This window comes from Perognathus longimembris, chromosome 23 (genome assembly GCF_023159225.1).
Source record: "Perognathus longimembris pacificus isolate PPM17 chromosome 23, ASM2315922v1, whole genome shotgun sequence".
Taxonomy (NCBI): Eukaryota; Metazoa; Chordata; class Mammalia; order Rodentia; family Heteromyidae; genus Perognathus; species Perognathus longimembris.
Window position 1 is genome coordinate 32,774,651 of NC_063183.1, and position 136,342 is coordinate 32,910,992.

General features: G+C 56.8%; 6 protein-coding genes and 2 pseudogenes across 8 annotated transcripts; 3 read left to right on the plus strand and 5 right to left on the minus strand.

Moving 5' to 3' along the window:
* Positions 1-402: 402 nt before the first annotated feature.
* On the minus strand, positions 403-1,112 carry Inafm2 (InaF motif containing 2). Its single transcript, XM_048332765.1, has 2 exons — positions 1,067-1,112; positions 403-1,033 (listed from the first exon to the last, which is right to left on the minus strand). The coding sequence occupies exon 2, from the start codon at positions 934-936 to the stop codon at positions 460-462; it is 477 nt and encodes a 158-aa protein (XP_048188722.1). The 5' UTR covers positions 937-1,033; positions 1,067-1,112; the 3' UTR covers positions 403-459.
* Positions 1,113-8,634: 7,522 nt separating this feature from the next.
* Plcb2 (phospholipase C beta 2) lies at positions 8,635-23,717 on the plus strand. 2 transcript variants are annotated; one of them, XM_048332587.1, is made up of 31 exons: positions 8,635-8,868; positions 11,391-11,468; positions 11,964-12,032; positions 12,673-12,809; positions 12,921-13,004; positions 13,109-13,162; positions 13,309-13,384; positions 15,723-15,823; positions 16,006-16,172; positions 16,255-16,401; positions 16,515-16,672; positions 16,856-16,938; positions 17,219-17,303; positions 17,650-17,800; positions 17,890-17,993; positions 18,112-18,208; positions 18,924-19,008; positions 19,138-19,262; positions 19,456-19,610; positions 20,074-20,238; positions 20,589-20,688; positions 21,077-21,181; positions 21,319-21,413; positions 21,673-21,748; positions 21,992-22,202; positions 22,285-22,435; positions 22,553-22,629; positions 22,713-22,808; positions 22,960-23,017; positions 23,199-23,285; positions 23,452-23,717. In XM_048332587.1, the coding sequence occupies exons 1-31, from the start codon at positions 8,785-8,787 to the stop codon at positions 23,641-23,643; spliced, it is 3,453 nt and encodes a 1,150-aa protein (XP_048188544.1). In that variant the 5' UTR covers positions 8,635-8,784; the 3' UTR covers positions 23,644-23,717. The 2 variants fall into 2 exon arrangements, with proteins under 2 accessions (XP_048188544.1, XP_048188545.1); XM_048332588.1 differs by lacking the exons at positions 17,890-17,993; positions 18,112-18,208; positions 18,924-19,008; ... (12 more) ...; positions 23,199-23,285; positions 23,452-23,717 and having other exon boundaries at positions 8,659-8,868; positions 16,006-16,140; positions 17,650-17,790.
* A 4,035-nt stretch (positions 23,718-27,752) lies between these two features.
* On the plus strand, positions 27,753-28,895 carry Ankrd63 (ankyrin repeat domain 63). The gene has a single exon (XM_048332063.1). The coding sequence runs from the start codon at positions 27,753-27,755 to the stop codon at positions 28,893-28,895; it is 1,143 nt and encodes a 380-aa protein (XP_048188020.1).
* A 3,580-nt stretch (positions 28,896-32,475) lies between these two features.
* Pak6 (p21 (RAC1) activated kinase 6) lies at positions 32,476-45,894 on the minus strand. The gene is made up of 9 exons (XM_048332589.1): positions 45,813-45,894; positions 37,542-37,750; positions 36,708-37,238; positions 35,616-36,116; positions 35,367-35,500; positions 35,002-35,128; positions 34,760-34,885; positions 33,927-34,061; positions 32,476-32,824 (listed from the first exon to the last, which is right to left on the minus strand). The coding sequence occupies exons 2-9, from the start codon at positions 37,743-37,745 to the stop codon at positions 32,657-32,659; spliced, it is 1,926 nt and encodes a 641-aa protein (XP_048188546.1). The 5' UTR covers positions 37,746-37,750; positions 45,813-45,894; the 3' UTR covers positions 32,476-32,656.
* A 16,012-nt stretch (positions 45,895-61,906) lies between these two features.
* LOC125340715 lies at positions 61,907-62,770 on the minus strand (annotated as a pseudogene).
* A 5,934-nt stretch (positions 62,771-68,704) lies between these two features.
* On the minus strand, positions 68,705-103,716 carry Bub1b (BUB1 mitotic checkpoint serine/threonine kinase B). Its single transcript, XM_048332774.1, has 23 exons — positions 103,677-103,716; positions 100,390-100,536; positions 96,526-96,585; positions 95,839-95,983; positions 94,849-95,045; positions 90,707-90,876; positions 88,350-88,564; positions 88,150-88,241; positions 87,582-87,811; positions 84,916-85,028; positions 84,220-84,335; positions 82,997-83,046; positions 81,360-81,420; positions 81,098-81,203; positions 79,762-80,036; positions 78,094-78,227; positions 77,714-77,854; positions 77,508-77,608; positions 75,923-76,072; positions 73,990-74,132; positions 72,366-72,537; positions 71,092-71,198; positions 68,705-69,216 (listed from the first exon to the last, which is right to left on the minus strand). Exons 1-23 carry the CDS (start codon positions 103,709-103,711, stop codon positions 69,000-69,002), a joined length of 3,177 nt encoding a protein of 1,058 aa, XP_048188731.1. The 5' UTR covers positions 103,712-103,716; the 3' UTR covers positions 68,705-68,999.
* LOC125340886 lies at positions 97,235-98,297 on the minus strand (annotated as a pseudogene).
* Positions 103,717-114,329: 10,613 nt separating the features above from the next.
* On the plus strand, positions 114,330-130,297 carry Bmf (Bcl2 modifying factor). 2 transcript variants are annotated; one of them, XM_048332816.1, is made up of 5 exons: positions 114,330-114,507; positions 116,553-116,849; positions 118,518-118,696; positions 128,653-128,747; positions 128,923-130,297. In XM_048332816.1, exons 2-5 carry the CDS (start codon positions 116,558-116,560, stop codon positions 129,035-129,037), a joined length of 681 nt encoding a protein of 226 aa, XP_048188773.1. In that variant the 5' UTR covers positions 114,330-114,507; positions 116,553-116,557; the 3' UTR covers positions 129,038-130,297. The 2 variants fall into 2 exon arrangements, with proteins under 2 accessions (XP_048188773.1, XP_048188774.1); XM_048332817.1 differs by lacking the exon at positions 114,330-114,507 and adding an exon at positions 115,517-115,746.
* The last annotated feature ends 6,045 nt before the right edge of the window (positions 130,298-136,342 follow it).

Genomic DNA, 136,342 nt, shown 5'->3' on the forward strand with positions numbered 1-136,342 from the left:
TTGGGTGCCCTCTAACCTTCCGAGAGCTTCAGCTTATTTAAAAATTAAAATTAAAAAAAAAAGAGCTCCTACAGCTCCCTCCTTCCCCTGAGTCTTGGGGGGAAAGCCCAAGTCACCCCCTTTGCATGTCGGATACACCAGAGAGCGCGGCGCACGGCCATCCTCCCCCCCACCCCCTTCCCCTATGGCTCCGGGCCCTGGCGCAGCACGGCCCTGGGGGGACCGAGCCCGAGTCCCCGGCGCGAAGCCTCGCGGCGGTCCCGAGGCTGACGGTCGGGCTGCAGGCTCCCGGGTCCCGGGGCCGGCGCGGGAGAGAGTGCGTGTGTCCCGCGGAGCCGCGTTCGCCGCCGCGGGGGTCGCCGCTCCCGCGGGCTCCCCGCCCCGTCGGGCCGCCGGGTCCCGCCGCGGGGCTCGGGGAGGACGGTGCCCGGCCGCCCCACCCTCCCGGCGCGGAGACCTTCACCGGCTCCGGGGCGCCTCGTCGTCCTCGTCGTCCTCGTCGTCGTCCTCGCCCGGCCCCCGAGGCCGCTCCAGCGGCCCGGCCAGCGGGCCGTCCGCGGGGGCCTCCGGGGCCGCGGGCCGGGCCGCCTGCAGCGGAGGGGGGGCGCGCGGCGCCTCGCGGCGGGACGGCCGGGTGGCGTTGGGCCCCGCGGCCGCCGCCGCCGCCCCCGAAGTCCCCGACGGGCCGGTGGCGTTGGCGCCGGCGGGGGGCGGGCCGGCGGCGCCCCCCGAGGTCCCGGCGCCCACCGGCTGCCAGATGAGGCTGTAGTAGACGGCCAGCACGATGGCGGCCAGCGACACGGACAGCACGTAGGCGAAGACGGTGGCGAGCCGGACCCACTTCTTGTTGGTCTTGGCCGCCATCTTCGCCTTCTTGTCCCCGGTGTAGGTGGCCGGCTTGCCCCGCTCGGCCGGGCCCGCGTCGCGCTCCTTCATCGGGGGGCCCCGGCCTTTGCCCCGGTGCTCCACGGCCCCGGCTGGAGGGGGGCCTGGCGGCCCGCGCGCCCTGGGCAGGGGCCGGCCCGGCGCCCCGGGCTCCCGGCGGCTCCGCGCTCCGCCGCCGCCGCCGCGCTCCGCTCCTCGCGCCGCTCGCCCGCGGCCCGCCCGCCGCCACCGCGTCGCCGCCGCCGCCGCCGCCGCTCGCCGGGGCCTGGGCCCGTCACCGCCGCCAGCGCCGCCGCCGCCGCCGGCCCGCCAGCTGCTTCCCCGCCGCCGCCGCCACAGCCGCCGCCGCCGCAGCCACCGCAGCCGCCCGGCTCCGCGTCCCCATCCGCCGCCGCCGCCGCCTGCCCCGGCCGCTCGGTCTCCAGTGGCCGCGGACCGCGCGCTCCGCTCCAGCCCGGCTCCCCCGCCTCGCGCGCGCCGGCCTGGGGGCGGGGGCCGCGCGCGGGGGCGGGGCCGCGCGCGGGGGCGGGGCCGAGCGCGGGGGCGGGGCCGCGCTCGGCGGGGGCGGGGCCCTCTTAAAGCCGCCACGCCGCGGCCCGCCCCCGCCGCGCGCGAGGAGCCGGCGGCGGTCGGGGGGGGGGGGGGGGCCCGGCGGCATCGCCCGCTTAAGACGGCGTGCGGGGCGCCGGGCTCTTAAAGGGGCGACGCCGCCTCGGCCCCCCGCGCGCGGGCGGGCGCGGCCAGGGCCCGAGCCCCGAGCGCTTCTTTAAAAGGGACCGGGCCCGGCGCGAGGCGGGGCGGCGAGCTGACAGCGGGGCGGAGCCGGGAGGCGGGCCGGGGGCGGGGCCGGGCCGGAGGGGCGGGGCCGGGGGCGGGGCGCTGTCCGCTCGCTCGGCCCCCCGCGGGCTCCGCCCGGGGCTCCCCAGTGCCGGGCGCGCTGGCCTCCCCGGGCGCCCGCGCCTCGCCGGGCCATCCCTCCGGAGTCGGGGCCCCGCCTCCCGCTCCGCGGACCCCTGTGGAGACCGTCCCGGGCCCCCGGGCCCCGCGTCCGCGGTGGGCAGCCAGGGAGCCCGGCGCCCGCGGAGGCCACCGCTGGCGGCCCGCCCTCCGCAGGTCCCGCCGGGCCGGGCCGGACTCGTCCCCCGTCCCGGCCCTTCGCAGCCCGGGTCCCGCTGCCCGAGCCCCCGGGGCCTCGCCCGGGAGTGCTCCGGGCTCGGCCTCCACCCCCGTCCGCAGGCGCACAGCAGGTCTGCGCCCCCCCCCCGCCCGGGTCCCGGTGACTGGCGGGGTGGCCTCGGTGTGCGCCCTGGGGCCTCCGAGCTGACTCCCCTGGGGCCAGCAGGCCGCCCCCTTCCGGGGGGGGGGGCGGGGGATCGAGTCCTCCCTGGCTCCAGGCCGGGGGTCCGGACCCCAGGGTGCTGGGGCCCGCGCTGGCCACCTTTCCTGTCACCCCCTCCTTTGCTTTCCCTGCTTTGTTTCCCTCCCCGCTCCTTCTCGAGGAGCCTTTCCAGAATCTCACCCTCCCTCCTCCTGGAATCTTCCTGGCTGCGTTCGTTCGCAGAGCCGGCTGCGGGGGCCGCGGGGGAGGGGGGTCTGGATGGGGGAAGGGCCCTCGGTGGGGGAGGGGACTGGGGTCCTGGGGGAGGCTGGGAGCGCGGGGGGGGGGTGTGCCCTCCCTGTAGCCTGACCCGGGTTCTGAGCCTGTGGGGCAGGGCCCCTTCCACCCGTCCCACCTCCCCTCCTTCTCCAGGACCTCTGACTTCGGACACTCCCCTTCCCATGAAGCCCCCCTCCTCCCACCCCACAACTGCCCCACTGCCCGGCCAGCCCAGATCTGGGACCACAGGCGCCCACCCCAACCCCCTCCTCAGACCGATGGGCGCTCAGGGGTGGCTCTGCCAGTCCAAGGAGAAGCCTGGCTGACTCTGTCTCTGTCTCTCTGTCTCTGTCTCTGTCTCCCTCAACTTTCTGAGAAATTTCAAGTATATTGGAGTTTGTTTATTGCCTTCTATAGGCCAGTAGGGAATAATAATAACAACAATAAATCACTCCTTCCTCACCCTGCTCTCAGCTGGTCTCCAAGGCAGCCTGCGGAGTTAAAATCCCCGCATTGTCTCTGAAAGTTGCCTTCTCTTCTCTCCCTTGCTCTGTGGCCTTCCTGCCAGTACCGATCATACAGCTACCCCAAGGTGAATTATTCTTAAAGAGTTGATAGAAGGCCAAAGATTCCTTTGGTCCCTTTTCTGGAATTTGCGCCATATTGTTTCTCCATATCTTTGTTGCAAATTAGCCTACTCTTTTTGTGCTTGCTTTCCAGCCTTGTAGGGAAACGGCATGTCACTCGTCTCTACTAAAAAAGACTATGTACGACACTGAGGCTGTTAATCGATGCCTCCTGCTCTATTCTTTTCCGGTGCCAGATTCTTTAACCTGTCATCAATAAGCCCTATTTATTATCTGGATTTACATAGTGTCTTTTATCCCTGCAACTCAAAATGCTTTCAGATATAATTGAGACTGGTCTCCCTGGTGCCTGAGCCATTAAGAAACCATTAGTGAATTCCTGTTATAGGCTACTAAATGGCCCCCTAGTGGCCTGAAGGTGAAAATGCTTCTCTAAGTGCCTCCCCCCGCCCCCCCCCCTCCGCCCCAAGGGTGGGCAGGCACCATAGAATCAAGGCAGCTTGGTGACAGAATGAACTCAAAAAGCCATCTCTTGTGTCTACCCCCCTGGGCCCTAGAGCCTCCTCCACAACATCTCCATGAAGCGAAATGCCGTGCCTGATTGTCTTCTCCCCGAGGAAGCCCTTTCAACGTTTGGAAAGTTTTAAGGAATTATAACCACAGCAAGAAACACACCCTTTAGTACGCGCTAGGCACTATGTCAAGACCCACGTTCCTTTGTCTTGTCTTAAAGCAGTGTATCAGGTAGTTACCATTTATCATCCCTTTGTAGAAGATATTGCTTCAAAGTTAAGGAACTCACCTAAGCCCAAGTCTTTCTGACTTTGGAGCATTGAGCTCCAGATCCCTGTTCCACTCAAAAGACACAACCAAACCTCCTCTCCGTAGTAGATATTGTGCGGTTCTACCCAGGCCTCCCTCTCACAAAGGTGGGGTCTGTGGCTCATGCCTGTAATCCTGACTACTCAGGAGGTTGAGGTTTGAGAATCAGTGTTAGACAGGGCAGGAAAGTCCATGAGACTGTTTTCTCCTGAAAACCAGAACAAGGCTAGAAGTGGAGCTGTGGTTCAAGTGGTAAAACTCTAGCCTTGAGCAAAACAGCTCACTGTTACCTATGCATGCTTTGGTGTTGCCCTAGTTATTTGCAAAATATTGGTTCACTGGATTATACAGATATTCCAGATATTTAATATATCTTATGTCAAAAAGTTTAGGAATCTGGAAAGCTCAAAATAGGGCATGTGAGTTTTCTCAAATTCGAATCTTTACTTGAAAGTTTGTGTTTTTACCACTGCCAGCAAACATTACCTGTTGTTTACCTCCAAGCTACTCAGGAGGCTGAGATCTGAGGATCGTGGTTGGAAGCCAGCCCGGGCAGGAAAGTCTGTGAGACTCTCATCTCCAGTTAATCACAGAAAAAAAAGCCAGAAGTGGCGCTTCAAGTGGTGGAGTGCTAGCCTTGAGCAAAAGGAGCTTAGAGACAGCACCCAGGCCCAGAGTTCAAGCCCCAGGACTGGAAAAAAAAAGTCACACAGGCCCTTGGTTCAAGTGAGAAAAACACTCGCCAACTAGGCAAGTGGGCATCACCCTAGCTAATATCAGCTTTTCTTTCTTTTTTCTTTTTTTTTTGGCCAGTCCTGGGCCTTGAACTCAGGGCCTGAGCACTGTCCCTGGCTTCTTTTTGCTCAAGGCTAGCACTCTGCCACTTGAACCACAGCACCACTTCTGGCTTTTTCTGAGGAATCGAACCCAGGGCTTCATGCATGCTAGGCAAGCACTCTACCACTACACCACATTCCCTCCCCCCCCATGATATCAGCTTTTCTTGCAAGTCACACCCGTGCTCCCAGGAGAGCCCAGATCCTTCCGTGCACAAAGGAGCACTTCCCAGTTAATCACGAGGAATGGTAAAAATAGACCCATTCAAGGGTCAGGAGTTAATAGAACTTAACATTTGTTGCTTTTTGAAGCATATTCTGTAATGGAACTGACTTTTCTTCCTGCTTCTTTCCTTCCTCTTCCTTCCTTCCTTCTTTCTTTCCTTCCTTCCTTCCTTCCTTCCTTCCTTCCTTCCTTCCTTCCTTCCTTCCTTCCTCCTCTTCTTCCTTCTTTTCTTCCCCTTCCTCCTCCTCCTTCTCTTTCTTTTCCTCCTCCTGGTCACCCACATTTCTTTAAAATGTTAAGGAGACAAAGAGGCCTAGAGACATGGCTCATGTGGTAGAGTTCCAGCCCTGAGTTCAAAAGCTCTAGTGCTGCCCCCACCCCCCCCCCAAAAAAAAGCTTAAAAAGGAAAATAATGTCTTCGTGTTATTCTGAAGATACTGCTGACCTCGTGTAGCCCTGCCGCCGCCTGCAGAGTGCACGCTGAGAGCTGTTGAGCTCTGAGCAATTAAATCAAGGGTGGAAGTCGGGAGGCTGAGGGCCTCTGCTGAAGAAGTCTGTTCCGATCCGGACCCCAATCCTGGGGGCAGGTCCCTAGGAGAAGAAGGCTCCCGCAGCCCTGGGGCTATGAGGTAACCCTCTGGTCTCGCTTTCCCAAACATGCCCAGGCCATTTACTTGGATAACTACCATGGGAACTTAGACTTGAAGAAGACATTGGAGCTCACGCCTGAAATCCTAGCTATCCAGCAGACTGAGATCTAAGGATCTGGGTTTCTTTTGTTTTGTTTTGTTTTGCCAGTCCTGGGCCTTGGACTCAGGGCCTGAGCACTGTCCCTGGCTTCTTTTTGCTCAAGGCTAGCACTCTGCCACTTGAGCCACAGCGCCACTTCTGGCTTTTTCTATATCGGTGGTGCTGAGGAATCGAACCCAGGGCCTCATGTATTCGAGACAAGCACTTTACCACTAGGCCATATTCCCAGCCCCCTAAGGATCTGGGTTTGAAGCCAGCCTAGTCAGAAAAGCCCATGAGATTCTTATCTCCGATTAACTACCCCCAAAAAGCAGGAAGTAGAGCTGCGTTTCAAGTGGTAGAACACTAGCCTTGAGCAAAAAAAAAAAAAAAAAAAAAAGGCCCAGAGACGGCACCCAGGTCCTGCGTTCAAAACCCGAGGACCTGCACACGCCCCTCCCCCCATCCACATATACTAATAATAATGATAAAACGAAAAGAAGACATGGGTGCCTGGCCTAGCCTGGGCCCCATTACCACGGCCTTTGAGTACAAGGTAAACATAGGCACGGGCTCGCGCGCTGTGGCGGGGGCCGGGGAAGAGCCGGAACAGGAAGAGCCGGGGAAGGAGACAGGTATTCTGTACGGTCCTGGGCGCTCGCCACCTCGGGACGGCCACCCCTCTCCCAGGCAGCCAGCAGGGGGCATCCTTGCCCTTCCACTGTCCACCCTGGGGGGCTGCGGGGGCTGGTGGCCTTGGGGTGTCCTCACTGGTTCAGCCTGCAGCCTCAGGCTGCCTTCCCTCCCTGGGAAACGTGACTTTCCCCGGGTCGACTCCTTCCACTCCCATTGGCAAACTCGTTCTCTGTGTCAGCTTTCCCCATGATTTGTGTTTCTGAGGCAGAAGCTGTCTGTGGTCTCCGGTCTGGCCTCTACCCCCTAGGCCTGAGGCATCCTCCTACTTCTGGCTCCTGAAAAGCTGAGACTCTGAGGATACACTACCATGCCGGGCAACCTAAGTAACACCTTTGATTAAAAGAAAAAAAATCCCTGGCTGGCTCTCCTTGCTGTCTGGGTTTCCTGAATTCTTGGGCTGGCGTGGGGACCCGGCGCACCGCAGGGCACAGGTGCAGGGCCTGTGGGAAGGGATTTCCCTTGCAAAATCCATTCAAACACAGGGGAACCTGATCAAGGGGAGCCAGCCAGACAGCAGGGGCTGGCCAGAGGGGCCCCCAGGAGCACCCGCGGCTGGAGGGGTCACAGAGGAAGTGTGGGAGGATGGGTTAGGACCCCTGTCACCTGCAGCAGTTCCTGTGTCCAAGAGGACAGTTGGGCTTTGCCTGTCTCCAGCACTCTGCTCTTAGAATTTGCTTTGTTTCTTTTTCTTTTCCTTCCTTCCTTCCTTCCTTCCTTCCTTCCTTCCTTCTTCCTTCCTTCCTTCCTTTCCTTCTTTCTTTCCCTCCCTCCCTTCCTCCCTCCCTCCCTTCCTCCTTCCCCCCCTTCCTTCCTTCCTTCCTTCCCCCCTTCCTTCCTTCCACCCTTCCTTCCTTCCCTCCTTCCTTCCTTCCTTCCTTCCTTCCTTCCTTCCTTCCTTCCTTCCTTCCTTCCTGCCTGCCTGCCTTTCTTTTTTGAGGGAGGGCAATACTGCTGCCTCATGTCTACAATCCTAGCTACACAGGAGGCTGAGATCTGAAAGTCAAGGTTCAAAGCCAGCCCAGGCAGTGAAGTCCATGAGACTCTTATCTCCAAATAACCACCAAAAAAGAAAAAAACACCAAAAAGCAGGAATGGAACTGGGGCTCAAGTGGTAGCGTGTTACCCGTGAGCAGAAAAACGGAGAGGCCCTGAGTTCAAGCCTTAGTACTGGCGTGTGCACGTGCACACACACACATGCACATACACACACACACACTGCTTTTGGGGGGATCACTTCTGTGCTAGGAATCCCTCCAGCCTTAGCCTCCACCAAGCCGTTTACTACTTCTTAATTCTTCTAAAATGGTCACACACACACCCCACCTCGTACCCCTACACTGCCCCTGACCCGTGACACGGTTCCAGAAGGCTAAGGGTCTTACCAATGCCTGGGTAGCGCGGAGCACCTAGTGGGAACCGAGGGCTGTCTAACCAGGCCCTGAGAGGGGAAGGAAATCGTGGGGAGTGCTCCCAGCCTCCCCAGTTGGGCTGACGGGGGCGATAAGAGGAGTAGGTTAAGCAAGAGGAAGTTGGCTGGGGTTGGAGTCCTGGGACGGCTGTAGCTGGGGGTCACATACCCTCCCTGGGGTTCAGACCCAGGGTGCCCTGCCCTGGTATCTGGAGGTATGTCTGGGACAAGCTGAGCCCTGGCTGGTCAGCGAAGGATCCAGAACTAGGCCAGGCCCAGGGGCCCCAGAGAAGTGAGTCAGTCGGGGGGGTGGGGGGGTGAAGGCCCCATCTGCCCCTCATTTCCATGGGGAGGAAGCATCGAGAAAGACGAGTCCGGTGAGCAGCTAACTTTGCTTATTCAAAACATTCTCCCAGCCGCATCTAATCCTCATTTCCCAGCTCCCCGGCTCTTCTCTAGGGGAGCCCCACATTGTGGGGGACGGACCCCCTGCTCCGGACCTCACCCCCGTGGAGGTCCTTCCCCCCAAGAGCTCTTGGTATCCTCCCCACCTCCAAGCCAGGGCCATGGTACCCCCTGCTGGCCTGCGGGGCTTGGGTCAGGGATGGGCCCCCCAGACTGAGATGAGACACCCTGGCTCTCAGGCCCCCATCACGTGACCTGCCTCTCAGGGCTGAGCAGTACAGGGAAGGAAGCCCCAGCAGGAAGTACAAAGGCACAGGGTGTGGGGTGGGGACTTCCAGGAGGGGAGCCTGCCCCCCCCCCTTAGGCAGGGGCAGTGACCACAGCCCCCCATTCGGAGCAGGTGGGGAGGAGGCTCATTTACAAGGCAGATAGACCGGCCTCTGCCTGGAGCTGTGACCCGGGGCAGCTATAAGAGCACCCAGACTTCCGGACCCACTCTGGGCGGGTGCCACGTGAGGCTCGGCCCGGCTCCCCCTCCGGCGGGCCCTCCTCTTCCCTCCTCCCACCTGCCGCGCTCAGGGGCGCCCGGCACCATGTCTCTGCTCAGCCCGGCCCTGCAGCCCCCGCAGGTGAAGGCCTATCTGAGCCAGGGGGAGCGCTTCATCAAGTGGGACGACGTGAGTCCTTCTGGATCCTTCCAGACCTGGGTGCGGGGGTCCGGGGAGGCTGGGGAGGGGGGCCTTTCCTGGGCAGAGGGCTGGGTGATGTCTCTCAGAACACAGGCGCGGGTGCGGCTTGGCCGGGCGGCTGGCACCCTAGCCCGGGTGAACAAGGCTGGGCGAGGGTGCGTGTCCTCTGCGTCTGTCTGAACAGGGGTTCACGGGAGGTGATTTCTTGGGGTCTGGATTTGTGGTCTCCCCTAACCCACACACAGGGAGTGCTGCTCCTGCCTTCTGCATTGGTGGGGGGGAGAGTGTACCCCAGAGCCGAGAGAGGCCCAGAAAGAGGGGATCCAGACCCCTAGCCTGACTGACCCCCTCCCCGGGATTCCCTGAGGCCCCTCGGGCCTGTCCCAAGGGGAGTTCTCCTGAGCTGCAGCCTGGCAGCCCCCCCCCAAACGCCCCTGCCCCAACCCAAGCGAAAACTCCCCGTTGATTTCTGCTTCCTCTTCCTGGGCTCGGCCCCCCCGGCCCCCCCCCAACCTCTCTTCAAGGGAAGGGAAGGGAGGGAGGTTCTTCTTGTGGCCGCATCTTCTCCTTCCTACACTGGGCCCCGCTTCCCGGCCTCTGGTCCCCTGCCCTTGCTGGAGGACGCGCGTGGCTCAGGGGGAGAGCGATGCGGCACTGGAGTGGCCTGTCCCAGAATCCCGGGGGGTGAGGGAGGTGACCCCGGGAATGAAGGGTGGGGCGGCCCCGCGGGATCCTCAGGGCTCGGTAGCCGCAGACACGGGGTCACCAGGGGGAGGGACGGGCTATGGGGCTTTCTCCCTGACCTGGGTACCCGCGGGGCCCCTTTGTCCCCGTCCACTGGGACACCGTGTACCCTCTAGACCCTGGCTGGGCGGAGCGGCGTGGCCCAAGCTGGGTGCTGCCCTCGGGTGATGCAGCCCACGAACCCCAGCCTCGCGTCAGAAATGAGTTCGAATCCACACTCCCACCTGGCTTGGATGCTGTGTGCGCTGCCTTCCTCCTTGCGGGGCTGGCTTCCCCGGGGGGGTAGCTGGACCCCCTAGAAAGGGCCAGAAGTGGGAGCCTCGCTCCCAAGTCCCCTCTCAGCTCACGGTGGGGCCAGGGAGGGAGGTCAAGGATACCGTCATTAGAAGCGGCCGGGCCTCCGGAGCCTGTCCGCAGCTTAGAGCGTGGCGTTGTTTCTGATAGACGTGGAAGGTTTCCCCCGCTAAGCCGGGGCTCTCTCGCTTAAGCTCCCTGACGTTCCTGCCTCAGGGTCAGTCTCTCGTGACCACCCCCATCCTCCTGTGATGCGGGGCCCACAGGAAGTGGTCCCCGAGTCCACCCCAGACCCCAGGGAAGACTCGGACATGAGCTGCCCCATCGTCTTCCGGGGCGCAGGCTCCTTTGCTCCCCGCCAACGTCTAGGCGCTGTGCCTCACGGGGCCAGAGCGTCTGTCCCCTGCTGGGCCACCGGAGCAGGAGGCCGGTCCCCACCGTCCACGCGCCACGCCCGGCCTGCCGGAGAGCCAGGCTTAAGACTGGGGACCGGGCGCCCCAGCTCTCCTTTGGGGCCGGAAGGGAGGGTAGCTCAATACACAGCTCTGCTACGTTGACTTCTCTCTCCCTCTCGTGTAACCACGCCTGATCTGAGAGCTGTTCCGTGATCGTTTCCCTGGGAGATTCCGCGTTGGCCTGGCGGGATGGAAGAGTCCAACTGTAATACCTGGTTTTACATACACGTATACATTTATGCAAAGACTATTAAAATAATAGGTAGTCTACATGTCCTGTCGGCGAAACAGACATTGAGAAGGACAGTTCCCTCATGCCTTCGTGCATTCGTTCACTTGTTCGGCAAACTCCAAGGTCAAGCACGACGCAAGCATCGAGTCCGTGGCTTAGCTCAAGCTTCTTTTTCAGTCCTGGAGGCCATGAGCTCCCGGGGATTTCCTGGTGTGTTCCTAGGACAGACAACCAACCAGCCCCCCACCATGCACCCCAAATGTTACGGGGCGTTACAGGGAATGCTTTTGAAGGGGTGAGGCGTGGAGGGTCCTTGAAGTGATTTGGGCCAAGTTGGTTTGGTGGCCAGAAGGCACTCGGTGTCTCTGAGGAACGGTGGGATGAAGGGCCAGGGGCGCTCATGGGCGGTGGGGGGGGGGTGCAGGGCACATGGCAGTCATTTTGTAGCTGGGTTGTGTAGGGCCTTGGCTATGGGTACAGGAGGCGGGCGGGGGCCCTGAGCTGTCAACGGCAGCGGCGAGCTACCGGGTGGTAGCAAGATGCGTTGAGGAGAAACATTCTACTTCTTTGCTGGAACCTGATGAGGTAGAGCTCAAGACCTTCTTTTGGGGGGGGGCTCCAAGGTGAGATTCTTCTCTTCCGGCTACCAACCCCTCCCCCTATTAGAACAAAGGGAAATGCTTTCAGATCTCTAGGAAGATGGCGGACCTTCTAAACTCCCCGCCCGGCCCAGGGAAGCGTGGCCGGAAGGCTGGCAGCGGGGACTTGACCCTCTCCCTCCGCAGGACACCGCGCTGGCCTCGCCGGTTATCCTCCGTGTGGACCCCAAGGGCTATTACTTATACTGGACGCATCAGAGCAAGGTGAGGCGGCCCATGCTACCGAGGCACGGAAGGGAGGGCAGGCGATTCGCCCCGGGAGGGGAGACGCATCTGGGGCCCAGAGGCTCCAACCCCGGCATCCTTTGGAGCGGGAAGGAGAGGACAAAGAACTTGATGTGGGAGGATGGTGCTTTGCCACTGGGTCACTTGAAGGTTCGGGGGCCCGAGGGGAGCTCAGCAGCTAGACGGCAGGAGAGGAAGGGCTGCATGCAGGCCACGGCTCCCGTGCGGGGACGGACGGACAGACGGACAGGCAGGGCAGAGCATCCCCACGGAGAGGGAGGCCTGCCCCACAGGGGACGCTGGGGTCCAGATGGCCCCAGGAAGTCTGAGTCTTCTGGAATGGGCTGTGAGCTAGGACCGGAAGGGGGTGCAAGCTCCCGCTCCCCGTTCTTCATGCTCGGCCTGGTGGTGGTGGTGGTGGCGGTTGTGTCCCGCTCTGCCTCTCTGTTCCACTGGGTGCCTTCCTTTTCCCAGGAGATGGAGCTCCTGGATATCACCAGCATCCGAGACACCCGTTTTGGAAAGTTTGCCAAGACACCCAAGGTGGGCGCAGGTGTCGGCGCCGCCAGGCCCCCGGGGCAGGGGAAGACGTTCCCGTGGGGGTGACGAGCTCGGTGCCCGGGCTGGGCAGCAAGGACCCCAGCCTGAGCCGGAGACGGCGCCCGTCTCTGGCCCTAGACCCGCCTGGGCTCTGTGCTTGGGCAAGCGCGCTGCGAGCTGCAGGGGAGGGGTGTGGCGGGGTGGGGGTGGGAATCAGTTCCCGTCCCTACAGCACCCCAGGCTGGCTGTCCGGGGTGTCTGCACCCACCTTCCTCCCCCGCCCCACCGCCAGCGTTATTTGCCTGTATTTCCCTAACGTTGGCAAGGAAATTGGAGGAAGCAGGGTTGCCCCACCGGGGCCGCAAATCGTCCATCTTCACGCAACAGCGGCCTCCTGGCCCCGCACCTCAGCTCCTCTCCTCCTCCCGGCCTGGGGTGGCCCCGGCCAGGCGTGGGGGGGGGCGGGGGGCAGGGGGGGACCAGGCCTGTGGCTTGCAGCGGGGGGCGGGGGACAGGGCTGTCCCCCAGCTGAAGTGGCCTGGCGGGGAGGGCTGGTGAGAGCCCAATGGAGCGGGGTGGGGGGGGTGAGGGGGTGAGGGGGGAGACCCCCCCCCCCCAGGCAGCTCACCGCTGGCCGCCGCAGAGCCAGAAGCTCCGCGACGTGTTCAACATGGACTTCCCCGACAACCACTTCCTGCTGAAGGCGCTCACCGTGGTGTCGGGCCCCGACATGGTGGAGCTCACCTTCCACAACTTCGTCTCTTACAAGGAGAACGTGGGCAAGGTGTGGGGGGAGCCCCTGGCCCGGGGGGGGGGGCGGGGGGGCCGTGGCCCGGGAGGCGCGGGCTTGGACGTGGGGCCGCCTGACCCCACCCCGGGCGCCGGGCTCCCGCAGGATTGGGCTGAGGACCTGCTGGCCCTGGCCAAGCACCCGCTCACCTCCAACGCGCCCCGGAGCACCTTCCTGGACAAGATGTGAGTGCCGCCCGCCCGCCAGCCACCCCCCCCCCCCCCGAGCTGGGCGTGCCCCCAGGGACCTGACGGGCTCCTTTCTGACCCCACCCCCACCCCCACCCCAGCCTGGTGAAGCTGAAGATGCAGGTGAACCCCGAGGGGAGGATCCCCGTGAAGAAGTGAGTCTCTCCACCGCTCCCCTGCCTCCAAGCTGCTCCGGAGAGCCGCCCTCCCCTCTGCCCTCCCCGGGCCAGCCTCCCCTCTGCCCTCCCCGGGCCGGCCTCCCCTCTGCCCGCCCGCCTGCTGCCTTTCTCCGCTCCTGTAGTTTTTTCCAGATGTTTCCTGCGGACCGCAAGCGAGTGGAAGCTGCCCTCAGTGCCTGCCACCTCCCCAAGGGCAAGGTGAGCCTGCCCTGCGCGGCTCTTCCCGCCCCTGGGAAGGGAGGGGGTGGGGGGCAGAGGCGTCGCGCGGAGATTTGACAGGGACGGCGTCTGTCTGCGGGGTGTCGGGGACAGGCGGGAGAGAAGCCAGGGCGGAAGCTGCCAGGACAGACCTCAGCTCGCTGCAGAGACACACTTTCCACTTCCTTCTTAATTAAGCGTTCATTTTTAATTACAAGTTGTAAGCGGGATCTCTTTATGAGCTGCCTTATGTGAATTACCAAAAAAAAAAAAAAAAAGCCACTGGGGTAGATAGGGCCCGAAGCCAAGCCAGGCTCAGGGCGGATCTCAGGCCCTGTCCACCCCGGGCAGCTCGGCCGTGCCCTTGTGGTAGGTCACACAGCCTGTTCCCCGTGAAGTAGTCTCTTCTGGTAAGATCGGTGCACACTATAAATAAATAACACAGCAGGTGGCCCCGCAGGTCACCTGTCCTGATGGATCCCAGAAGGGACTTTTCTCCCCACAACCTTAGCCTGACAGATGGTCCGTGCCCCCCCTCCACCCCCCCGCCCAGCCCCCGTGGCTTGGGGTGGGGAGGGGCTGTTCTGGCTCCTACCCCCTGCATCTCGCCCTTCTCTTCTCGCCCGCTTCCTGAGCTGGCACCTAGCTTCGGCCTCCTGATTTCCCTGCTCTAGACCTTGCGGTGTGCAAACCCAATGGATCCAACGTGTGCTGGCTGCTCTGGGGATTTGCTCACGTACGATACGCAGAGCACACTAGATCTCTCCCTCGGTTGGGGGACATTGGCTTCCGCCCGCTGTTTAACCGACGGAGATCAATGTTGTTGGTTGAACGCGTGCGCACGCAATTTTGGGGTAGCGGCGTTTGCAGAGCTCTTGGATCTAGACTCCCAAAGGGGAAACATTTTAGGGAACCGCCACGCCATTAGCTAAAGCCGCCACCGCGTCCAACAATCCCAGCCACGTTAAATGAAACGCGCGGTTTCGCCACCTCCACCAGCACTGTGGGTCTGATCGACGTGTGCCATTCCACCAGCTGGGAGAGGAGCGGTTTCCCACCGTGGCTTTCATTTGCATTTCCCCCAGGACTAACTGTGCCCAATACCTTCGCATGTGCTTGTTGGTCACCCCCTGCCCTTCTTCTAACTCGGTTGTCTTTTAAAAAAGATCTTTATTATCCTTAAGTAGTTGTACAAAGCAGTTTATGAACATACTGGGTTGGCTTTTTGTTGTGGAGTTACCGCTTAACAGATAGCTCATTTGTGAATATCTCATTCTGTTCCTTGTGCTGCCTTCCTCCCTCCTTCCCTTCCTCCCTCCCTCCTTCCCTTCCTCCCTCCCTCCTTTCTCTTTCTCCTCCCTCACTTTTTGTTTGCTATGGAACCCAGGCTGGCCTAAGCTTCTTCTCCTAGCTCAGTCTCTCATGTCTTTTCACTTTCTTACCTTCCTTCCTTCCTTCCGTGCTGGTTCATTGACTTGAACTGAGGGCCTGGTGCTGTCTCTGAGCTTTTCTATTCAAGGCTAGCGCTCTACCACTTGAACCACAGCTCCACTCCCTGCTTTTCTGGTAGTTAACGGGAAATAAGAGTCTCATAGCTTATGGACTTTCCTGCCTGGCTTGGCTTCAAACCACAATCCTCAGATGTCAGCTTCCTGAGTAGCCAGAATTACAAGGCATGAGCCACTGCACAACAGTTAAAAATTTTGTTTGGTTTTTTGTTGCCAGTCCTGGGCCTTGAACTCAGGGCCTGAGCACTGTCCCTGGCTTCTTTTTTGCTCAAGGCTAGCACTCTGCCACTTGAGCCACAGCGCCCCTTCAGGCCGTTTTCTGTATATGTGGTGCTGGGGAATCGAACCCAGGGCTTCATGCATGCTAGGCAAGCACTCTACCGTTGAGCTACATCCCCAGGCCCTAAATACTATTGCTGCGATTTCTATTTCTCTCTCCCATTCCGTTTTTGTTTCCTGTCTGTTAGTGCTTTGCTATTAGGTGCCCCTATGTTCACCTTACATTAAATCATATTGCAACTTTGTCCTTCAAGCAAGGAAAGGTAACCAGTGTCCTGGCAAGCAGCACCACGCACGACCCACCTCTTTTCCTCCTCACGTGGATCGCTCCTTAGTTCCGCTCCTATCCCGGCTAAAGAACTAGCCACTGTCCCGAACTAGGTTAGCGCGAGCCGAGCTCGCTCTCCAGCCGGCACACAGAGCCCGGTGCTCAGGGCTCTGCACGCTCGGCCCCCCCGCCCCCCCGGGCCCAGTCCTAGAGCTGAGCCGAGGCCGTGGCCCCTAGCTGCGAGAAGGCTGAGGTGGGGGTGACCCGGAGACTGTCCCCCCAGAACGACGCTATCAACCCCGAGGACTTCCCGGAATCCGTCTATAAGAGCTTCCTCATGAACCTCTGTCCCCGGCCGGAAATCGACGAGATCTTCACTTCCCAGTGCGTCTGGGGCTGGGCTGGACACGGGGAGGAGCTGGGGGCTCCCTGGAAACGGGGTGCGTGCGTGCGTGTGCGTGCGTGCGCGTGCGCGTGCGTGCGTGTGTGTGTGTGTGTGTGTCCGGGGGGTCCCCGCCCCCCAGGGCCACACCACATGGGGCCGGCCTCCTCTCTGTGGCCCGCAGCCATGCCAAGGCCAAACCGTACATGACCAAGGAGCACCTGGCCAAGTTCATCAACCAGAAGCAGCGGGACGCGCGGCTCAACGCGCAGCTCTTCCCGCCGGCGCGGCCCGAGCAGGCGCAGGGCCTCATCGACAAGTACGAGCCCAGCGGCATCAACGTGCAGAGGGGTGAGGCCCGGGTCCCCCCCCCCCGCCCCTCGGCCCGCCGGCCCGCGGGCCCTGCTGTGACGCCCGCCCCCCCCCACCCCAGGCCAGCTGTCCCCCGAAGGCATGGTGTGGTTCCTCTGCGGGCCCGAGAACAGCGCGCTGGCCCAGGACCCGCTCCTGCTGCACCAGGACATGACGCAGCCGCTCAACCACTACTTCATCAACTCCTCGCACAACACCTACCTCACGGGTGAGCGCCGCGCCTCCCCGCTGCGGGCCGGAGCGCCCCGGGGGGCGGGGGGGTGCCCGCCGGCCCGCCCTGAGCCGGTCCCCCCCCCGCCCCGCCCCCGCCCCCGCCCGCAGCCGGCCAGTTCTCGGGCCTCTCCTCGGCCGAGATGTACCGCCAGGTCCTGCTGGCCGGCTGCCGCTGCGTGGAGCTGGACTGCTGGAAGGGGAAGCCCCCCGACGAGGAGCCCCTCATCACCCACGGCTTCACCATGACCACCGACATCCTGTTCAAGGTGGGCCTCGCCCGCGGAGCCGCTGAGGGGCCGGGGGGGGGGGGGAACAGAGGGGACAGAAGGGGGGGACCCCAGGGGCCATCGCGTTTCGTGTGTGTTCTGCATCTGGGGTGCCACTGCGGGAGGGGGAGGAGGAGGAGAGCCAGAGTCCCGCCCTGCCCACTCTTGGCCTCGCTCCTCCAGGACGCAGTGGAAGCCATCGCGGAAAGCGCCTTCAAGACGTCCCCCTATCCCGTCATCCTGTCCTTCGAAAACCACGTGGACTCGTGCGTGCTCGGGCCCCCCAGCCTCGCTCCCACCCGGCCTCCAGCCTCCCCCCGCCTGCCTGTCGCTGCCTTCTGGCCCCGTCCCCAGCCGTCCCCATTCTCCAAGTCTCAGCACAGGGCCTGGGGTTCTCCTGTTGGTGCCCCCACACCCCACACCCCCTGTCCCCCTGTCCCCCCCCACCCCCGATCAGAGTTATCCCAGACACACAAAGATGGAGCAGGAGGCCTGGGAGCCGGCTGCTAAGCCCCCCCCCCCCCCCCCCGCTGCGACTCTCCTCAGGCCCCGCCAACAGGCGAAGATGGCCGAGTACTGCCGCGCCCTGTTTGGGGATTCGCTGCTCACGGAGCCCCTAGAAAAGTTCCCAGTGAGTGGGCTCTGCCGGGGACAGCTGGGCCGGGGAGCAGGGCGTGGGGGGGCGGGGCGGAGACACGGGTTCATGTGGCTGGATGGGGGGCGGGCGGCCAACACCTGACCTCCGAGCCTCTGCCAGGAAGTGTGCTGGACGTCAGCTGAACCCAGGGGTAGGGGCCCCCCCAAGCAGGAGAATCGCAAGCTCAGACCGCCACACGCGAGCCCTGCCTCGCCTCCCTTGAAGCGGCTGCCCTCAGGGTCCTCCCCCTCCCCCAGGAGATGGACCAGGCACCGGGGTGTTAGAAGGAGTAAACAGCACCCCGCGGGTGGGATAAGGACACCCGTGCTCCCCCCCACAGCTGAGGCCGGGAGTCCCGCTGCCCAGTCCCGAGGACCTGCGTGGCAAGATCCTCATCAAGAATAAGAAGAACCAGTGTCCCCCCAGCCAGGAGCCCGGTGGGGAGGCCGCGGGCGGCTCTCTGACCGGTGCTCCCTCTGGGGAGGACCGAGGTAAGGTGGCTGGGGGTTTGGGGAGCCGGTGGGGGCCCCCCGGCCCGGGAGAGGAGCCCGTGCTGACAAGAGCCGTGTGTGTGTGGCAGTGTGGGCTGCTGAGGAGGAGGAGGAGGAGGAGGAGGAGGAGGAGGAGGAGGAAGAGTCGGGAAGCCTGGATGAGGAGGAGATGAAGAAGATGCAGTCAGATGAGGTGTGGGGGCTGGGCCTGAGCCCCCGGGCCATCCGCCATGGTGGACCCTTCCCGGTGGGCAGGGGACCCAAGCTGGGCTCGGCCTGGTTCCCCTCTCACCTCTCCCCCGGCCCCCCAGGGCACCGCGGGCCTGGAGGTGACGGCTTATGAGGAGATGTCCAGCCTCGTCAATTACATCCAGCCCACCAAGTTCGTCTCCTTTGAGCTCTCGGCCCGTACGTGGGGGGTGGGGTGGGGGGGATGGGAGGCAGGGATGGGGGGGCGGGGAGGGGCGGCCTCGGGGAGCTCTGCCCCTCCCTGTCGGGCCCCGCGGTCAGGCGGGAGCCTGCCCCAGTGGCCGGGCAGGGACGCGGGGCTCGGAGTGACCAGCCACCTCAGCCAGGCCCGCCTGGGGCTCCCGCTGTCTCGTCCAGGTCCTGTGGCTCCTGGGCTGAACTGTTCCCCAAGGCTGGCCCAGGTCCACAGGCTCCCGCCCCGGGGAAGAGGCGTCCGGAGGGGGTGGAAGGCAGAGAAAGCCATCCGTGCCCCCTCAGTTCTCCTGTGCACTGCCCCGCCTCGGACCCCACCCCGCGCGTCCCCCGCTGCCCCGTGTGCTCAGCGACCACCACTAGCACCCCAAACTCCCTGCCAGCGTCAGAGCCGGGGCTCACACGCTGACCACACGCTGCACGCACCCCGCCATGCCCTGGCCGTGCACGGCAGGGGGTCCTTGCTGTCTGGGACCCCCCCCCCCACCCCGCGTATCCACCGCGAGGACCCACACCCTAGCACTCACTGTAACCCCATTGTCTGCAGAGCCCGGCCCCTGAATCCTCAGTCCTCCCTGGGAACACGGAGCTGGACAGAGCTGCCCCTCGGGGGACAGCAGGGCTTGGGGGGGGCACAGCCTGATGCCCGCGCCCCCCCCTACCCCTTTTCTCCCTTGTACAGAGAAGAACCGAAGTTACATCATCTCTTCCTTCACGGAGCTCAAGGCTTATGACCTGCTGTCTAAGTCCTCCGTGCAGTTTGTAGAGTATCCTTGATGCTTCACAAGCCGGGGGCCCTGGCTGGCGGGGGGGGGGGAGGGTGGGGGGAGGCGGGGAGGGGGGGTCCGTGCTCCTCCGGGGGACAGTGCTCCCGGGTCCTCCTATACTCCAGCCAGCTACAACAAGCGGCAGATGAGCCGTGTTTACCCCAAGGGCACACGCATGGACTCCTCCAACTACATGCCCCAGATGTTCTGGAATGCTGGGTGCCAGATGGTGGCCCTCAACTTCCAGACCATGGGTGAGCCCTCCCCAGGGATCAAGCTCGGGCCTAACGTGAGCACGGGGGTGGGGTGGGGTGGGGTGGGAAGACGCCCAGGGATCCCGATCTCCCCAAACCTGCCTGTCCCCCCAAGACAGCACAGGCTGAGGAGAAGATGAAGTAGGCCAGGCCTTCCTTGCGGTGACCCCTCCGCCCCCCCCCGCCCCCCCAGACCTGCCCATGCAGCAGAACATGGCGCTGTTCGAATTCAACGGGCAGAGCGGCTACCTCCTCAAGCACGAGTTCATGCGCCGGCCCGACAAGCAGTTCAACCCCTTCTCGGTGGACCGCATCGACGTGGTGGTGGCCACCACCCTGTCCGTGACGGCAAGGACCCGGGCTGACGGGAGGCCTGGGGGGCGGGGGGGGGAGGGAGAGAGGGTGGGGGGTCTAGAGGAGGAAGGCCCAGCCCCCCTCCCTAAAGACTCCAGCCCAGCCAGCTCGTGCAGTAGCAAGTTGCCTTGGAAACTGCCTCCCCCTCAGCACTCAGGCTGCTTCTTGGTCCCCATGGAAACCGAGGGGCAGGGCTGAAGCTGGGGTGGGGGAGGGGAGGCAGCCCGTGTGAGGAGGGGGGGGCACCAGAGCCCAGGCCCCCCCCCCCGCCCCAGGCCGGAGAGGGCGGGCGGTCAGGGCCGTCTGTGCTGGCTCCTCAGAGTCCCCCACGCAGCCTCGGTGGCCAGAGCCAAAGGGGGGTCCTCACAACTCCCCAGAGGGGGTGCCCGGGGCGGGGGGCGGGGCGGGGCAGGGACGGGGTGACTGACGCGGGCCCCCCCGGGTCTCCACACCCCAGGTGATCTCTGGACAGTTCTTGTCAGAACGCAGCGTGCGCACCTACGTGGAGGTGGAGCTGTTTGGCCTTCCGGGGGACCCCAAGAGGCGCTACCGCACCAAGCTGTCCCCCAACACCAACTCCATCAACCCTGTCTGGAAGGAGGAGCCCTTTGTCTTTGAGAAGGTGGGGGGAGGGCAAAGCCGGGCGAGGCTGGGGTCTCTCCCTGGTTCTTGGCCTCAGTGTCACATAGGAACCCGGGGGGCGGGGGGGGCGGTTCCCTTTGTCCCCATCGATCGCTGGTAGGTCCCGGTCTGCATTTCTTTCCCGAGACACACTCTGACATAAGCTGTGTGTGTGTGTGGGGGGGGGGGGTCTGTGTCCATGTCTGGGCCTTGGGGTGTGTCCTGCCTGTTGCCACCAAATCAGGGTTCACCTGCCGCGTTCTGAGGCTGACAGCTAAGACCTCTGCAGCCGGGGCGGGGCGGGGCGGGGCGGACCCCCGCCAGCCTGTCCCACCTCAAACTCCTCCCCAGATCCTCATGCCCGAGCTGGCCTCCCTCAGGGTGGCGGCTATGGAGGAAGGCAACAAGTTTCTGGGCCACCGCATCATCCCCATCAAGGCCTTGAACTGTGGTATGGAAAGGGGTTCTTCACTGGTCATAAAGCGGGGCGACCTCGGCCCGCCTCGCAGGGTGGGTGGGCTCAGCTCTGTGGCACCGCTGGCCCAGCGTCCTGAGCGGCTGGCTTCTGTGGGCGTAGGACCCCATTCCATAGGTAACACAGCCAGCGGGGTGCCGTGTCAGCCGGAGACGTTCGCCTCGCCAACTAAAGCCAGAAGTCTTTGTTTTGTTTTGTTTTTTGCCAGTCCTGGGGCTTGAACTCAGGGCCTGAGCACTGTCCCTGAGCCGGACCATTGGCTGGCAGCGCGGGGCAGAGGCTGGCCCCCCCCACTCACTCCCCACCCACCCCTCCGCAGGATAGGGGTCCCCCCCCACACCCATCCCCCTATCCCCCCCCCCAGGATATCACCACCTGTGCCTGCGCAGCGAGAGCAACATGGCCCTCACCATGCCCGCGCTCTTCGTCTTCCTGGAGATGAAGGACTACATCCCCGACACCTGGGCAGGTGGGAAGGAGGCCCAGGGCCCAGGGGAGGGCCGGGGTCCCCCTGCTCCTCTTTCCGGGCATTGAGCCAGACCCTAGAGCGGGACCGGGCCCTGGGGACCTTCCAGGGCTGACTCCCCCCACGCCCTGCGCCCTCAGACCTCACCGTGGCCCTCGCCAACCCCATCAAGTACTTCAGTGCTCACGACAAGAAGGCCGCGAAGCTCAAGGAGGCCCCCGGAAGCCTGCCCGAGGTCTGTGCGCCCCGCCAGGGGCCCCGGAGGGGGGAGCCGTGGCCTCAAGCGGGGGCCTCGCAGTCCACCCACGCCCTGTCCCCGAGCTTCCCTAAGGAACGTCCCTTGGCGTCAGGTCACTACCCAGAGCTCCTTGCGCCCCCCCCCCCCCGGCATGGACGCCGGGGGTAGGAGAGGAGGCCCCCGGGCCTGTCTGTGATACACTCCAGGAAGACAGGGCCGCGGGAGCCACGTTTCCAACGCGCTGTCACCTCTGCAGACACCCTTTCCGTCCGGGAGCCCCGGCGCCCGCCAGGCCAATGGGGCGTCCGCCCTGGGCAGCAATGGCTCAGCAGGTGGGTGCTTTCTGCCTCCTGGCCAGTAGAGGGGGCCCCCCTCTCCCCCCCCCCCCCGCGCCCACAGTACTCCCCTCTGGAGCTAAGCGGAGCCCGGGGCCTCGCCCACCCTGGCTGCGGCCTGCAGGGGCCACGAGAGAAGCGGCGGTTGGAGCTTCCCGGGCGGGGACGCGTGGGGGGCTCCGCGGGCCCCGGGAGGGGGGGGCGGCCCCAGGCCTGAGCCAGGTCCCCCCTCTCCCGCAGAGCCGCGGACGGCGGGCCCGGAGGAGCTGCGGGAGCTGAAGGCCATGGCGAAGCTGCGGCGGCGGCAGGAGAAGGAGCTGCGGGAGCTGGAGCGGCGCGGGGCGCGGCGCAGGGAGGAGCTGCTGGAGCGCGGGGCGGCCCAGCTGGCGGAGCTGGGGCCGCGGGGCGCGGGCTGCGGGCTGCGGCCTGGGAAGGGCTCCCGCAAGAAGAGGTGAGGCCCCCCCTCCCCGCCTGCCCCCGCGTCGGCAGCGGCCTGGAGCCCAGGGCCCGTCCCCGCGTGTCGCCCCCCGCAGGACCCTGCCGGGTGAGGAGCCCGCGGCCGCCGAGGGCCTCCAGGACCCCCGGGTGCGGGAGCTGCGGGCCCGGCTGGAGCAGGAGCTGCAGCTGCAGGGCAGGGAGCAGCACCAGTGCATCCTGAAGCGCAAGGAGCAGCACGTGGCGGAGGTGCCCGGCGGGGCCCGGGGGGGGTGAGGGGGGGGTCGCTCGGGGCACACCGCCCCCCACGCCCCGCCCGGGCACCCAGGGCCTCTCACGGACCCAGCCGTCCGTCCTCTCCTACAGCAAATCGCCAAGATGATAGAGCTCGCCAGAGAGAGGCAGGCGGCTGAGCTGAAGGCCTTCAGGGAGACCTCGGAGACGTAGGGCACGCCGCCTCCCCCCCGCAGCCCCCCAGTCCTCCTCCAGGCACTGCGGCTCCACGCCCGTCTCTCTCTCCCTGCAGGGACACCAAGGAGATGAAGAAAAAGCTGGAAGCCAGGAGGCTGGAGCGGGTCCAGGCCATGGTGAAAGTCACCCCTGATAAGATGGCCCAGGAGAGGTGAGCGCGCGCCCAGGTCGGGTTCCCCAGAGGCCCTGCCCCTGTCCTGGGCCCCCCCCCCCCCGCTGGTCCCTCCGCTGCCTCCCATCGGGTGGTGGAGGGTGCCCCTGCCTGTCCTGCAAGGCCCTTTCTGAAACCATCCCCCCCACAGGCTGAAGAGAGAGATCAACAACTCCCACATCCAGGAAGCCGTGCAGACCGTCAGGCAGGTGTGCAAGGCCGCACCCTGCCCAAACACACACTCGCTCGCTCTGAAGATGGGGGGGGGGTGGAGGTTGCCCCAGGTCCCCCTCCCCAGCTGGAGAGTGGGTTCGTGGAGACTCAGAGCCGGGTTCCGAGGCGGGTCTCCGGCCTGTGCCGGCCTGATTCCGGCCGCTCCCCTCCACGCAGATGACGGAGACCCTGGAGCAGAGCCAGGAGAAGCTGGAGGAGAAGCAGGCGGCCTGCCTGGACCAAATCCGGGCGATGGAGAAGCAGGTGACAGGACAGTCCCCAGAGGAGGTGGCCGGGCTGGGGGTCGGCGCTGGGCCCCACGGCCCTGTAGATCCGCAGAGCTGCCCTTGCGCCCTCTCCTGGGAATCTTGCTCCCCGGTCCCAGGAGGGGGTGTCCGGGGGAGCCTTCCCCAGCCAGGCGGTCCTACAGTTCCAGCAGGAGGTCCAGCGGGAGTACGAGGCCAAGGTGAAGGGCCTGGAGGTGGAAGTGAAGGACCTGGTGAGAGCCCGCCTGAAGGTCAGCTTCCCCCCGGAGGCCGAGGCCGAGCCCCAGGCCCCCGCGGAGCCGGGCCCACCGGACCCACGCGCCGACAAGGCGGACACGCAGGAGAGCCGGCTCTGACCGTCCAGGCGGCGCCACCTCCGAGCTGCTCCCGGGATCCGGGCTGGGGTCTCCGCCCTGCCCTCCTTCCTGAGGGACGCGGGAGGACACAGAACAGAACGCCCACGGTCTCGGCCGACACAGGAGCCCGTGACTTGGCGGTGCGGGGAGCCGGAGGGCCTCCGGGGTACTCGCCCGCCTGAACCCGGCTCACCCCTGCTCCTAGGCCTGCGTGCGTGAGGTGTATTTATTTTTCTCCTTCCTATTCCTACTAAAGAATCCCGATCCGATCCTGTGATTTCTGCTGGAAGCTGCTGTCTATTCAAGGGCTGGGAGATGGGGTCTGCGGGCCAGAGGCTGGCCCCTAAGCTGACGCCGCCTGGAGGGAAACAATCCCTTGGGGTCTGAACCAAGAGTCACGTCTCGTCAGGGCTGGGAAGGTGGTCTTGTGGTAGAGCCCGTGCCTAGCATGCGTGAAGCCCTGGGTTCGATCCCTCGGCACCACATACACAGCAAAAGCCAGAGGTGGCGCTGTGGCTCAAGTGGCAGAGTGCTGGCCTTGAGCAAAAAGAAGCCAGGGACAGTGCTCAGGCCCTGAGTCTAAGCCCCAGGACTGGCCAAAAAACCCAAAATCAAAACCAGAAAAAAGAGTCCTGTCTCTTGCGGAGCCCCCACACGGGCCAGCTCGGGCCTGGAGCAGGAGCTGCTACCTCTCCCGCTGGCCCGGAAGGCCAAGGGCGCCGGAAGGTGATGCCACTCATCCACCCCCGTGCAGATGTCCCTGCCTTCAAGAGCCTGCTCACCGCCTTCAAGTTACTTGGGCCACCAAAGAGAGACCCTAGAGGGGCCAGGCCCAAAGGCCCCTGAAGCAGCTGTGGGTGACACCAAACCAGCTGTAAGCAGCCATCCTGCCCAGTGCTTCTCCAGTACCACCCCGATCCCAATGGGACTGGTGCGCGTGTGTGCTGGGAAGAGGTTGTTTTTTAGACACAGCAGATGCCCTTTGCTGAGAACACCTGGGCCTTTGGAAAACAAACAGGAGCACCCTCCCCCCCCCCAGCCCTGGCAGGGCCCGACTCTTCAGGGGTCTGTCCAGTCCCTGGCTGCCGCCTGAGGCCAGGGCCTCTCAGGATGAGGGGCCTCTCGCTCCCAGGACGCAAGCCTGGCTCTGGCCAGCCAGCCCCATCCCAACCCTGACTTCAGCTCTCCAGCTGCTCAGTCCGTGGCTCCGTAGTCTCCTCTCCCAACCGAGAGGATCCCTCCCGGCTTGGAGGAACACAGCCAGGCCTAGCCGCCGCCGCCCAGAGGGCAGCGGCCCAGCGGCGGTGGGTAGCCGCTGAGGGCACGGAGGAGAAGGTGCCTTCCGCGTGCCTCCTGCGGGCTGGGCGGAGTCTGTGTCCCAGGCCGGGGCTGGGCACTCGGGCCTCCCCCTCCGGGCCTCTGCCAGCTTTCCCCTGGGACCTGCCTGGATGGATACCTACGTCCTGGCCCCTGCCCCCTGGGCAAATGCCATCCCTGGAGCGGAATTAGAACCTGGCCGCAGGGGACATGCAGAGGAAGGGTTGATGTTCACCTGTGGGCACCGGGACAGGCGAAGGCCACCTGGGCCCCAACTCTGCCGTGCGCCCGTGGGACCCCAGCCGGCCTCCCTTGCCATGCGTCATGCCTACCGAGCCTTGCTTACCAGAAGAGGGTCCCTGCCCCTTTCCCAGGCCCCTTGCTGACTCATCCCCCCCCCCGCACCCCCAAGCAGCTCTCTGGATCCCCCAGACACGTGCCATCAGGCCCAGCCCTGCCGAGCTGGTGCAACGTGACAGGGTGAGGGGGCTGGTGACACTTGAAAAGAAGCAAAGGGGGCCGGGGGGGGGGGGCGCTGCAGACAGAGTGGCAGACTCAGAGGCTGCGGTGTCTCGGGGAGGAAGCCCTTTGCCAGCCAGGGGCCGGCAGGGAAGCGGCGGGGCAGGTGGGAGGCGTGTGGAGAGGCTGCCTGCGGCTCCCTGAGCGACAGCTTCTAATTCCGGCTGCCGGTGCCTCTGTGCTCCGCAGCAAAACTCTCAGCTTCGGTTGTTTTTTTTTTTTTATTCCTTCAGCTTTGCTGTTTCTTTTCTGTGCGGGACACAGTGAGGAAGAAGTCAGAGCAAAGGTTGCGGGGCCTGAGACCCGGCCTTGCCACCTGTCCGTTTGGCTGGGGTGGGCTGGCCTAGGGCAAGGGGTCCCCCCCCCCCGCCCAGCTGGGGGAGAGGGCAGCTTCCCCCCCGCCAGGGGCCTCTGCTTCCTCAGGGCTTGCTCCGCGCACCCTGGGGAACCGCGGTGTTGGCGAAGCTGGGCTGGCTCCCGGGGGTTCAGGGACATGGCAGAGGGCCCTGCCGAGGCCGGGGCTCCTGCCGCTTCTCTCCCCCATAGAAGATGAGAATGCGCAGGCCCCGGCCGCCCTGCTGGGGGCGTCCATAACCCGCCTCAGACAGCACGGGCTCCCTAGGACATTACGAAAGGAAACTGGCCAAGAGCTTCTAAACATGCAAAAAGACAATGCCAGGGCTTCTCAGTGTATGCAAGAACCACGCATGCCCCCACCTGGGGAGCCCCAACTCCTCAGGGGGCACCCCCCCCCCAGGATGAAGGCCTTCCCAGCAAGCACCATCTGCACCCAGACCTCTCCTCAGCCGGCCTCCGCTCTGCCTAGGACCCCTTCCTGGAGAAGAGCCTGGCTTCCTCCTGCAGCGGACCAGGGCCCCCCTTCCTCCCCCCCAGCCCTCCACGCCGCCCCCTGCAGGTGTCCCGCCCGCCCGCCAGCCCCCTGCCAGCATCTCCTTCCTCCTGGGAGGACAGGCTCAACTTGCTGTCTTCAGAAGACCCGAACCTCCGAACCCCCTCCTCCTCCTCCTCCTTCCCTCCTGCCAGGGCACCGTGGAGGCCAAGCCCAGGAAGTCCCGGCCTCGCCCCTCCCCGGCCTCGCGGGCCCTTTTGGCACACATCCAGCAGAATTCGAATTAGGAGCTCCCACTCGGGAGGGGGCCTGGGACGGTGGGGGGGGACGGTGTGGGTGTGGGGGGACGGTGTGGGGGGGACGGTGTGAGTGTGGGGGTGACGGTGTGGGTGTGGGGGGACGGTGTGGGTGTGGGGGGGACGGTGTGGGGGGGGACGGTGTGGGTGGGGGGGACGGTGTGGGTGGGGGGGACGGTGTGGGTGGGGGGGACGGTGTGGGGGGGACGGTGTGGGTGTGGGGGGACGGTGTGGGGGGGAAGGTGTGGGTGTGGGGGACGGTGTGGGTGTGGGGGGACGGTGTGGGGGGGACGGTGTGGGTGTGGGGGACGGTGTGGGTGTGGGGGGACGGTGTGGGTGGGGGGGACGGTGTGGGTGTGGGGGGGACGGTGTGGGTGGGGGGGCTCTAGCCGCGCCCCTCACGGGCTCGCGCTGTGATGGCGGCGGCCCCGGGAGCGCACGGGGCCCGGGGCGGAGGCGGAGGCCGCGCGTGGCCGGGCCGTCGGGGAGGGCGCGGGCCCGCTCGGCGCGCTCCTCGGGCCCCGCGGCGCCGCCCGGTTCCCCGCCGGGGTGGAGGCGGGAGGGGGGGGGTGGGCGGCCCCGTGCGCGCCCTGGCCCCGGCCAGGCGAGCGGCCCCCGCCCCGCCCCGCCGCCGCCGCCTTCCCCGGGGAGCGCGGAGGAGGAGCCGCTGGCTCCGGGCGGCGCGCGGGGAGGCGTCGGGGCGGCCGCCCGCGCCCGCCCGCCGCCCCCGGGCCCGCATTGCCCCCCCCCGGGGCTGTACAGCCGGGCGTGCGGACGGCGGGGCCGCAGCTCGCGCGCCGCCGCCGAGCCCCCCGGGGAGGCGGCGGGCGCCCCGGCGTGGCCCGGCCCCCGCGAGGGGGCGGAGGAGCGGCGCCGGCAGCCGGGGAGCGGCGCCCCGCCAGGGCTGCGGGCGGGCGGGCGCGCGCGGCGGGCGCCGCCGTCTCAGCGGGGAGCGGGGAGCGGCAGGGACTCGCGGGGCGCCGGCCGCGCAGAGCCCGGGGGCCGAGCCGGGGCGCCCGTCGTCCGGGGGCGGCGGGCCGGGGAGGGCGCGGGAGCCGGAGCGGCGCGGAGGGAGCGGCGGCGGCGGAGCCCGGAGCAGCCCGGCGGGCGCGCTCGGAGGCCGGGCCATGCTCAAGCCCAAGGACCTGTGTCCCCGCGCGGGCACGCGCACCTTCCTGGACGCCATGCAGGCCGGCAAGGTGCACCTGGCCCGCTTCGTGCTGGACGCGCTGGACCGCAGCATCATCGACTGCCGCGCGGAGCAGGGCCGCACGCCGCTGATGGTGGCCGTGGGGCTGCCGGACCCCGCGCTGCGCGCGCGCTTCGTGCGGCTGCTGCTGGAGCAGGGCGCGGCCGTGAACCTGCGCGACGAGCGCGGCCGCACGGCGCTCAGCCTGGCGTGCGAGCGCGGCCACCTGGACGCCGTGCAGCTGCTCGTGCAGTTCAGCGGCGACCCCGAGGCGGCCGACGCGGCGGGCAACAGCCCCGTGATGTGGGCGGCCGCCTGCGGCCACGGCGCCGTGCTCGAGTTCCTCGTGCGCTCCTTCCGCCGCCTCGGCCTGCGCCTGGACCGCACCAACCGCGCCGGCCTCACCGCGCTGCAGCTCGCCGCCTCCCGCGGCCACGGCGCCTGCGTGCAGGCGCTCACCGGGCCCTGGGGCCGCGCGGCGGCCGCGGCCGCGGCCCGCGGCGCCCGCTCCGACAGCCCGCCGCCGCCCGAGCGCCCGGCCCCGCCGCCCGCGCCCAGCCCCGAGCGCCGACGGCCCAGCCCCCGCCGCCTGCCGCGCCCGCTGCTGGCGCGCTTCGCGCGGGCGCCCGCCGGCCCCGGCCCCGGCCCCGGCCCCGGCCCCGGGGGCGACGCCAAGGGCGCGGGCCGCCCCCGGGCCCCGGGCGGCGAGCGGCCCGAGCTGGGCCGGAGCCTGAGCCTGGCGCTCGGGGCCGTGACGGAGGAGGAGACGGCGCGCCTGCGGGCCGGGGCTCGGCGGGCCCGGCCGGACTCACCCCGGGCGGGGACGGGGCGGTGGCGCTCGCAGGAGGGGCTGCGGGGGGCGCCGCTCGCCCTGGCGCCCGCCGGCCTCAGCCCCCACCCCGAGGGCCCCCCGGGCTCCGGCCGCCTGGGCCTGCGCCGCCGGTCCACGGCCCCCGACATCCCCAGCCTGGTCGGGGACGCCCCCGACGCCGGCCCGGAGCCGGAGCCGGCGCCCCACGCGGTGCCCCAGCCCCGGCCGGCGGGCGCCGAGGCGGTGGGGCTCACGCCGGCCCCGCGGTAAACCGCGGCCCGGGCCGCTCGCCCTCCCCGCCGCCCCCACGACTAGAGACCCCCGCCAGCCCCCACCCCGGCCGCCCGGCGGGCGGGCGGGCGGGCGGGCTCCTCCCGGGCTCCGGGGCACTCCACGTCCGCCACCGCCCCCCTCCCTCGACGACACGCGTCGGAGCCGGGCCCCAGGCTTCCGGCCCTGCAGCCAGGTGCACACCCCCACTTCCAGCCCCAGGGCTCGGGCCTGCGGGCCTGCCCCGGCCCCCCACCCTTGGGACTCTCGCCCCGGGCGGGCGCAGCTCCAGCAGCCGACTGAGGATAGTTCCAGAAACTTCTACAGCCGCCCTTCCCCTTACTTTTGGAAGGGGAGGGACGGGGTGGGGGTGGGGTGGGGGTCTGGAGCCTGTCTGGACGGGGCGGGCTGAGGAAGGGGAGCCCGGGCGGGGCCGCCTTGGGTCTCATGGACGCCTTTTGGAGGTGGGTCACCCGTGGTCTTTCATCCAGCTTCTGCGTAGCCAGTGGCCTGTTGCATGGTGGGTGTGGGGGGGTCCCTGCTCCCCTCGCCCAAGCTCTTGGGGGACCCCTGAGCCAGCCCACCGGCGGGCCGCCCCGCGGCTGGGTTCCCTCCCCGGCCCTCCCTCCCCGGCCCTCCCCGGCCCTCCCTCCCCGGCGGCCTGTGCCGGGCGCCTCTGTGTGCGCGCGGGGCGGAAGGCAGCGGGGCTGGCGGAGGCTCGGGAACCTGACAATGTCTCCCGAAATAGCAGCTCCGCGAGGGGGATAATTGGCTGAGCGCTTGCCGCGCGCGGGAGTCGGGAGCCCACGCGAGCCGCGCGCGGGTTTAGATTACCTCCAGCCCCGGGGGGAGCCGGAGGGGCGGCCCCGCGTCCCTGCGACGCCCAGGCCCGGGCCGGGCGGAACATGGACGTGAGGGGTGGAGGCCCGGGGGCCCCGCGCCCAGCCTGGATTCCGGGGCCGGGGCCCCCTGGGCCGGGGACGGGGCCGGGGACGGAGGGGCCTCGCCGGGCCTGCTCCCCCGCGCTCCCTGGCGGCGGCTCTGCGCGCTGCGCCCGGGCCCGGAGCTCGGACGGGGACTGGGTTGGGGTCAGGGCTGCCGGCGGCGGCGTCCAACCGTGCACCCCTCCTCCGCTCCTAAGAGCTCAAATCCGGATACTTGAAGTCACCTCCCAGGAGTGAAACGAGGGCCACGGGGCAGGAACAGCTCGCCCCAGCGTGGCCAGGCCCATCCCGAGCAGGAGTCCTGACAGTGGCACCCCTTTCCGTCGGAAGTGTGTTGTCCTCCCCCCTCTTCTCTGGCTCCTCAGTGCCTGGTCCGGGGGGGTGGGGGGGTGAGACGTAGAGCAGCCTGAGGGGGTTCAGGGTGGGGTGGGAAGTAATCCACACCCCCAAGTGTGAGCCGCCTTCTTTCAGACCCTTGCTTGCTTGTGTATTCCCTTTCCAGCCGTGTTTCATTTCAATGAAGTTTTTTTAATGGTGTAAGAATACAAGAGTTTTGTCTTAAAAAGCATCTGTGGTCGGGGAGGCGCTGTCATCTCCCCGGCGGTTTTCTGAATGACCGAGGGGGTCACCTTGGGGCCTCATCGTTGTTGGGTAAACAACAGAGATGGTTCCTGTCTGTGGAACTGCCCACATCGCAGGTGCTTCCTGCACTGTGTGTCTGACTGCCTTGCCGTCTGTCCTTACAGACGCCTTACCACGGCCAGCAACCGCGTTCTTACTATTCTCCGCTCCCCTGAACCCCGCCGCCGTCAGCCTGCCTGTGGGGGCGGGCCATCGCCGCGTCTACAGGGGTAGAGACTTTGCTGAGTGTTTTCGTGTTTCCCTTCGTTGCCTTTGTCCTGGTGAGGAGTCGCCCAGGCCGCTGGAGCACCTCAGGGGTCAGCGTGTGACACTGAAGGATGTGAGCACCTCCTTTTGGACTGACACTTGTGGAGGCAGGACTATCGGAACTCCAAAGCGTAGTGAATAAACCCGGGATCATTGCACCACAAGACTGGGCCTCTCTTTGCTTTGCCTGCCACCTGCTCCTCCCTCTTGTCCCCCTTTCTCAAGCTTGGAATGGAAAGATGCTTTCTCTGGAGCTTGCTGCTCTTTGGGGCCCCCCCTCCCTGCCCTTGCCCCTGAGGTGGTCTACAGGGGCTGTGGTGGGGTACAGGGGCCTGCCCGGCCCCTTGCTTCTGGCCAGGGGGGTCCGTGACCCCTGGGCTGGGTGTCCGGAAGGGAGGCCGGAACCAGTGTCGCAGCCAGAGGGTGGAGGGTCATTTCACCACCACCTCAACCCCAGGGCAACCTGGATTTCCTGGCTTCCTGCTGCCCATCAGCTGTCGTAACTCTAGCGTCCTTCGGGTTCCGGCACCTTCCATGGGAGGGCCGGAGTATAAGGAAGAAGCGGGGAACAGGAGGCCGGAGCAGAAAGTGGTCCTCGCAGACCGTCATGCTTTCCCAGCGTCTCCCTTCTCGTGTGGCGCCGTCTCAAGGGCCCCCACTTCCTGTCCCCTCCCCTTGCAGGCGCCCACCCCACCAGGGAACCCAGGGGCTGTGCGGACTCCGGCCGTGAGCCCGCGGGTGCCCCGTCCGTCCGTCCGTCCGTCCGCCCGCCCCAGGCCAGCCTGGCTCCCATCCCACAAGCAGCGCGGAGCCCAGAGGTTGCAACATTCAGTTTAATTTAAAACAGGCACAAGTGCAAACAATTCACAAAAGTTTCTGGGGAGGATGCTTTTTTTTTAAAACTCTGACCCTTTAAAAAAACAAAAAAAAAGTCCTTACAAGTTCTTTGCCTTAAAGCCGGCCACTGGGGGGCAGAGAAGTCTAAAAATCTCATCTGGATGGGGTCCGGACACCCGGGGCTCCTCCCGGGTGTTCTCAGGACGGTGGGGGTGGGAGGGGGGCCGGAGGCAGGCGTCTGTGGAGGCGGTGGGGGGGGCAGGCCTACGCAGATGGGGGGACCCCAGGAGGTGGCCTGCCTTCTGCCCTGGGTCGGTGGGTCCCTGATGAGCCGGCCACAGAGGTGACAATGACACGACATTCGCCCCCGCGCCTCCTGCCTCTGGCTCCACAGCACCAGAGAAGCCCTGAAACCTTGAGAGCCCCTGGACGGGTGGGGACGTGGACTTGAGAGGCGGACGGCCGGGCCGGGGGGGCGGGTCCCTTCCCGGGGGGGGGGGGGGGCGCGTGGGGGGAGCGTGGGCAGCCATCCTGACTCTGGCTGTGGGGGACTGGAGGCCCCGGGATGACGTTTCCCCCTTACACACACACACGCACACGCACACGCACGCACACACACAGTTCTCTCCACCCTGTAAAGTGATACTATTTTGAACACCAACTCCACTCTTCTTCCTCCTTCCCCCTCCCCTGGCCTACGCCCAGGCAATTCACAGTTCTGCGAGGCTGTGTGGGAAGAGGCAGAGCTGGGGGGACTGGGGGCCCGAGGCAGGTAGGGTGGGGCTCTGCCTCGAGGAGGAAGGGAAGGACTCCGGCAGACCCCGAGGCTTGAAGCCAGAGCCGGGCACTGAGTACCCACGTGAAGAGGGGTGCCCTCCAGGTTTCCTAGACATCGCCCCGCCCCCAGGGCAGCCGGGACGGGGTAGGGGAGAGGCCGTGGGCGCAGGTCCGGCCTGTCCCAAGGGGAAGAGGGCAGGGGTGGGGGTTCACATCCCATCTTTGGAGAGAATACTGAGAGGCCGGGACAGGCGGTCCTGCCGGCGGGCTGCCCGCCCGGGGGGGGGGGGGGCGGGAGTGGGGGGCTCCGGGGGCTCAGCAGGTGGAGGTCTGCTTGCGGTAGAGCTGGATCAGGGGCACCAGGCACTCGGGCAGCCCCGTCTGCAGCAGGAAGGGGTGGTCCAGCAGCTCCTGGGCCGTGGCTCGCTCCTGGGGGTCCCGCACCAGCATCCGCTCCAGGAAGTCCCGCAGCACCGGGGAGACCTGCGGAGGGGGGGCGGGGGGGCTGGGGAGCACACTCCGTGGCCGCCTCCGCGGGGCCTGCCTGCCAGGACCACCCCCCTCTCTGGAGTTTACTACTCCCAGGTCAAGACAATGGGGCTCAGGGAGCTGAGGGTCCAGACAGAGCCCAAGGGCGTGGTGTGGGCCTGGCATTAGGACCCAGGCCTGTGGGGTCCGTGGGGTCTCAAGCAATCTGTGGTTTTCTCTAAGTCTCTGTTTCCTCATCTGCACAATGGGTACCGAGGAAGTATGGTGGTCAGGTCTGCCATGTATCTTCCTTGAAGATAAAAAGGTGGGGGCTGGGGGCTGGGGATATGGCCTAGTGGCAAGAGTGCTTGCTTTGTATGCATGAAGCCCTGAGTTCGATTCCCCAGCACCACCTATATAGAAAATGGCCAAAAGTGGCGCTGTAGCTCAAGTGGCAGAGTGCTAGCCTGGAGCAAGAAGAAGCCAGGGACAGTGCTCAGGCCCTGAGTCCAAGGCCCAGGACTGGCAAAAACAAAAAAAAACACAAAAAACAAAAACAAACAAAAAAGGCCGGGGACGAAATGAGCATGAACAATAGGAAGGGCAAGGCGGGCCTCGGAAGGAGGAATCCAGGCTGTATCTGGGTTCGCTCTGAGCTGGGTCAGCGGGCGAGGCTGAGTCCCGGGCTGTCAGGGCAGCGGCGGTCTCCTCTCATCTCCTCGCCCGGGAAAGCCAGGTGGGCCGCCCCGGCCCACTGTCCCGGCCTGTGGGGCGTTTGCGCGGGGCCCTGCTCCGCGCCGGCGTCATGGCTGGCAGTGCCTTCCCGCAGTCCGTGCTAAGCCGGCAGCAGGAGGCGGCTCAGGGCGGGCCTCTCCTCTCCTCTCCCCTCCCCTCCTCTCCTCTGCCTGGGGGGGGGGGTGGGTGGGCTGGGTAGGAGGGGGCTAAAGAGCACAGCGGGGACCCACGGTTCTGCTGTGGGGCCCGACGGATGAAGTCGAGGGGTTTGTGCTTCTTCCCCGGCCAGCGGGGCTCCTGGGGCTCCTTGGGGCTCTCCTGCCCGCGCGGCAGGGGTTTTGTGGGCGGCGCGGGGCCGGCCGGACGCGGCTTGCACACTGACCTTATGGGAGCTTTTCAGCTTGGGCGGGGGGCTGTCCCGGAGCCTCTTCATGGCTTGCACCGGGGAGTCGCTGAAGTAGGGGGGCTCTCCGTCCACCATCTCGATCACCATGATGCCCAGGGACCAGATGTCCACCTGCGGGAAGAGCGCGGGCCTCAGCCTGCGGCGGGCGGCGGGCCCCTGGGTGGAGGACGCGTCCTCCGTGTCCTGCCTGCCCGGCCGGCCGCCCCTCGCTCAGCTACGTCTTTGGGGGTTCGGGCGAGGGCGGCGGCAGGGCCGTCCGCTCTCGCTGAAGGGGGACTGCGGGCCGCACCCCACCGTGTCCTGGGACCGAGGGAGTGCTGCGGCCCCACGCCTGCCAGCGGCCCCGGCAGGAAGCCAGCGCTCCTCTCCGTCGTCATAGCTGCATGGGGGGCTGAGGCCGGGGGGGCTGGCTCAGGGGCAGGGGGGGCCCTGGCGGGAGACCAGGAGCTGGATGGGAGGAGGCTGACCGAGCGAGCTTGGGGGGTGGGGGGGGCGGGATGTTCATGGAAGAAGCTGGGTGTGGTGGGGTGTGTGTGTCACCTCAGCCATGATAGAATCACGATCCAGGCACAGGCTGGAATAAAAAAATGACCTTATCTGAGAATCACCAGCGCAGGGGGACGAGGCGAGAGGTTTGTCTCATTGGTACACCTGCCTAGCATTTGCCTAGCCAGGGTGGGATCCTGAGTTCAAACCGCAGGACCGCCCCAGGTAGGAGGTGAGTATTCACGAAGTGGGGGCCCCGAGAAGCGGGGCCGTGGGTGCAGCTCCGGGGGGGTGGGGGGGGCTGGAGGCGGGCTGGGGGTTACCTCAGTGGCGTACAGAGACCTGGAGATCACTTCCGGGGCCATCCAGTACGGCGTCCCCACCAGGGACTTCCTCTTGGGGACGTCCTTGCTGATCTGCGCACAGAACCCGAAGTCTGAGAGCTTCACCTGGGGCGGAAAGGGGGAGTCGGTGGAGGACCAGGAGGAAGAGGGGTGTTCAGGAGAGCGCAGAGGGGCGGCGGGGGGGGGGGGGGAAGGAGAGCACAGGAATGGAGAGAGCCTACCCTGCCGTCCAGGGTCAGCAGAATGGAGTCACTCTTGATGTCCCGGTGGATGACGCCCTGGGCGTGCAGGTAAGCCAGGGCCTGCAGCACCGCCTCGCACACCGTGGCTATCTGCTCCTCGTTCAGCCTGGACGGGAGAGGGGGGGAGGCGGGGGGAGGGGGGGCACCCGACGGAGGGGCGAGTCAGCGGCGGCAGGGCGTGGTGGAGAGTTCCCAGGCAGTGTGTCGGGCGGGCAGCCTGGGCGGGCTCTTTCCAGGGAGGGGGCTTCAAACGACCCGGCTGGCACCCCAATCCTCCGGGGCACCAGCGCTTCCTCCCCCTGGCAAGGGAACGGCGGGGCGGCCTCCCCCCCCCCTCAGCCCACCTGACTTGGGAGATGATGTCGGTGAGGGCCCCGCCCTGCAGGAACTCCATCAGCACCCACAGCTCCTCCCCCACCAGGTAGCTCTTGTACATCTCCACCACGTTGAGGTGCTGGTAGTCGCGCATGATCACCACCTGGGGGCGGCAGAGCGGCACGGCGCCGGTGAGGGGGGGGGGGCCGCGCGGGAGGCAGACCCGCTCCTCCCCCGGTGTCCCCAGGCGCGCTGCCCGCCAGCCCCCCGCCCCCCACCTCGTTAAAGAGCAGCTCCCTGCGCTGCTGCTTGCGGAGGTCCATCATCTTCACGGCCACCTGGCGGCCCGAGTGCGTCTCCCGGGCCAGGCACACGATGCCCGTGGAGCCCTCCCCGATCTTCACGTAGCTGTCCAGCAGCAGCCGGGGGTCGCCCTGGTCCACCACCATCCGGAGCGCGGCCTTGAACTGCTCGTGCGTCACCACGCCGGGCTCCTCCCCGGCCGGGCCGCCCTGGGCCGCCGCGGGGTCCTGGGGCAGGTACAGGTTGCTGGTGCTGATCTGGACGTGCCGGGTGCGGGGGGAGCCGGCCGGGGAGGAGCGGCCGGGGAGGCGGCCGGCCGCCGGGGCTGCGCGGGGGGGCTTCTGGGGGCTGCTGCTGGTGTCCGAGGCGCTCGGGGGGCTGAAGGGGCCCGCGGGCGGGTCAGAGGGCAAGGACTGGGCCTTGGCCGCCGTGCTGGGCGGAGAGTCTTTCTGGGGCGGCCGGAAAGCAGAGGTGGGCTGCGGAGACAGAGGAAGGGACGGGAAGGGAGGTGGTGTGCGAGGGGGGCGGGGGGGGGGGGGGGTGGCGCGCAGGCTCGGGTAGAGCGTGGGACCCAACTGGGGACACGGGAGCCACACAGGCTTTGAAATAAAGCAGTGGCCAGCGGCTAGGTCCTGCTCTGGGAAACAGCCCCCCGACCCCGCAGCAGCTCCCGGGGTGTCCCGGGCCCGCGCGTGTCTTCTTGGGGACCGCTTTGGGGCAGGGCCCTCCCTCCGCGCCCAGTGGCCGCACCCACCAGCAGGGGCGAGGCTCCGTCGGCCCGGGTCACCAGCGCGGCCGCGGGCCGGGAGCCGGGCCTTCGGCCGTGCCAGTGCAGCGGGTCGCTGGCCTTGGTGCCGGGGCGTCGGGCGGGTGGAGGGGGCGGGTGTCTCCCTTCTCCGTGGGGATCTGCTTCAGGCAGCGTGTGTGCGTGTGTGTGTGTGCGTGTGCGCGTGTGTGTGCGTGTGCGTGCGCGCGGTGTGTCTTAGCTCTACGGGTTCACCGTTACCTAAGGCCACCTTGGCTGTCCCCACGGAACGTGCTCGACCGCGCCCGGGCTCCCGGCCTACCTTGCTGGGCGGCGGGGGCGCTGGCTTGCCGCCGGCCGCGGGAGCCGACGGGAACATGCTCCGGAACAGCCTGTGCGTGAGGCCGCCGTCCCGGGCCCTGGGGCTGGGGCTGCCCTCCCCGCCCGGGCCCAGCAGGCAGGACCGCGGCCGGGCGTCCTCGGGGCCGGGCCGGGCGGCCGGGGGAGAAGCCTGGAGCTCGGCGGGGCCCGGGGCCGGCGCCTCGGCGGCCAGCCCGTTGGGCGGGGCCCGGGGGCTCCGGGGCTCGGGCCGGGGCGGCGGCGGGGCGCCCCCGTTGCAGCTGAGGTAGAGGCCGTGGGGGTGGCCGCGCCCCGGCCGCGGGCTCTGGAGGTACATGTCCGGGTCGGCCGCCCAGCGCTCCTCGCCCAGCAGCCCCAGGGAGCGCGCCCGGCGCCGGCTGGCGGGGCTGCGGCCGCGCAGGGTGTTGGAGCTGGTGACCGACAGCTTCCGGATGTCGCTGAGCAGCCCTGAGATGTAGCCGTCCACGGGCACGGAGCTGCCCCGCACCACCGTCTGCGGGGGGGGGGGGGAGACGCCGCGGCTGAGCGGGGGGCCCGGGGGCGGGGCACCTCCTCTCCCCCCCCTCCCCCCGCCCTGCCCCGGGATCTCCGCACGCGCGTCGGGGCTCCGGGCCAGACCAGGCCGCTCGCGGTTTCCGTGAGATTCGAAGTTAGGGGGCGCTTTGTATCTTATTGGTAAACGTGGCCACCCCACTGCCGCGCTCGGGGCCCCCAGGGAAGCGGGGACCCCAATGCCCAAGGGGCTTTTTGCCCACTGAGGTGGAGAGGCCGAGCCCCCCCCCCCTTCAGTTCTCACCTTCATGGGCTGCAGCTGTACCCGCGTAATGCGCGAGGGGTCCACCACGGGCTTCGGCCGCCGCAGAGTGTCCAGAATGTTCTGCCATTGTGGCGGGAGGCCCACAAACTTGCCCTCTTTGGGGTCAAAGGAGGTGTGGACCCGGTGCTGGAAGTTCTGTGGGGCTGAGATCTCCGGGCGTTTCTTCTTCTTCTTGCGAAACATGGTACCTGCCGGGGGCGGGGGGCAGGCTGGGCGTCAGCTCGGGGGGCGCAGGGGCCGGGGTGGGTGCCGGCCTCGCTCCCAGCCCGGGCTCCCCTCCGCCCTCGCCCCTGCTTCCGCAGGGAGATGGCCGGCTGAAGCAAGGAAGGGGCCGCCGGTGAGTCCGGTGCAAACGAGGACGCAGGGCCGCAGCTCCTGCTGAGGACCAGCCTGGCGGGGAGGCGCCGCCTGACACCCAGAGTCCATCACGCACACCGCGCCGCTGCCACAGGGACAGGGGACGAAGGCAAACAGATTCACTCTGTGCAGCCGGCTCGGCCTCCGTTCTCCACGCCCACGGGCGAGGGCAAGCCGGGAAGACGCCGGCCAACCCCACCGAGGGGGACAGTGGAGAAGACCCCAGCAAGGCCAGCAAGCCCAGCCTGGTGGCGCGTTAGGTCTTCCATTTGCTCATCACGGTCAGCTCTGGTTTGTCCCGGGACGGGATGGCTGAACTAAACACACAAAGCACCTGTGAGCGGAGCGCACAGCAGTCACACTGCTCAGGCCGAGGTGACGGGGGGAGCCTGAAGAGCCCCTCCAGGTCACGGGGCCCCCAGCCCCGGGACAGCCTGGGGTGAAGCGGAGCTCCGAGGGCACCCGCGTGGCGTGGCGGCCCTCTGGGCACCACCCACAGCGAGCAGCCCAATGGGGAACCCGGGAGGGACCGTGACTTCAGGGGAGCCCAGGGCCTGGGAGGCCAAGGCCAGCACCCCTCCAAAGGGGCTCACAGCACATGGAGAGGTCACTGCCCAATTCCTGGCTTCTTTCTGGTCCCTGGCTTCTCTTTGCTCAAGGCTGGCACTCTGCCACTTGAGCCGCAGCGCCACTTCCGGCTTTTTCTCTATATATGTGGTGCTGGGGAATCGAACCCAGGGCTTCACGTATTCGAGGCGAGCACTCTGCCGCTAGGCCACATTCCCAGCCCTTCCTGGAACTCTTGGTTTGACTCCTTGGGCGTCTCAGCCGCTTACAGATCTGGTGTGCAGGGCCGTCACCTCCTCTTGACTACATCGCTGTCTTGGTCATGTTCACACGATCGGGGCGGGGGGGGAGGGCGGGGGCAGCAGGTCCGGGAGGCAGCCGATGCCCTCTGAGAAAGGCCAGGGCTGGAGCGGCTGCCGTGGAGCAGCTGACCGCCCAGGAGGCTCACATCTGTCATCCTAGCTACTCAGGAGGCTGAGATCTGAGCCTCACAGTTCAAAGCCAGCCCAGGCAGGAAGGTGTATGAGACCCTTATCTCCAATTAACCATCCAAAAGCCGGAGGTGGAGCCGTGGCTCAGGTGGTAGAATACCAGCCTTGAGTGGAAAAACTAACAGACAGGGCTGGGAATATGGCCCAGTGGTAGAGTGCTTGCCTTGTATGCATGAAGTCCTGGGTTCGATACCTCAGCACCACATATATAGAAAAAGCCAGAAGGGGGAGCTGTGGCTCAGTGATAGAGTGCTAGCCTTGAGCAAAAAGAAGCCAGGGACAGTGCTCAGGCCCTGAGACCAAGGCCCAGGACTGGCAAACAACAACAAAAACAACAAAACTAACAGACAGCATGGAGGCCCTGAGTTCCAGCCCCATCACAGACGCGTGTGAGCACGTGCGCGTGGGCACACACACACACACACACACAAAGTGCATTGCATTTCTATATACTGCAATTGGCAAACAGAAAATGAGGTAAGAAGATACCATGTAACATTACATAATAAAAATCAAACACCTAGGAATAAATCTAACAAAAGACGTGCAAAAGTACACTGGAGACACTGAAAAGTACAAAACCATTATTATTAACGAATGTTCATGACTTGGAAGACTTAGTCCTGTGGGGATGCCAATTACTCCCAAATTAACCTAGAGATTTATTTTGGTCTCAGCATATTTCTTTTGGCAGAAATTGACACAGTGATTCTAAAATGTACAGAGAAACACAGAGAACCAGGAATAGCCTGGACAGTCTTAGAGAACGGAGCTGGAGGATTATACTAAAAATAGGCCAAAATTTATTATAAAGCGACCATAATTAATACAGCATAGCATTGGCAGAAGGATTGACAGGTAGAGCAATGGGACAGAAGAGAGACTCCAGAAATAGACGCCTAAGAGGTCACTTGACTGATGACAAAGGTGACATTGCAGTATGGTTGGAATGGATGCGCTTTTCAATAAATGTAACTGAAGCCATGGCAAACCCAGGACAGGAAAAGGAGCCTGAAAACTAACTTCGCATCGCTCCCCTGGATTACCTGGAGTTAGACGGCATACCTATGCAAAAGATAAAAGAATGAGGGCTGGGGATATAGCCTAGTGGCAAGAGTGCCTGCCTCGGATACACAAGGCCCTAGGTTCGATTCCCCAGCACCACATATACAGAAAACGGCCAGAAGCGGCGCTGTGGCTCAAGTGGCAGAGTGCTAGCCTTGAGCAAGAAGAAGCCAGGGACAGTGCTCAGGCCCTGAGTCCAAGGCCCAGGACTGGCCAAAAAAAAAAAAAAAAAAAGAATGAAGCCGGTGTCGGGCTGGGGGCTGAGACCCAAACCTGTCCACACCCCCTCCCACGGGTCTCTGAAACCAATGAAACCATTAGGGTATTTGTTGTTTGCTTCTTGCCAGGCTTGAACTCAGGACCTGGGGGGCACTGTTCCCTGAGCTTCTTTTGCTCAAGGCTAGCACTCTACGCTTGAGCCACAGCGCCCCTTCTGGCTTTTTCCGTTTAAGTGGTGCTGAGGAATCGAACCCAGGGCTTCATGCATGCTAGGCAAGCGCTCTACCGCTACGCCACCTTCGCAGCCCCCGGTTTTTTCTTTGTTCTTTTGCAAAGCAGAATTCTTGATGGTATGCATTTGATGTGGGGGACTTGCCATGACTGTGGAAAATACACTAAACAGCGAGAAGAACTACATTAGCGTTACCGCTGTGTTCGCCACAGGTGGCTTCATCCTACCTCATCTTTCTGTTCTAGGTTTTCCTTAAAGACGGTAAACTGCTTTTCCAAAGGAAAACACAGAGCCAGTGTTGGTAGCGCACGCCTGTCATCCTAGCTACTCAGGAGGCTGAAATCTGAGGACACCAGCAGTAAGGGAAGGGGGGGGGGGGGCGGGAGGGAGGGAGGGAGGCGGCTGCTCCCTCCGCCCGGCACCCCAGGCCACGCGAGTCCTCGAGTGTCAGCCGGCGTGGGGCCACCTTCGGGACACCCTGGGCTCTTCCGGGAGGAGGAAGGCTGGGACTCCCGCAGGCGCCTCCCTGGCTAGCCTCCTAGCCTAAAAGGAAGTGTGCGGGCCTCAGAGGCCAGGTAGAAACGGGCGGGGGCCGGAGGCGGGCTGGGGGCTGGCCGCCTGACCTCCCCTCACCCCGGGGAGCGGCCGGATCTCGGGCTGGGAATGCCTGCGCTTCCTGCTCCCCCGCCACGCCCAGGTCAGCCCAGGCTGCCGGGAGCGGGAGTCCTGCCCAAACCTGCTCGTGATTGAAGCTCCGTGGCCCGGGCCCGGCAGAGCGGTGGGGGGGGGGGGGGGGCTGGCCTCGCCCCAGCCCGCCACTTCCCGGCAGACGCTCCCTGGAGGAAACGCTGCCCCGCCCAGGAGGCCGGAGGGCTGAGCCGGGCGGAAGGCTCCGGACGCCCGAGGCCGCGGGGCCCTGCAGAGCGGTAGCGTGGAGGGTGGCGTCGCAGGGCGGTGGATTTTCTTGAACAGCTACTATGGCTGGGCCTTTTCTGCGACAGGCGGCTCTGAGCGGTGGGACGCACTATTACCCCCGGTCCAGAGGAGGCTGACAGAGGAGAACTAATGTGCCCCAGCCCCCGCCGGGCCCGGTGCCCACCGCGCCCTCCATGGAAGTCTTGGGAGCGAGCTCCCGGGCGGCGCCAGGCGGGTGGGCACCGCCGCTGCCTCCACCCTGCCCGCGAGCGCTCGCTCTCCTGGGCTCGAGTCTGAGTCGGAGCCCGGGAGCCCGGGAGGCCGGGAGGCCGGGGCTGCCCCTGGCCTCCATGAATATCCACAGCGCTCCTCCTCACCCTGCAGGGAGCCTCGGGCGAGCGGGGAAAGCAGAGCCACTGCGGGGGGGGGGGGGGGGCTCACAGCAACGAAGGACTGACCGCTTGGGGGTTCCAGGGGCCACGTGGCGGGGGGGGGGGGGCGGAACTCCCAGCTCAGGACGAAACCACAGAGTTGCAGGTCTGCGTGCAGCACTCGCGGTAGTGCCGGCACTCACGCGGGCCGCGCCGTCGGATGCGCACAGCGCCGTCGGGAAGCGACAGCGGTTCCGAACCCACCCGGCCACGCGCAGAGCTCCTCCGTGGGAACCGCCCCGCGTTTCATCCACAGTGGCGGTGTCCAACGCGGCCGCCACCGCGCCCCGCAGACCCCGGCTTTGAGGCGAGCGTGGCCGTTTCTTTACACAGCGAGTCGCTTTGAGGAACGGGTGCTTAGTACATGAAAGGGATCCCCAGGAAAGCACCAGAAAGAATGCCGCCCTGTCTGCTTTCCAGACTGTGGGGTGCGCGCGGTGGGAGGCTGCCGTCCACTAGAGGGGAGTCTAATGGGCATCCCCAAGCCGTCCAGACGAGGGGAAGGGAGGCGGCGGGCTCCTGGTCCCCAGAAGAGCAGACACCCCACTGACGGCTCCCGAGACCGGGGTGGGGGTACACTCGGGTAGGTGGGGGGACACAGCGGGCTTCCTCACGAGCATGCCGAAGGGCTGCTGCTCAGGTTCCGGTCCAGCCTGGCCCTGGGGGCCTGGGCCTCTCCTCCCGACGCTGACGGCAGGGGCGGCACAGCAGGGAGCGAGGAGGAACAGCGCGCTCTTGCTCAGGGAGTAACTCGGGCATTATTAATAATCAGCACTCTGAGACGCCCCCATGAGATGATGTTTAAAAGAATACAACGATTACCAGGCACCGGTGACTCACATCTGTAATCCCAGTTACTCAGGAGGAGGAGATCTGAGGATCGCGGTTCAAAGCCAGCCTAGGCAGTAAGGTCCATGAGACTCTCATGTCCAATCAACCAGCAACCATAATGGAGCTGTTGTGGCTTAAGTGGTAGAGCACAAGTCTTGAGCAAAAAAGCTAAAGAAGAATGCTCATGCCCTGAGTTCAAGTCCCAGGATGGGGACACACACACGCGCGCGCGCACACACACACGCACACACACGAATCCGACGCGGAAAGATCCTTCAGCAGTGTATGTCAACACGCGGGCTCAGCAAGAGGCTGAAGAGCCAGGCTGGCCAGCCAAGGAAGGAAGGCCAGCATCGACTCGGGTCACCCCTGGGCCCAGCTCCAGCCTGTTTGGTCAGCAACACGGTCCAGCAGTGGCACAAGCCACAATGGTCCTATGGCCTCTGTTTGTTGTCCCAACCTCTGCCCAGTGCCTTGGCAGTGGGCCTTCCCGGACACAAGCTGTCTCCAAGGGAAGACGCAAAGGATAGTTCCTCAGAGCCCTGCGAGCCAGGGACCATCCCAATCTCTCAGATCTCAACTGTCTCCGCGCAGAAGCCCAGGCCCACGACGCCAGGCCAGGAGAACCTCTACCGTCCCTAAATGCCAGGTTTGCGTGATGCTTTGCAACCCTTAGCTTTCTGCATCTCGGTTTTCTTTACCTTCTCACTTTACCACTCCACATCAAACCACAGGGAGGGGCTGCACCTGCTGTGCAGGTCTTAAAGATGACAGGTGGCCGGGGAGAGGAAGAAAGAGACACCCAAAGGCAGCAGACACCTTTGAAGTGCCGGCCACACTGTATATTGTGCTAGGTGCTATTTATAAGGGTATCTGTGGTGGTTAATCATTACAGTGAGTGGCTAAGCGTTACATGGTTAATTGTAGATATTACGAGCTGTTTTACAGAGCAAGAAATGAAGACTCAGAGGAAAGCAATTGTCGAAGAGGGCAAATGGAGTCTCTCCTGACTCTGCCCAGTGCCCAGGAAAGTCAGAGGATCTTCCACAATCATACAGCTACCTGGAACAGACACAACTCCAGGTCCCGGGTAGTGTCACACAGCAACATGCCAGCATGCTCAGGGTCACCACGAACACGTGGCGTGCCCCGTAGCGGGGGCTGCTGCTACACGAGAGCGGAATTGCTGGCCAACGTGGCCCCTGCCCTGTGCTGAACCGTCCCGGAACGCAGCCCCGGCCTTTGTTTTATGTTCCTACTGCTCTGCTCTACAACCCTCAGCTAGCACTCGGCAGCTCGCTCCGGGACGGGAGCCTTCCGGGCTGCAGGCTCCGCGGTTCTCAGACGTTTCTCATGACAGCTACTCTACACAAAGGCCTATGAGAACACCACATTCTCAGACCCAATCGACAGGTGTTAGGCAGTTCCCAGACGCCAGGCCTCCAAGTGTTGGAGGCTGAGATCAGGAGGATCACAGTTTGAAGCCAGTCCGGGCAAGAGGTTAGGAAGACTCCCAATGAATGACAGGAGAGTAAAACAGGTTCCGATGGGAGGTGGGGGGCAGGTACGATCAGGTAGAGAAGAGGGTGAATGATAATGAATATGGTTGAAATACTTCATACGTATGTATAAAAATAGAACAAAGAAGCTGGTTGAAATTATTTTAAGAAGGTGGAGGAGGGATAAGGGAGCGTGATAGCGGGAGTGAGGTTGATGAGGTACACTGTATACACGTATAAAAATATCCCAATGAAACCCTTCCTTGTATAACTAATACGTGCGAATGAAAAAAATCTTAGGGCCAGGTGTGCCGATGGTTCACACCCATGATCCTAGCTACTCGGGAGGCTGAGATCTGAGGAGCCTGGTTCAAAACCAGCCCCGGCAGGAAAGGCCTTGAGACTCCTCTCGCCAATTAACCACAGAACACGGGAGCAGGGCTGCGGCGGTGCCCAGGGGTCGAGCGCGGGGTCCGTGTCCAGGCCCAGGGGTCGAGCCCCATGACCGCCACCACCAGGAGAGATCTCACAGGGGGGATTTAGGAAGACCCCACCCCTCCACGCGGCCAAGGCTGGGTGGGAGCCGGTGACAGGCGGAAACGGCACAAGGGAAGCCCCGTCTCAAAAATAACCAAAGCAAACAGGCTGGCAGCCCGCGCAGGGCACCCGGCGGGCCCGGACCCCAGTGCCCGCCGCCCCCCCCCCCCGGCCCGGCCCCCAGTGCCCGCCCCGGCCCGGCCCCCAGTGCCCGCCCCGGCCCAGCCCTCAGTGCCCGCCGGCCCCCGAGTGCCCGCCGCCCGCCCCCGGCCCCCAGTGCCCGCCGCCCCCCCCCCCGGCCCCCGAGTGCCCGCCGCCCCCCCCCCGGCCCGGCCCCCAGTGCCCGCCGCCCCCCCCCCCCGGCCCGGTCCCCAGTGCCCGCCGCCCCCCCCCCCCGGCCCCCGAGTGCCCGCCGCCGCCCCCCCCCCGCCCGGCCCCCGAGTGCCCGCCGCCCCCCCCCCCGGCCCGGTCCCCAGTGCCCGCCGCCCCCCCCCCCCCGCCCGGCCCCCGAGTGCCCGCCGCCCCCCCCCCCCCGCCCGGCCCCCGAGTGCCCGCCGCCCCCCCCCCCCGGCCCGGCCCCCAGTGCCCGCCGCCCCCCCCCCGGCCCCCGAGTGCCCGCCGCCCCCCCCCCGCGGCCCGGCCCCCGAGTGCCCGCCGCCCCCCCCCCCGCCCGGCCCCCCAGTGCCCGCCGCCCCCCCCCCCGCCCGGCCCCCCAGTGCCCGCCGCCCCCCCCCCGCCCGGCCCCCCAGTGCCCGCCGCCCCCCCCCCCCCGCCCGGCCCCGAGTGCCCGCCGCCCCCCCCCCCGGCCCGGCCCCCGAGTGCCCGCCGCCCCCCCCCCCGGCCCGGCCCCCAGTGCCCGCCGCCCCCCCCCCGGCCCCCGAGTGCCCGCCGCCCCCCCCCGCGGCCCGGCCCCCGAGTGCCCGCCGCCCCCCCCCCCGCCCGGCCCCCCAGTGCCCGCCGCCCCCCCCCCGCCCGGCCCCCCAGTGCCCGCCGCCCCCCCCCCCGCCCGGCCCCCCAGTGCCCGCCGCCCCCCCCCCCGCCGGCCCCCGAGTGCCCGCCGCCCCCCCCCCCGGCCCGGCCCCCCCCCCCCGCGGGGCCCCGCTCACCTGCTCGGGCGGCCGCCCTCGCCCTTCGGGGGTCGTCGGCGCTCGGGGGCGCGGCGGGGCCCGGGGCGTCTCGGCGGGCGGTCCTCGCGGGCCTGGGCGGGGGGAGCAGACCGGAAGCACCGTGACCGGCGGGTTCGCGCCCCGCTGCGGCCCGGGGCGGGTGCGGGGTGCCCGCGGGACGCCGCCGCCCTGCGGGGGGAGATCGGGTGCGGTGGGGGGGGACGGAGGGGGCGGGCGGGGGCGACCGGGGGGCGCGGGGCTGGAGTGAGGGCGATCGGGGGGCGCGGGGCGGAGGGCGCGATCGGGGGGCGCAGCGCCACGTCCGGCCCCGCCCCCGCCCCCTCCCCCCCCGCGCGCCCCGCGCCGGCCAGCCCGGAACTTCGGGGCCCGCGGGCCCGGGCCGGCCCCGCACCCACCTGCCGAGCGAGCGGGCGGCCGGGAGGGGCGGCGGCGGGCGTGGCGGGCGCGCGGGGCGGGCGGGGCGCGGACAAGTCCGTGCAGCGCCCGCCGGCCGTCAGGGCGCGGCCTCCGGGGGGCGGGGGGGAGGGGGCGGGGGGGAGGGGGCGGGGGAGGGGGCGGGGGGGCCCGGCGACCCCCGCGCGCGCCCGGCTTCCTCTCCCCCCCGCGCGGAGCCCCTCGCCGCCCCGCGCCCCCGCCCGCCCCGGGGCCCGCGGCGCCCACCCCCCCCCGCCCCCGTCGCGGGCACGCCGGCCGGGCCCGGGGCTTCCGCGGGGACGGGACACCAGGCTCGCCGCGCGGCCCGGGGCTCGGGGCCGCGGGGTTCCGGGGGGCGGGGAGGCCTCGGCCCGACCCGCCGCGCCCCCCCACCCGCCCCCTCGGGGCGCCGCCGCCTGCCCGTCCCCACGGAGGGGGGGAGGCGGCCCGGGCGTGCGCGGGGCCGGCGTCGAGGGGCCGCGGCGGGGCGGGCTCGACGGGCGGTCGGGCCTCACAGTTCGGTTCCCAGCCGGGGCCGCGGCCGCCTCATCCTGGGACCCCGGATTCGAGCCCCCCTCCCCCGGGCTCGGGGACCGGGGACCGCCAGCCCCACGCCGCCCCCTGCCGCCCGGGGAGGAGGGCCGCGCACACCTGGTCTCCCCCTCCCCTCGCCCTCCTCTCACCTCTCCCCCCCTCCCTCGCCCCCTCCTCTCCCCCTCGCCCCCCCCCCCCGGCCTCCTTCTTTCCCGCCCTGTGGGGCCAGGACAGGTGAGCCGTGTGGTTTCCCCATGCGTGGTGACTCTGGGGCCTGGGCCCCCCGATGCCGGCCGCGGGAAGAAGGGGCGCTGGGTGGAGGTGGGGGGCGGCTGGCTGAACCCAGGCTAGAACGAGACGCAGGTGCACAAATCTAGGATTGACACTCAAAGGGCGTGGTGTAGACTCGCAGACGCGCGGGTGAGCGGCACCCGTGGGGTTTAGCACAGGCCTGGGCCTCAGCGCCGGGCTCCGGCAGGGTGGGGGACCGGGCGGCAGGAAAGCCGGGCTATAATGCGACCCGGACGCGCGGTGGTGCATTTCAGTTTGAATCCAGGCGTGCATGTTCCAGAATGGCCACCGGCCAAGTGCTATCCTCACTTTGTAGGGGTTCAGTCAAGGAAACCCGAAGTCCTCCCAGGTACAGTGGGGTTCGGGGCCTCGGGAGAGACGGAGTCGCCCAGTAAGACTGACCGAGGAGGTCGTGGATTCCCACTGTCACATTCCCCACGACGGGGCAGAGACGCCCTGCCACACACGACTGGACCACGGGCCCCCGGGCCGTCCCCCCCCCCGGGCTATCCCCCCCCCGGGCCGTCCCCCCCCCCGGGCCATCCCCCCCCCCGGGCCGTCCCCCCCCCCGGGCCGTCCCCCGGCCTCGTTCGGGTGCCTCCGGTACTCACGGCACAGCCGTGCTGAGCCGCGACACCGGCACAGCAGGGACAGGGGAGGCGCGCAGGGGGGACCCCGAGCGGGGACTTTAGTGTGACTCCTCCTCCTTCCCCTCCTCCCCTGATCCCTGGCCCAGCTCAGCCCTGGCCTGGAGGAGAGGAGTGCGGACAATGGGGGGGGGGCTCACCCCGTGTCCACACAACTCTCCAGCAGTGGGGGGACACCAGGCACACTCCCTTAGATGGGACAGGACATGGGGTCTACAGGATCCTGGAGGGGAGGGTTGGGGGGGGGGCGAGTGCTTCCCAGCTCTCCCTCCGCCTGTGGCTGGCAGGCCTGCTGTAACAGCGGCACCAGCAGCCAGGGCTGAGAACAGGGTTCGGCCAAGGAGGAAAGATACAGATCACCTTGTGGTTAGGAATACAAACGCATTATCCTTTCCCATACCTTTCTGCTCCCTTGCGCCTTGCCCGGCTCCTCCGCCCTCCTCCGGTAACTAATCGTGGTTGCTGGCTCCCCAGTGCTTCCTGTGGCCCTGTGCTCAGAGCGAGACTCACACGGGGGACCCCTCATTCCGCCATCACGACCACCCACAGATGTAAGCGCTTTGACAGATGAGGAAATCGAGGCAGAGCGGTTAAAGAGCTAGCTTAACAAACAACTTTCTGTTATTTCTAAGACACACAGTCACTGGGTACTGGTGGCTCACATCTGTAATTCTAGCTACACAGGGAGGCTGAGATCTGAGGATGGCGGTTCAAAGCCAGCCCGGGCAGGAAAGTTTGTGAGACTCTCCAGTGAACCACCAGAAAACCGGAAGTGGCGCTGTGGCTCAAAGTGGTAGAGTGCTAGCCTTGAGCAAAGAGTTCAGGGACAGCGCCCAGGCCCTGAGTTCAAGCCCCATGACCGACAAGAAAAAAACGAAAAGACACACAGTCTATGGTATTCTGTCTCAGTTGCCCAAATGGCCTCGAACAGTTACTTAGTAGAGCCCACGTGTCTCTGACCCCAATGCCTGCCCATTCTCTTGCTCTGGCTGCTCAGGGTCTCTGACCCTGCGGATGCCTGGCAGTTGGTGGGTAGGGAGAACACAGCTTGAACCGCAGAGTCTAGGAAGAATGGATGGTGGAGACACAGAGGGGTGGAAGATACCCCCACCCAATGTCTGAGCAAGACATGAGGAGCCCCCCCCCCGGTGAAAAGCAGACTGGTCACCGACTCCCCTGCTAGCAGTCAGGCACTCGGCTTCCCTAGTCACAGGCCAGCACCTGCTTCAAGTCCGCTTATCAGTCCGTCGCATCTTCACCGGCCCCAAAGAGGCTCAGCAACAAGGCCTCATGTGCAGAGCCTTCCGCGGCGGGAGCGGAGTTGGTCTCTACAGGAGGGAGGATTCCTGCAGGACGGAGAGCTGCCGCTTACACCGGAGCCTTCTACCAGAGTGAGGCATTCTCGGGAGATGGTTCCTGCCCCCACTCCCTTCCAGGCTGCCCCCCTGCCCGGGCCGGTGCCTTTCACCCCGACGGGAGCATCCGTCTCTTCAAGCGGGAGGTTAACCTCCGCTGGTCTGGCAGCCTGATTCGGAGCTGACTCTGCCAGGCAGGCTCATGGGATCGAGGCCCCTTTGCTGTGACCCTGCCACCTGATCTCAGCCTCACAGGCTTGACGTGAATAATGGGCCAGGCGCCCTCCGGCCTGCTCGTGGGAAGGTGCTAGAAGGAAGATCCCATGAGATCCAGGGGTCCTGAAGACGGGTGGGGTCAAGCTGGGTGACCGGAGCTGCTGAAGCCAGCGGCTAAGGCTCCCCTCCCCCAGCCCCGGGCCCGCCCCGGCCGCCACGCGAGCCACGGAGGAGCCCAGGCTGAGGTGTGCTCAGTGCAGAATTCCAGAAGACAGGGCTTGCTACCCAACCAACCCAACAGGTCGGTCCACTCCAGATCCCAGAGCGCGCACCTCAGCCCCGCCTGGGGCCAGGCAGATGTTTGGGAAAAGCTCCAGAGTCCTGCGGGTCACCGAGCTGCTGGACAGGCTCCAGATTCCGCAGAGGGAAGTGGCCACACCTGCCCCGCCAGCTCTCCCTCACGTCCTGATTACACTCGGCCTCCTCTGCCAAGGCTGGCAGGGGTATGGGGTACGACAGTCCCCAGGGGGCTGGGCAGCTGGGGGGCACCTCTCAGAACAGAGGCCCCGGTTTGCTAGGACACCCTTCCCAGGGAATGGGGAAACGGAGGGACCGGGAAGCGGAAAGAGCCACCTCCGCACAAAGGACACGCGTGCTGGAGACAAGATGGATTTGGTTAATATCCTCTCGCCACACTTGCTCTGCAGCACCCCCCCCCCCCAAGTTCCAAACCCGTGTCTCTGGCTGGCAGTTGGCTCTGTGGCCAGCGTTTCCCCAGCAGAGCTAACCGTGCAGGTCTCCCCGCCCTCGAGCCCTCCCCGCCCTCCCTCACCCACCCTCTCCCTCCCGAGCCCGCAGCGGCTGCCCAGGGCTGGGGGGGGGGGGCAGGCTTGTCCCCAGGGGTGGCCTGTGTCTGACCAGGTGAAGGCCAAGGCATGGGACGGTGTGGCTGCCCCAGCCAAATGCTTGGGCAGGAACCTGGAAGGCCCTTGAACACGTGATGGCCACTAAACCAGTGTTGAGGTGCACGGCCCCCCATCTTCTCCCCCCTCGGCAGGCCCGCGCTCGGCTGCCATCCCTTCTCTGGGTCCGTCCTTCCCCGGTCCCCTGGCTGGGAGGGCTGGGCTGCGGGACGCCCCTGCCACACCTCATGCAGAACCCTGCCCGGCGGTGGACCTCTGCCTTCCGTCCTGACCCCGCTTCCCTCCCCCACCACCCCGCCACCTCCTCCCACCCTCGGGATCCCGGGTGGGTCATCTCCCACGAGATCCCCCTCCTTCCCAGAAACGCTGCAATGGTGACTACCTGAATTCCTGCCTGGGGCTGCGATGAGGCCTAGCGGTAGAGGGCGGGCCTAGCATGCATGAAGCCCTGGGTTCGAATCCTCAGCACCACATAAACAGAAAAGCCAGAAGGGGCGCTGTGGCTCAAGTGGCAGAGTGCTAGCTTTGAGCAAAAGGAAGCCAGGGACAGTGCTCAGGCCCTGAGTTCAAGGCCCAGGACTGGCAAAAAATAAAAAAGAAAGACATTCCTGCATGGGGTCCACAGTACACACCAGTGAAGAAGCCCGCAGAGCGTGGAGGCCCCCACGCGACTCTGTCCGGACTCAGGTGTTTTTCTACCTGTGGACTCTGTTATCACTGCTCCTGCTTTGGCTTAAAACATGGGCCCACAGAACGGGGGGCAGGGGGAATCCCCGCACATCAGATCTGTGTAGCACAGGTGGGCGGAGGGGCGAGGACCTGCCCGGCCTCCAGCGTGAGCGAGGCCATCTCTCAAGCCAGCCCTTCTCCTCCGCTTCTGCACAGGGGAGGGGGCACCCCTCAGATGCAGTTGTTGTAGACAGGCACCCTCAACTGTCAGGGGGCAGGGCCTCCCATCCGCCCTCTCTGGGCCCGTTTCCTTCTGTGAAAGAGTGGGGTTGGGTGCAACACCCAAGCTTTGGCTTGAATGTGCTACAGCAGTCTGAGAGCTGACTACCTTGAAAGGGGATCCCCCCCCCCGACTCCCAGAGGGAGGAGGGCTTCTCTGCTCCTCTAGCACTTCCACCAGCAGTCTCATTGGAAGCTGGAAGAAAGAAAATGGCACTGGAGACCTCCAGGCTGAGGCCATGTAGCTCCCGAGTGGCGAGACAGGTCTGGCTTCGGCCGGCCATTCCCAGCCTGCTGGGTTCTGGGTTTGTCTTGGTGGACTTGGCGGTGTTGTTTTGTTTTTCAGATAATTAGAAATTCAGATGGCTTTTTTTCTAAATTCATAGGACGGCTAAGGTATTATGGGAGAAGTAAGAAGCCACTAGGTGCCGGTGGCTCACAACTGTAATCCTAGCTACTCAGGAGGCTGAGATCTGAGGATCGCAGTTCGAAGCCAGCCCAGGCAGGAAAGTCTGCGAGACTCTTATCTCCAATCAACCACCAGAAAACCGGAAGGCGCACTGTGGCTCCATGTGGCAGAGCGCTAGCCTTGAGCAGAAGAGCTCAGGGACAGCGCCCAGGTCTCAAGTTCAAGCACCATGACCCACGAACAAAAGTAATAAGCCATCTCCAAGTCTCTGCCAAAGTGACCCAGGAGCCCCCCACAACCTCCAGCCTGACCTCTCGGCATGCAGAACCCCAGTTTTGTGCAGCTCGTTTGCTTGAAGTCGGGTCTCCCGATGGAATCCAGACTGGCCTAGAACTCTCTGCAGGTTGGCCTTCAGTCTGTCGTCCTGCTTTAACCTCCCCCGGTGCTGGGATTACAGATGTGAGTCACCTAGCTAGTTTTGTACTTTGGATGGGGCTCACGGTTCTTCAAGGAACTGAACAAAGATTCCAGGCGCAAAGAGGAGTGGGATCAGGCCCAACTCCAGGTCCCCCCCGAAACGTGAACTCTAGGTAGGCCTGGAAGGAATGGCTAATGACCCCACGTGACTCCTCTGAGAATCTCCGCAGACGGCTATTCGGGGAGAAAGCAGACATGGTATTGCCAGGCTTCCTAGCGGTGTTAGGAAGGCTCTGTGGGCCTTCTGGGGGCGTGGACTTCTCTCAAGGAGGGGGCTCCCCCACCCCCCACCTGCAGGAAGACTCCCTGTGTCCCCCAAACAAGGTGTGGCCACTTCCTCCCGGCATTCTCTCCCGCCATCACCTTAGCAGTTCCCACAATCCTCTCAACACCCCACCAGCACTGTAATTTTCTCTGTGGCACGGGAGAGGCGTGAATTAGCGGGTCTGAGTCTCCAGGATGGGCCACGTGGCGTCACGGGCGAGATTCTCGGCCTGCGTGCTGACCACACACACTCCTGCCTCGCGAGGCCTTCGCCTTGGGTCTTCATTCTTTGTGATGACGATGCTTATCCGGCAGTACTGGGGTTTGAACTAAGGACCTTGCAGTCGCTAGGCAGGTGCTCTGCCGCTTGAGCCATGTTTCCAGCCCCCTTGGCTCTGGTTCGTTTTTGAGATAGGGTCTTACTTTTTAACCCAGGCTAGCCTAGACCGTGACCTTCCTAGTCATACTTTCCACAGAGCTGGGATAACTGGTGCGTCCCCCTGTACCCAGCGTCTCGGGGGGCTTACAGACTCCCTGCCCAGGCTGGCCTCCAAGTTGGATCTTGCTGATCGTGGCCTGCATGGCTAGGATTATAGGTGTAAGCCACCGGTGCTGGGTACAAGGGTTCGCGATCAAAGTGAGCTCAGACCTCTCTGTTCTGTCTCACTGGCTCGCCCTTCTTCCTTCTGCCACCGCGCAGCACCGCGTGAGGGCTGTCACCACGGAGGGGCCCGCAGCATCGGGCTCATGTAAATGACCCAGTGTCACGCGTGTTGTTAGAACAATACGTACCAGACTAAGCAATGGGGAGGGCAAGCCGTGCTCCAGCTTCTCCTCCCCCCCCCCCCCACTGTAGCCCTCCCTGGGCACCGAGGCCGGGCTTAGACAGAGCCCAGAGGGCTTCCCGGGGCTCCCAGTACCGGGCACCCAGCTTGCCAGGCACCTGGCTTGCCTATTCACCAAGTTAGCCCTGGCCTTACAAGTTCCCATTTGCCACGCTCTGCCCCAAGCTGCCGCGAGTCCGCTTCTACCCCCGAGACTCACACAAGTGAAGTCTCTCCTGCGAAGAGCTTGCTGCCGTTCCTCGCGGCTCGGCCGGGCCTCGCCCAGGTGGGCTGGAGGGTGCGGGCTGAGGGGGGAGCGCCTCCAGCCCAGCCCAGGCTCCGCCAGCCCGCCCCGCCTTCTGCCCCCAGGACAACCACCGAGACTCTCCGGGCCACTAGGAAAGGAATGCAGCCGTGCAGCCCGTCAACCTGCTTCCTGCCCAGCACCCAGCACCCAGCACCAGCACCCAGCACGAGCCACCCCCCCAGGCGGCCGCATCCCCCCCTCCCCCCGCGCTCTGCAAGCCCTAGGAGGCCTCTTCTGCCTCTGCCCCGTGCTGCCCCCCGGCCCCGCCAGATGCCAGGCTGCTGGCTTGCTGTGTGCCCGGGGCTCGGCCCTGTCACTGCCCACCGCTCCGCTTTGCAGCCCCTCCCGCCCGCCGTCACCTTTGGAGAGGAAGCAGGAAGCCCTCCCACCCACGGTCAGCCTGCTCAGCGTGGATCCCTGGCCCCTCCCCAGACGGGGCCATCCTGGGTCACCCACGGGGGGGGGGCAGCATGGGGTGGGCTTGGCCCTGGCTGTAGACTCCCCCCCCCTCCCTGGCCCGCCTCCTCCCTGTGCCTGGCACAGCCTGAAGGGCTGAGCGCTTGCCCAGTGTGGACAGGGCCTGGAGGGGCTGTGCGGCCCCCTCTCTCCCGTGGACACCAACACAAAGCGCGCGACGCGTGTGCCCACCGGCGGGGCCTCCCGGAGGGCTTGCTCCGGGCGCCAACTCTCTCCCGGTGCCCTCGTTACCAGAGCTCCAGGTTTGTCATCTCCAACCTGCACCGCCCCCCCCCCAAAGCCTGCTTGCAGAGGCCCCCCGGCTCTGCCAGAGCCTCAGTGCCCACGCAGCAAGCGCCCACAGGGCTGAACCCCGGTGCCCCCCCACCCCCGAGAGGCCACACCACCCTCAACTCCTGCAGCCTGGGTCCCCTCGGACCCCATGTACAAAGGCAGAAATGTGTTCTTTCTTGGGAAAGAATAAATGGAGCCTTGATGCGTGGTTTGCCCCCCCCCCAACAGGCGCGGGGTGGGGCGGAAGCCTGTGCCCTGTGGGGTGACTACACTCAGCCACATGGCGCCCTGACTCCGCCTGGTGCCGCGTCTCAGTGAGAGTGCGCGGGGTCAAGCTGGGGGGAGCGCGCGACGCCCAGCCTGGCCCCCGCCGGCGGGCGGACGCCCCATAAATACTTGTGACATGAACACCCAGGGAAGGGGAGCCCCCCGCCCCCCGCCCGCAGGCCGTCCTGCCTGGCCGCGCTGGCCTGGGCCGCGGGGGCAGGGAGGAAAAGCAGGGGCTGCGGAGACCCACGGGATCGGCCCCGGCCCGGGGCGGCCTCGAACCCCGGGAAGCCCGGCCCGGCCCGGGGAGGCGGCTGTACCTTGGCGGCGCGCTCCGGGCGGCTGCAGGCTGCTGCTCGTCTGGAATCCACAAATGGGCGCCGCTCCCTTCGGGGAGAGAAGACCGAGGAGGAAGGAAGGGGAGGCGGCCCTGAGCGCGGTGCGGGGCCTCGGGGCCCGGGGCCTCCGCGGGCGGGCAGGCGGGCGGGCGGGCTCGGCTCCCCTCCGCCGCCGCGGCCCCGCTTACTCATGTGCCCTCGGGACGGCCGGCTGCGTGGGGAGGGGGGGGAGGGGGGGCTGCACCCCTCCACCTGACGCGCGCTCCGTGGGAGGGGGGCCCCGAGGGGCCTCCCGCCGCGCCCCACCCGGGCGGAGCCCTGCGGGGAGCCCGGCGCGCGGGGTGACCCGGGGGCGCAGCGCCCGCCCGGCCCGGCTCCGGATGGGGCGCCGTGAACCCCATGTGAGTCCTGCCCCGCCCCCCGCCCCCCCCCCCCCGGCCGGGCCCGCGGCTGCCGGAGCGCGCACACGGGCGTGCGTACTCGGGCGCACACACACGGGCGTGCACACACGCGCACACGGGCGTGCGCACACGGGCGCACACAGGGCGTGCACACACGCGCACACGGGCGCGCACACACGGGCGTGCACACGCACACGCGCACACACACGCGCGCACACACACGCGCGGGAGCCCTCGCCCCGCGCACACCCACCTGCGCGGCCGGCCCGGCCCGGCTCCTCCTCCCGGGCTCCGACCTCACGAAGCCGCCGCCCCGCCCTCCCCGGGCGCCGCGGGGACCCGGGCCGCGCGGAGAGGGCGCCCTGCGGGGGGCGGGTGCGGAGCCCGCGGCGGGGCCCGGCGCCCCTTCGCTCCGGACGCCTTCGGGGCGCGCGCGGGCCGCGGGATCATCGCGTCTGCGGGGGCCCCGCGCGGGCTCCGCCGGCCCGACCCGCGCCCCCCGTGTCCCGGGGGGGCGGCGGCGGAGGCACCGCGAGCCCCATCGTCCGCGGGCCGGGGGGGAGGGGCGCGGGGGGAGGGGCGCGGGGGGAGGGGCGCCGGGCGGGAGGGGGGAGGGGCGGGGCCCTCAGCGCGGCTCCGCGGCCTCGGCGCCCCAGAGAACCCGGCGGCACAAAGGAGCCGGGCGGTCGCGGGCGCGCGCGGGGCCGGGCCGCACCTGCTGGGAGCCGGCGGGCTGGGCGGCCCCGGCGGCGCCCTCCGCGCGCTCCGCCCCGCGCGCTCCGCCCCGCGCGCTCCGCCCCGCGCCCTCCGCCCCGCGCGCTCCGCCCCGCGCGCTCCGCCCCGCGCCCGCGCTCGCCGCGGGGCCGCTCCGGGAAGCCGTCCGCCGGGCGGGGGCCGGGGGGCGCGGGGCGGAGGGCGCCGGCGTTGCCTAGCGACCCCGCTCTCGCCGCCGCCGCCGCCGCCGCCGGTTGCCATGGGGAGGCGGTGATGACGTCACCGCCGCGGAAGCCCCCCGCGCCGCCGCCGCTATTTATGGGGGGGGAGGCGGGGAGGGAGGGGGAGGGGGAGGGGGAGGGCTGCCGGCCGGGTCCCCCCCCCCCAGGTCGCGGTCCTCCGCGGGCTCCGTGGGGAGGGGAGGGGAGCGGAGGGCCAGGCCCGGGGCTGGCCGGGACCCGAAGCTGCCCCGTGGGCCGCCCCGCGCCGCCCCGCGCCGCCCCGCACGCCCGGGTGACGCGCGGGAAGCGCCCTCCCCCGCTCCCCATGGCGCAGCCACGCGTGGCGTCTGGCCACGAGCCGGGCCCCGGGTCCCCGCACCCCGCGGCGGCCGGGGAACTCACTGCACCCCACCGCGGCGCGCCCCGCGATCGGGGGGGGCTCCCCGGGCGAGGCGGCCCCCCTTCGTGACCCCCCCCCCGTCATCTCAAGCTCATCCCACCCGCCCGCAGCAGGTGACCGCTCCCCAGGTCACACCCCCCCCAGGCCTCGGGGCGCACACCGAACACCCCAGCGCACTGCAGGGTGCCGAGCAGCACAGCACCCCGTGTCCACGCTTCAGTGAGGTTCACACGAATACCCAGCCCGGCCCCCAGCCTCCTGGAGAACCCCGCTTCCCCCCCCCAGCCCGGCCCCCAGCCTCCTGGAGACCCCGCTTCCCCCCCCAGCCCGGCCCCCAGCCTCCTGGAGACCCCGCTTCCCCCCCAGCCCGGCCCCCAGCCTCCTGGAGAACCCCGCTTCCCCCCCCAGCCCGGCCCCCAGCCTCCTGGAGAACCCCGCTTCCCCCCCCAGCCCGGTCCCCGGCCCCCAGCCTCCTGGAGACCCCGCTTCCCCCCCCAGCCCGGTCCCCGGCCCCCAGCCTCCTGGAGACCCCCGCTTCCCCCCCCAGCCCGGCCCCCAGCCTCCTGGAGAACCCCGCTTCCCCCCCCAGCCCGGCCCCCAGCCTCCTGGAGACCCCGCTTCCCCCCCCCAGCCCGGCCCCCAGCCCCTCTGGAGAACCCCGCTTCCCCCCCCCCAGCCCCTCTGGAGAACCCCGCTTCCCCCCCCCAGCCCGGCCCCCAGCCTCCTGGAGACCCCGCTTCCCCCCCCAGCCCGGTCCCCGGCCCCCAGCCTCCTGGAGACCCCCGCTTCCCCCCCCAGCCCGGCCCCCAGCCTCCTGGAGACCCCGCTTCCCCCCCCAGCCCGGCCCCCAGCCTCCTGGAGACCCCGTTTCCCCCCCAGCCCGGCCCCCAGCCTCCTGGAGAACCCCGCTTCCCCCCCAGCCCGGCCCCCAGCCCCTCTGGAGACCCCGCTTCCCCCCCCCAGCCCGGTCCCCGGGCCCCAGCCTCCTGGAGACCCCGCTTCCCCCCCAGCCCGGCCCCCAGCCTCCTGGAGACCCCGCTTCCCCCCCCCCAGCCCGGCCCCCAGCCTCCTGGAGACCCCGCTTCCCCCCCCAGCCCGGCCCCCAGCCTCCTGGAGACCCCGCTTCCCCCCCCAGCCCGGCCCCCAGCCTCCTGGAGACCCCGCTTCCCCCCCCAGCCCGGCCCCCAGCCCCTCTGGAGAACCCCAACTTTCCCGCCGGGACCTGGACCTAGCACCGTGGGGACACCTAGTTCTCCAGCGAGCCACTCGGTGCCAGGACATCAAAGGCAAGGAGGGACATGCTGCCACACGGGAAACTGAGGCAGACAGGCCCCTGGTGCCATCCACTGGGAGGGCAGCTGAGCCTTGGCGTGTGAGTCAGTGATGGCGATGGGACTCGGGGCGGGGCGCTGTCCCTGAGCCCCCCACCACTGAGCCACAGCGCCCAGAACTTCTGTCTTCACGGAGGTTCATTGAAAATAAGTCTCACCAAGGTGTCCGCCTGGGCCGGCGTTGACCTCTGACCCTCAGATCTCAGCCTTCTCCCTAACCAGGATTCTAGTTGAGAGAGGGATGGGCAGGATTGGGAGGGACGCTGGTCAAGACGCATCGCATTCATAAACACATTTCAGAACCCCTTATACAGCTTCTTAAAGATAACTAAGAGGGCTGGGGATATAGCCTAGTGGCAAGAGTGCCTGCCTCAGATACACGAGGCCCTAGGTTCGATTCCCCAGCACCACATATACAGAAAACGGCCAGAAGCTGCGCTGTGGCTCAAGTGGCAGAGTGCTAGCCTTGAGCAGGAAGAAGCCAGGGACAGTGCTCAGGCCCTGAGTCCAAGGCCCAGGACTGGCCAAAAAAAAAAAAAAAAAAAAAAAAAGATAACTAAGAAACTGAAAACTAAACAAAAGTGAATGTAGGTTGGGAAAGCTGAGGTGCACAGATGAAGACGCACCGCACTCATCAATTGATGTGTTGAGCTGAGAACCCTTTGTATAAAAACGTTGAATAGTTTTGTTTTTTTAAAGCTAATATAGAAACTTAAGCTGTGGAGACTGCTTAAGCCTTATACCTTCCCCACCCCAGCCACCGCCATGTGAGTCAGCTTGGGGAGAGGGATAGTGTATTTCCTCCCTCATGACTTCCAGATTCCCAGGACATAAAACGTTACAGAGAAAGAGAAACAGGAGGCGAGCAGCAGTAGTCGATGATTTTAAAGTTGAAACAATAATTTGTGTGGATAACAATTGCTCTAAGAAATGCAACATTTCTAAGTTCCTGCCAGCTTGGGAGAAGTAGAAGAAATTCCTGAGGGAACCATCAGCAGTTACAAACCAAGAAAAGTCCTTGTCCAGATCTCTGCTACAGTACCTAGCACACAGAGCGACCAGTCCATGTATGAAAGGAGCTAGGAGCAGAGCAAGCCGGGTCCTCTAGCTCTGTCAGTCAGCCTGGAGCATCGAGTCCAGGGTGGAAGCCTGAGCAGGGCTGACGGCAGGCCCAGATTTGCACCTGGACAGTCTTCCACCTATTGCATCCCAGCGACGGGGCAGGAGGAGCCTGGTTGGACAGCTCAGGTCATGTGCCTACCTCTTGATTTCTTTGGGGGGTGGGGGGCGTATCCTGGAGACAGTGCTTCTGTAATCACACATGATGTAGAGAAGGAAACAAGCATGCTTCAAGCAAAGGACAATAGAAATGGGTGCCAGGGGCCACCCCAGTATCTTTGCCACCCTTCCTAATCATTTGCGTATGATAGATCAGCAATTATTGATTCTTTGTCTTCAGGAGTCAATGACTTCTGAACATTGATGGCCTGCAAAAACTGAGATTCATCCGTCTTCCTGTGGAACTGTGACCTTGGGCGTGTGTGCGCGAGCTTACCGCTGGTTTTCTTTCGTGGGTTGTAACCAGGGGAAGGTCCGCCAGCCGTAGGAGGAAGTTGTGCGGAGGCGGGGTTGGCCTCTGCAGAGGCTGGCCTCAGGCCCCTGGGCTCCTGGGGTAGTAGCGTGTCCAGTGCCCTCTATCCTAGCAGGGGCCTCCCCTCTGCCAGCGCCGGGACCCTGTGGGCAAGTTGGGGTGGGACAGAGTGTGGGCTTTGGTGTAGTGCAGCCGTTCACGTAAAGCACACGGGGTAAGTGGACACCTCAGGCGGTTCTGTGCTGTCGCCACGCAGACCTCCCTTCCTTGAGCTCATGGGTAACAGCTGGGATGGGAGGATCAGCCCTGTTCCCCTGACGATGCCAGCGGCAGCCCCAAAATCCAGAGACTCCGAAAAGCTGCAGAGGAAATGAGAGGCAGCCAGGCCTGGCACGCAGCCTCCCGCACAGGCTGGACGGCCCCCCCGACTTCCACGCGGGCTGCTTTAGGCGGGCAGCCCCGTGTGGTATTCCTGTAATCCCGGTGGAAGCAGCCTCCGCGATGTCCACAGACATGTCTGCCTTTGACGTTCGGCTCCCAGGGGTCAGCAGCCGTGGGAGTCATTTAGGCCTGTGTCCTTACAATTTCCTAATCAGGTCTTCTGCTCCAGTCTCTTCTGGTTTTGTGAATGAACACGTATCTGCGGACCCCAAGGCCATCCGACTTTCCCCGCACCGTTTCCGCGGGCTGGCCCAGCTCTGACCACCACTTGCTCCTGTACTGTCTCTCTGGTTTTAAAACACATGTGGGAAGGTGTTTGGAAAGACCACTGTAACAATGCAATCCTCGAGTTTTTATAAGCCATGTTTCTGAGGTTTTCTAAAAACAAAGTTTCAGGTTCTGGTTTATTAGAACAATTCCCGTTTACTGTGAAAAATGTCTACATCTTTGGGATTTTCCCCACAACTCCCCGCCCGCCTCTTTCCACAGACCTTCCTGATGGCTGGGGGGGGGGGGGGGGGCCTGTCTCCACCTGTCCATGTTAGCGCCTCAAGACTTTCCCCACCCCCTCTTGCCCAAGCCAGGACAGGCTCCAGGAGGAGTCAAGGGACCCACAAGCAGGTGTTCCCCCAGAGCCCCGCCCTCCAGAGCCGGGGGGGCTGCGGAGCCCTGGGCCTCCAGGTAGGCCGGGCCCGACACTAGGGCAGCAGCCCCTCTAATGCCCCTCTCCCTCCTTTAAGGTGATGGAAGCAAAGGATGACCGGATCAACATCCTGGCTCCTCAGGGGTAGAAGGCTCAGAGCCTTGTCAGTGGGCGTTCTAGGTCCAGGTGGGCCCTTTCCTCCTGCCCTAGTTCCCTACCACCTGTGTCAAGAGGATGGCAGACGTGAATGCGGGTAGGCCTGGTGTGGGGAGGTATATTCTTTGCGCTCAGGGCTACAGACCACACAATGTCTGCTCGAGGTCTTCTCCAGATAGGCAACAGAAGGCGGAAGATGCCAGGAGGAGGGGCTGAGATGCAGGTCCGGGAAGCCTCTGCCCAGCGGACCCGCACCCCTCCAGCCTTGATTACAAGGTGCTACTGGCTCTCTGACTGGGGAGAAATGGGAGTTTTCAAGTAGCTGGATTGGAAGTGGATCATTTCCCACAAGAGCCGGTGTGGAGAGCTGTCGAGATGTAGGGGGCAGAGGGCAAGGACCCGTCCCTGAGGGAGCTGAGGTGCTAGGCTCTTTCCACTTATTAGGGTATCGTCTCCTCACAGCTGTGTCCGAACAACTTCCCCCCAATCAGCTCACGAGTAGCAAAGGCAGGGCTCAGTGGAAGGGGAACTTACCGGGGAGCTCTGGTTTTTCTGGGTGACACTGCAAAGATGGCTCAAAGGGAGCCCCTCAGCCAGCGTGTAAGGGTTGTAAGACTCCCTGCAAGAAGACCGCCTGCATCTGGGGTTGGGCCTCTGGGGTTGGAAGGCACATGTGACTACTGGGAATAGCGCAGCGAGCAAGTCCTTGTCCAGATTTACAATGTGGGGAAGAACCACGGCCCATTGCAGAGGCGAGGTTAGCTCACTTGCTCAGCCACTAAGTGACAGGGCACGGACTTGTAGTCAGGCAGTCTGCTTCCAGAATGCTATTTTGCTACAGAACTCTTCCCTTTCCCTGCATCCCCAACACTACCCATGTCGCAGACAGGCAGTTCTTTTCTAAATCTATCTTACTCCTTTCTCAAGGATGAACTCACCTGGATGCGCACCTTCTACTATGTGTTTGGGGAGAAGTGCTGCCTTGGCTTTGGGGGTGAATCTGGATTAGTGTTAAACTAACCGTTTGCCGGGGATCGATTTAGGCCTCAAATACTTGACAGTCTGGCAAAGACACAGGGAAAGCTGGCTAGAAGAGATTGGGAGGAGTTTTTATTTTCTGTTCATTTTTTTGGGGGGGGGGAGTTTTTTGTTTTTTTGTTTTTTTTTTTTTTAACAGGCTTGATTCTCTTTATTGCTCTTGTATAAAAATCCTATGTTGTAGCCACAGCTGGAGCCTGGGTTGTCTGCACGGAGACTCTGGTGTGGGTTTTCACAAGATGGTCAGTGAATTCCTGGTAAGGAGATTTGGTGAACACGGTCTCTTTCCCGAGGTCAGGGGTCAGGTGACTGTGGGTCTTGGAGATGGCATCAAAAGTGGCCTTGGCGAAGTTGCCAAGGTAGCAGTGCAGCCCCTGGCTGAGATGTAGCAGTCAGCAACACCAGCCATCATCAACAGCTTCTTGGGGACAGGAGCTGAAACGATCCCAGTGTGTCTGGGGGCGGGGATGAGGCGCAGCAGCCCAGATCCCCAGCGGCCTGTCACCTTGCACGGGACAGTGTGGGGCTTGCCAATCTGTTCCCCCATAGCCTCTCCGCACAGGGACGATGGAGAGCTTCACCAGGGTGATGGCCCCTCGGATGGCAGTGGCAACCTCCTCGGAGCACTGAATACACAGACTGACATGCCACTGTAGTCGCCAAGGGCTACAAATGCCTTGAACCTGGCATGCTGGCCAGCTCGAGTCTGCTTCTGCACGGGCGTGATCTTCAACACACACCTCATCCTTGAGGGACGCCCCCAGGAAAAAGTCAATCATCTCAGACTCCTTGATGGGCAGGGAGAAAACATAGATTTCCTCCAAAGACCTGATCCTCATGTCCTTAACCAGGCGGCCTCGTTTGGTGACGGGGATCCATTCCTGGTCTTGGGCCCACGACCCCGGCCTCTACCACGGCCGCGACCTCGACCCCCAAGGCCACTACCGAAGCCTCCTCGGAAGCCACCATGGCCTCCCAAGCCTGGGCCCCCAGGGCCTCTGGGCCCTCCCCCTGCCCCGGCGTCATCCGCCATTTGGTGTTTTCCCGAGAAGAATGGGGGGGCGGGGGGAGTTTTTAATAGAGCTTCAACTGTTTGTCAACTGAGGGCCGTAAGAATAGCATCCTGACAGCTGGCACTGGTGGCTCATGCCTGTAGCCTAGCTACTCAGGGGATGAAATCGGAGGCAGGAGGTTCAAAGCCATCCCAGGCAGACAAATCCAAGAGACCCTTCTCTCTAATTGGCCAGCAAAAAAAGCCAGAAGTGATGTGGCTCAAATGGTAAAGCAACTAGTTATTCTCTTGACGTTTATGCTGCTAGGCTCTGCAGCTCTAACTAGATGATAAACCTCCTGAAAGGAGGAAGCACGCCCTATCATTTTTCATTTTATATCCTGTCATCAACCAGAAACCAGTACTGAAGCTTAATATTTACTGGTTAGTCCTTTCTCTAATCGCCCCGCATTGCAAGGCATCATCTGCCGCCCTGGAAGGGATCAACGAACTTGTTTCGACAAGGAGAACGGGAGTGGACCGGCTGCTGCTGGAGGCCTGAGTGTCGGGATGGGGGACATCTCGGTCAGTCAGGGCTTAGCTTGGACAACGGTGCCCGCCGCTGCAGCAGTGCTCTGGGCGGGGGGCTGCTGGGGACTTTCATGTTGTTGACCCCAGGCTAGCTCTCACAAGGACCTGGGGGTGGGCCGGGCCCTCGTTCATCGACAGAGGGAAAGCAGGGGCAGCTAGGAGCCGGCTGAGCTGGAGTTTGGGGTTCAAGGTTTCCAGTACTGCCCGTCTATCGCCTTGCCTTTTCTCCATGATGCAAAAAAATAAATAAGTAAAATAGAAATAGCTCAAAAAAGCCTAAGCTTACGTTGGAAGAGCCTCAGCAAAGGACTAAGTTCTTGTCCTTAACCCAGGCAAGCAGACCCTGATCTCTAAGCCAGAAAGCCACTCCTCCCGGGAGGAGGAGGAAGAGGAGGGGGAGAGGAGCAAGACACCCACGTGGGCAGCCAGACCCTGTCCACGGCAGCAGAACACAGCCTGAGGGACTCCTTGAGCTCTGCACGTGGCACTGCTGCAGCGCAGACGTGAGCCTGAGAGCCTCTGAACCAAATGGCCTGCAGATCAAACGCTGGGGACAGGATAGTGGAGCGTGTGCCTGGCACTGACAGGACAAAGGGCCGAGTGGGCAGGGCCAGGAAGGTGCTCTGGTTAGACCCAGGCTACTGTCCGCACTGGGGCTACAGCTGAGGGCCCGTGGCTCCCACAGAGCCTACCACCCTCCACGTTTACAGCAGTCTCCCCTGGAGCCCAGACTCCAGCTTCCTCCAGGCCGGGGAGCCAGCCTGACATGGTCCCACGAACGATCTGTGGTGGCCCTGGGCTGCTGTCAGCCACAGGAACGCTTACCCAGGGGAACTGGCTGAGCTGGGGCCCGCGCGGGAAGCAACAGGGGTCTTTTCCAATCCCCACTCTACCAGAGGCCTTGCCCATCACCCTGACAACACAGCATCCGACCCTCACTGTGCTGTGGGTCCTGGGTGCCCTCTCTGCTTTCTGTTGCACCGATCATTCTGGCAGTGTGTGCAGAGCAGACATTCACGTGTGCACCTCTTTTCTGAATCACACTACTAAGGAATTTTATTTCCTATTTTAAGCCCAGGACCAAGGACAGCGCCTGAATAAAACTATTTCCTTTTTAAACGGCTCAATTTTTTTTAAACTAGTGGAGATAAACCAAAGACCTCTACTAAAACATTCTAATAGCAAGCAGATATCAGAAGTTGAACTTCACTTTTACCTAAAACACAAATTAAGCCAGAAATTGCCAGCATTCAGAGATCAGAGATGCACTAGTGGAGGTCAGATTTAGTGGAATTTTCTAGACCAAACTATTCTGGATTTGGGGTGATTGAGATGGGAAACCATTGAAGCAGTCTGATCTGAGCAGAGTAGGTAAGGCAAACAAGCTCAAGAGAGCTTGAGATAATGCAAATGAAAGATGGAGCAGCCAGCCACGAAGGCTCATGATTTAAATCGAGATGAGAAAGAGCAAGTCTTGATACCAGCATAGGGGAAAAAAAAAAAAGAAAAAAAGAAAAAAAAGTGCCTTAAAAACAAGCCAAGCTGGGCACTGGTGCCTCACACCTACAATCCTAGTCACTTAGGAGACAGACCTGATGAGTGAGACTCTTAACTTGACTTAACCACCAAAATACCAGAACTGGAGCTGTGGTTCAAGTAGTAGAGCACTAGCCTTGAGCAAAAAAGCTCAGGGAGAGTGTCCAGGTACTGAGGTCAAGCCCCAGGACCAGCACCAAAAAAAAAAAAAGAGCTAAAGTAAAATGGTTTGAGAGTGCGGCTTAAGTGGAGTGCAAGCCTTGAGAATCAACACCTGTATTGCCAAAAAAGAACAAGATGGTAGAATGATAGAAATGTTTGTTCTAAGTATTGAGTTGGTTCTCTGTATCTGAGGGTTCTAAATCTGCAGATTCAAGTAACCCTGAGCTGAAAATACTATGTCTGGATAATCCTAATTCTAGCATTTAAGAGGCACGTGTAGGACGGCATAAAGTTGAAGGCCAAAACCTGAGCTGCATAGCATGACCTTGTGTCAAAAAGGACTGACAAGCGCCGGTGGCTCACACCTGTAATCCTAGCTATTCAGGAGTCTGAGGATGACAGTTCAAAGCCAGTCTGAGTAAGCAAAGTCCGTGAGATTATCTTCAATTAGCCACCATAAAACCAGAAGTAGTCTTGTGGCTTTAAGTGGTAGAGCACTGGACTTGAGCTGAAGAGCTCAGAGACAGCGCCCAGGCCCAGAATTCGAGCCCCACTGACCAAAAAAAAAGAAAAAAGAAAAAGGCTGAGAATGTAGCTCAGTGGTTAGCTTACACAAGACACTGGGCTTGATCATCAATGTTACACACACACAGAATTTCACTAGCCCTTTAAGTTTTTCTTTCCTTTTTTGGTACCAGGGCTGAATTTAGGGCCTTGGACTTGCTAGGCAAGCATTCTACCACTCGAGCCACTATCTCAAGGCTTTTTGCTTCCTACTCTTTCAGATAAGGTCTGTTGCTTTTTTTTTTTTGCCAGTACAGGGGCTTGAACTCAGGGCCAGGGCACTGTCCCTGTGCTTCTTTTGCTCAAGGCTAGCACTTGGCCACTTGAGCCACAGTGCCACTTCTTTTTCTGTGTATGTGGTACTGAGGAATAAAACCAAGGACTTCATGCATGCTAGGCAAGCACTCTACCACTAGCTACATTCCCAGCCTACTTTGTACTTTGTACTTTGTGTGTGTGTGTGTGTGTGTGTGTGTGTGTGTGCCAGTCCTAGGGCTTGAACTCAGGGCCTGAGCACTGTCACAAACTTCTTTTTCCTCAAGGCTAGCACTCTGCCAACTTGAGCCACAGCGCCACTTCTGGCCTATTCTATATATGTGGTGCTGAGTTATCGAGCCTAGGGCTTCATGTATAAGAGGCAAGCACTCTTGCCACTAGGCCATATCCCCAGCCCCCCTACTTTGTACTTTTTTGTTTTTTGCTTGTGGGGCTTGAACTCAGGGCCTGGACCCTGTCCTTGAGCTGTTCTGCTCAACGCTAGTATCCTACCACTTTAAGCCATAGTACCACTTTTGGTTTTTTGGTGGTTAATTGGAGATAAAAGTCTCACATATTTTCTTGCCTGGCAGGCTTACTGCAATCTTCAAATCTCAGCCTCCTGAGTAGCTAGGATTACAGGTGTGAGCCACCAGTGCCCAGCTCCTATCTACTTTAAGAGCTCAACCAAGTCTTACCGGTGCCCAGCTCCTATCTACTTTAAGAAGAGCTCAACCAAGTCTGCTACAGGGAAGCCTTGTGTGCCCAGGTTCAGGTTTGCCAATTGTTGGAGCACTCTAATTGGGAAGGAAGGTCTTTTATACAACTGTCATAGTTGGATAAAAACTCTCTAAGTGGTATAACCACTGACTGCGTACTGTGTGAAGGGTGAAACACTATATATTCCAGTCTCTTTTCAAACAAAAGTGAAAATTCTGTTTTTAGACATGTTTTCCCCTTCCTCCTCAGGGTCATCACTATTCCTGCCTAATAAGCAATAAAAGGCTTCCATCATATACATTATATCTATGTAGGTATATATATGCATATAGATATCTAGATACATATCAAATGCAAGAAAGCTGGGTATGGTAGTGCACACCTGTAATCCTAGCATTTGGGAAGCTCAAGCAGGAAAATCATAAGCTAAAAGCCAGAAAACAAACAAAACTGAAACATCTCCCTACCACAAAAGAAATGAAAAAAGGAAGGAAGGAAGGAAGGAAGGAAGGAAGGAAGGAAGGAAGGAAGGAAGGAAGGAAGGAAGGAAGGGTGGAAGGAAAGAAAAGAATCCACTTTTTTTTTTTTTTTGGCCAGTCCTGGGGCTTGGACTCAGGGCCTGAGCACTGTCCCTGGCTTCTTTTTTTGCTCAAGGCTAGCACTCTGCCACTTGAGCCACAGCGCCACTTCTGACCATTTTCTGTATATGTGGTGCTGGGGAATCGAACCCAGGGCCTCATGTGTATGAGGCAGGCCATATCCCCAGCACCAAGAATCCACTTTGTCTTTGCTGAGGCAGAGACAAATCTGAGACATCACGGGTCCTAATTAGTCAGGCACCATCTCTCTTCTCTACAAAGGGATGGGATGGGTTGGAGGGGATGGAGAATGAAGAGAGGGGTAGGGGCTGGGGATATGACCTGGTGACAAGAGTGCTTGCCTTGTATACATGAAGCTCTGGGTTTGATTCCTCAGCACCACATATATAGAAAAGGAAGTGGCGCTGTGGCTCAAGTGGTAGAGTGCTAGCCTTGAGCAAAAAGAAGCCAGGGACAGTGCTCAGGCCCTGAGTCCAAGCCCCAGGACTGGCCAAAAAATAAATAAATAAAAAGAGAGGGGTAATAAAATATTTTCTTTTTGAATCGCCTTCCTTTCCTGTGTATTTTTAAAAACAAATCTTTTGTCTATGTAGCAGACCACTAACATATATTAAGGGATCTATATTTGCTGTCCAATCTCTATGTGTCAACATACTAATCCAGGGAATGAGAAGAGCAGGTAAGTAGAGGGCTTAATTATATAAAAGATGGACAGATCTCATTTTTTATCAGCAGCATGAAAAGCACACGTGAGAAAGTTTCTAAGAATATTTTTGGTTAAGAGCAAATATTTGAGTTATCTTTCAGATCCAAGTCATTTCAGTGCTTTGACTATACACAGTATACTTAAATATTTTTAGTTGAGACATATTTAGGATGTCTGTTCCTAGCAATTCTAGTGCATTAGCAGTGACAACAGAATGAAAACAAGTATCAGGCAACAGCAAGGAGTGACACTGGGCATGAACTAGATGATGGGGTCATTCCCCTGCCCTTTCCTACCATTTGTCCCTGTGTCCCTGTGTAGTGTACATTTCCTTGGGGGTGCCCAAGGTTATCCGTGTTTCAAAGGTATCTTTTAATTCTGACATCTGCCTCCTCAAATCTCCTAAAACAAAATCTTCTCTCATGCCTTCACTGATCCTGCGTCCTTGGCTTTACTGTGTTGCAAGAGAATGGTGATCATCTGATTTCTGAAACACTGCTGAGCCCTTTCCCTTTGCAACAATAGCAGCACCACTAGAGGATGGAAGACCAAGGGTAACGAACAAGCTAGAAATACCGGAACGTAAGCCATACACGGAAAATACAATTTTACCCCTTTGAAATAGAAGAAAACTTGGCTTGTGTGCATCATTTTACCCACTTTTAGAAACTAGACCACTTACTAAAAGGTCTAAAACCCATAAAGAAATGGCTGGCTATTCTGTCTTATTATAATCCTATCATAACTGTTATAAATCTAAGATACCCAAATTTCCATGGTAAAATAATTCCTCTCTGCAAAATCAAACCATTAGCTTATAAAAAGTAGATGAAATGTTAGAAGCAAATTTAACAACTACTACTTTATTTTTTATGAAATATAAGGTTATCTGTGTACAGGGGAAAGTAGAAACACAAGAATTAAATGACAATCCAGTACTCATTCTTATGCAACCATTTAGAATAAAACGGTGAGTCAGATAAGGCTGAAAACAGGCCCAGTGCTGGGTAGAAGATGCCAGTTACTCAGAAAGCAGACCAGAGTAACTACCAGAAAGGACAAAAGTATCGGTAGTGTGCCTACAAGTACCGTCAGTTAATTACAGCATATACAGACGGAGTGCTCCACAGTCCACCCATGTGTCAGGTAGGAGTCTGCCTGTCCTGCTGAAGGAGCAAAGCCCCAGGACTAAATAACTTCCCTACATTCCACAAGGCTTTGTTCAGGTGACTGTGGAACGTGCTGTCAAAAACCTCATTCATCTCTGCTGCGAGTTCTCTCAGAACCAACTCTGTGGACTCAGCAGTGACATTCAGAATCCGCACAAAGAATTTATTCCATAATCCACCATCTTTTAGCCTAAAAATATATAAAAACCATTTCCATCAAATTAGGCATATGAAAATTACAACTCTTTTTCACTTTAGCTCAGTAGTACATTTATGAACCAAGATGATTTGAGGTAACATCTCCAATTCTAGGGTTAGGGATATTCAGATACTCCTTGAAAGCTCAGGGAGGAATTGCAATGAAGACCTACACCCTAGGAAAAGCCATGTCAGCATTCAGGCAATTCAAATTCTCATCTGAATCAACAATTTTCCTCTGTATGTTATGATGAAGCACCTTTTCTGTTTACAAGGAAAAGTGTTTCCTCTAACTTTCCTGAAGTCTAGGTCATGAAAGACTATAGCCTCCCTTTTTGCCTGAAAGTTTGTCCCCTCTACCATTCTCAGAGAATCCTACATTTGACTGAAGTAACTTCTAAAAATCTGTAATTCCTCTTTCTCTCTCTTTTTATTGTGATAAAGGGTAGGGCTGGTAGGAGCTTCAACTGTTTCTGCTGTTCTAGACCTGCCTGGGACCACAGCCAGTTGGAAATGTCTACTTATTCATTATATTTCAAGTCTTTTTTTGGTCAGTCATGGGGCTTGAACTCTGGGCCTGGGTGCTATCCCTGAGCTCTTCAGCTCAAGGCTAGCGACTATCACTTTGAGCCACAGTGGCACTTCCAGTTTCCTGGTGGTTAATTGGCGATATTGCTCGAGCTGGCTTTGAGTTGCCATCCTTAGGTCTCGCCCTCCTGAGTAGCTAGGATTACTGGTATGAGCCACCAGTGCCTGGTTTCAAGTCTATTAAAAAAAAAAGCCAGGCATTACTACTCAGGAGGCTGAGATCTGAGGGTGGAGCTCGAAGCCAGTCTGGGCAGGAAAACTATGTGAGACACTTGTCTTTAACTAAGCACCAAAAAAGCTGGAAGTAGAGCGGTTGCTCAAGTGATAAAGCACTAGACTTAAGCAAAAAAGCTCAAGGACAGCACCCAGGCCCTGAGCTTAAGCCTCGGGACTGGCACAACAACAAAGAAAAAAAAAATCACGTAAGAGACAAATGTGATTGGCTAAGTTCTGAATTAAATAAAGAAAAAATAACTCAGTGTTTTGGTAGGAAGAGTAGAGAAGGAACATTAAACACTAATTTGTTTTTGAACCCAAACTATTCTAGGAAGTTACTAGTTACGAAAGTTAAACTGGAGCCTAGATATTTAATCCATTTTATGAGCAGGCTTAAGGGAGTACTATGATTCTAAGACCAAGCAGATCTCTTATTAAAAGATCATTATTTCTTCACAAGCAGATTCAGTTCTTTGGTTTGGTTCTACCCACTCACTAAATAACCTAAAATAAGTATATAATTTAGAAATTTAACTATCTTTAAGAGGTGCTTATTAACATTATTAAAAAGGGTTTAGAAAATTATTCTTCCCAAATGTTCCTGTTAGCACATCTGAAGCAAGAAGCCTTAATGCCAGTCTCTGTGTGGCATACCTAGGTTCACAGTAGCCTCAAATCTTAATACTGACTTACTATTTTTTTATTCTGTGGGTGCTGGTCCTGGGCTTCAACTTAGGGCCTGGGTGCTGTCCTCAAGCTTTTCTGCTCAAGGTTAGAGCAGATGTTCCTGCCTGGGCTGGCTTCAAACCGATATACTCAGGTCTCAGCCTTCTGAATAGTTAGGATTACAGGTATGAGCTACTAACATCTGGCTCTGACACTTAGTTTAAACTAGTGACACCTTTATCCTACACTATGTGCTCTGCTGATACTCTACTGAGTGAAAATACCTTGGCATTTGGTTTGAGAAAACTAAGGTTTTTGGTTTTTTTAACGAAAGCAGAGAGAATATTTGAGAGAAAATTATTTGGGCAATAAAAGCCCTGAATTACCCAATACTTACTCAGAAATATTTTGGCTAAGTTTCCAGAGGGACCCATCCCAGAAGACCTGTAGGTGTTCCTTGAATAATAGTAAATGTGCTAAATCTGCTATACCAAACAGGTCTACCTGAAATCACAAAAAGCACCGTGAGCTAAAATACTTTGCTACCTCTACTGTGTTGTTAAGTTACATAAAGTTGAAAGGCCTTACAGAGCATAACTAAATTTATTATTATTATTTTTTGTTGTTGTTGTTGGTCGTGGAGCTTGAACTCAGGGTCTAGGTGCTGTCCCTGAGCTCTTCAGCTCAAGGCTAGTGCTCTACCACTTGAACCACAGGCGTGAGCCACTGGCACCGGCACTAAATTTATTTTATGACATACATTTTAAGGTACTCTGTGCCTGACCCCTAAATGAAAGGGAACAACTCCCTAAAGAAGCAATCAACAGAGCCAACTCTAGGGATTATCTTTACAAACAAAAGGCAACGAACTAACTGAACCACTAAATGAGTCTATAGACCTCCTGAATACGTATGGACTCAGCTAGGCACTGGTGGCTCACCCCTGTAATCCTGGCTAGTAAGGAGGCTGAGATCCGAGGACCATGGTTCACAGCCAGCCCAGGAAGGAAAGTCCATTGAGATTCTTATCTCCAATTAACCACCAGAAAAGCAGAAGTGGAGCTGAGGCTCAAAGTGGTACAGCACTAGCCTTGAGCAAAAGAGCTCAGGACAGGGCCAGGACCTCCGTTCAAGCTCCACAACCGACAAAAAGACAAAAACAAAAAACAAGCATGAACTCCAGCTGTGACCTAATGTGGTCCACTACTTTAGAGTCAAGCTACATATTCAGTCAGCAAATACCTCAAAGATGCTTGTAATATCATCATTATAAAATGTAAACACATTACATTTGCCCTCATGTTTTTTGCATACATTATAGTGTATTTAATCCTCATAACAATTCCAATGTACCAAGAGCACAAACTGTTATCATTTTATTAGCCTCTAAAGACTCTAAAAAATGATGTATAAAAGACCACACTGATGGACAGTAAGTAGAAATTGTACTGTCTCTTAGGTACTGAGTTAGTTCTGTTTGCATGTGTATGTGTATATTCTTCTGTGAGAGAAAAATGACACATATAACTTGAATTGGTGATACAATATTTGAAAAGTAGGTCATCTATTCTAGGAGACTTGATAGCAGTAAACACACTTTCATAGCTTGTCTGCACAGATAAGAGACTAAGAAACCCTCTCCAGGTTTATTCAGGCTTGTCTAGCACTTACCTGGTAGGGAGAAGAACAGTTAGCCAGGATCTTTTGTCCTTCCAGGATCTGTGTAGTCCGAAAGCCACTGAGAGGGAAAACATCTAGCTGTACTCTCAGGTCAACACTGTAGGAATAGTCCACTATCTTCAAAGCTTGACTGTTCTCATCAAAATCGTAGGGATCGTGGATTCTGAGCTCAGTTTAAGAGAAAGAGATAATAAAAATAGCCCATGAAAGAAGCTGCATAGCTGGTCTTTATTAAAAAAAAAAAAAAAAAAAAAAAGGTACCACATGTATGTCTCAGCTAGACCAATAGCGCCCTCCAGTGTCTAGTTTGGTAATATCAAGTAGTCTAAACCACTGTGAACTACCTTAGAATATTATGAAGTATCCACCAGACTTTTTTTTTTTCCAGTCCTGGGGCTTGGACTCAGGGCCTGAGCACTGTCCCTGGCTTCTTTTTGCTCAAGGCTAGCACTCTGCCACTTGAGCCACTGCGCCATTTCCGGCTTTTTTCTCTTTATGTGGTACTGAGGAATTGAACTCAGTCAGGGTTTCATGCATGCTAGGCAGGCACTCTACCTCTAAGCCCCATTCCCAACCCCCTGTCTTCCTTCTTAAATGTTAAGCAAAGTAATTTGAAGGAAAGGATTTCAGCTAATAGTTGCAAACTAATGACTTTGGAAAAGTTCCACAAAGCACCTTTAAAGAAAGCTGCTTTATTCACAGGGAAGACAAATACAGCAGTCAAAGAGTATACTAGTCTTTAGGTCCTTTCCAAAACCAGAAACTGTTCATGCCTCATCATTTTCTGTATTTTTCTGTCAGTACTTGGGTCCCATTTCCTATTTTGGGTTAATTCATTGAATCTGTTGGGGGTAAATGGGATTTTATCTGAACATTAAGCCCGTTCCCTGGCATAAGTTGCATCTACACTCCGGTTCTATCAACTTCTCTTGGCTGTTATTTCACTTTGAACTGACTAAGGATTGTCTTTGAAAAGCAGTACTTGTATTTTGGCAGTATCTTTACTGCACTGCACAAGCTCTACTAAAACAATTATTGGACAACTTGCTTAACATTCCTCAAAAGCATGTTACATGTCTCCTTGACAAGAACCACCACAACACTTAGTGGTTAATTCTTTTTTATTTATTTTTTTTAAATTATCACACTGAATTACAGGGAGGTTACAGTTCTTAGTGGTTAATTCTTTAATCTTTTTGTTTTGTTTTTTGTTGTTGTTTTTGTTTTGGTCAGTCCTGGGCCTTGAACTCAGGGCCTGAGCACTGTCCCTGGCTTCTTTTTGCTCAAGGCTAGCACTCTGCCACTTGAGCCACAGTGCCACTTCTGGCCAGTTTCTGTATATGTGGTGCTGGGGAATCGAATCCAGGGCTTCATGTATACGAGGCAAGCACTCTACCACTAGGCCATATTCCCAGCCCCTTCTTTAATCTTAATGTATTTCCTCAATGTGGTTTTTAAAAATTACTTGAAATTATTCTGAATGATTATTGATTTTCAGGTAGCTGGTATTCTTTTAACATAATGGCTTCATAGATAAGCTTTTGCCAAAAACATAAACCTGACAATTATCTATGTTTTCAGAGAAAGTTGACAATAAGTAGAAAAAGGGACCAACCTATTTCGTAGAATCAGACTCTTTGGACTCAGATCTCCATGAACTATTTCTGCTTTGTGTAGTTTCTCCACTAATATCAGCAGATTATAAATTATCAGTACTGTTATTTCATTGGTAATAAATTCACTGTGTTGGAGAAGATCCTGAAATAGAAGGACGGAGGACTATTTTTCAATTTGGGTCACTTGGATTATACTCAATGCCATGATACAGATACCTTCTGCTTGGTACTCTAGAATGCAGTCTGAGCATACACCCCAGTTTAACAACATGATCTTCCTTAAGATTCTCAAGATTCATGACTGGGGATGCAGATCAGTATGTTTAAGGCCCTGAGTTCAATCATAAGACCAAGAAACAACAAAAGCAAACTGTAAGGATTTTCAAGAGATAATGAATAAAGAGCATCAAGAATGAGTCTGAGGCTGGGAAGGTGGCTTAGCGTAGAGTGCTTGCCTAGCATGCATAAAGCCCTAGGTTTGATTCCTCAGCTCCACATAAACAGAAAAAGCCAGAAGCTCAAGAGGTAGAGTGCTAGCCTTGAGCATAAAGAAGCCAGGGACAGTGCTCAGGCCCTGAGTTCTTCCCCTACCCCACCCCCCAAGAAAGAATGAATCTAAAGCTAGGTGCTAGTGGCTCATGCCTATAATCCTAGCTACTCAGGAAACTGATATCTGAGGATCAAAGTTCAAAGCCAGCCCATGCAGGAAAGTCTGAAAATCTTATCTCCAATTAACCACCAGAAAACCATAAGTAGCACTCAAGTGCAGAGTGTTAGCCTTGAGAAAGAGCTCAGGGATAGCACTTGGGGCCCGGAATTCAAGCCCCACAACTGACCCCCCTCCCCACCAAAAAAAGACCGAGTCTGGCCCATTACAGCTCCATAAATGTGTTAAAATACACTTAAAATAATTTTTTTTTTGGTGACACAGTTTTGTTTTTGTTGCCAGTCCTAGGTCAGCTCAGGGCCTGAGCACTGTCCCTGGCTTCTTTTTGCTCAAGGCTAGCGCTCTGCCACTTGAGCCACTTCCAGCTTTTTCTATACATATGTGGTACTGATGAATCGAACCCAGGGCTTCATGTATACGAGGCAAGCACTTTACCACTAGGCCATATTCCCAGCCCAACAGTTTTGAACTCAGAACCTCATACTTGCTGGTCAGGTATTTTACCATTGAGCCACACTTCCAGTTCCAAAACTATCTTAAGAAGATGCCAAGCCAGGCGCTGGCACTCACGCCTGTAATCCTAGCCACTCAGGGGGCTGAGATCTGAGGATCACTATTCAAAGCCAGTCCGGGTAGGAAAGCCTATGAGGCTCTTATCTCCAATAAATGACTCAGAAAAGGCCTGAAGTGGCGTTGTGCTCAAGTGGTAGAATTCTAGCCTTGAGCAAAAGAAGCCAGGGACAGTGCTCAGGCCTAGAGTTCAAGCTCCATGACTGTAAAACAAAAACAAAAACAAAAACAAAAACAAAAAAAATCCAGTGGAGGGCAGTAGAACACGAATGTCAATTATCCTAGTCAGATGACTAGTTCATGGGAGTTCATTGTATAATTGTCTGCCCTTGCCAATAAATAAATAAATAGAAAATAAGAATAAAGCAAAAAATACCTTGATCAAAATAACTTGAGAAAATTATTTTTTTGGTTTGTTTTTTTGTGCTAGTCCCAAGGCTCTACCACTCGAGCTGCTGCTTAACTTCTGGCTTTTTGGTGGGTAAGAGTCTGCAACTGGAGGTAAGTCTTCTGTCTAGGCTGGCTTTGACCTGCGATCCTCAGATCTTAAGTCTCCTGAGTAGGTAGGATTACTGGCATGAGCCGCTGGCACCCGGTATGATCAGTGCTTTTAACTTGTAATTTCGTTGGTCTACAACTAGGCAATTCAAAATGCTCTCTCCTTGAGGACTTTAGAAGATTTAAAAACTGCAAACCTGAAGGGTAGAACAGTTTATATACTGGTACCAAACAATACAACCATCTTGGTACTGGTAACAGCTGTAAAACTGATCATACTCCTCATTCAGGCGTTCCTTTAGTTTGAGGTGGATGTATAAGTCCCATGGAACAGGTTGAGTGAATACCTGTAAGGAATATTTAAAAATAAGAGCAATTACAATGTGTGGCTGCAGTTAGCATATTGAAAACACAATCCTAGCTTTCCTGCTACTCCAACTGAAATCATAGTAAAGGGGCATTTTTGAAAGGAGGTCAAATTCAATTGCCAGTACAACAAAAGGGGAGGCGTGGAAGCAAAAATCTTTAATAAAGGATACAATAGTACCAAATTGGAAGGCTGAGGGCTGGGAATCTGGCTTAGTGGTAAAGTTCTTGCCTAGCATGCATGAAGCCCTGGGTTTGATTCCTCAGTATCACCACATACACAGAAAAAGCTGGAAGTGGTGCTGTGGCTCAAGAGGTAGATTGCTAGCCTTGAGCAAAAGCAGCCTCAAGGATAGTGCCCAGGCCCTGAGTTCAAGGCCAAGAACTGGCAAAAAATTAAAATTAAAAATGAAATTGAAAAGCTGAAAAGAGAATAAGAGCAACAATTCACTTAAAAGCACCAAAGAAAGTAGATCCTGGGGCTGGGGATATGGCCTAGTGGCAAGAGTGCTTGCCTCGTATACATGAATGAGGCCCTAGGTTCGATTCCCCAGCACCACATATACAGAAAATGGCCAGAAGTGGCGCTGTGGCTCAAGTGGCAGAGTGCTAGCCTTGAGCAAGAAGAAGCCAGGGACAGTGCTCAGGCCCTGAGTCCAAGCCCCAGGACTGGCCAAAAAAAAAAAAAAAAGAAAGAAAGTAGATCCTAGCAGGAAGAAACTGCTTCCTTAAGAAAACAACGTAAGGATATGCTCCTTGGGCTGGGGATATGGCTTCGTGGTAGAGTGCTTACCTGTATACATGAAGCCCTGGGTTCGATTTTTCAGGACCACATATATAGAAAAAGCCAAAAGTGGCGCTGTGGCTCAAGTGGTGGAGTGCTAGCTTTGAACAAGAAGAAGCCAGGGACAGTGCTCAAGCCCTGAGTTCAAGGCCCAGGACTGGCAAAAAAAAAAAAAAAAGGATATGCTCTTCCAAAATATAAACATTAAGCCAAGAAAGAAGGAATGAAGTGAGATCCAAGACATTGGGTATCTACTATATGACAAGGTATATGATCATCTAGGATGATGTTGAGTGGGAATTTCAAGATGACACCAGATGTATGTCAAGCCTAGAATATAACTTATGCAGATTGGAGCAAGTAAAAAAAAACTGCAAGACAGATTTCCTACAAAGACAAAATTGGTAGAGTATTTTTTATGTTTGGACATACTGAGAAATTAACACAATAGTTTTTCACTTCTGATATTTGACCTTGGCCTACAAGATGACTGCTTGGTGCCCACTGACTTTCCTATAAGCAATCCTGTATACTATTTAGAAAAATGTGACAGTACCAGGGGGACAGAGTTTTGTTATTGCTTAAAACTGACACTGTTTACAAGTAAGTAAAATTACTACAAATCAGCTTACCTTTATTAAAGTTAACTCTGTAGAGTTTTTTGGTGCCACCCAGAATAACTTGTAATCTTCACACATTAGGTATTCTTGTTTAATACAATAATCTTCATTATCTGTTGGGAAGGTTTGATTCCATTAAAAAACAAACATAGTGCTCAAGCAATTATAAAGATCATAACAGTATCACAGGTAAAAGGACATGAATTGGCAATACTTACCTAATTCAATTTCATTCTCTATTTCCAATTTAGGCATTGGTCTATCTTCTACAGAAAACTCTGCAGAAGCACTTAACTCTGGTAGAGATCTTAGTAGATGGATGCGATTCTGTAAACACCAGGGTGACTGCAAAGGGTTTTCTGAGGAGGAAAAAAGTTGAAAAGCCTTCATGTAAAACATCTAAATGCTTAAAATATTTTAACAGAGGAGGGGAAAAACAAACCAAGATTACAAATCAACACTGCTAATCTGAAACTATGTTTGGTTAGTATCAGTCTATTCTAGAGTTCTTTGGGGGAGGAAAGCTTAAATTTCTAAGATAAGTAAGTGTTCAATAGCTATGAAGCGGGGTGTGTGCCTGTGAGTTGCATGATCCTACCTGTAGCTTCACTGGTAAGTTCCAGTTTCTCGGGAATCTGAAGATTTTTGATGGAGGAGATGCTTGCAACTGAGGCAGAAGATCCAGAAAAGCCAGAAGAATGTGTGGCTTCACCACTGTCTTCAATGATTGGGCTGAAAGAACCACAGAGGAAGACAGTTCTCAAAGAACATTACCTACCAATTTATCTGTTAAATTTTATAAATTTACAAATTGATACGCATATCGATCATTTTTTTTCTGGTTCTTGGTGGTGGTACTGGGTTTGAACTCTGGGTCTCATGCTTGCAAGTGTTCTAACACTTGAGCCACATTCTCAGCTCTCTTGTTCTTCAGTTATTTTTTGGGTAGGGTCTCCCATTTTTGCCCAAGACCAGGTCTGGACCTCCATCCTAATCTATACCTTCTACACAGCTGAGACCATAGGATTGTGTCAAACCTGGCTTTCTGGTTGTGATGAGTTGTCATTAGCCTTTTGATAAGGATGGCCTTGAACCTCGAACCTCTGGCTGGGGTTATAAGCACATATCATCATACCTGGCCCTGACTTTTTTTAAAAAATAAAATTGATTTTTAAATAATTTAGTTTGTTAGGATTCTGTTTCATTTTAAAGTCTGTTATTCAGAAATAAATTCATAATTAAGATCTCACTGACTTCCTTTATACTGGCTGACAAACAAGTCCCACGATTACATTTCTGGACTTAAAAGACTTACTTTATTTACCTAAATTATAGTACATGCCTGTTTTACATCTACTCCATACTATTGAGAAATATTGACCAACACTGACAACTGACTTATTTTTCTTCATCTACAGCCTGGATTTTCTGGCCTTCAATAAGAAAAGTTCAAGATAGGAAAAGGGAAAAAGAAATGCAACCATTACAACATGAATACATCTTGGCACATGACTAAAAGTTTATTAGGGAAATGCAGTTTTAAAAGCATAGATTAGTTAAAGAATTAGTATTGGGGGACTGGGAATGTGGCTTAGTGGTACAGTGCTTGCCTAGCATGCATGAAGCCCTGGGCTTATTCCTCAGTACCACATAAACAAAAAAGCTGGAAAATGGCACTGTGGCTCTAGCCTTGAGCAAAAGGAAGCCAGGGACAGTGCTCAGGTCCTGAGTTCAAGCCCCAGGACTGGCAACAACAACAACAAAAGAATTAGTATTGGGGGGGCTGGGGATATGGCCTAGTGGCAAGAGAGCTCACCTCATATACATGAAGCCCTGGGTTCAATTCCCCAGCACCACATATAAAGAAAATGGCCAGAAGTGGCACTGTGGCTCAAGTGGCAGAGTGCTAGCCTTGAGCAAAAAGAAGCCAGGGACAGTGCTCAGGCCCTGAGTCCAAGCCCCAGGACTGGCCAAAAAAAAAAAAAAAGAATTAGTATTGGGGAGGTATGGTTCAAATGGTAGAGCATCTGCCTAGCAAGTATAAGACCCTGAGTTGAAATTTCAATATCTCCAAACAAAAAAGTGTAGCTATTCTCTTACATTCAAACTAATCCTTTCATCTGGGGCAGCCTTACCATCATATAAAGCACTTAGGAGTTCAGTACTTGGCAGAGGGTCAGAACTTGATAGCTAATCACTGTAATAGACAAGTATACACAGAGTAAGAGCAAACACTCTGGCTTGTAAAGTTTGCCTCTCTACTCACCTCAGCTTCTTGCTGCTGAGGGCTTGATGGTAGCTAGTGCTGCATGCGATTGGCTGGCCTTCAGAGCTCTTTGCATCTACATCCTCTTCCTGCATCAGCCTCTCAGTATCAGAAGAGAGGTCCTTCAAGGACATTATCTCATGAAAAGGAGTAGATGCAAGGCGAGCTGCTCTAACAAAGTCACAGGTGTCTTCGGGGTTAGGACCAATAGTTACATTCCTGAAACCTGTGATGATGGCATCTTCGCTCAAAGGCTCAATTCCTGTGAATTCATCCTAAAATAAAAACCAGGTAAAGTTCAGCTAAAATGTTTCACTGAACATAGGAGTGGCCTATCCGTTACACTTAGACATACATCAGATCATTGACACTAGGATTCATAAGGAGCATATCAGGATTTCTAGGTAAAGACAATTTTAAAAAGCATATGATAGCATTTGAAGAAAATAATTTTGCATCATGAACATTGACACTAATTACTTTATGAACACTACATAAGGATTTTATAGACCAACTTCACATAAGAACTAAAGCATTAATACTTTCTTTCTTCCTTTTTTTTGCAATCCTGGGGCTTGGACTCAGGGTCTGAGCACTGTCCCTGAGCTGCTTTTGCTCAAGGCTAGCACTCTGCCACTTGAGCCACAGCACCATTTTCCAGCTTTTCTGTGTATGTGGTGCTGAGGAACCGAATCCAGGGCTTCATGCACGCTAGTCAAGCACTCTACCACTAAGCCACATTTCCAACCCACTAATACTATTTTTCTTGTGACTTTTACTTACAAAATATTCAAGTAACCTGCTGTCCTCCTGGGAATCATAATCCTCCTGCTAGGATTATAGGCATGTGCCACTGGTGCCCAGGTTGGGTATAATATTGTATGAACATAAGTTTAATTCTTTTGAGTTTATAGGTATAGGAGAAATGAGGTTCTTACTATAACTGCCAGAGAGTTTTCCAAACCACCAGCAATGTATGACGGTTCTAATTTCTCTACATTCTTGCCCCAAAACACTTGTTATGGTTTATCTTTTGATGGTAGCCATTCTAGTGGATATGAAGTCCTATATTGCTGAGGTTTTGATCTGCATTCTGTAGTAATGACACTAATGATTCTGACTGTCCTTTTCATGCTCAGTTCAATTTGGTGATTATAATTTCAACCTTCAACTTTTTTTCTGATGCATGTTCTCACTGTGTAACCCAGGTTGGCTGGCCTTGCATTTGAGATCCTCCTGCTTCTACCTCCTAAGGCTCTTAACCCTAAACCTCTAAGAGACTTGAATGACACAATTCACCAGCCATTCCTATCAACTTAGTAACCCTGCTCCTTACACAAGCGTCTGGAGACACATCCTCATTTGATGTGATGCTTCCTGCAGTTTTGAGGACTGCAAGTGGTCTTCGTGGGGCTAAAATCTGTGGGGGATCTGCAGGAGGACTGAAAAAAAAAGATGTAACACTTAGAACACTTTTTTTGATTAAGGATATAACAGGTCCCTCTAATTCATCCTTTTTGAGACGCTACTATCCTCATTGAAGAACAAGTAAATATTGTCCTTATTTAATAATAACAAACTTAAGTAAAACAACAAACCTTTCATTCTTTTCTTCTGAAAGAAGAAACTCATCAAAAATGGAAAAAGGCATATCGGGACCTAGAGAAAAACAGACTAGATGTATACACTTTTAGGAATAAACATTTCACTCTTCAAGATAACTATCCATTAAGATTTATAATCTCTAAATCAAAAACAACGTATCACTTATCTGCCAATATTTTCCTGAGCACAATTCCTATATAATTAGCAATTTCCAAGTACCAAAAACTTACTCATCAGGGCTGGTAATATGGCCAGTGGCAAGAGTGCTTGCCTGGTATACATGAAGCCCTGGGCTCGATTCCTTAGCACCACATATAGAAAACGGCCAGAGTGCTAGCCTTGAGCAAAAAGAAGCCAGGGACAGTGCTCAGGCCCTGAGTCCAAGGCCCAGGACTGCCCCCCTCCCCCCAAAAAATGTATTTTACCTAATTTATGTAACCGTAATCCCTCTGTACATCACCTTTACAATAATAATTAAATTTAAAAAGAACACAAACTTATTCATCAGTACTACATTTACTTTTTGTGTATATGTGTGGTAGTCCTTGAACTCAGGGCCTGGGCACTGTACCTGAGCTTTTTGTGTTCTACAACTTGAACTACAGTTCTACTTCTGGGCACCTAGCTTACTAATTCTTCTGAAAAAATGTTTTTAAAAGTTTATTTGAAGCCAGGTGCCAATGACTTAAACCTATTATCGTAGCTAGTCAGAGGCTGAGATCTGAGGATCTTGGTTCAAAGCCAGCCTGGGTAGGAAAGTCTGTTACACTCTTATCGCCAATAAATCACTAAAAAGGCTAGAGGAGCTGTGTGGCTCAAGTAGTAGAGAGGTAGCTTTGAACAAAAGAAGCTCAAGGACAGCATACAGGCCTTCAGTTCATGCCCAAAGCCCAGCACCGAAATAAACCAAAACCCAAACCAAAACCCCCACCAACTTTGTTTGAATTAGGAATGCAGAATAAGATCCATGTACTGGATCAAATACCTCCTAAATCTCTTTTATGCTACAATGCTCTGTGTTAACTTCTTGTAGAAAAGGTTTGCCATGCAAGGCTGGATTTTGTCAGCCACATACTCCTCCCACTACCTGACACATTCCTCTATACTTCTGTCACCTCCAAACTGAGGTAAATTACATTTGGTAACAACTGATAGCTAGAATTGCTGGCCAATAGGTTTGGCAAACTGTTTATAAGTGATGTTCATGTCTGTGCCATATTTAACATGTTTCAAACAGAAAAGAGAACCCATTTGAATATGAGTTTAAAACTTTTCTTTCCTCCCCAAACCATTTCCCTTATAGTGTTGATTCCTGAACATTACCACTGAGTTTAGCTCAGTGTATGGGAACTGAAGTGGAAAATTATTTAAGACTTCGTATAAACTTAAGATTATATTTAAGCCTAGTATTTCAAAGCAGTGATGAGAATTTATGAAAATAGTCAACAATCTATCCTACCTCCAATCATGTTTATACCCAATTCTATGATTCAAAGAAAAAAAGAATATCCTATTCTTCCTTTTTACCTCTTTCCATCCCTTTGCTATAATTAAGAAAAACATTTACTATATGTAACATAATGTACTTGTTATCAACAAGCTCTTTATGAGGCTTCCAAATATAACTCACCTTTACAGTGAGGTTGTTCTTGACAAATGTTTTCTGCAAGTGAAGGCTCCCTGTGAAGAAATTGGGTTTAAAACATATGGCTTAAAAGATATATTTATTTTTTATTTATTTTTTGTCAGTGGTAGGGCTTGAACTCAGGGCCAGGTCATTGTCCCTGAGATCTTCAGCTCAAGGCTGTGTTCTGCCACTTTGAGCCACAGTACCACTTTTAGTTTTCTGGTATCTCATGGACTTTCCTGCCCAGGCTGACTTTGAACCAGGGATCCTCAGATCTCAGCCTCCTGAGTAGCTAGCATCATAGGCCTGAGTCACCAGCACCCAGCCAGAAAGACTTATTAGTTGTTTAAAGTGTAAGATGATTTTTACATTCAATATAATCTTCTTCACTCTAAGATGAGGGAACTGTCCTACCACTGTTACTCCAAATTTTATTAAAGATGGAACCTTCAGTCATTAAAAATGTTGTAAAAGGGAGCTGAGAATATGGCCTAGTGGTAGACTGTTTGCCTCAAATACATGAAGCCTGGGTTGGATTCCTCAACACCACATATATAGAAAAGGCCAGAAATGGCGCTGTGGCTCAAGTGGCAGAGTGCTAGCCTTGAGCAAAAAGAAGCCAGGGACAGTGCTCAGGCCCTGAGTCCAAGCTCCAGGACTGGCAAAATAAAATAAATAAATAAAAATGCTGTAAAAGTCTGCTCAATAAGAGCTGCTAAGTTACACTGTAAAGCAGGCTGCAGAACAGTAAGATGTAATTTTTTTTTTTTTTGGCCAGTGCTGGGCCTTGGACTCAGGGCCTGAGCATTGTCCCTGGCTTCTTTTTGCTCAAGGATAGCACTCTGCCACTTGAGCCACAGCGCCGCTTCTGGCCGTTTTCTGTATATGTGGTGCTGGGGAATCGAACCTAGGGCCTCGTGTATCGGAGGCAGGCACTCTTGCCACTAGGCTATCTCCCTAGCCCCGTAAGATGTAATTTTTATAAAACAAAAATTGAGCACAAAAGGAGACTGTTCAATGCTAATAGTAGTTCTCTTGGTAATTTGTTTACTTTTATTTTTTGTTTTAACAAGGTTTCTCATTCTGTAGCCCAGTCTAGCCTCCTGCCTCAGCCTTCTGAGTACTAAGATTACAGGTATCCACAGTACATCTGGCAGGAACATGTAGTTTTTCCTTAGTGGAAAACAGTCAGTACTTATAAGATCCCTTCCACAATGAGGTCTTACCTGGGATAAGAGTTTAGTGGATAAACACAACTGGACAGAGCCATGCTTCCTATTTTCTGAGACTCTGAAGCAATTTGCAATTTTTCTGTCTCCTGGGTAGGCATCTTCTCTTCTTGCTGTTTGTAGTAAAATAAGTAAAACCAATGTCTTATGCAGAAAATGCTATTTTCAAAGCTCACCTTCTCAGGTTCTGATCTTAGCTTTAACATAGACGTTCTCTAGATATCCACTAACCACATGAAATGTCTATGTCACTAATGATCTTCCCAATTATATTCCTAGTATAAATTGGTACTGTTACACTCAACTGAGCACATACTGAATTTCTTTAACTCATTTTAGTGAAATATGGTTGGAATGAAGGCTAAAATCAAAATTAATAAAATGCCAGTAAATTCAGTAAATTGTATCATTAATTTCACATACCATAAATCCTATTTGAAGTCACCTGTTAAATTACATTCTTGCGACTAACAACTAAAAAACTACTAAAAACTTAATGGAGGTTGGTAAAAGTTTCTACTTTATATAATAAATTTAATTTTATTTTAGGCTGAGCATGTAGCTTGAAAGTAGAATGCTTATATAACATGCGGTGAGGTCCTGGGTTTGATACCCAGCATTGGAAAACAAAGATAAACACCATTTAGTTTATTTCAACAAACACTGACTTATAGACTAAAAATTCAAAATTACCTGATTATCCGCTCTCCCTTGTTGAATAGTTTGTATTTCTTTTAGCTTCTTTTCCATCTCCTCGATCTGTTTCTGCATTTCTGCTTTCTTCTCTGCCCTTGTCAATAGCTCAGCTATAATCAGTGAAGTTGTCTGAGGCATTATTCTTCAGAAATTTACTGTCAAAAACCTGCATGTAGGGCTTACACTCTCAACATGCATGCCAATGACAATCACCAGGAAGAAAGTGAAGCAAGGTCCTCAACATCAGGTCTAAGTCTCTATGCCTTTATTTGCCCAGGCAATGAAATATACGATACCTATTATGTGCTAAGTGTAACTTGAAAATAGGTTTCAGTGATGTGTAACACCAAGTTTTTGGTCATGTGATGCTAAATATTCAAATTTGGGGGAAACATGAAGAAATAAGAAAATGTATGGTTAGATCTAAGGAGATGGAGATTAGTAGTTACTGAAGACCAATCAATGGTCAAACTCTTTTGTACAACTACTTAAAGAAAATAACAACAACAACAACAAACAATGATCATATAAGATCATTCTGAGAAAGTGACATGAGGCTGAACTTCAACAGCAAGAAGTCAGTCTTTGAAAGACCTGGACAAAGTTCCCTAATATAGAAGGAAGCCAAAAGAAAGCCAGCTTTGGTTATGGCACAGAGAAAACTATAAATAAAAAGATGGGCTTGGGCTGGGCACCAATGGCTCACACCTGTAATCCTAGCTACTCAGGAGGCTGAGATCTGAGGATCGTGGTTCCAAGCCAGGCTGGGCAGGAAAGCCCGTGAGACTTTTATCTTCAATTAACCACCAGAAAACCAGAAGTTGTGCCATGGATCAAAGTGGTAGAGTGCTAGCTTTGAGCAAATGAAGCTCAGGTACAGTACCCAGGCCCTGAGTTCAAGACCCAGGACTGGCAAATAAATACATTTTAAAAGTAGAAGTACCTATCTATAGGAGGCACAATTATTGAGTGATAATAAACTAAGGTCCCAGAAGATGTGGTCAGGGAATGGAAAAGCTATGGTATTAGATGGCATAAGAATAGAAGGAGGGGGGCTGGGAATATGGCCTAGTGGTAAAGTGCTCGTCTCATATACATGAAGCCCTGGGTTCAATTCCTCAGCACCACATATATAGAAAAAGGCCAGAAGTGGCGCTGTGGCTCAAGTGGCAGAGTGCTAGCCTTGAGCAAAAAGAAGCCAGGGACAGTGCTCAGGCCCTGAGTTCATGGCCCAGCACTGGCCAAAAAAAAAAAGAATAGAAGGAGGGCTGGGAATATGGCCTAGTGGTAAAGTGCTTGCCTCCCATACAGGAAGCCCTGGGTTCGATTCTTCAGCACCACATATATAGAAAAAGCCAGAGGTGATGCTATGGCTCAAGAGATAGAGCGCTAGCCTTGAGCAAAACGTAAGCCAGGAACAGTGCTCAGACCCTGAGTCCAAGCCCCAGGACTAGCATTAAAAAAAAAAATAAAAAAGAGAGTGAGAGAGAAAGAAACTGTGCAAAGTGCCTAGCCAGTTAAACAGGGAGGCACATTGAAACATCTGAGTTCAGACCACTGAAGAAGCAGACAAAGATCAGAAGACATCAATCTCAAAGAAGTTAGTTTCTGAAGAGGGCAAACAGATTAAAAGTAGCAATGTATAGAAAGAACATCCTTGTCTCTAGGCCTTGACTATGGCTTTCTCTTTTCTTATAACCCTCTCTTAAAGAAAGTAGGCAATCTCTGCAACCAAGTTTAAGAATTAACAAGAACTCAGTTATACATATGGGAAAGTATAAATTTATGAACTAGATTCAGAAACAAGCTTAGGAAATGAGTATTTTAAAAAACTCTCAGAGCCAGGCACAGTGGCTCACGCCTGTAATCCTAGCTACTCAGGAAGCTGATATCTGAGGATTGCAGTTCAAAACCAGCCTGGGCAGGAAACTCCTTAAGATTCTTATCTCCAATAAACTACTCAAAAAGGTCGGAGTCGGGGCTGGGAATATGGCCTAGTGGCAAGAGTGCTTGCCTCGTATATATGAAGCCCTGAGTTCTATTCCTCAGCACCACATATTTAGAAAACGGCCAGAAGTGGCGCTGTGGCTCAAGTGGCAGAGTGCTAGCCTTGAGCAAAAAGAAACCAGGGACAGTGCGCAGGCCCTGAGTTCAAGGCCCAGGACTGGCAAAAAACAAAAACAAACAAAAAAGGTCAGAGTGGTACTATGGCTCAAGCGGAAGAGGGCTTGCCTTGAGCAAAATTAGTTTATGGACAGGACCCAGGCCCAGAGTTCAAGACAGAGAACTGACAAAAAATAAAAAATAAAATAAAAACTCTGAGAATGTTGGCATAGTCCTAATAGCAGTATTTGGGAGGCTGAGGTGGGAGGATAGAGGTGAAGGACAGGCTAGGCGACATAGTGAGATCCTGTTAAAGAAGATGAATTATTCCTGGAGGCCACAGCTTCTCCTCTTTTGTGCCTGAGCATATTCAGAGCTCTCCAAGAGTTTGTGGGAAGTAGCAAAGAGAGCTCAGGTTACTTGCAGAAGGAAATAGTATAAACTTGGAAATATCATACAAAGGTACACACAAGAGGCTAACATCCCTTAGATATAATGTACTAGCTCAACCTTCCTAAAAAATCTATCTTAACAAACTTGAATTAGACCAATATACATACCTTTCCTTTGCTCATTCAGTTTCTTCCGGAAGGCTTCAGCCCGGATTTCTTCAAAGGAGAACTCCCCTACTCCTGCATAAATCTTCTCCTTACAGTACATCATCTTCTCTTTTTTCCCCTCAGACCCTTGCTGATGGCTTTGAACCCTTTGTAGGGGATCTCCTTCTTCCTTTCCAGGCTTTCTAGTACTCAAAATGTGATTTATACTAGGTTCGATCTTACATGGTGTCCTAAAGAAGCAAAATAATAATAATTATTTTACTGTAAGGTCAAAATGAGTTATTTCTTACATATTTTGATCAAACACATTTGCCAAAAGCAAGACTATATATGATCAATTTCATTCATTAAATGATGGGCTAGGATGCAGCTGAGTGAGAAAGCACTTGCCTAGTAAGTGTGGAGCCCTGGGTTCAATCCTCAAAAAATACAAACATAAAGATTACAAATAGGTTTTTCTGGATCTTTTCATTCTCACAAAGATGAAAATGTCTTTGGGAACTAGCATAGGTATTCTCTACCCACTCTTACTAATTCCCATATCAAGGTATCTGGAAACCCAACTTACATAACGGGCTGTTGTGCAGTCTCTTCCACATATGGAGTAAAACTGGGAAGAGAAGTAGATACAGCTGTGATAGAAGATGAACTGGCATGAGACTGGGAACAAAAAATAAAAAGTAAAATCACCAGTTTGCCATAAAATATGTAGTTCATGTCTAACTATTCAACAGGAATTAAGAGATCCTCAGACCTACACGTGCTCACCCTGTATTCCAAGGACCTGTCTGTGTTCCAGGGGCCTGCTTGCAGCTCATTCTCTTTGGCCCTGGGGGCAGGTGGTGCCAGCCATGGCTGGGCTGTAGGCTTAGACAACTCTGCTCTAGAAGCTTCATCAGCATTTTCATCAAAAACCGTAATTCTACAATTACTTTGCATCTGCTGCGGAACTAGATTTTGGAGTCCTCTATTTTGGCTTGGAGCTAGAAGAAAAACATTAAATTTTATGCAAAATCTTTCATCATCAACTTAGATATCATGTAAGATACACCTATTCTTCCCCCAAATAAAGGAGAATACTTCTATAATAGAATCAGAGGATTAAATTTTTTTTAAATCTCAGTGGATCAATTCAGTCTTAGTTTCTCTTTTTCACTCTGTTCCTTCACCTTCATTCTTTCATTTATCATTCCCAATAACAGAAAATCTACATCTTTCTTCAGTTATCACTATAACATTGTTTAGTCTCATCAGGAACTAGCTAAGAATTTTCAACTTCAAATTTTCAACAGAAATGCATAGACCAGAAAATACAACTATAGATTAAGGCTGATTATTTTAAGCATCATAATTTCAACCAAAAAAAATTACACACACACACACAGTATCCTATATTGTACATCGAGTTTCTCCAAATAACTGCTACCAGAAAAGGAATGAGACCAAAAATCAGTCTGTTCTATTTGCCTATCTGCTATAAATGTACTTAATAAAAGCTTGTTTCCTGTGCTTTCTAGTCGATTTTGCTATGAACCTAAATCTACTCTAAGAAAGTATTTTTTGCCAGTCCTGGCACTTGGACTATAACTCCAGGCCTGGTCTCTGTCTCTAAGCTTCTTTTGCTCAAGCCTAGTGCTCTAACCCTTGAGCCATAGCACCACTTCAGGTTTTTGTGAGTAGTTTATTGGAGATATGTGTCTCACAGACTTTCTCACAGACTTTTCTGCCCAGACTGGCTTGAACCACAATCCTCAAATCTCAGCCAACTGAGTAACTAGAATTACAGGCATGAGTCACGGCACCTGGCTTTATGAAGTCTTAATCAAGATACAAAACTAAGTCAGGTGCCAGGGACTCATGCCTATAATCCTAGCTACTCAGGAGACTGAGATCTGAGAATTTCAGTTCAAAGCCAGTCCTGGAAAAAAAAGTCTGTGAGACTCTTATCTCCAATTAAATAACAGAAAAGAAGCAGAAGAGGGGCTGGGAATATGGCCTAGTGGCAAGAGCACCTGCCTTATATACATGAAGCCCTGGGTTGGATTCCCCAGCACCACATATACAGAAAATGGCCAGAAGTGGCTCAAGTGGCAGAGTGCTAGCCTTAAGCAAAAAGAAGCCAGGGACAGTGCTCAGGCCCTGAGTCCAAGCCCCAGGACTGGCCAAAAAAAAAGAAAGAAAAAAAGCAGAAGAGGTTCTGTGGCTCTAGTGATAAGAGTGCTAACCTTAAGCAAAAGAGGTCAAGGACAACACCCAGGCCTCGAGTTCAAGCCTCAGGACTGGCAAAAATAAAATAAAAAGCTATTGTTCCTTGAGTGTCCAATACTTGGTGCTAAAGGCTGAGGATAAGATTCTTTTTTTTTTTTTTTTTTTGCCAGTCCTGGGGCTTGGACTCAGAACCTGAGTACTTTCTCTGGCTTCTTTCTGCTCAAGGCTAGCACTCTGCCACTTGAGCCACAGCGCCACTTCTGGTCATTTTCTGTATATGTGGTGCTGGGGAATTGAACCCAGGGCCTCATGTATACGAGGCAAGCACTCTTGCCACTAGGCTATATCCACAGCCTGAAGATAGGATTCTTAACCACATTAATATCATTCTAGGCTTGTGGTGTATTTAACCTAATAGTACTTTCTCTATTACTACCTATGTTCTTTCAACTAAAAACTCTTATTCAGAAAATGATGCTTCCTAAATATCAGCCTTCCTTAATTAAGACACAAAATTGCTGATACCTTTTGAGTTTTACTGCATACTGTTACATTACTCTGTTTTGGGGGACAGGAGCTTGGCCTAGTGGTAGAGTGCTTGCCTAGTATGCATGAATCCCTAGGTTCAAATCCTCGGTACCATATAAACAGAAACAGCCTGAAATGGTACCATATACACAGAAAAAGCTGAAAGTGGCCGCTGTGGCTCAAGTGGCAGAGTGCTAGTCTTGAGCAAAAAGAGCTCAAGGACAGTGCCCAAGCCCTGAGTTCAAGCCCCAGGAATGGCAAAACAAACAAACAAAATTACTTTGTTTTGTTGTTCAGGACAGTCTCCATATGTATATTTGTGCATTATCATACAATCTGCCTACTGCCAGAGACTAAAGGTTTTCCAACATAACATTTAACAAACTTACCCTTGAGAGCACCTCCCACACGGCAGATAGGAGCTCTTGCTGTCTTTTTCCCTTTACTCTTTAGTTCAGCTAGTGTGCTTCGTTGTGATTCAGAAGATTCAAATCCCTCTTCCTCCTCTTCTTTCTCAAGTGCTAACAGAGTTTGTCGAGATACACGGGCTTGGAACTGTCTAAAGGAAAGGACAATTTTATTTTTATTTTTTTGTTGAAATAACCATGGTTCACCAGACATAAAATTTCTAATTTCTAAAGGCAAATAAAGGAAACTAGCAAAGAAACTATCCCAAAGAAAGTATTCTCTCTTGCCGGGTGTTGGTGGCTCATGCCTGTAATCCTAGCTACTCAGGAGGCTGAGATCTGAGGATCCCTGATTCAAAGCCAGCCTGGGGAAGGGAGGAAAATCTGCAAGACTCTTACCTCCAGTTAACCACCAGAAAACTGGAAGTGGCACTGTGGCTCAAAGTGGCAGAGCACTAGCCTTGACCTGAAAGGCTCAGAGACAAGCACCCAGGCCCAGAGTACAAGCCTCAGTATTCTCTCTCAAGGAAAAAGGGTGAAAAAGTACAGCAGTGGAGTTCACTGGATACTGATGGAGGTGAACTATAGAACTTGTAGGTGGAGATGGGAGGGAGGGACTGAGAGAGAATGAGGGAACAGATGATACTGTATGAAAGAAAGTGTACTCATTTCCTGATTCATGTAAATGTAACCCCTCTGTACATCACCTCTATAATAAAAATAATTTTTTTAAGTATTTGCTGAGCAACATTCAGATCAGAGAAAAAATTTTAGCTAGAATGATTTTGAACCCCTTTAAGTGGCCAAGTTTAACCAGTTAAAAATACTGTAGGAGGGGCTGGGGATATGGCCTACTGGCAAGAGTGTTTACCTCATATACATGAAGCCCTGGGTTCGATTCCCCAGCACTACATATACAGAAAATGGCCAGAAGTGGCGCTGTGGCTCAAGTGGCAGAGTGCTAGCCTTGAGCAAAAAGAAGCCAGGGACAGTGCTCAGGCCCTGAGTCCAAGGCCCAGGACTGGCAGACAAACAAACAAACAAAATACTGTAGAAAGTAGTGCTGTAACTCAAAGTGGTAGAGCACTAGCTGTGAGCAAAAAACTCAGGAATGGCACCCAGGCCCTGAGTTCAAGCCCCACAGCCAAAAACAAACAAAAAACCCCACAAATTCTACAAGACATCATTAGGTTGATCTGATGATCAGACTAAGGTGATGAAGACTAAAATTTATTAAAAAATAATTTTCCTGCTGAGCTCTTGCGGCTCACACCTGCAATCCTAGCTATTCAGGCTGAGGTCTTAGGGTTGCGGTTTGATGCCAATCTGGGCAGAAAACTCCATGAGACTCTTATCTTCAACTAACCAGCAAGAAGCCAGAAGTGGAGATATGACACAAGTGGTAGAGCACTCGCCTTAAGCAAAAAAGCTAAGGGAGAATATGAAGTATGGAGTTCAAGCCCCCAAACCAGTACACACACATATCATGCGTACACATACCTACATGCACAAAATCATTTTCCTGCCAACTTTATTATAAAGCTTTTAAAAATTACCGAATAATTGAACAAGTAAACAAACATCCATATACCCTTCAACTAGATCCACTAATTGTTAACAGCCTGCCATGTTTATTTTGTCACTCTTGGTCTCTCTCCATACATACCACCTGAAGATTTTTCTGGTCCCTGAAATGAAGTGGCATACAACATGACATCTGACTTTAGTAAAGCTGGCACAAGTTTGAAAACAACTTCCTGTGCTGCTGCCACAGTTGTAATATTATTGAGAGGTAAAAATAGAGACTGGATTGCAGGTGCTAGCCAGGACATAGTAAGCCCACTATAGTACTAGTCTCTATCTTTCACACTGCCTAGAATAAAACCTCTAGACAATACACAAAAAGAGAAACTGAAGGCTGAAAAGTAAACAAAAGCAAGTGGACTGTGGAGGAGTGAAAACTTGAAGAAACAATCTGTGCAGGGTTGTTTCCTGTTTTGTTTTTTTTCCTTGTCGTGTTTTCTCTTGTGGTTTTGAACAGTTGCAAGGTTAACATGGGATGTGAAACCCCTAAAGAAACTCCATCTTGCTAGCCAGGGGAGTGGGAATAAAGGATTCTGAGGACAAAGAATGGGAGTGGTACAAAAGAGGAATAAGCTGAAGAAGGGGGTTCCTAACACTGTAGAATACTTGACACAACCTAGGCTCACTCCTGAGCTATGCAGGCACATAAACTACTGCTCAAGTCTTAGTCCTGAGCAGGACACATATGGGACAGATCAAAGTAGTTTAACAAAGAGCTTGAAAACTGAAGTGACATTGGAACCACTGACATACAGTGAGAAAGATATCTAAGCTTTGTTGCCTACGAAGACAAAAATATCAACAATCTCCTGAGATAACCAAACAGGATTCTATCTCATGAGAGTATCAGAACAAATCCTGAATACAATCCACAAAGACCTAGGAAACGTGATCAATTCGGAAAGGAAAAGATAAAAATGCCAACATTGGGAGAAAAATGAGGGAGGAGGTAACAAACAAGTTTGACAACAAATGTATTTACTACCTTACTATGTAACTGCAACCCCTCTGTACATCACCTTGACAATAAAATTAAATTTTTTTTAAATGCCAACACTGCCTGACAGTAGTGGCTCAAACCTGTAATCCTAGCTACTCAGGAGGCTAAGATCTAAGGATCATGGTTCAAAGCCAGCCTGAGTGGGGAAGTCTATGAAACTTAGCTCCCATTAACCAACAAAAAGCTGGAAATGCTAGGTGTTGGTGGTTCATACCTGTAATCCTAGCTACTCAGGAGGCTGAGATCTGAGGATCACGGTTCTGTTGGAAGCCAGCCAGGGCAGAAAAGTCCATGAGACTCTCATCTCCAATTTAACCATCGGAAATTCTGAAGTAGAGCTGTGGCTCTAAGTGGTAGAGTGCTACCCTTGAGCTTTCAAAAAGCTCAGGGACAATGTCCAGACCCTGAGTTCAAGCCCCACAACTACCAACAACAACAACAACAAAAAAGCCAGAAATGAAGTTGTGACTCAAGTGGTAGAGTGCATGCCTTGAGCACAAAAATCAAGGAGAATGCCCAGGCCCTGAGTTCAAGCCCCAGGACCAGCACAAGGAAAAACAAAAAAAAAAGCAAACATCAAGACATGAAGACAGGGCTGGGAATATGGCCTTGTGGCAAGAGTGCTTGTCTCACATACATGAAGCCCAGAGTTCGATTCCTCAGTACCACACATACAGAAAAGGCCAGAAGTAGCGCTGTGGCTCAAGTGGTAGAGTGCTAGCCTTGAGCAAAAAAGAAGCCAGGGACAGTGCTCAGGCCCTGAGTTCAAGCCCCAGGACTGGCAAAAAAAAAAAGGTCTTTAAAAACTGAACAGTATGGGCTGGGATGTAGCTCAATGGCAAAGCACTTGCCTAGCAAATCCAACATCTAGGATTTGATCCCCAGTACAAAAAAAAAAAAGACAAGACAAAAAGACAAATACAGTTTAAAGAAAAAAAAAAAAAGAACTAAACAGTAGCTAAGTAAACCTAACATGCAAACAGACCACTTATTTCTTAGTTTAAGAGTTGCCATGGGGCTGGGGATATGGCCTAGTGCAAAGAGTGCTTGTCTCGCATACATGAAACCCTGGGTTCGATTTCCCAGCACCACATATATAGAAAACGGCCAGAAGTGGCACTGTGGCTCAAGTGGCAGAGTGCTAGCCTTGAGCAAAAAGAAGCCAGGGACAGTGCTCAGGCCCTGAGTCCAAAGCCCAGGACTGGCAAAAAAAGAGTTGCCAGGTTGGAAGACTGGGTCAGGTAGTAAGAGTGCCAGCCGATAAGGAAAAGCATTCAAGTCTGTCTCGGACAAAAATAAAATATAAGAAAGAAGGGGCTAGGAATGTGTTTTAGTGCTAGTGCTTGCCTAGCACTGGGTTTGATTCCTCAGTACCACATAACAGAAAAAGCCAGAAATGGCACTATAGCTCAAGTGGAAGAGTGCTAGCCTTAAGCAAAAGAAGCTCAGTGACAGTGCCCAGGCCCTGAGTTCAAGCCCCAGGATTGGCAAAAAAGAAAAAGAAAGAAGAGTTGAGACAAGGTGCAGAAAAGCTGTTTACCGGTGCTGAGACTGCAGTCTTTCTAGTGGCTCGGCCTTCCGCTCAATCCCTTCTTGAAATACTGCATCTGCTCTCTTAAAGTTTTCTCTGGCTTCATATTCTTCAGCCCATGAGATATAGAACTGAGCAAGTGAAACTCCAATCCCTTGATTGTGTAAATAACTATACATATCCAAAGGCTCATTGCATAAACGCCCCTGTAACAAATTGAAAGTGTTGAGAATTAACCAATTCTTGACTGCTGTGTGCAAGACAATACAGACACTACATCCATTTCCCTCACTGAAGCAAACAATATAATAGGATGAAGGGGTTCATTTAGGTTTACGTTTTTGAGGGTGGGACTGGGGATTGAACCCTGTGCAAACATTCTATCACTGAGCTGTATCCTCAGCCTTAGATGTGCAAAAAGCATAATGTCATTGTTCCTTATCACTAGCACCAGGTCAATGTAAGTGAATAGAAAAATTTATTCTAATTAGTTATTACTTTTAGTAGCTCTAGTTATAATATAATCAGACTCCTGGGATAGTTGCTTTAGAGATTTACCTAGTCTAACATTTCAAACGGCAATCTTGAAGTGTCAACCTCATGAGTAGGACTACAGTTGTAAGCCACTGGTGCCTACTGAAACATCATTTAAACATCATTTTGTTTTTTTAATGGTGATGATTCTAATAAAGATTAGAAAGCTTTTCCTGACTGCCAAGTAAGCACTGGTACCAATATGACCCTTCTGGTACAGTTACATAGTCCAATTATGTTTTTTGGTGGGTTTTTTTTTTAAATAACACTCATTGAGAAATCTATACACCTTATAATCAGTTTTAAAGGACATAAAGGACATGGTATATTTAAGCCCACTGTTACATAAGAGTCAATTTAACAAAGAAGGATTTATTACATAAACTTACCATCTACTAAATGGTTCAGGTTTTACTTTAGGTTAGTATTTGAAATCTAGATAGATAGCACTCGAGAAAGACTCACCAATTTAAGCCAGAGACTGAGAAATCTAGGGTCACCATAATAGCGCTTTTCTCCTTGTAGTGCTTCTACAGCCCTTTCTAATAATGTTGACATGTTACTCTCCTTCCCTCCTTGAGGGTAATTCTGCTCTGTCCAGTTAATATATCTGAATGGGAAGAAAAGGAGAAGATATTTTGAGTTGGCTGTGTACTTTTTCTTCTGGTTCTGAGATCCATGCCACCTTTCTTTCAGCAAAAACACTACTGTAGCAAAAGCATGTTTCTTTAGAGCTCTTTAACAACATAACCTAAGTCTATGTCTCTCAGACTTCCTTACAGTTATCTAAAACCTACTTCTGGAGAGACTGGGTATAGGGATAGTAAGGTTTTGCTTAAATGCACACCATAATCTCTAAATTTCTTCAATTTTAAACACCTCAGGGAAGCTGGGGTGCAACTCGGTGGTATAGCACTTGCATAATACATGCAAGGTCCTGGCTTCTATTCTTAGCACTGTATTTAAAAAAAAAAGACTCAGGAAGACACATTACAACTATTCTGGACCTATATCCCTCCCCCACCCCACCCCCCAAGACACTATTTTCTACTCTGATACAACACTATACTCAATATTCCCTAGTCTGAAAAATAAGTCCAGTAGGAATTATTTGCTAATGTTTCTGTTGCCCTTATAAGTAAAAACACCCACCTATCCCAAACATCCAGAGGGTCATTTCCAGCATAAAATCGAATTTCAGATTCAAATGTCCTGAAATTTAAACCGCAAATGTTAGCATGTGCAACCCTGATAAAGTGAACAAGTATCCCTTCTATGTTTATTCATATGCTTAAGTATTTAACATTGTTCCAAATAACTACACTAGGGTTTGAGAGCTTGCTAAAGAGAAACAAAGATAGCTGGGTCCCCGTGAGACTTTTTTTTTTTTTTGCCAGTCCTGGGCCTTGGACTCAGGGCCTGAGACTGTCCCTGGCTTCTTCCCGCTCAAGGCTAGCACTCCGCCACTTGAGCCACAGCGCCGCTTCTGGCCGTTTTCTGTATATGTGGTGCTGGGGAATCGAACCTAGGGCCTCGTGTATCCGAGGCAGGCACTCTTGCCACTAGGCTATATCCCCAGCCCCTCCCGTGAGACTCTTATCTCCAATTAACCACTACAAAGCCAGATGTGGAGCTGTGCTCCAAGTGGTAGAGCACTAGCTTTGAGCAGATGAACAGAAGAGCTCAGGGACAGTGCCTAGTCCCTGAGTTCAAGCTCTACAACTGACCAAAAAGAGAGAAAGAGAATATAAAAAAAGAATCTGATAACAGGAGAAATAAAATATGTAGAAGTTAGAGAAACAAGTTTGTGTGTGTGTGTGTGTGTGTGTGTGTGTGTGTGTGTGTTTGAAAATAATTGTACTTCTATTTCAGTAAGCATTCTGGGAAAAAAGTGTGTTGAATATAGTTTCCTGACTTGTGATTATTTAAAATTTTTCTCATCAAGAGAGTTAAATAGCACTCAAACCAAAAGTCCAATGAATCAAACTTCCCCTTTCTCCCACTTTTCCATGCTCACTTCCAACCATCATTTCCCTGCAAAATTTCTACTTAATCTCTCAAAAATCAATGCTATGAAAGTTTTCTGAAAGGCTCAGCCGTTTCTTTTAGTCTCTGAATGATTACGGTATTCTGTAAAGCTGCTTCTCCCAGGGTGAGTGTCTCATCTAGCAATCTGAGGAAAGGAAGAGCTGTTGCCAGGGAAAACGGAGGGCTTCTTTGAGGTGCTTGGTACTTTTCAATGAAGTCTTTGATGTGGCTTACCCTATGAGAAATATTAAATTTCTGGACAATTCTTTTCCCATTGGCTAACCAGATCTGTACATTAGTAATGGGTTCTAAGTTGTTCAGCGAAACAGCACATAAAGTATTTTTACTTTCAACTTCAATAATCTTTGCTTTTGAAACAATTTTTGGTGTAGCACTTCCTAGTCTATGACCCTGTCCTGAGAAGGGCTGGAGCACAGGCTTTGTCAATATACATATTTCAGATTTTTGTCTTCAACTTTCACACCCACCTCCTCTTTATCAAAAATTTCCTGTAATTCTTCAGGTAATTCCCCCTTCTTGATGGAGTTCAAGAATTGCTGACTTGCACCATCAGAGTAAGTTCTAAGTCATTGTTGACAGTGAACCCGTTTTTCCACAATTTTATATTTATATCTACCTGTTTCTTCTGTTCAGTGGGAGACAAGGATTTGGCATCAATCTTCTGAGCTTCCTCAAAAAGGCTGTCAACTAAGTGCTCACAATTCATTTGCTGGTTATCACTAAGAGGCTGATTGTCAGATCCTGTGTCACAAACCCATTCTTCTTTTATACTTTCAAGATTATCTACTTCTTTCATTCTATGTGTTTCTGAGCCCCGTCATCTGGAGAGGGATGGTTGAGGGAGTCCCCCAGCCCCACCCCCCAACCCCTGGGCGGCCCCGAACGGGCTTAACTCCTAGAAACAAGTTTTAACACAATATTTAAAAAGCAATAATATATAGTAATTAAAAGAACTGGAATGGGCTGGGGATATGGCCTAGTGGCAAGAGTGCTTGCCTCGTATCCATGAAGCCCTGGGTTCAATTCCCCAGCACCACATATACAGAAAACGGCCAGAAGTGGTGCTGTGGCTCAAGTGGTAGAGTGCTAGCCTTGAGCAAAAGAAGACAGGGACAGTGCTCAGGCCTTGAGTCCAAGCCCCAGGACTGGCAAAAAAAAAGAACTGGAATATGATTCTATTAAAACCCAGATTTGTGGGCTGGGGATATGGCCTAGTGGCAAGAGTGCTTGCCTCGTATACATCTCGTATACATGAAGCCCTGGGTTCAATTCCCCAGCATCACATATACAGAAAATGGCCAGAGGTGGCGCTGTGGCTCAAGTGGCAGAGTGCTAGCCTTGAGCAAAAAGAAGCCAGGGACAGTGCTCAGACCCTGAGTCCAAGCCCAGGACTGGCAAAAAAAAAAAAATATAATAATAAATAAATAAATAATAAAACCCAGATTTGCAATCATTAGCTGAGGGACATGGACAGGTATTTAAACTATTTTCAGTTCCTCATCTATAAAATGGTGATTATAGTACTACTTTATTAGGGTTTTTTGATTAGTCATGGGGTTTGAAATCAGGGCTGGGTGCTATCCCTAAGCTCTTTAGTTCAAGGCTAGCACTCTACTATTTTGAAGCACAGTACCACTTCCTGATATTTGGTGATTAACTGGAGCTAAGAGTCTCATGGACTTTCTCTGGATCTCAGCCTTCTGAGTAGCTAGGATTGTACGTGTGAGCCACATTTTTGCCACATTCTCAAAAATACTGTCTCTTTCTTTCTTTTTCTTTTCTTTCTCTTTCTATCTCTCTCTTCTTCCCTTCCTCCCTTCCTCCCTCCCTCCCTCTGTTTCCATTTTTTTATTTTTGGGGGGCCAGTCCTGGGGCTTGAATTCAGGGTCTGGGCACTACCCCTGAGCTTCTTTTGCTCAAGGCTAGCTCTCTACCACTTGAGCCGCAGCGCCGCTTCCAGCTTTTTCTGTATATGTGGCATTGAGGAACCAACCCAGGGTTTCATGCATGCTAAGCAAGCACTCTACTACTAAGCCACATTCCTAGCCCTCAAAAATACTTTTCTAAGAAGTTCACAATTGAGTACACATAAGAGATAGCAGATTTGGGTGAAAGCGTTAGCTCACTGGGAGAGTGCTTGACACTCATTTTAACCCCAATAGGTGAATCCTCTACCAGGGCTGGGGAACCTGAGGCCCTCTGGCCCTGTGAAGCACTCAAAGCCATTTGGTACACATACATTTCTGTATGCTTGTTGGCCACCCATATGCCTGTAGTAATAATTTTGTATGGCCAAGCATCCAAAGAGTAAAGTCTATTTAGGGGTCCAGAATGAGATAATATTTTTGGGAGACACTGTAATACGATACTTGCTTTCCCTGTTTATCACTGTACAAATTTATTCTTATTGATAAAGAGTTTGGCTTCTCCATAACCAAACGAAAGCCTATAGTCTTTATTCTTAACCATACTTGAGGAGCTCTTCAAAAGGCTGCAGCATAGAGCTGGGAATATGGCTTAGTGGCAAGAGTGCTTGCCTCGTATACATGAAGTCCTGGGTTCGATTCCCCAGCACCAAATATGTAGAAGAAAAATAAAAGTCTGCAGCATAATGAGCACAGATTCTCATAGAGTATTCCTCTTTCTTTTTCCTTTTTGTCTTTTTTTTTGGTCCATCCTGGGGCTTCAACTCAGGGCCTGAGCACTGTCCCTGGCTTCTTTTTGCTCAAGGTTAGCACTCTGCCACATGAGCCACAGCACCACTTCTGGCTTCTGTTTATGTGGTACTAAGGAATTGAACCAAGGGTTTTGTGTATGCTAGGCAAGCTCTCTACCGCTAAGCCACATTCCCAGCCCCTCCTCATTTTCTAAGAACAGTCCTAGTCTATCTTGCATAGATCAGATCCATGTGATCTACCACAGCTGGGGATGAATGATTACAGGTAGAACCCAAACCACTATAGATACCGTTTCTGCTGCTGAAGAGTAGTGCTACAGGCAGATTCCTGCTGTGCCAAAGCTCCCTGAAGTGTGGACATGACCCGCCCCTGCCGTAAAGGTTGTACATTTTCTTTACTCAGCTCCCACTCGTCGCCTTCCAGGGTCATGGCTTCACTGTGAAGAAAGGAACAAAATAAATCTGACGCCATCATTAATTTATTACAGAATAGATTGTATCCACATTTTCATGATTGGGGGTTGCATATGGAGGATGGCACATTATCAACATCATTCTACTCCTAAGCTTCTGAGCCTATCACCTATTCTCTAAATTTATGGCTGTAGTACTGCCTGATAAAGAGAAAACTCGGCAAGAGTTAGAACTATAAGAGTTAAAGGCAGGAATAAACAAAGTCAAAGGGTTACACATTTGAAAAAGTAAATTAAAAAAGCAGAACTTCTACCCCCTTTCACTTTGCTAATGTCTTCATTGGTCATTCAAGTAGGGAAAAGTAAATGTCCTTTTAAAACTCAGACAAACTGAGTATTTCTTGTTTTGTTTTGTTTTGTTTTTGCCAGTCCTGGAGCTTGAACTCAGGGCCTGAGCATTGTTCCTGGCTTCTTTTTTGCTCAAGGATAGCACTCTACCACTTGAGTCACAGCACCACTTCCGGCTTTTTCTATATATCTGGGGTTGAGGAATCGAACCTAGGGCTTCAGGTATACAAGGTGAGCACTTTACCACCAGGCAATATTCCCAGCCCCCTGAGTATTTCTTATAACCTGTGAGGAGAAACAAATTAAAACTGATTTAATAGGGGCTGGGAAAGTTGTATATGATTTTGGAATTAGCATTCATAGTTTCTGTAACATAAAAGACTTCATATGTTTTAAATTTTATTAGCATCCTGGTTCCAACTAAATTGTTAATGTGTCAGGCTGTCATTTTATCTCTGGTAAAGAAGAGATGTTCACGCCAAGGCCTTTTCTGGAGAATAAATGATTGTAAAGTAACCACATCCCCAAAAAGGCCCAGGACCAGCAAAAAAAAAACACACACACAAAAAAAAACAGCAGTTCTGTGCCTACCACTGAATGCATCACCTACTTTAATTTAAAATTGGCAAAGTGTTACACTAATATCACTTATGACTTAAAACTAAAATTTTACATATTGTGTGTGTGTATCCTGTAACAGAAGCTTACTGGTCAAAACTAGCTCTCTGTATTCTATTAAGCCTTTATTAAAGGAAGCCTTAAAACTTTTTTAGGAGGCAATAACAATTATGGAAAATACATATTATTCTTTAGAGCTCTACAGTGGCCTCTGACTGAGATATTATCTCTGGATTTAAAACAAAAACACAAGCTGGGGGCTGGGGATATGGCCTAGTAGCAAGAGTGCTTGCCTCATATACATGAAGCCCTGGGTTCAATTCCCAGCACCACTTATACAGAAAATGGCCAGAAGGGGCGCTGTGGCACAAGTGGTAGAATGCTAGCCTTGAGCAAAAGGAAGCCAGGGACAGTGCTCAGGCCCTGAGTCCAAGGCCCAGGACTGGCAAACAAAAACAAAACAACAACAACAAAAAAAACCCAGAAGCTGGGGTGCGGATGACTCAGGCCTATTAGCTACTCAGGAGGCTGAGTTCTGAGAATCGACGGCAGCCTTGGCAGGGAAGTCCCTGAGACTCTTATCCCCAACAAAATACCAAAACAAAACAAAACAAAAACAACAACAATCTGGAAGTGGAGGTGTCGCTCAAGTGGTACAGAGCTAGCCTTTAACACAAAAGCTCGGGACATCACCCAGGCCCAGAGTTACAGTACTATATGGCTTATGCTTGTAATCCTAGCTAGACAGGAGCCTGAGACCTCAAGGATTGCCTTGCCAGCTCAAGCAGAAAAGTCTGCAAGATTCCATCTCCAATTAATTAGTGAAGAGCTGGGTTGGAGGTATGGTTCAACTATGGCTGGCAGAGCCAGTCATGGACAAAGAAAGCCTCATAAATCTGAGGTTCCTGTTCAAACATATCAGTATCAGGCAAAAAAAAAAAAAAAAAAAGGAAAAAGAAAGCAACTGTGGTCAGGCACTGGTAACTCACACCTGTAATTCTAGCTACCTACCCTAGCTATTCAAGGCCAGCTGGGCAAAATATTCAAAGACCCCATTTCAACCAACAAAACCTGGGCATGGTAGCAATATTGTATGTACCAGTCATCTCATGCTAAACGGAAAACACAGAAGGATCACAGCTCTGGATGGGCCCAACATAAATGCAAAATCCTCTTGAGAAAAATAATCTGAAGCAAAAAAAGGGATAGGGCATGACTCACATGGTATAGCACCTGTCTAAGCTCAAACTCCATACTAATAAAAAAAATTTTTTAAAAGCAGCTATGACCTGAGGATATGGTTCAGTGAAAGTGAGCCTGCCTGGCAGGCCCAGGACTCAATTCTCGGCACAGCAAACTCAAACAAGACAAATAAACATGTGACTAACAACTTGAATTGTATGAACATTTTTTGCATGTGTGTACTGGTACTGGGATTTGAACTCGGGGCCTTGGTGCTGTCCCTGAACTTTCTTAACACTACTTTCTTATGAACCCTATAAATGCAACGGGGTCATTTATCTATAGTTCTAATAAAGAATATGACACTAGTATGCAATGGAAAACACGTTTTGTCGGATTAATTTTTCTTTATAGCTTTGGTGGGTCTGTGTGCGCGCGATCCCGGGGCTTGAACTTAGGGACTGGGCGCTGCCCCTCAGCTGTTGTGTTTTGTGCTAAGGGCTTGAGCCACAGCTCCACTTGTGGCATTTTGGGGGGGGGCAGTTTACTGGAGATAAAGGAGTCTCGGGGGGCCTTTCCTACCCGGGTTGGCTTTGAACCACGATCCTCGGAGCTCGGCCTTTCTGAGCCGCCGCGCTCGGGCTGCGGGTGCTCCAGGTGCGCTCCGTGCGGAGGGCCTCGACCCGCAAGCCCTCGGTCGTCTCCATCCGTGGAGTCCTTGGGATTGGGAGATCACTTGGAAGCCTTCGCGGTTCTCCCAGAACCGGGCCCGCGGCCCCCCGCCAGGGCGCGCTCCACCCACGAGGCTCGCCGGCGCCGAGCGGCGCTCCGCCGGGCCCGGCCCGGGACGCCGGGCGACCCCCGGGAAGCCGCGTCCGCCCCGCAGGCTCGGGCGGGGCCTGCCCTCCCCACCCCCACCCCCGCCGCCCCGCGACGGCGTCCGCCCGCCGGTCCCCCTCGACGACCCCGCACCCCCCACCCCCACCCCCACCCCCACCCCCACCCCCCGGGCCTACCTCCGAGCCGCTCCTTCCCACCGCGCCGCCGCCATCCCGCAGCCGCCCCGGGCCCGCCGCGACCCCTCCGGAGGGGGCCGCCGACTGTGCGGCTTGTCCCCCGCCGCCCGCTCGTACGGGAGAAACCGGGCTGCTCCGAGGCCAACGCCGGCGCCAGGCTTCCCCGACGAGCCAGCCCGGCCCTTCACGTCGCCTTCCCCCAAACCGCCAAGTTTAAATCTTAACGGTCCCGCGCGTCCGGCGCGGCCACGCCCTCCGCCCCAGGGCATTCTGGAACTTGTAGTTTTCCCTGCGCTTCCTCCGCGCGGGCGCGGTGCATCGTGGGAGTTGGAGTTCCCAGTGAGGCGGGCGGCGGCCAGGTCTGGCGCGGGTCAGCCCCGCCCCGGGGCTCTGGGCGCCGCCGCCAGGAGCGACACCTTGCGCGCCGGGCCGAGTCTGGCCTGCTTCGCAAGGGCTGGCCCGGCTACGGTCATCTCCTGCCGTCTGCCCTAAGCCTGTCAGCTGACTGGGGTCCTTAGGCCACTCTAGCCCACCTGTTACCTTTGCAACCCTTGAATTTAAATACATATGCAATGCATTTAATATATAATGCAATTATATATATATATATAGATGCAATGCATTCCTCTCAGGTTGCCTTGCTCACCTCCAGCCTCTCAACGTTGACCACTTCCTGTAAACTATCTAGGAAGCGTTGAGTTCGTTCTTTTCGTGTCAGTCTTTCTTGTAGCCATTGCAAGTGTCCTGTATGTAAGCCCTGATACGTCGCCCGCCATGGGTAGCTTAGGCCCGTAGTCCCAGCTACTGAGGAGGCTTGGATCGGAGTTTCCTAGTTGGAAGCCGGCTGAGCCAGACAGTGCTTATCTCCTGGAATCGCTTATCGCCACCTATCCAGCAGCAAGCTGGAAGTGAAGGTATGGCTTAAGAAGTGGAGCCTGTGGGCATCAGTGGCTCACGCCTGTCATCCTAGCTACTCAGCAGGCTGAGATCTGAGGATCGCCATTTAAAGCCAGCCCAGGGAAGGAAAGTCTGTGGGACTCTCTTATCTCCCACTAACCACCAGAAAACTGGCTGCGGCTCAAAGTGGTAGAGTGTTATGTGACTTGAGCAGAAAAGATCAGAAACAGTGTCCAGTCCCTCAGTCCAAGCCCCAGGATTGGCAAACTAATAATAAATAAATAAGTCTATAAGTTGGTCGATAAGCTGTAACCCTTGGTCCATGCCTGCAGTTAGAGGAACTAAGAAGAGGATGCAGCACCTCCTCCAACTGGGCGCCGGGCTGATAGAAGGGTAGGTCAGGAAATGCTCTCTAGGGGGCTCTTCACGAAGGGGGTACTAAAAGGAGAGAAAGTAAGAGTGCACTAGGCCTCTGGTCTGGTATTGGGGTCCAGCCGCAGTCCGGGAACTCCCGCTGAGCGGCTCCTCCCACCTCGGGGAGAGGCTGAGAAGTGGGTAGAGCATAAAACGGGCACCATTCCACTTGGATGTGATCCCTTCCTCACCCCAGACACAGACCTTGGATGTCAAGTTGTTTTCATGTATTTGCTTTATCCTGACTAGGCTACTGACAAGGCTGCCCGGAGCCTTGAGGACTAGCCCAGCTGGTTGGACTGGTTGGGCTGCCCCGCGCTCCCCCTCTCCTGGAGGGCTCCTGGGTCTCCCCTGCTCGGCTGCTTGCTGTACCAGGCCGGCCAGCGAGCCGGAACGTGCCAGGCTCCTGATCCGAGCTCCTCTCCAGCCAGCACTCAGCGCTTGCCCCTGGCCACCACTATCTCCTCCTGGAGGAAGTACTGTGATGTCTTAGCTCCATCTTTCCGACCCCTGGCTGCATCTGCAAAGGTCTTAGGAGTGGAGGGACTCTCCTCATTGCATTGTCTTCTCTGCACGACAAATTAGAAGACCACACAATAGACTACCCCGCTCGAGATGACAACACGGCCCGTAGGTCCACTTTATTTCCAGGAGTGTCCGTGCTTCTCAAACTTGATTGCAGATGTGCCACCTGGGGGGAGTTTTAAACTTCACATCCTCTGGGCGCTGGTGGCTCACATCTGTAATGCTAGCTACTTGGGAGGCTGAGATCTGAGAGTCCGGGTTTGCAGCTAGGCCAGGCAGCCAGATCTGTGAGAGCCTTGTTTTTTTTTTTTTTTTTTTTTTTTTTGGCCAGTCCTGGGCCTTGGACTCAGGGCCTGAGCACTGTCCCTGGCTTCTTCCCGCTCAAGGTTAGCACTCTGCCACTTGAGCCACAGCGCCGCTTCTGGCCGTTTTTCACATATGTGGTACTGGGGAATCAAACCGAGAGTTTCATGTGTAGGAGGCGAGCACTCTTGCCACTAGGCCATATTCCCAGCCCCTGTGAGATTCTTATTTCCAGTCAACCTACAAAAATCCAGAAGTTAAGAGTGCCAACCTTGAACAAAAGAAGTTAGGCGTTAGGTACAATACCTAAGGCCCTGAATTCAAACTTCAGTTCTCTCTCTCTCTCCCCCTCTGTCTCTGTCTCTGTCTCTGTCTGTCTGTCTCTCTCTTTCTCACACACACACACACACACACACACACACACACACACACACATATCTGAGATAGATCTGCATTTTTCTCCCCAGTTTTGGGGCTTGAACTCAGAGCCTGAGCCCTGTCCCTGGCTTCTTTTGCTCAAGGCTAGCACTCACTTTTGGCTTTTTTGAGTGGTTTATTGGAGATAAGAGTCTAATAGACTTTGCTGCCGGGCTGGCTTCGAACAGTGATCCTCAGATCTCACCTCCTGAGTAGCAAGGATTACAGGCATGAGTCACCAGTGCCCAGCTAGGTCTGCATTTTTAACAAGTTTACAGGCACTGTTCAGACTGACATCTAGTGTGGACAGGGCAAGAATACTGTTACACATCTGAGGAAGAGCTAGGCATCATTGGGAGCTGGAGGCAGGAAGATTGAGTTAGAGGCCAGTCTAGGCTACATAGCAAGGCCTTGTCTCAAACAAACAAACAAACAAAAAGCCCTCTACCTCACATAACAGGATATATCCCCTTTGATACCCCAAAGTATGATGGTCAGCATGCTAAGCACTCTGAAAGGAAGGAAACTGGATGGCCTCAGATACTGCCTTAAGTCTCTCTATCCTTCCAAGGGTTCTCTTCCTCTCCCAATTTCCCTCATCTTCTTAAAGGCCAAATCCATCCAAAGGAAATACAACTGCCTGTGATCCCCTTTCCTGAATTGACTCTGTGTGTGTGTGTGTGTGTGTGTGTGTGTGTGTGTGTTTTATGGTCCTGGTGCTTGAACTCAGGACCTGGGCGCTGTCACTGAGCTTTTTTTGCTCAAGGTTAGCACTCTACCACTTTGAGCCACAGTTCCACTTCTGGCTTTTTCATGTTTTATTGGAAATAAGAGTCTTACGGACTTTGCTTCCCCAGGCTGGCTTCAAATGGAGATCCCCAGATCTCAGCCTCCCAAGTGGCTAGGATTACAAGTGTGTGAGCAGTCAGGCCCCCTGACTTATCATTGATTGGGAAGATTAAACGCATCTCGCAGAAATGCTGAGGAATGTCGCCACACCTGGGCAGGCTTTGAGCCACCAGGTATGATCGGTTTCTTAGTCCCTTCCATTTCCAAAGAGAATCATTTACAAACCACTCTCCATACTCTGGCCCAGGCACCTGTCCCATAGTCCCGTAGAGAGAGAGAAGGCATCTTCAGCCATGCCCTTCTGGGTGGGCCTTGCCAGAGCATTCACGTGGTCTGCAGAGAACTGGTCCACACTTGGACTCTGCCCTGGGCACACGAGCTGATTCACAGGCTGAAGCACTGCTGGAGAGTAGAATTCGAGGCCAGAGGTCAGGGGAGCCAGACTTCCCTTTAACCCTGCCAGGCTCCAGCCCAGCTGTGGCTACTGCCACACACTCCCCTCCCATTTCCTCCTGGCACCGCTTGGCTTCTGGGGCAGGGCTGTTGGATGCAGGGAGGTGTTTGAGGGTGGGGGGAGGGAGGGATCCAAACTTCAGAACAATCTGTCTGTCTGGGCCCTGGAGGCTGGTCAGCCATGGCCAGAGAACAAAGGACTCTGCGGACATGGGAAGAAAACAAGCCTGAAACTTTGATGGTGCACTTTAAAAGCAGGTGTAATGGATCGGGGCCAAGTCCCCCCCCTCCCCTCCCGCGACCTGCTGCCTGCCCGCCCGCCCTCTTGCTCATTCCCTCACAAAGCCCCACGCGGCCGGCAAGCTCCTGGCACGTCTGACCGGGCTGTGGCTGCCCCCCGCCAGGGCTTCTGGGTGCTTCTGGGTGGGTGGGCACTGCCCACAGCACGCACGCCGAGCAGGGCCCCTCTTCTTCCCGGGTGGAGGGAAGGGGCTCGGGCAGGGCGTCCCGGGACCTAGAGGAGGAACAAGCAGGAAGCTCCCAGCCTCCAGAACCATGGGGCCTCTGAGGTGCTGGGCCAAGTACCTGCCAGGTGCCTGCGGGGTACACCCTGTCCTGGGGCCCGGCCAGATCACAATTCTGGCATCGTTCACGATGGTCATTAGTGGGATTCCCCAATCGATCCACCCCCAGGGTTTGTGTCTAAGGCGATGCAAGTGTGTGCAAATGAGCTCATCATCAAGGACCATCCTTGGACTTCTGGTGCTGTTCCAGTCCCTGCTTAGGAACCGGGACTGTGGATATTCCAGAGGGCCCCGGAGATAGGAAGTGTGAGGTGACTTCCTTTTTAAAGTCAGCAACTTTACAGGCTCCTCATGCCTGTGTCATCCTCGCTACTCCGGAGGCTGACATCTAAGGATCACAGTTCAAAGCCAGCCCAGGCAGGAAGACCCGTGGGATCTTCAATTAACCACCAAAAGCCAGAAGTGGAGCTGTGGCTCAAGTGGCAGAGTGCCAGCCTCGAGCACCAACGCTTGGGGACAACACGCAGGCCCTGAGTTCAAGCCCCAGGACCACCAGCAACAAAAAACAAAACAAAAAAACAACAACAACTCATACCTCTCTACTTCTCTCTCTTCTTTCCAGCCCTGTCTCTTTGGAGAAATGTGCCCAGATCTAAAAGGGAGAGCCTGGAAGAAAGCCCCCCAATTATTGGGAACAGATACAGCCCATGAAACAGAGGTTGCAGACACAGAATGGTCACCTTAGTTTTGATCATATTTTAAAGTATTAAAAATTATAGGAGGGCTGGGAAGATGGCCTAGTGGTAAAGTCCTCATCTCCTGTACATGAAGCCCTGGGTTCGATTCCTCAGCACCACATATACTAGAAAAAGCCAGAAGTGGCGCTGTGGCTCAAGTGGCAGAGTGCTAGCCTTGAGCGGGAAGAAGCCAGGGACAGTGCTCAGGCCCTGAGTCCAAGGCCCAGGACTGGCCAAAAAAAAAAAAAATTATAGGAGGCCATTGTTTTTGGAATGAGCTTCTTCGCTAGGCCCGATAGACCAGACAACACCAAAATGGAGTCAGTCCTGCTAAATCCACATAATCTAACTGAAGCCTTAAGGAAGCAGACAGAGCCCCAAACAGAACAATACTTCCTGAAAACAGGAGATTCCAGTCTATCTGGATCAAGTAACCCGATGTTCACTAAGCCATTTTTTCCCCCTGTTGTATTTCCCTTACAAAACTCAGGGTTGGGGGCTGGGGATATGGCCTAGTGGCAAGAGTGCTCGCCTTGTATACATGAAGCCCTGGGTTCAATTCCCCAGCACCACATATACAGAAAATGGCCAGAAGCGGCGCTGTGGCTCAGGTGGGAGAGTGCTAGCCTTGAGCAAAAAGAAGCCAGGGACAGTGCTCAGGCCCTGAGTCCAAGCCCCAGGACTGGCCAAAAAACAAAAAACAAACAAAAAAAAAACAACACAAAAACTCAGGGTTGTGTTATGAGCTGGTGGGAGCTCTTCTTCTGTTTTGTAGAATTCATTAATCACAAATAAAAGCCAACTACATCTGCAACTATATTTGTAGTCATTTTGTCTTCTGAAAAGAATTTAAATGAGAGCTGGGTGCTGGTTGGCTCATGTGTGCAATCCTGGTTAGTCAGGAGGATGAGATCCGAGGATCGCAGTTCAAAACCTGCTCAGGTAGGAAACACTCTGAGACTTTTATCTTCTATTAACCACCAGAAAGCTAGAAGTGGAGCTGTGGCTCACAGTGGTAGAGGGCTAGCCTTGAGCAAAAGAGCTCAGGGACAGTGTCTAGGCCCTGAGTTCAAGCCCCACAACCAACAACAACAAAAAGAATTTAAATGAAGTTTATGTTCTATGTTCTGCTCTTTGACTTAGGTGTTCCAGTCAATATCTTTCTTTTTTTTTTTTTTTTTGGCCAGTCCTGGGCCTTGGACTCAGGGCCTGAGCACTGTCCCTGGCTTCTTTTTGCTCAAGGCTAGCACTCTGCCACTTGAGCCACAGCGCCACTTCTGGCCGTTTTCTGTATATGTGGTGCTGGGGAATCGAACCCAGGGCCTCATGTATATGAGGCAGGCACTCTTGCCACTAGGCCATATCTCCAGCCCCTCCAGTCAATATCTTAAGTTACACAGTGGAAATGTAAATTCTGACAATGGATTTGACCATAAATTTACTGCAGCCTGGGCTGGGAAGTGTTTAACCTGTAAATCTTATCCTGTTTTTAATTAGCAGTAGTTTAAAACAGGATAAAACACAGACCTTGAGTCACGGAGACACTGAATGGGGGTGGACAGAGCAGAGGCTGGGTGGCTGGCTAATCAGTCACAGCCCTGTCATTCCTTCCTTTCGGGGAAAAGGAAGGGAAACTAGTATTTCCTAAGCATCTACATGGCTGGCCTCATGCTGAAGACTTGTATGTTCGTTATCTTGTTTAATCCTGTTTTTCTTCTCTCTCTCTCTCTTTTTTTTTTTTTTGGCAGTACTTAGGTTTGAACTCGGGGCCTCCTGCTTGCTAGGCAGGTGCTCTACCATTGAGCCCGACCTCCAGCTTTTTGAATTGTGTGTGCACGTGTGCCAAGACTGGGGCTTGAACTCAGGGCCTTGGTGCCGTCCTTGAGCTTTTGCACTGGAGGCCAGCGCTTCTACCACTTGAACCACAGCTCCACAGCTAGCTTTTCTGTGGCTGACTGGAGCTTTTCTACCATGGCTGGCTGTGAACCGTGCACCTCAGATCTCAGCCTCCTGAATAGCTAGGATTATAGGTGTGAACCACTGGCACCTGGCACTTTTTTCCCCACTTGTGAAACCCAGGATGGGTTCTGGTATTTCGTTGTGAGCTTTTGTCTGTCTTTCTTTTTCTTTTTTTTTTTTTTTTAAGTCAGAAGGTCACAAAGCCCCAGAGATGCAAAGGAGTCCCTGAAATCTGGTTCAGCCTCGTACCTTGGTTTGACCTGGGGGAGGGGCAGATAGTCAGCTTTGTTGAGATCTTCCCGTTTCTTAAAAGTTTATTGCATCTAGAATAGGTTCAGTGACCACAAAGCTTGAAACGACTGTAATTATCCAGTTTCACACTGAATTCAACAGTTTTTAGACAAAATAAACCGGTATTGGTAAATACAAGGCTTGGCTGTCCTAAGAGAACATTGTGATCTTCATTTAAATCATGGATCCAGGTGCCCTTTAACCCTACAATGAGTGAATCAGACCAGCAAAAAACAATCAGACAGCTGGAAGAGATCCAGGCAGCAGTTACCAATCTAGTGTAGACATTTTGGGTGAAAGAGAGTGATAGTCCCATGTGTTTGTTTTGTTTGTTTTTGCCAGTCCTGGGCCTTGAACTCAAGGCCTGAGCACTGTCCCTGGCTTCTTTTTGCTCAAGGCTAGCACTCTGCCACTTGAGCTACAGCGCCCCTTCTGGCCGTTTTCTGTATATGTGGTGCTGGGGAATCGAACCCAGGGCTTCATGTATACAAGGCAAGCACTCTACCGCTAGGCCACATTCCCAGCCCCTGATAGTCCCATTTGTACTGACATTTACACTGTCCCCATCTTCAAATGGGGGTGAGGACTCTCCAGCTGGGATGACTTTGACTAAAATGTGGAATATCTTGCCAGCATGATGGCACATCCCTGGAATCCCAGACGGCTGAGGCAGGAGAGTCGTCGAGTTCCGCCTGCTGGGCACAGATCGTCTCAAGCTAATGATCTACCACTTGAGCCATAGCTCTACTTCCAGCTTTGGGCTGGTTAATTGTAGGTAAGCGCCTCAAGGTTTTGTCTGCTTGGGCTGGCTGTGAACAGCCATCCTTGTACCTCTCAGCCTTCTGAGTAGCTGGGATCACGGGCGTGAGCCAGCAGTGCCTGGCAGTATCGAGAGGTCGTGAGGCTCTTCCTAGCTCTGGTCAGGTAGATGGAGGATAATGGTGGCTGCCTGGCACTCCCTTCCCTGACTGTCTCCTGCCCTCAAGAGGATTTTCTCAGGGGGAAGCCCCTTCAGCCACTGGGCAGTATTCGGAAAAGGGAAGAGGGGGCTTCTGTTACTTCCATATAAACCCCATCCAAGTGACCGCAGGTAGTCCTGCTCAGCCATGCATATTAGCATAAACCCACAGGCCCAGGCCAGGGGCTAGAAGATAGGGCAGCATGTCTAGTGTAGGCAAGGATAGAAGCAGGAACTGAAAATGTGCCCCAGAGCTGACGCCTGGAGGCCGGGCCACTTCCTGTGGGTGATGCAATCGATCCTGCCACAGGTGGCATGGTGGCCCTGGCTGCCTGGTGAGAGTGTCTGAAACTGGCAGAGGCTGGAACGTCCCTCAGTCGGCTGCCTCTAGCTGCTTCTTCTGCATGTGGGCACAGTGAGGACAAACAGTGTTGTGGATGGGGAGAGGGTGAGAATCTCCTATTTATTTGTTTTGTGCCGGGGCTGGGCACTCTCCTTGAGCTTTTACACTCAAAGCTAGCCTTCTGCCACTTGCGCCACAACTCCACTTCCAGCCTTGAACCACAGTCCTCAGATTTCAGCCTCCTGAGCAGCTAGGGTTACAGGTGTAAGCCAATGGCACCCGGCTCCTATGTAACGTAAATCTCATCGAATCAGTGGTTGGTGTATAGTGAACTCACCGATCAAATGATTCTACTTGCTCAGTTAGTAGAAGCCAATCTGCCTGCTCAGTGTGTCCATCTGTCTGTCTCTATCTCACACACATTGCCCAGCTCAGAAGTGAGACACGTGTGTGTGTGGACAGATGGAATAGATGGCACAGAGGGATAAATTCCCAGTTAGGACAAGTTCCCAGAGGGAAGGGCCCCCAGCTTTTGAGGTGCACAGTCTTTCTTACATATGTGGTCTCTGCTGCAGGGAGTTAAGAGGTAAGCGCCGCAGGCCCTCCTCACCCAGACCCTCACCTCACCCATAAATCAGTTTCTAATCTAGCCCCTCCCTGGGGGTTGTGTTACAAACCTCAGTAACCCCAGGGCAGCCTGCCTGGTAATTCCTATTATTCAGCTGTCAGCTGGTTCTTTAAAAACCACCCTTCCCGGGGATCCAGTTACTGGAGTTTCAGAGCAACAATGGAGAGGGCTCCCACCCGCTTTCCACGGGGGGCTGGCTTTGCTCTCGATCGGGACCAGCCTCCCCTTAACTCTTTGCATCCCTTCCCGAGTCGGCCGGGGGGGGGGGGACCCCACCTCCTTCGGGGCCTCTCCGCCGAAGCTTCTCAGGGGGAGAACAAGCGGGGCCGAGGGGGCGGGAAGCGACGGCCGGGCCGTCGAGGGCGCGCGGTCGGTCCTCGGCCGGGCTTCGCGGACTCCTAGGCTGGGTTCGCCGAGCCGCAGCCCCAGCGGGCAGGTCCCGACCCCGCCGGGAGGAGAGGAGAGGCGGCGCGGGGAGGGGGGGCCCGCCGGGGCCGGGACGAGAGGCGGGGGTGAGACCCCTGACCTCCCCGGCCGCGGCGCCCCGCCACCCCCCCCCCGCCCCGGCGGGCGGGGCGCGGAGACCCCGGGGAGCAGGCCCGGCCGCCGCCGCGGGGCGTGGCCCGCTCCGGCCCGCTCCGGCCCGCTCCGGCCCGCTCGGCCTCGGGGACTCTCCGGCGTTTCCGGAGCCGGCCTCGCCGGGGAAGCGCGGTCCCGGCCGGCGCCGGCGCCCCCGCTGCGTTTCCGACGGCGGAGGGAATTTTGCTCCGGCCCCTGGACGGTTCGCACCATCGTGACGGTCCCCGGCGGCGGCCCCGCCCGGGCTCCGGCGCTCGCTCGCCATTGGCCGGCGGCCGGCGTGACGCGCGCGGGGCGGGGCCTCGTCAGCTGTTTGCGGGATGCCCCGGGCGGGCGTATTTTGGAAACAATACGGCGCGGTGCGCGGGGCGCGCTGGCCTCCTCGCCTCCCGTCCGCCCGCCCCGGCCCCGGCCCCGGCCCCGGCCCCGGCCCCGGCCCCGGCCCCGGCTCCGCCCGCCCCGGTGAGCGCGCGGGCGGCGGGGGGTCCGGGCCGGGCCGGATCGCCCCGCCTTGGGGAAGTGGGGGGCGAGGCGCGTGTCGCCGCGCGCGTGGGGGGCCCGGGCAGGGTGGGGGGCCCGCGGGCATCCGGGGAGGACCGGCGCGTGAGGAGCCGCCGGGGCGCCGGGGTGCGGGAGCCGGGGTGCGGGACGCAAGTCCGAGCGCGCCGCTCCGAGAAGAAAGTTGGGGGGCTCGCCGCGCTGGGGAACTAACCGGGAGGCGTCGGGTTCCGGGGGTCGGGCGGCCCCGGGGGCTGACTGCGGGAGCCGCGGGGTCCCCCCCGGCCCCCCGCGGCGTCTGACGCTCCTCTCCTCGGCAGCGGGGCTCCGAAGCCCCCTTCCTTCCCCGCCGAGTCCGGGCGCCAAGCCCCCCGAGCGCGCTCGTCACCCTGGACCCTGGCGCGGAGCCCTGGCATCGCGACTCGGAGGCCGAGACTCTCTCCTGGAGCCCCCCAGGTCTGGAGTGAGCGTGTGCGTGCGTGCGTGTGCGTGTGCCCCGAGACCTTCGCCCTTACCCCGCGCGGGGGGTCCGGGCGCCTTCCCGCGGAGTCAGGAGTTGCGCGCCCCGAGGCGGCACTGGGGTGGCTGCAGCGAGTGGGGGGGGGTGGGGGGGACACAAAGCATTCCTCGGCCGCAGCGATCTGGGGGAATGTCTTCCCCCCGCCGGCCTGGACATCGCCACTTCAGTTCGCGGGATAGGAAGGAAAGGGGTTCACACTCGAGCCTCACCCACCGCCCCGCGCAGGCTCCCGCGGACCCGAGAGGCACCTGCAGCTCCTTCGGAGAGTGGGAGGGGTCTCCCGGCCCTCGGGGCCACACCCTCCGGCTGCACCTCCCCCACTGTCCAGTCTGGGCCCGGGTTGAACTTTGGGGCTTTACTGGGACGGGGGGGGGAGGGGAAGTGATAGGCTTCAAAGCGAACACCCAGACAATGATTCCCGCCTGTGATTGGCCTGGAGGGGTCCCTTCTTAGGTCTGGGATTGCTGGCCTGCGGAGGAGAGGCTGGAGAGCTGGAAGGGAGGGACCCCTAGCCAGGTGACAGGGACTTGGTCCTTTCCTGGGGGGGGGAGGGGGACATGTTTTCTCTTGTGTTGTTAAGGTGGCTGTCCTCCCACACATACCCCCATTGGGAAACAGAGACATGTGTGCTTTGTAGTAGGCATGTAGTAGGCATGACTTCATTCTGCAGAGAAAGGGCAGAGACGGGACCATAGATAGGCCCGGGAGAGCAGGGGGCGGGCATTACTCTGAGAACTCGCATTGGGGAAAGGCAGGATTTCTGAATTTATCTGCCATCCCTTTAAGGACTTCACCTCTTTCAGGGCTTGTTCTTCAAAGACAAGACACTGGGGGCCAGAACTTCTGGCGGTCACTCATTGAGTCGGGGACAAACTTTTAGCCTTGCTTTAACTATGTAAGTTGGCCCAAGGCCCTGGGAGTCAGGGTGGAGGAAGCTGGGAAGAAATGTTCACCAGCCAGTAGAAGTGCTGACCTCCACGAGCCATCAGGTGGAGCAAGAGGAACTTCTTTATCACCAAGAACCCCATCAGCAACCTGCCTAGTCTAGGCACTGAGTGAGGTGCAGAGAGGGGGCCGGATTTCACTTCCTCCTGGCTGGCACGTCGAACCGATCAAGTCGAGCTGTGGCAGGAATGGGAGGCTGGAGGGACGAGGATTTGGAGTCACGGAGATTAGTGAGTCCACCGAGCTGGGAGGTGGGGGGTGGGGGGGCTTGGTCGATCCACCCTTGAGGCCAACCTGTGGTAGGCAGACAGCTCTTCTCCGCTCACAGACAGCTGAGAAGGCAGCTGCAGTGACTAATTCCAGTCTTTATTCCCTCTTCCAGGACACACTCTCCCACACCACTGAGCCTGTTTGTTGTGTTGTGCAAGGAGGGGGCGGGGACCAGTGTGGACGGGCGGGCAGGCGTAGGGCGGGGCTTAGCAGGTTTGGAGGGAACCTGGCTGTCCCAGGACTGCTAGCTTCCCCCCCCCCCATCTTCATTGCTGATCCTGGAGTTCTGCTGAGACTGAGACAAGGGCTTGAGGGTCCTTAGGGTGCTGTGTGTGTGTGTGTGTGTGTGTGTGTGTGTGTGTGTGTGTGTTGAGCAGCTTTGGTACAGCCAGTCATCGCCCTCTCCGTGGTGTCCTCGTAGCCACTTCCCAAGGTTAGCCTTTTCTTGTGTTTTCCCCGGTGGCACCTGATCCTGCCTCTGCTGTCGCTCACGACCCTCCAAGTCGAGTCTAGTAGTGCCTAGGTCGGAGGCGGTTGAGAGAAAGGTGGCCATGGTGGGCTGAGGGAAGAGCCGTGAGAGGTCCTGACTGTTGAAACCACCCACCTCGGAGAGGATGTGTTGTCAGGGCTCTAATGCCATCAGAACCGGACCTGGCTCCCTCCGCTCAGGAGGGGTGCTGGAAAGAGGAATGGGGGGGGGTGTCCTTCCAGGCACGGCCCGGGTGGGGCAGCATCCCAGATGTTTCCCTTGCTCCCTTCCTTGCAGGGGAGATGGAGCCGCCTCAGTGTGTGGAGGAGCTGGAGGATGATGTGTTCCAAGCAGAAGACGGGGAGCCGGGAACCCAGCCCGGGAGCCTGCTCTCCGCTGCCTTGTTTGCCCAGAGCCATCTCGACTGCCCCCTCAGCCGGCTTCAGCTCTTCCCCCTCACCCACTGCTGCGGCCCTGGGCTTCGACCCACCAGCCAGGAAGACAAAGCCACTCAGACGCTCAGCCCAGCCTCCCCCAGCCAGGGTGTCATGCTACCGTGTGGGGTAACTGAAGAGCCCCAGCGACTCTTTTATGGTGAGTGCTCTGAGCCCCAGGACTCCTCCCATAGAGATTGGGGGAAAAGAGGGGACTTTCCCCCCATCAACCTGCACCATATTTCCTTCCCCATATTTGAGTAGCACAGAAGGCGGGGGGAGCCATCTCATCAACCTTCCGGTTATCCACTTGTTGCTTCCTACCTGTACTCAGGCCCCCCCACCTCCTCCCCCAGGACAAAGCTTTCATCTCTTTCTGGAGGGAACTTTGGGTCCCTGGTGTCTCCCCTGACATACTGTGTCCCTTGAGTGGCCCAGTCTTTTGTATCCTGATAAGTGACTTGCCTTCCATAAGGTAGCCCAAGAGATGGCTATTAAAGGGCTGTGACACCCGAGGAATCAGCCAGGCCATCCTGATAAGGAACCTCCTGAAGGCAGAAGGTGGCCCCAAGTTGTTACTGGGGAATCTCTTGTGTTTGGAAGAGGATCCAGAGGAAGAGGTTGGGCGGGCCTGGGCTCCGTGCCAGCAGAGGGGCTGTCTGCAAAGCTGAATCAGACAGGACCCCTTCATTTGTGGGCTTAAATGGTTTGTTTTATGAGAAATAGGCCCTCCCCTGGCAAAAGGGCAGGGTTAGACATTCTGCCTGTTTTCTTCTTTTAGCACACTGGTTTGTGGAGGGAGAGTAAGAGTTCAGAGGCCATCCCTCGCAGACAGAGGGGACCCTGCAGTTATTCCCAAAGGGGAATAACAACTCAAGAAGTTTTGGCGGGGAGTGTAAGTTGGAGAAGGCCAGCAGAGGGAAAGCGGGGAGGAGCCAGCGGCCCTAGCGGTTGCTCTGGTGCCAGCCCTTGGGGAGCTCTGTGCTCCGGCCCCCCAGCCTGGCTGGGCAGCCTCCAGAGAGGGACTGGGCCGCTCTGCCAGGGACCCCAGGAGGTTTCGCTTACCCGCTTTTGTGCTGCTGCCCAGAACTTCAGGTGCTGAGCCCAGCTTTTCTCCACTGCAGTAAAAAAAAAAAAGTGAGGACACTTTCTGTGTGTTCTGTTTTTCTGTCTCTTGCTTTGTTCAACCCAAGAACTCTGATCTTTTCCAGAGAGGAACTCTCAACCTGCTGTCAAATGAGTAATAGATTGAATGTCTGTGGTCAAGCGTAGCTTGAGGAATAAAGACAGAAGGCCAGCATGCGCGCTCACACCTCTGCCATGCTGAAGGAGAGCCGAGGGGAAGGCTGGGTCTCTGCTAGGATCGACGTGTGTGTGTGTGGTGTGCTACCGAACCCCAGGCCTTAGCTCAGCTACCACTGAGTTGCACTCCTAAGCCCTATAGCAACGTTTTTGGTGCTGGTCCTAGGGCTTGAACTCCGGGCCTGGGCACTGCCCCTGAGCCCTCAAGGACTAGCTCAAGGCTAGCGCTCCACCCCTGGAGCCACTACTCCCCGTCTGGCTTTTGGCTGGTTGATGGGAGCTAAGAGTCTCATGGACGGTCCTGCCTGGGCCGGGTTGGAACCGCCATTCCCAGATCTGCGCCTCCTGAGTAGCTCGGGGTGCAGGTGTGAGCCCCCCCCCCCCCCCCGCGCGCCGGCCTCGTGTCCCCTGCGCGCCCGCCCGTGGGCAGCGGGCCGGGCAGGCTGTCCAGGCTTGGCTTCCCGCCCCGTCCCGGAGCCCCGGGAAGGCCGGGCCGCGGCGGTGACGGCGGGTTCTGTGTCCGCAGGCAGCGCCGGCTACCGGCTCCGGCTCCCCGCGCCCGCGCGCTCCCCCGCCGCCGCCGCCGCCGCGCCGCCCCGGGCCGAGCAGCCCCCCGACGGCCCGTGGCCGCACCGCGCGGAGCTGCAGATCGCCCGGAAGCTGCGGTGCATCGCGGATCAGTTCCACCGGCTCCACGCGCAGCGGGTAGGCCCGGGGCCGGAGGGGGGAGGCGCGGGGCCGCCGGACCCCCGGGACCCGCGCGGACGGACCCCCGCCGGGGCTGGGGCGGACCCGCGGGGGCGGGCGGGGGGGGGGGGGTGGCTGGGGCCGGAGCGGGGAGAGCGGTGGAACCGGTTGAAACCCGACCCGCGCAGCTGGGGAGCCGGCGGCGGCGGCGGGGGCGGCGGGGGCCGGCGGGGCGCGGGGCGGGCACGGCGCGGGGCGCGGCGGGCGGCGGGCGCGGCGGGCGCTCGGCCGGCAGCCTGGCACCAGCCCCGCCGGGGCGGAGCGTCCCGCGGCGGCGCGGGGCGGGGGGCCGGGCCCGGCCACAAAGGCGGCGGCCGGCGGGCTCGTGCCCGGGGCTCCCGGCCGCCTTAACCCTTCCCCTCCGGGCCCGAGGCGCCAGGAAGTGAGCGCAGTGTGCGCGTGTGTGCGTGCCTGAGTGTGTGCACGCGCGTGTCCTTCTGTCCACCTGCCCGCCCGCCTGTCTGTCTGCAAGCCCAAGGAGCAAATGGCCACCAGGCTTGGTCAGATCCTGAAATGAGATGCGCGACTCCAGATGAACCAAACGGATTGACAGGGAGTTGGATGTGAGACCAAGTGCGTGTGCGTGTGGAACTGACCTGGGGTTTCCTCGGAGCAGGGTGTGTGTGCGTGTGTGTGCGCACGCGTGTGCGTGCGTACACCGTCTCCTAAGGAATCTGCGGGAGATTGGGGTCCAGCCCTGGCCTCAGGCTCTCCCAGCTCTTCCTGGTCACGGAGGAAGGCAGCCTGGCGGCCTCTGGCCCCAACTCTGGCCCCATTCCCCTTTGGATTGTCCTGTGGAAACGTGGGCCTGACGTCCCCCCTTCCATCCATGCGAGGACCCCGATTCTCCCTTCAGTCTCTTGGCCTCCCTCCTTCCACGCAGCCCACCCGGCTTAAAGGCCCGGCGCGTGCGTGGCTTCTGGTCCTAGTGCAGATGGGCACAGGAAGACGCTGGGTGGAGGTCCCTACCCTCGCCGAGAGGACACATCCAGAAGTCAGCTGCCTGGCGCCATGTCTTCCAGTTGAGGGCTGCCTCTTGAGGGGCGCTGGTCAGTTCTAGATGGGGGCCCCATCCTGTGCGCCACAGCCCCTGCTGCTGCGGGGAGAAGGGAAGGCCGCGGAGAAGGCCTGAGGTGCTGCCCCTGCCTGCGGTGAGCCTCCCGGGCTCCCACAGCCCCTTCCCGCTCTGCCAGCTGTCTACTTCTCTCTCCCGGGCGGGAGGCCGAAGGGCCCACGCCCCCAAATTCCCTGTTATACAGAGGGAGACATTTTCTTGCAAGACTGTCTCTGATGCTGATCCCTTACTCCCCAGTAAGGGCTGGCATGAGGAACACAGGTATATGGGCCCTGCCTGGGCTTGGGTTGTGGGGCTTGAACTGCGGGCCTAGCACTGTCCCTGGGCTCTTCAGCTCAAGGCTAGCGCTCTACCACTTGAGCCACAGCGCCGCTTCCAGTCTTCTGGTGGTTCATTGGAGCTAAGCGTCTCGCAGACTTTCCTGCCCAGGCCGGCTTTGAACCGCCATCCTCAGATCTCAGCCTCCTGAGTAGCTAGGATGATGGACGTGAGCCGCCGGCACTCAGCCCCATCCTTGTTCTTGTTGGTTCCCCCTTACAGCCTTCCTTGGACTCCCCGCCCTGTCTATTCTGTGGTGGGCCTGGGTCTTCCCCATGTCTGTTCACAGGTAATAATTGCTCAGCATGGTGGGCTGTATTTAGAGGCCTGAGAGAGGCCAACCCTAGAGGGGATTGAGGTGGCCTGGCCGCCTTTCTTCCCCAGCTCGGGGGCCATTGGGGCCCTGTGTGTGGGGGGGGGTGCAGTCCTCTGTCCTTGGTTTCAGATCTCAGTCATCTTGCCTGTCCCGGGGCCCCTCCCTGGGTGGGGTGTGGTAAGGAGGGAGATGGCGTTATGGCAGATTGGATGTAACACCATATGCTGTCTCCGAGTACCGTGTGAGGAGTGTGGTAACCTGGCAGGGATGGCGGGGGGCGAGGGGGAGGCTCCTGTGGACTAGAGGACTCTATGGGCAGAACGGACTCCATAGGTGCCCACCATTGGATTGGTTCTTTGGGTTTCCAAAACAGCAAGAATGTTGGAGGCAAAGGGAGAGGAGGCAAGAAGCTTTTCTTTTTGGGTGGAGGGAGTTGGAAATAGTCAGACAAGTCTGCCATGTTCCCAGGCTGGTCTCCAACTTGCTCTTCTCCCACCTCTGCTTCCTGAGTGCCGGGATTGTAGCTGTTCACCACCAAGCCTATTTTAAGGAAGCTTTCCCGAACCCGGACACGTGCTGCACCTCCCTCGGGGACAGGAGTGTCACACACACACACACACACACACACACACCGTTCCTTTTGGGTGACAGGCTGTAGCAGGGATTCCTGAAGGTCCCTTGTGTGGGGGGGTGCTTGGACTTGGGTTCTGGGAATACTAAGGTCCGTGTGGAGAAGGGAGGTGCAAAGTAGCTTCCTAACGGGACTGGAGAGCTCCCCTGACCGCAAGGTTTGGGCCTCCAGTTTCTTCTCCTTCTCTCTGTGTGACCTCCTCCAGAATGGGCTCTGCAAAGGCAGTCACTGCTTTTCCCTCCCCTAGGAACGGCGCTGGTCCCCGTGGCCCATTGTGAGACTTGTGGGAGCATTTGTAGGCAGTGCTAGGAAGCTAAGCGCCTGCTAAGCGTGGTGGTGCACGCCAGTCCTTGGGGTTCTGCCCGGGCTGCATAGTGAGACTCAGTATGACAGAACCAGAAGCCCCAAATCCTCAAAAAGTAGTTGCTGGCCAGGTACCAGTGGCTCATGCCTGTAATGCTAGCTGCTTAGGACTTCTTAGATGCGAAGCAGCGGGGGATTCCAGTTTGAAGCCAACTCCGGCATCAACCTGAGATTCCTCCATCTCAGTCAATAGCCAGGCGTAGTGTACGTGCCTAGCTAGGGAAGTGTACATAGGCAGGTGGAGTCCACATGTCCCTGGGGATACATGGAGACCCTATCTGAAAAATAGCCAAGACAAGAGAAGGCTGGTGCATGACTCCAGGGGTAGGGCACCTAGATAGGAAAAGCCCCTGAGTTCAATCCCGAGTATCACCCAAAGAAAAGCGGTACTACTAGGATTTGAACTCAGGCCTTTAGCACTTGCCAGCCAGGTGTTCTACCACTGAGCCATACTTCCAGCCCCGGGTTCTTCATGTTGGAAATGGCTTTCCCACTTATCAGTTGAAATCTTCCTTTGCTGTGAAGTGACAGGACGGATGCGTGGCTCGCAGGCAGATCTGGGTTAAAAACTCCCCGCAGTCACTTCAACATCCGTGCTCACTGGCAAACCATGGGGCCAGGCCTGACGTTTCGGGGCCTGCGTTGCAGAGGTGTGGGTTATCATACAGCTATGGGGCTGGCATTGGTGGTGGAGTTCAGCGGTGGACCACTTGCCTCACAGGGATAGGCCCTGAGTTTGATCCCCGCGTGCAAAATCAAACAAATAGAACCACTGTTGTGTTTAACTGTGTGGAAAGCTGGACGCTTCTGGGAATACGCTGAAAGGTGAGTTGGAGATTTCTCCTGGACCTGGGTTTATAGCTCTTGGGGAGCTCCGTTGGAAGTTGCACCAAAGCCGTGTTTGCACGGTTTATTAACTAGCAGCGTCTCTGCCCAGCAGCCTGGATCCTTTGTTCAGGGCGCCCTGGCTGCTTCCTGACCCTTTTGGAGGCTGTCCATGTTGGCGAGTGGTTTTCTGGAGCTCAGACCGTGCCTAATGAGGTCACTCGGCCTCTAGACGGGAGTGACCCCGTGCGGGGGACCCCGGAGTGAGGAGGGCCCCTGGGAGCCAGCCCGCGGGGCAGGCGTGGGAGGTCCACTCGGGACAGTGCGGGGAGGAGGGGCCGCGCAGGGCGGGCGGCGTGTGTGCGTGAGAGCCGGGGCTGGGGCCGGGGGCCCTGTGTTTGCTCTGTGGCTGGCTCTGTTTATATCACTCGCTATATTTAGCCTCTGAGTCATCAGCGTGGCAGACGAGAGGCCGAGTTCCCCACACGCCGCACCTGACTGTTCGCTCTCTTCCAGGAGAAGAAGGGCCTTGGACTTCCGGGCAGTTCTTCTTCCTGCCCCACCAGGGCAGGCTGTGTGTGGGGTTGGGATGAAAGTTGGCTTTGGTGTGGGTTTCTTTTCTTTCCTTTTTTTTTTTTTTTTGGTGTGGGGAGAGATGACAAGAAGAAGGGACTCAAAGAGGCACAAAGAAGAATACAGAAAAATGCCTGCTTTGTGTGTGTGTGTGTGTGTGTGTGTGTGTGTGTGTGTGTGTGTGTGTAGGTGTGTGGTCCTAGGGCTTGAATTCTGGGCCTGGGCACTGTTTCTGAGCTTCATTTTTTACTTAAAGGTAGCGCTCTACCACTTGAGCCACAGCTCCACTTCTGGCTTTTTGGTGGTTCACTGGGGATAAGAGTCTCACTGACTTTCCCTCCTGGGCTGACTTTGAACTGTGATCCTCAGATCTCGGCCTTCTGAGTGGCTAGGGCGACAGGTGTGAGCCCGCGGCGCGGAGCCCCGCCGCTCTGCCTTGCCCTCCACGCTGGGCAGCGGAGCCAGCGCGCCCCGCGACCGCAACGGTACCGCTTGGCGCTGACAGGACGCCCGGCCTTTGTCCTGCCCAGTCTGCTCGCCCGGACGGGGCAGGAACAGACAGCAGCCTGCAAAGCCCCACGTCAGAGCCTTGGGGTTCCTTCCCTCCAGCCTGACAGTCCCACAGCAGGCCTGGTCCTCCTCCATCCCCACCCCGCGAGAGACAGGAGCTCTGTTCTGAGAGGGAGGGAAACCGAAACCCAGACTCCTCTTCCCTGGGGGTGTGGGCAGAGGGCTCAGGGGTTCCCGCCTCGAGGCCGTGGAAGTGGGGAGGACCGGCCACAGCCCACCCCCGCCTCCCACCTGCTCCTTCAGCCTCCCCCCCCCGCCAAGTCAGGGCACAGTGTGTCGGCGGAAGTCCACACGGCCCCCCACGGAAGCGGTTGCCCTCGGCTGCCCTTCTCCCTCCGAGAAGCCACGGGCGCCTCCGCGGTGGCGTTGACACCGGGAGCCCCGGCGGCTGCACGGAGGAGCTCCCGGGAAGGAGCGTTTCCTTTTCCATTTTGCCACCTTGCTGGGGAGCCGGGTGTCTGCGGCGGCAGAAGGCTGGGCCAGGGCTCCTTGCCCCGTGGTGGTTGGCAGGTGCCCGCCTCAGCAGTGCCCAGGATCCTCTCTGGCTATTGTGGGCAGCTCCCGAGTGGACAGTCGGGCATGTCCCCAGGACCGCAGGCGTCCGCGCGCAATGGAGCGCGGCCAGGGAAACTGAGGAAGGCGAAGTGGCTCTCGGCTATTCAGAGCTGCCCCACCGCGGCCCGCCCCCCCCCCCCCCCGGGGCGTCACGTCTGTCTTTATCATCGAACCCCAGAGCGATCTGGTACTTGTAGACGCCAGGTGTCAGGGGTACCCACGAGCACTGTGGCGGCTGAGCTTGGAGCTGCAGAGACTTGATTGGTTTAAACCCAAGACCCTCCAGCCTTCCAGAACCTGCCGCCCTGCAGACGCACACACGGAGCGAGGACCAAAGGGGCTTGATTGCCCCCATCCGTCCTTCCTCAGACCATACGTGGTTCTGTGTGCTTGCTTGCGTTCCCATTGGACTGCGGCATAACGGAGAATGGACGTTCGCTCTAGATCATCTTTGCTTCTTGGTTCAGCTGGATGCTTGATAAAAAGCTCGCCGGCTCGAGCAAAAACATCTCCCCCAACTTCTCCCAAGTGGAATTTTCCTAAGATCTCCCTCATCTTAATGTTTCTGCTCTCTTGTTCACTTGTAGAGCGTGAGGGGGAGGAGAAAACCTACCGGTTGGAAAACTTCACTTTACAGAGTGGGGCTCCCCCCCCACCCCCAACCCCATAAAGCAGAGTCGGTGCAATTCTGCATTTTAAAGCAAAGGAGACCGGTCTCAGAACATGATCTGAAGTTCTAATTTCAGCCTAGTCTTAGCTTTTATTTCTGTTTGATCTTTAGTTAGCTCTGTCTCTGGAAGGTTTTATTTTATTTTTTTCTGGTCCACAGCATCCTTTCTAAATAGTTAATGATCTGGAAACAATGTCCTTAAACATAGGAGGGGAGGAGCTCGGTGGCGATTCTCCTTGCAGAGTTAACATTATTTCCATAAGGTGACTGAACATGCCACAATATTGTAGAGAAAGAGCATAGCTTTGGAAGTCAGAAGTCACGGGGCTGAACAACTCACGTAATTGGCTTGGAATAACTTTTTTTTTCAAAGTTCTCGCTTCCCTGACTAGAAACTAGCATTGGTGATTCCAGGCCCTTCTGTGTCCCGGCTCTTTGTGGGGATTTCAGGAGAGCTTTCTGTGTCCCGGCTCTTTGTGGGGATTCCATTCCTTGAGAGCCCAGGGAAGTCTTCCCTGAGTCTGAGACGGCACCAAGGGCGATCTGGTAACGTGGCGTCTCTTAAAGCGGGGAGGAGGGGGACGTAGCTCGGCCGGAGCGGTGGGGGACTCAGGCGACGCGGGCGATTCTTAGGCTGAGACGGCCGGAGGAGCCCGCCGCCTTCTTCCTGCAGACCGGGGGGGACGAGCCAGTTGGCTTCGTGTCGCCCGAGCTCGCTTCGTGTCACCCGCAGCCAGCTCTTTGTGTACGAGAGCCTCCCTCCGGCGGGTCCGTCGCGTACGTACGGCAGATCCCTCAAGCCGGCCTGATGGCAGCTGCTCTTGGCCTCCGGCAAGTGGGTCACGGCGCAGGGCTGACTCTTGGCCGGTCGGTCGCACGTGCACCTGTGAGCGCCTACTGGGTACTCTCCACTCCCATCTTTATCCAGTTGGCTGGCCAAGCATTCGGAGTCCCTTGCACACAGTGGGGATTTAAACACCAGTCCAAGACACCTGTCTCCCCTGGGGGGTGATGGTGGTGGCTCTGTTGCTGTTGGCAACAACTCAGCCTCTGCAAACACCTCCGTTTTCCTGTTCGGGCCCCTGCCTTGCGCACTCTCTATTCCTGAGTCCAAGGTTCTATGAGTCTTGGGGACCTGGTTTTTGACCTCCTGACTCCAGCTTCCCACCTCTGGCCACCTGTGTTTTCGGGGAACCACTCCCACCCCAGGGGCGCTCATGCTGGGTCTGAAGGAGCTGGGCCTTTCTCCAAGGCTTTGCCTCCAGTGACCTGGACTGTGTGCTGGGCACCAAGCCAGGCACCCGAGAGCCAGAGGCTGGGCATGGGCTTTCCTGGTTCCCCCTTCCTTCTCCCTCCTCCTTCTCCTCCACTTCCTCCTCCTCCTCCTCCTCCTCTTCACCCTCCAGCAGAAAGACCCATGCTGTCTGCCTTCGTGTCTTTGTGTCTTCCATCCTGTTCACTGAAGGCTGATTTCCTTCCCCCACAGTGTCTGTCTGTCTGTCTGTCTCTCCCCCCTCTCCATTTCTCTCACTCTGTCTCTGGCCCCCCTTCAAGTCCTTTTCCTTCCCTTTCTTGACAGTCCCTTTCGTTTAATTTATCATTGTTCCTTGTCATCGGGGTGTCCTTTGATTCTCGTGGTGGGGGACACTCCTGGGGGCTCAGTGTGGCATGAGGGGCTCTGCTGTCCCCGGGGAGGGTCCAGGGGGCTCCCAGCGCCAGCACACCGCGCCCCGGGCCCCCCAGGCCCCCCTGGCTGGTGGCGTTCGGGGGTGGGAGCTCCGGGCTGTGATCCAGGGGGTGACTGTGCAGGTGGACTCCTTGGGTTGGAAAGCACTCTTGGGGTGCTGAAGAGCTTGCTTGGGAGCCGGCTGCAGCGCCAGGTGGAAAGAGCTCGGGGGTGACGTGGGGAGGCCACGGGTTGTCAAGGGGGATGTTGCCTTCTCGATGGTAATTTCATGCAGTTTCCAAGCCCGTTGGTCAGCGCGGGTCTGAGAACAGCGGGCCTTCTGCCGGCTTTGTGACACACTCGGGTTTAGAAACCACAGGCCTGGTGCAACACCTGCACTGTCCTTACCCGTCAAGTGGGGTTAGTGGGAGACGCAGCTGATGCAGCCAGGCCCTGGGGCTCCTGACCTGAGGGTTCGGCATCGCCCTGGGGGTCTGCCTTCCAGCTCGCGAGTCCCGAGGACCCTCGCAGGTAGAGCACGGAAGCCGGTCCCCCGAAGGCTGGCCTGCGTGGCGGCCTCCCGCCAGCCGTCAGCCCTCTGTGTGAGCCCCCGCCGCTCAGCAGATGCTTCTGGGTCCCCCAAACGCCCTTGAAGGATGGGATATGGCGACGCCTTGCTCGGTCCTCAGAGACCTCCCAGGAAGTTAGCTAGGCCTCAGGCAGTGTCTCCCAGCGGGCTGTAGCGGAGACTGAGGCACGGACATAGGGCTGGCCCCAAACCATTGGCCTCTGGGCTGTTTTGAGGTGAGTTCGTGAGGAAAAGGAGAGAGGATCTGCTGTGGTGTGAAGATGGTTCTTGAGCTGGTGGCCAGCGGGGGCAAACGCATGAGACCCTGTCCACAAAACAAGCAAAAGCAAAAGATCTAGAAGCATGGCTCAGGCGGAAGGAGGTCCTGAATTTAAATCCCAGTACCACAAAAAAGAAAAGGAAGAAAGATGGGTGTTGGCCTTTGAAGCCTGGGGTGATAGGTAGAGTATTGATTGCTCTGCGACCAGATGACCTGGGTTTAATCTGGTCCTTGCCATGTCTTAGCCCTGTGGTGGCTTGAGCTATTCGGTCTCCGACGGACATGATCGTATATACAGAGGCGGCGGGCGTGCAGAGGACACACGTACACTGCAGTGTGCCAGGAATGCAGTGCCCGTGTTCACCTGTCCGGCCTGGGGGTCAGCCGGGGGGACGCGCTGTTCCCCTGGGGACCCGGCGCAGCCCCGGGGTGCGGGAGGCCTGGCTTCCGAGGCCCACGGCCCCACTGGCCTCCGCTTCCCGCCTGGAACCCGGAGCGGCCGGGGCAGGAGCGGGCGGCTCAAGTTCTGATGTTAAAAACAAATGGACTCCCGCTCCCTTAGACACTGGCCGAGCAGACACTGAAGAAACCCCCGTCCAGCCCGGCCTGGCCCGGTCCCCGCGCCCGCCCGGAGCCCTGCAGAGGGGCCCAGCCCGCAGCCCCGCGGGCAGAGCGGGAGGAAGCTGACCCCCCTTCCAGCGCCCGCTGGCCCCCGCCGGGCCTCTCCCGGCCTCCGGGGAAATGATACCTGCTTGGGCAGGACCCCAGGCCCCAGCCCAGGAGTCGCTGCCCCCTGAACTTTACCCCCGGCTTCCTAGTCTGCCGGCAGGACCTGGTGTGACCCCCAGAGCAGAGCGTGGTGTGCATTCTTTGTTTTTGTTTTGTTTTCAAGTATGTTCTTGCTTAACATTTAATTGGCTCCAGTCGGCAGGAGAGCGCTCCAAGAGGGATTATTTATGGCTTACTGTCAAGAACAGCTATAAAAAGGGCAGCCCTGAGCTGGAGATGCTGAGGAGGGGGAGCGTGCTGTGTGTGTGTGTGTATGTGTGTGTGCGCGCGCATGCACACACGTGTGTGTGTGTGTGTGTTTGCACTGGATGAAATCAGATTTTTGCTGCCTCAGCAGTGTGGTTTAAATTGAAGATTAACCCTTTGACCTTTACAGTGTCAAATCACTTGCAGATGGAGGGTGACCCCCCTCCCTTGTTCTCAGTGTTCCTTTGGAGTGGGGGCGGGGGGGGGCGGACCTTTCTTTCTGAAGCAAGTTTGTTGTTCATGCAGCTGAGGTCTAGGGGCTCGGGAGCCAATCTGATTAAAAGCAGCACTTGGCTAAACTCTGGAAAATCCTGGGAGCCGGGGAAGAGGTCTGATCTTTTCTGCACAATGCACATAGAGGCTGGTCTGTGTGTGTGTGTGTGTGTGTGTGTGTGTGTGTCCCTGTGCACACTGGCTGGGGCCGCTGGTGTGAACAGTGGTCTCAGGTAATCATGTCTTCCCTCTCCAGCACCAGCAGAACCCGGACCGAGGCTGGGGGCAGATCCTCCTCTTCCTGCACAACCTGGCCTTGAACCGAGACCACAGGGACAGGGCAGGGCCCAGGTGAGGCCGGGCTGCCCTCGGCGCACGGGGCACCAGGAAGGCAGGCCGGAACTGGAAGGACATAGGGGACGACCCACCCTGTCTTGCAGCGTTGGTTTTTTGTTACTCTTATTTTTGACGTTCTCTCTGTGTGTACATATGACTTGCCCCACTGGGATTCGTGTCCCCTGGTCAGGGCCTCCGCCAGGAATGGGGCCTTCGTCAAACACTGTCGACAGCCAGGCTGGGGACTCCCGAGGGCTCTCACAAGTGGACTCTCCGGTCAGCACTGTTGGAAGATGACCGCTTAGCCCTGGGCTTCAGAAAGTGGCTGTAGCTTTTCTGTGTCCAGAAGTGGGAGGTGAGGCAGGCGAGACCGTCCCGTCGAGCGGAGGGGCGTGGTCTGACCGGCCCAGCCGAGGAGGGGCCCGTGGCCTAGGTGGCCGGCTCCACATCTGGATCCTCACTGGGCCCAGTCCGTGCCCACGCCAGGGGCTCAGGGATTCCTTGTCCAGACCCTGCCATTCAAAGGTGCCAAGAAGTGAACCAAGACCCCCAGCTTGGTGCTGAGGTGCGGAGCCCCCCGCCGCCGCCGGGTCCCGACACCGCTGGGTGTCAAGGCCGGCGAGCCCCGCTGGGCCTTCGCCACCTCTTCTCCAGTGACCCAGCCGACGGGCCAGTCTGCAGGAGGCCGGGAACCGGGGTAACCGTACCACTGCTGAGAGAGCACCCCAGGCCCACTGGTTTCCTTGGAAACACGTACCTCCATCCTTGTGCCCCGCTCCGTTCTCAAACTTAGTGGAGCCGAGGGGGAAGCCGGAGCGGCGGCTCCGTCAGCTGGAAAGTGACTTTCGAAGAAGCAGACAATGATTGGGACGGGAAAGTGGGTACACGCGTCCCGCCTCCCGTCCGCTTCTGGAAGAGCCGGCCCTGGAACCCGATGGGTGCCCTGCCCCTGGACTCCCTCCTTCTGTCTCAGCTCCAGTGGGGGGGGAGGGGGAGGGCGGAATTCAAAGCAGCCAATCGGCAGACACAGGGAATCTGCTAACCCGACTCCGGGAGAAATTAAATTATAATTTTCACGTAAGAAAGAAAAGATGACATTGGTGCTAACGATGAAAGCATGAAGGCCCAAAGAAAGGACACGGCGCCCACCCCCCCCCCCCCCGGGCAGACAAGACTTCCGTGTCTCGAGGACACTGGAGGAGCCGAGTGGCCCTGGAACCTGAGCGAGCCCCGGCTCCCGCAGCTGTGCGGGGAGGAAGCCTCGCGGGTGAAGGCTGTGGCTCTGGCTCTGCCGTGCGCGCAGGTCGTTCTCCGAGGGAGCGGCCGGGGCGGGCGGAAGGGCGGGCGGAAGGGCCGCCTCCCTCTGCCTCGCTGGCTGCCCAGCCGGGGGACCTTTCCTAATTTGCACAAAGGTACCATACGCCTCCGCGGGGCGGCGGGCCGAGCAGGCCCCGGGGCCGCGTGAAGCCCCCGCGCTCTTCCCAGATGAGCTGGAGCTATTTTACCTCTTCGTGGCAAGAACCATTTTCTCAGGGTGCGTGGCAGGTTTGTCCCCCAAGACGACGCGTTCCTGCCTCGCGGGAGGCGGGGGGGGGGGGGATGGGAACGGACCCGCCAGCGGCCTCTGGAGGGGGGGGGTGCTGTGCGTGGTGTGGGCGGACGGGCCGCGTGGGGTGTGCCCCTGTCCTGGTCAGGGCTGCGCCCGCCACACCGCGCTGGCCACTTTTAAGCCGTCGGAGGCAAGTGGTCCAGCCCTTGGTGCTGAGTCAGAGCCGTCCAGCCCGGCCTGCCAGGCTCAGGTGGGGTGGCTGCCCGGCTGTGCCGCGCCCGGAGCCTGGAGATGGACCTGTCACCTGTCACCTGCAGACACGGGCCGGCCGGGCGGGCGCCCACCCCCCCCCCCGCCGCCCGCCCCTCTCCACCAGGCCCTAGTTGAGGCGGAGCCGGGGCCCTTCCATCTCCCCCTCCAGACACCAAACTAGGGGGGCCGCCCCCACCTCTGCCCACAGGCCCCAGGAGACACAGGCCCTCGGGCTGGCCCTTTCCATGGATCCCCAAGGCCCCTTCTCTTTGCTGAGTGATTGGCCTTAATCCCCCTCCCAGGCCAGCCTGGGGAGATAGTCCTCCCCCACCCCCGCCCCTGGGGTCCCCTCCCCCACCCGGGATCCCGGCTGTCTCTAGGGAGGGGTGGAGGTTCGGATTTAGGGGGCCAGGGCGGCGGGCGTTTGTGGAGGGCTGAGGCGGGCGGGCAGGGAGAGGGCACGAACCCCCTTCCCAGGGCAGAAATGCCCCGAACAGCGGGATTCAGAGCCGCTAACGGGGATTTCTAGAAGCCAAGCAGGGAACTCCCTGGCCCCCAGGCTGGCCACTGCCCCCCCCCACCCCCCCGCCCCCTCCACAGCCAGGCTGGAGGGCTTGGCCTGGTTCGGCCTCACCTGTTTTACAAACGTGGTTGCTAGCCAGCTGCCCGTGGTAGCCTTCCTGTGTTCAGTCAGAGGGGGACACAGATCACCTCCAGGGAGCGGTGCCTTGTCTCCAGGGTGGACGGGGCCCCCAGCCAGGCAGCCTGGGCCTGGAAGGACGGGGCCCCAGCCAGCCAGGGCCCCTGGGAGCCCAAAGCTTTCCAAGAAAGGGTTGTGAAGCCACGGTGACTGCCCTGCCCAGCAAAGAACTGCGCAGAGTAGCAGACTGGACTGGCCACGGCTGTCCCGCGCTTCTGCCCCGCTGGAGAAAGCTGCGTGGCGTGTGGAGACGGCGCCCCGGCGGGAAGGGCTCGGCCAGCACCCCTCGAAGCTCCCTGGAGGCGCCTCTCCTCCCCCGGGCGCTGCCCACTGCTCCGCCTGGCCTGGATCCCAGGAGTGGGCAGGGGAGACCCAGTGACATGTAGCATTTTGTTTATTCCCAGGTTCGTTTCCCTGGGGTCTGGGCACTCTGCTTAGGGGGGAGGGAGAGGAATGGGGAGCCATCCTTAAAAAAAAAAAATCTGTATAAGCCGGGCACTGGTGGCTCACGCCTGTCATCCTAGCTACTCAGGAGGCTGAGATCTGAGGATCTCAGTTCAAAGCCAGCCCGGGCAGGAAAGTCCATGAGACTCTCATCTCCAATGAACCACCAGAAAACCGGAGGTGGCGCTGTGGCTCAAGTGGCAGAGCGCTAGCTTCCAGCTGAAGAGCTCAGGGACAGTGCCCAGGCCCAGAGTTCAAGCCTCATGGCCGACCTCCCCTCCCCGCCCCCCAAAAAGAAATCTGTATAGCTGTGTTCTTCACATGCCTGCATGTGTGTATATAACCCCTCCCCCATCAATTGGTACAGTTTTTAATAAAAATTTAAAGCAAAGCTGGTCTTTTTTTTTGCTCCTGAGGTGTGGTAATAAGGCCAAGGGAAGGTCAGGTGCTGGTGTCTCACCCCTGCAATCCTAGCCACTCACGAGGCTGAGATCTGAGAATCAAGATTCAAAGCCAGCCCGGGCAGGAAAGTCTGTGAGACTCTTTATCTCCATTGAAGCACCAGAAAACTGAAGTGGCGCTGTGGCTCAAAGTGATAGAGTGCTAGCCTTGAGCGGAAGGGCTCAGGGACAGCGCCCAGGCCCAGAGTTCAAGACCTACAACTGTCCCCCTCCTCCAAAAAACCAAAACAAACAAACAAAAAAAATGGGCTGGGAACATGGCCTAGTGGTAGAGTGCTCGCCTCACATACATGAAGCCCTGGGTTCGATTCCTCAGCACCACATATATAGAAAAAGCCAGAAGTGGCGCTGTGGTTCAAGTGGTAGAGTGCTAGCCTTGAGCAAAAAGAAGCCAGGGACAGTGCTCAGGCCCTGAGTTCAAGGCCCAGGACTGGCAAAAAAACAAAACCAAACAACAAAAAAAAAGACCACCATGGACTTCAACTGTGACCTAACGTGGTCCATGTGACTACTTTAGGTTCAAACTACATATTCAGTCAGCAAATGCCTCAAAGATGTGCGCATGTAGTGTCATGGTTATAAAATGTAAACGTGGGCTGGGAATATGGCCTAGTGGCAAGAGTGCTTGCCTTGTATACATGAGGCCCTGGGTTCGATTCCCCAGCACCACATATACAGAAAACGGCCAGAAGGGGCGCTGTGGCTCAGGTGGCAGAGTGCTAGCCTTGAGCAGGCAGAAGCCAGGGACAGTGCTCAGGCCCTGAGTCCAAGGCCCAGGACTGGCCAAAAAAAAAATAAAATAAAATAAATAAAATGTAAACGTTACCTGATCCAAAAGGAATAAAAGCCTGGTGCTGGTGGCTCCTCCCTGTAAATCCTAGCCACTCAGGAGGCTGAGATCTGGAAGATCAGGGTTCAAAACCAGCCCAGACAGAAGAGTCCATGGTACTCCATCTCCAAAATAACCAGCAAAAAGCAGGACTAGAGGTGTGGTTCAATTACAAGTAGCAGAGTGTCAAGCACAAAGTCCTAAGTATAAACCTCAGCAATGAAAATAAACGTTCCGTAGATCCCATCGGAATGGGAAAGGCGGGCTGTGGTGGTATCTACTTATCATCCTAGCTGCACAGGAATAGGAGATCACAATGCAGCCCAGTGCAGGCCGAAAGCAAGACCCCCATCTCCAGAATGACCAGAGCACAAAGGACTGGAGCTGAAGCTCAAGATGTACCGAGCCTGCCTGGCAGGCACAGAGCCCGGGGTTTAAACATCAGTATCACCAGGAAGAAAAAACAACCCATATAGAGAACGAGGTGTGGGGTTCAGGCTCCCCACTCACTTCCCATCTGCGGAGCGATCCCCGAGCCCCGGGGCTCTTCCCAAGCTTGGTTTTGTCAAGAGGGGGCAAGCATGAGGTGGTTAGGCCTGGGTTTGGTCTGAGTTGCAGGGGCCCCCTCCGTGTGGAACCTCTCTGAGCCCCGAGTTCAGCCGGGGCGGCCCCGCAGGACGGGAGGGACCGTGCCCGAGGGCCCGCCGTGGGGACCCCTGCCCGGGAAGGCCTCCTGCGACCCACGTCCCCAGCCCGCCCGGCTTTCGCTTCCTTTAACCCAGGCAGCGTCTTGTGAGGGGCAGGCCCGACGCCAGAGGATTTCCTGGCTTGCGTTTCTTTGTGGATGAACAATGTGCCAGGCCCACAAGGGTAATTTAGGGCTCTGGATGGAGTTCTTTAAGCCACCCCTGGTCCTAGCTGTGTAAGTTGTGTGCAAAACCGAGTCCTATGTGATTCAGAAGCTGTCAGTCAGCTCCGAAGTCCAGCCCGGGACTCCGGTTCCTACCTCCACTGACTTGTCTGGCCTCTGTTTTACAGATGGGCACTGTGCTTTTTCCTTGGGTTGTTGAAGTAGCTGAGTCAGGCTGTGTGTGTATGACATCTTACCCCATCCATCCTTGTTTCCAGTGGGAAGTACCCCTGTTATTTCCCAGCTCTTTGAGGAAGCCAAAACATGTCTATTTTTAATGCCAAATAACTGCCTCTCCTCCTGTAAAACATGGCACTTCTAACCACTCTGTATTTGGACAGAGAGGTTTATTTGTACTGGAATGTGGTACAAGTGGAGCTGGTGCCATGTCCAGATTGGAGTCTACAATTCCCACGCTGGGTTGTAGTTGCACTCATTAAGCAGCTCCTATGCACCTTATAATTGTCCCTCCCTCTCCCTTCTCTCTTTCTTTCTTTCTTTCTTTCTTTCTTTTTTTTCCCCCCCAGTCCTGGGCCTTGGACTCAGGGCCTGAGCACTGTCCCTGGCTTCTTTCTGCTCAAGGCTAGCACTCTGCCACTTGAGCCACAGCGCCCCTTCTGGCCGTTTTCTATATATGTGGTGCTGGGGAATCGAACCCAGGGCTTCATGTATAAGAGGTGAGCCTCCCAGCCCCTCTCTTCTCCTTTCTTTTGAGACAGTCTTGCTCCATCGCCAAGCTGGCCTCAGACTCACGGTCTTCCTGCCGCAGCCTCCCGAGTGCTGGGGTTTCAGGCATGTGACAGACATGGCCCTCGTTCCTCCTGTCTCTCTCCCAGCAATCTGAAGGCCGCCCTGTCCTGCCTCGTCCCCAGTCTCTGATCCCTCCAGAGGAGGCAAGCACGCGGCCAAGCCAAGGGCACAGTGGGTAAGTCTGAAGGCCGCACCGCTGCTCCGTAAGCTATGTGGCCTTGGGCCGGGTCGCATCATCTTTCTGCGCCTCAGTTTCCTCATCTGTAAGGTGAGTTAGCGAAGCTACCCAGAAGCTGGTTACAGGGCTCCGCGTGTGACCGCACGCACGTAAAGGGCTTTGAAATAGTCCTTGCCACGCGTGACGTGTCCAGCGAACGTTACGATCGCAGTGGCGTCCGCGGTATGATCTGCTGGCAGGGTGTCAGTAGGCGCCGTCCTTCCTTCCGAATGCCGCTGACGCCCTCTTCTCTCCACCCCTGCCGCAGCCCTGTGGAGGAAGTGCCCTGCGGTCGGCCGGGGTCCCCCCGGGGCGCCCCTCCGGTTCGGCTGTGAGGGGATGGGGGAGGGGTCGGAGGAGACACAGGTAGCGCCGGCCATCGACAGGAGTTCAGCGACCCGGGACAGCAGGTGGCGCCTGTCCCCCCCCCCCCCCCCGCCACCCCCCTCCCCTCCCCTCCGGGCACTCACAATGACTTTCTGGCCCCGCTGCGGCCCGACGGCAAGGCAGCGGGCTGGCGGCTTGCTGAACTTCATGGGTGTCTGAGAGGATTTTCGAGGACAGCTCTCACTTGGTGTGATGGTCACCTCGCAGGAGGTCTTGGAACCCATCCCTGCGTGACGTGAGATTCCTCTGGACCACGAACGCCAGCCGCTCCGCCCCTCATCCCTTCTTTCCCGGGAGAAGGCCTTGCTTCCCGGCGGGGAAGGCTCCGGGGGGGGAATTAGAAGGCAGGTCGCAGGTCGCAGGTCGCAGGTCGCCACGAGGTGTGTTCATGTTCAGAGGTCTCAGGGGACCAAGTCCCCTGAGGAGTCCATGATGCTGGCCGAGCCCCCCAGCAGGGACAAAGCTTCGCAGACTCCAAAGAAGCCACACGATCCCTGTCCTGCAAACGGTGTCTTGCGAGAACTCGAGGTCGTGTGGAACATGGGAAACCCACCCAGCAAGAACTAACGGGATCGAGGTGTGGTTTTTTTGGGGGGGGGGCTGTCACCCTCTGATGACGGGGGACATGATGTCACCTCTCTGGTCCTAGGTGTTCCCACTGGTCAGTGACATAGGATTGGACCACGTATCTGTCCGCCATCTAGCAGTTTCTCTGCTGGGTCTTGAACTCTCTTGTTCCCACTGAGACAACATGGCACCGAATGTACACAGCCCCAGGAATTGGTGTAGAAAGCCAGGCAGGGTGGCGCACACCAGTAACTCCAGGCCTCGTAGAACGACTGTGGCCCAAGGCCAGCACAAACACAAGACCCTGCGTCCAAAAAATCATGAGACACAATGAAAACCAGGGCCGAGGACGTGGCTCAAGTGGTAGAGGATCCGCCTAGAAAACATAAGGCCCTGAGTTCAAACTTCCCCCACCAAAAACTTGTGTATCCAATTTGTCTAAGTGTAACAGTGCACATAGAAACTGAGGCAGAGAGATCTGGAGTTCTAGGCCGGCCTGGCTACACAGTGAGACCCTGATTTCCCATGCTCAAAAGAAAGATGC

What these genes read in the sequence shown, in the direction of transcription:
- Pak6 (XM_048332589.1), bottom strand. Translation starts at nt 37,745, where the DNA reads ATGTTTCGCAAGAAGAAGAAGAAACGCCCGGAGATCTCAGCCCCACAG. An exon ending in CGCCCCCGCCGCCCAGCAAG is followed by an intron (nt 36,117 to 36,707) that starts GTAGGCCGGGAG and finishes CTGTCTCCGCAG; the next exon opens with CCCACCTCTGCTTTCCGGCC. An exon ending in AGCTGAAAAGCTCCCATAAG is followed by an intron (nt 32,825 to 33,926) that starts GTCAGTGTGCAA and finishes CCCCCTCCGCAG; the next exon opens with GTCTCCCCGGTGCTGCGGGA.
- Inafm2 (XM_048332765.1), bottom strand. Translation starts at nt 936, where the DNA reads ATGAAGGAGCGCGACGCGGGCCCGGCCGAGCGGGGCAAGCCGGCCACC.
- Plcb2 (XM_048332587.1), top strand. Translation starts at nt 8,785, where the DNA reads ATGTCTCTGCTCAGCCCGGCCCTGCAGCCCCCGCAGGTGAAGGCCTAT. An exon ending in TCCCTCTGGGGAGGACCGAG is followed by an intron (nt 17,801 to 17,889) that starts GTAAGGTGGCTG and finishes TGTGTGTGGCAG; the next exon opens with TGTGGGCTGCTGAGGAGGAG. An exon ending in CCACCACCCTGTCCGTGACG is followed by an intron (nt 19,611 to 20,073) that starts GCAAGGACCCGG and finishes TCCACACCCCAG; the next exon opens with GTGATCTCTGGACAGTTCTT.
- Bub1b (XM_048332774.1), bottom strand. Translation starts at nt 103,711, where the DNA reads ATGGCGGCGGCGCGGTGGGAAGGAGCGGCTCGGAG. An exon ending in CCTCTGGATGTTTGGGATAG is followed by an intron (nt 95,984 to 96,525) that starts GTGGGTGTTTTT and finishes CTTCCCATTCAG; the next exon opens with ATATATTAACTGGACAGAGC. An exon ending in TAAACTGTTCTACCCTTCAG is followed by an intron (nt 74,133 to 75,922) that starts GTTTGCAGTTTT and finishes CTTCTATTTCAG; the next exon opens with GATCTTCTCCAACACAGTGA.
- Bmf (XM_048332816.1), top strand. Translation starts at nt 116,558, where the DNA reads ATGGAGCCGCCTCAGTGTGTGGAGGAGCTGGAGGATGATGTGTTCCAA. An exon ending in ACCGGCTCCACGCGCAGCGG is followed by an intron (nt 118,697 to 128,652) that starts GTAGGCCCGGGG and finishes TTCCCTCTCCAG; the next exon opens with CACCAGCAGAACCCGGACCG. An exon ending in AGGGACAGGGCAGGGCCCAG is followed by an intron (nt 128,748 to 128,922) that starts GTGAGGCCGGGC and finishes TCCCCTGGTCAG; the next exon opens with GGCCTCCGCCAGGAATGGGG.
- Ankrd63 (XM_048332063.1), top strand. Translation starts at nt 27,753, where the DNA reads ATGCTCAAGCCCAAGGACCTGTGTCCCCGCGCGGGCACGCGCACCTTC.